Source organism: Equus przewalskii, chromosome X, assembly GCF_037783145.1.
Source record: "Equus przewalskii isolate Varuska chromosome X, EquPr2, whole genome shotgun sequence".
In the NCBI taxonomy this organism is placed as follows: domain Eukaryota; kingdom Metazoa; phylum Chordata; class Mammalia; order Perissodactyla; family Equidae; genus Equus; species Equus przewalskii.
In genome coordinates this window covers 119,507,326-119,629,221 of record NC_091863.1, presented here as the reverse complement: position 1 = coordinate 119,629,221, position 121,896 = coordinate 119,507,326, and the positions used below count along the sequence as shown (strand labels likewise).

At 48.0% G+C, this 121,896-nt stretch overlaps 4 protein-coding genes, 2 long non-coding RNA genes and 1 pseudogene across 40 annotated transcripts; 4 read left to right on the top strand and 3 right to left on the bottom strand.

The window, feature by feature from the left end:
* The first annotated feature begins 9,124 nt into the window (after positions 1-9,124).
* Positions 9,125-47,452, top strand: TMEM185A (transmembrane protein 185A). 3 transcript variants are annotated; one of them, XM_070604262.1, is made up of 7 exons: positions 9,125-9,590; positions 31,883-32,059; positions 34,187-34,394; positions 40,417-40,500; positions 43,673-43,849; positions 44,403-44,526; positions 45,755-47,452. In XM_070604262.1, exons 1-7 carry the CDS (start codon positions 9,553-9,555, stop codon positions 45,997-45,999), a joined length of 1,053 nt encoding a protein of 350 aa, XP_070460363.1. In that variant the 5' UTR covers positions 9,125-9,552; the 3' UTR covers positions 46,000-47,452. The 3 variants fall into 3 exon arrangements, with proteins under 3 accessions (XP_070460363.1, XP_070460364.1, XP_070460365.1); XM_070604263.1 differs by lacking the exon at positions 40,417-40,500 and having other exon boundaries at positions 9,294-9,590; XM_070604264.1 differs by lacking the exons at positions 43,673-43,849; positions 44,403-44,526; positions 45,755-47,452 and adding an exon at positions 41,646-42,748 and having other exon boundaries at positions 9,294-9,590.
* A 1,644-nt stretch (positions 47,453-49,096) lies between these two features.
* Positions 49,097-52,213, top strand: LOC103542814 (heat shock transcription factor, X-linked-like; annotated as a pseudogene).
* A 2,164-nt stretch (positions 52,214-54,377) lies between these two features.
* On the top strand, positions 54,378-56,482 carry LOC139080995 (uncharacterized). Its single transcript, XR_011535914.1, has 2 exons — positions 54,378-54,515; positions 55,689-56,482. It is a non-coding gene; the product is annotated as an uncharacterized lncRNA (long non-coding RNA).
* A 3,756-nt stretch (positions 56,483-60,238) lies between these two features.
* LOC103544406 (uncharacterized) lies at positions 60,239-75,803 on the bottom strand. Of its 5 annotated transcripts, XR_011535911.1 has the most exons (5): positions 75,290-75,381; positions 75,144-75,203; positions 73,319-73,403; positions 71,710-71,930; positions 60,239-64,272 (listed from the first exon to the last, which is right to left on the bottom strand). XR_011535911.1 is itself a non-coding variant. In XM_070604265.1 (4 exons), exons 1-4 carry the CDS (start codon positions 75,715-75,717, stop codon positions 63,733-63,735), a joined length of 921 nt encoding a protein of 306 aa, XP_070460366.1. In that variant the 5' UTR covers positions 75,718-75,803; the 3' UTR covers positions 60,239-63,732. The 5 variants fall into 5 exon arrangements, 1 of the variants encoding a protein (XP_070460366.1); XR_011535909.1 differs by lacking the exons at positions 75,144-75,203; positions 75,290-75,381 and adding an exon at positions 75,643-75,779 and having other exon boundaries at positions 60,239-64,761; XR_011535910.1 differs by lacking the exons at positions 75,144-75,203; positions 75,290-75,381 and adding an exon at positions 74,194-74,318 and having other exon boundaries at positions 60,239-64,761.
* Positions 75,804-75,899: 96 nt separating this feature from the next.
* LOC103545098 (melanoma-associated antigen 10-like) lies at positions 75,900-117,169 on the top strand. 29 transcript variants are annotated; one of them, XM_070604249.1, is made up of 10 exons: positions 76,104-76,234; positions 76,714-76,766; positions 96,925-97,074; positions 109,489-109,614; positions 111,397-113,680; positions 113,919-114,025; positions 114,584-114,664; positions 114,814-114,894; positions 115,054-115,122; positions 115,196-117,169. In XM_070604249.1, exon 10 carries the CDS (start codon positions 115,261-115,263, stop codon positions 116,371-116,373), a length of 1,113 nt encoding a protein of 370 aa, XP_070460350.1. In that variant the 5' UTR covers positions 76,104-76,234; positions 76,714-76,766; positions 96,925-97,074; positions 109,489-109,614; positions 111,397-113,680; positions 113,919-114,025; positions 114,584-114,664; positions 114,814-114,894; positions 115,054-115,122; positions 115,196-115,260; the 3' UTR covers positions 116,374-117,169. The 29 variants fall into 29 exon arrangements, with proteins under 29 accessions (XP_070460345.1, XP_070460341.1, XP_070460339.1 ...); XM_070604245.1 differs by lacking the exon at positions 114,584-114,664 and adding an exon at positions 100,340-100,697 and having other exon boundaries at positions 111,397-112,116; positions 113,916-114,025; positions 115,253-117,169; XM_070604240.1 differs by lacking the exons at positions 76,714-76,766; positions 114,584-114,664 and adding an exon at positions 100,340-100,697 and having other exon boundaries at positions 76,096-76,234; positions 111,397-112,116; positions 113,916-114,025.
* On the bottom strand, positions 82,176-83,434 carry LOC139080993 (heat shock transcription factor, X-linked member 3-like). Its single transcript, XM_070604267.1, is given in 2 exon segments — positions 82,176-82,420; positions 82,826-83,434. Coding segments are annotated over 2 exon segments (645 nt in total). The 5' UTR covers positions 83,318-83,434; the 3' UTR covers positions 82,176-82,267.
* LOC139080994 (uncharacterized) lies at positions 98,279-99,029 on the bottom strand. The gene is made up of 2 exons (XR_011535913.1): positions 98,847-99,029; positions 98,279-98,655 (listed from the first exon to the last, which is right to left on the bottom strand). It is a non-coding gene; the product is annotated as an uncharacterized lncRNA (long non-coding RNA).
* Positions 117,170-121,896: the final 4,727 nt, after the last annotated feature.

Here is a 121,896-nt window from a genome sequence, read left to right as displayed (position 1 = left end):
ACAGAGGATACGTGGGGCACTCCCCACCCGTAGAATGAGAGTCTGGGAGCCGCAGTCCTCTAGGAAGATGGTGAGGTGTCGGCTCCAGGACAAGTCAAAGTAGGTGGGTGGTGGTGCGGCCCCAGGGGAGCGCGCTCACGTGTAAACACCCGGAGCCGGGGCAGTGTGGGCTTTGGGAAACTGAGATTCCTTCTGTGGGAGTTGATTGTCATGAAGCTCGGTGGTGGTAATGGCCAGACTCACAGTGTGTCTTAGGGCTGAGGGGCAAGTCTGAAATGGAAAATTGCTCTGAAGAGTTTCTTTTGGATCATGGGTAAAGCAGAGAAATCTTCACTTGGGCAGGAAGGGAGGGTGTCCTGGGCACTTGTCATGTTGCAGATGAACAACAGTGTAGAACAAGGTGTTTAAAACCCACAGTCTGCAACGATTCCTGAGAAATAAGTTTCTTGCTCCTTGTAGTGATGCCCAGGAGTGGCTGAACAGGCGCTCTCCTCCATGGCCTGGGAAATCCAAACTAACTGCATTGAAATGACCTTTGATTTCTGCTACCTGAAGTTTATTTTGACCATCTGTAAGCAAGGGCTAGATTTTCCTGAGGTTAAATGAATGAACATACTTGGGTTGCATGGAAGAGGGGCGGCAACAGAGGAAAGGAGGCCGTCTTTGACGGGAATTCTGGGAGCTTTGAGTTAGGTGCCCCTGGCTGGGGAAGACCCCACACTGAAATGGAATAATACAGCCTCAGGGAGGGAACCATGCAGAGCAGCAATTGGGGCTGAGTTTCTAGTCAGTTTCCAATTGAGCTGCAAATTCTCTGAGATGTCATGGAAAGCAAAAATTTCCAGAGGAGAGAGTGGTAGGAGCCGGGGTCAAAATCATACTGGAAATGACTATTGACCAGTAAAGATCCAGTATGCACCCGTGTCCACGTGTTCAGGCCCGTTCAGCAATGTGGACGGTAGCAGAGACTCCCAGGCTAAGGCTGTGCTGTGGAGTGAAGAGGGCAGTCTCTCCCTGCTGAGACCTGGAGGATAACGTGAAAATTAGACGTGACCTTGGATTTGAAGCACCTGCCACATAGTAGGTGGGCACATGCAAAAAGTGGAGAATTTCGGGGCAAATTTGACTTTCTCAGAAACCCCTCCCAGAATTGACGCAGATTTTGTCATAATAAATTATAACAGCTGCTTTTTGTTGAGCATCTATTATGCAATGGTAGTAGACGTTGGAGAGATGTCAAGGGCTCCCCCACACCTCGTCTTCCTCTCCTCCCTGGACTAATGGGGACACTGCACTGCCAGTCCTCTTGTGCTCAGGAAGGGTCTTGTGAGGACCCTTTGCCAGCAATAGCAGCAGATGCCTTGTTTGTCACAGCTGTTTCTATAGAGGGCACCCTGGGGGCCATGGATTAATTATCAAGCTGTGACAACACAGGACACTGACCACGCTGTTTCCTCACACATGGACTTAAGCCATGCACATTGGACCCTTAGAGATGAGATGCCAGATTCTGTGCCTTTGAGGCCCTGGACCGGGGTGGAGGTGTTCAAAAGAGGAGCCACCCCACAGGAAGCTGGCTGCAGGAATTCCTCCATGCCACCTGCTCCCTTAGGCCCCTGTGCTACTCCCCTCAGTCCCGTCAGGACTGTGATGTGTCTCTATTAGGAGGCCGGCAGCTAGCTGCCTAATGGCCCTGTAGGGATTGGGGCTGCCCTCCTCCTGGAGGCCAGCCCGGAAGCCCCATCACCCCTGCTGTCCGCTCTGCCCACTCTCTCCCCAGCCTGCCCTCCTGGGTCTGCCCAGCGTGGGGCTTTGCCCTGCCTGTCTCCCCGCTGACAACTGCTCAGTCCCCAGTGCCGATGTTCTTGTCCATATATCTATATTTGGACGTCCCCAGATAAGAATCCTCTTTCAGCACAGCTGTAGTTCAGGGAGAGCTGGCAGGACGTGATGTAGCCTTTTGCTGAGTCTCCTAGTGGGTGTAAATAATAATCACTGCCATGTGAATGTTTGACAAATCACTATGCTTATGAGACATTTTCAAATAATTACCTATGTAATGCCAAAGATTTGATTAATCTGTTGGCCTGGTCAGCGTGACTATGAGGTTTTGCTTTCCGAGGCTGAGCCAGAGACGGGGGGAGCGGGGTCTTCTCAACCACCCACCGAGCCAGCCAGGACCCTGGTGTCCCCAAACAGACAAAAGGCTCTAGCAGATGGCAGGGGTGGTCATCAGGACGATCCTCCAGGCCCCACATACCCCTAGACTCAAAGGTGGATTTGAAAATGAGCCAGGCAGCAGAGGGCTTTGGGGTCCCAGGAGGCAGGTTGTGAAAAATGTCAGCTGTCCCAGAAGTCGGGGAAGGAGGAGGACCTGCCAGATCCCATTTGAACTCCCCCAGGGGAGGAATGTGGGAGCAGATGCAGCCGGAGGTGAGCTGTAACCGTGACCATATCATGAAATGGGCGCTCTTGGGACAAGTCCCAGGACCAGACCCCTGTGGGGCACTCCAGGGTGGAAGCAGGGACACACGTGCCCATTCTTGGAAGGAACTGACTGGTGTGGGACAGCGCTCGCCCAGGGCGGCTATGGACCACAGGGCTGCAGCAGCCTGGATGCCCCAAGCGCCTCACAGGGTGCATCAGGGAGGCATTTCCAGGGTGCAGCGTCCTCCGCAGCAGCCTCTGTGTGGGCGCATGACATCGGGGCCTCAGCAAGTCCTGAATAGGGCAGGGCAGAGCACACAGCACCTCCCCTGCCCATCAACAGGAAGTTTCTGACATCCTCTCTGATGCCCTGAGCCTACCCGCTGAGGGGCTTGTGTGAGGCGTCTCAGCCATGATCCTGCTTCTCTGAGAAGCCCCCATTCCCCAGCCATGGCTGAAGCCTGCTCAGAACTCCAGCCTCCTTGGCAAAGGGCTGACCTCCTCCCTGGCTCTCACCTGCCCTCCTCTGTGGCAAATACCACTGGCAGCTTCCCCAGGGCCCTTCGTGAGCAAGTACAGGGTCCCAGGTTTCTGCCTGTTTTCAGTCGCTGAGCTGGGGTTGGGCACAGGAATATGGCTGGGCTAGTGGCAGGATGCAGGGTGTGATGCCAAGGGGCACCCACAAGACAGCATTGGGAGGCAAAGCCAGGTTTGCCCAGCACCCAGAAGGAGGGCTTGTGCAAAGGGCTCCACAGATACTTACCCCCGTGTGCATGCATGAGAGTCTCTGGCCCTGTGGACTCTGTGCAATGGACTGCTGCCCTGCCATGTGTCTGATGTCTAGCCTGCCCACGGGAGTGAGCCTGCAGGAGAACGTCGGGCCCCAAGTCAGCTGGGAGAGAAGGGGAGCAGACTGGGCATGTGACTGGGAGAGCATGGCTCATGCCTGAAAATAGGAGCAGCCTTCAGAGGGCCACAATTCCAACACCCATGTCCCACTAGAACCTTCTCCATCGTCACACCCTCTGTCCTAGACCCTACCTTTCCTCCAAGGCCCCTGTCTCCATGTCAGGAGAGACAGTGCCCGATGGCACTAGGAGAGGCCATGTGGGCTGTGTGAGGCTCTCTGTTTCCTCATCTGTATAATGGGAAGAACAACAGTACAACTTCTGAGCCTTGAGATTGTTTTAGTTTCCTAGGGCTGCCGAACCAGGTACCACAAATTTGGTGGGGGGGAGGGGTGGAGGAAGTTTCTTCTCTCACATTTCTGGAGGGTCAAAGTCCAAAATCAAGGTGTTGGCAAGGCTAAGCTCCCTCTGAAGGCTCTGGGAGAGGATCCTTTCTTGCCTTTTCCAGCTTCCGGTGTCTTCATGTGTTCCTTGAGTGGCTGCATCATTCCAGTCTCTGCCTTTGTTTCCACATGGCTGTCTTCCCTCTGTATACGTCTATGGCCATTTTTCCCTTTTCCTATAAGGGCACCAATCATATTACATTAGGACCCACTCTAATGGCCTCATCTTAACTTGACTGCATCTAAAAAGAGCCTATTTCCAAATAAGTTCACCTTCCCAGTTACTGAGGATTAGGACTTCAGCTTATCTTTTGGGGGTGGGGGCATAATTATACCCCTAACAAAGATTATACAAGGTTTCCCTTGTATATAAAATGCCTCGCTCAAAGAAGGTAGTCAGTTAGAAGGAGCTATTATTACTGAGCATCCAAGATGTACCTTCTCACTCACATTTTAATATTTCTGAATCAGTATATATCTTATGATCCATACGTACATTGCTTGATGCAATTTTTCTTTTTCATTTGAAAATCTATTATCAAATGCGTGGCCCATCGCACATCTTAGAGCTGTGCAAACATGGTATAACTTGTTCTATAAGACACAAAAAGCCTCAGCTTGTCAATGACCTGGGAGAATCTGGTAGGAAAATGGGAGTTTGGCTGCCCACACATAATGCCTGCAGCTACTAGAAACTTAGGAAGAAAAATTCATTGTTCTGGCAGATGAAGGGTACCCAGTTTGAGGCATGGGAGAGGGAGAACTGCTTGTTTGAAGGGCCCTTGGCAAGGTCCGACTCCCATATTCATTTCATGAGCACTCCCTGAGCACTTACCATATACCGGGCTGCAGGGTTGCAGGGAGGTAGCAGGTAGCTCACGGGCCTCCTGAGCTGAGTCCTCAGGGCATAGAGGCCTAGGGGATCACCTGCTGGACCGCAAGTAGGCCAGGGCAGGGCAGAGCGTGCTTTCCATGGTACTGGAGAAAACAAACAATTTAGGAGGTCGCAGGATCCTAGGATAGACTGGACACTGTGACAAAGCAATCTACCTGTATTACAAATGTATGGAACAACCTCATTGAGCTGTTGCTTCACACTGCCTGGCTCTGTGTACTGTTTGCACACAGTCTGGTATGGTCTAGGTTGAGTCCTCTTCTGTTGCAGGGGTGAGTCCAGAGAAAACAGTTTTGCCATGAGCTCTCAGATCTAAGATTGGAGGACCTGCCTGAAAGGAGGGTGCTTCAGAAACTCTGCAGAGAATGAATGTAGATGACATTTTTCTCCAGAGAGGTCCACCTGCCTCCACTCCCTGACTTCTATGCCTTTGCAAGTGTTATTCCCTCTGCCTGAAATCCCCTTTCTTCTCTTCCTGGCCTGAAATCTTCCTTGTATCCTTTCAGATTTCACTCAGCGGTTCCCACATCCTGGAAACTTACCATGTACAACATTACGTTTTGATTATTCCTATTTGTGTGTTCCCAGTGCCTCCCACAGTGCTTGGCACAAAGCAGACACTTTGGAAAGCGTGTGTTTAATAAAGGTGATGGAAGGAGTGAAAGTTACAGGCTGCCCCAGTGCATTAGGAGAAGCTACGGGGAGGAATGGGGCATCTGATTAGTTAGGGTAGAGGGTCCCAGAGGAAAGTTATAGAGAGCAAATGTGGAAGCAGAAAGGACAAGAGGCAAGCAGCGAGTGAAGACTCAGGAATGACATCAGGATGGGCATGAGGAGAGAGGGGAATTGCATGGGCAGTTGGTTGGTGACCTCTGGCATGCACGTTCTTTCCTGTCTGCCCCATAGGCCTGGCCACATGCACTTCATCTGGGCTTTTCAGGCACATCTCACTGGAGGAGGGGGACCAGGAGCCTCTCGCTTCACCTGGGAAGCCTTCCTGGAGCGCCTGGCAGCAGGAGAGGCCCAGAGGGGAAGCACAAGGATACCCTAGTGGCACTGTAGGCCCAGAGACAGCCTCCCCATCCTGCTTACCAACAGGAAATAGCCCCTGCTCCCTTCAGCAGGAAGTTTGCTCCAGGGGGGATGCTGACTCGCTCACTTCCAGGGCCACCCTCAGTGACAAGTGGGCCAGTAGGGTCTTGGGACTGCTTTCCCTCCCTCTTGTCTCTCAACAGCTGCAGTTTAGGCCCCTGACGAGGGGTGGCTCTTTCTGGGCTCTGGAAGAATCTTGAGGACAGCTGCAAGTCCAAGAAGAACCATAGGTACCACCTCCTCGGTCCTTTCCATTGCCCCCCAGACTCCTCTCAAATTCCCCAGCCCCCAAATCCAGCCGTGCATTCTACCACACTCTTGTCCAGACTCCAACCACCTCCCAGTGAGATCTCAGGAACAGAAACCACACATTTACCAAAGTCAAGCTAAAGTCCCCAGAAACAGAGGGCCATCTCAGGAAGCGGGGGTGCATTTTACAAGTAGAGTCCCCAGGAGTCTTGGGGCCTCCAGTGATTCCCTAATTGGTGGCATTCAGGATGTGGACTTTCAGGAACTTAAGAGTGGAGATTTCGGGTCAAGAGGGGGTCAGCCTGCAGCCGGCATCTCACATTTCCCGGCTAAAGAAATTGTCAAGCTGATCCCCCAGGAACTCTGTAGTAGGCCCACCAGCCTTGCCCAGGATTGGATCCCAGCTGATCCTCCCTGCACTGGAGCAGTGCTGAAGCCAATCTGAGTCTTCTAATTCCATGCTCTCTCCACTCTGCTGCCATAGCCCAGGGGAGGAGTCCTGGTGGTGCGGAGAGGTGGGCCACAGCTACGTCCTTCCCTAACCCATGTCCTCTATGACCAAAGTATCTGAATGCACCAGGATTCTCTTCTTCAGGGCCCTGCTCTTCAGAAGCCTGCTCTCCACCCCATCACATTGGAGCCAATGTGAGTGTTGAATTGGACAAGCCACCAACTTATCAGAAGTGTGGCACAAATCCAAGGCAGTCTTTAAAACCATGGTCCAGATATGCACTGGTACTTCTGGAACACTGTAACATGTGTCCACTCCAACGTCACATGGATGTGCTTTCTGGCTTATTTGGGGGTCATGCTTTTTCAATTCAGAGCCATTCCATTTCTTTGTATGAAGAATGTTGGGAGCATCTAATAAGATGGCCCTGAAATTTGGTGGCAAGTCAAAGTTTTCTAGAGGAGATGATGAGGGTGTCATCCTGTGTGAGGCTCAGGGTCTTTCCTCAATGTCTGGGTCACTCATGGTTTTGTCCAAACAGGCCAGTGAAGCTTTGGGCCTCTGCCCAGTGTGGGACACTGAGCAAGGGGTCTGAGATGGGCAGCATATTGGCAGCAGGGTCTTTTGCACTTGCTGGAGAAAGGAAAAGAGGGACACCTGGATGTTCTGATTTTTATTTTCATGAGAGCACTAGCAGAGTACAGGGCTGGGCCTCCAGTGAAGTTGAGGCAGTCCAGGCACATCCACTTCTCAATGACTGGGGATGTGAGGGCTTGGAGTAGTCCAATTCTTCCCATATCTCCCCATGGGCAGGCCTATATGCTCCCCTTGGCATTTTGGCTTGTCAGAGCAAAAGAATACATTGACAATTGGTTTGTATATTAGTGTCTTGTTCCCCTGGCTAGGCAGCCCCAACAGTCTAGTTATCTGTGGGGAGACTAGGGGACTGCAGAGCAGTGGTTCAGCTCTGGGACTCCTTGGGACCTCACCAAAGTAGTGACTGCCCTCGAGGCTCTGGACTCTGAGCAGCTTGCCTGGTCTCTGTGAAGCTCTTGAAAGAGCAACAGTGTTTGTTATTCAAGTGTCTTAACTGACAAACAATCTCACTCTTAATGCCTGTTTGGGGTGAGCCCACCAGTAATTCAGATGGTGCTGGCCAATCTGGCCACTGGCAAGTAACTTTTTTTTTAAATATCTAGTTGTTTTGTTTTTTGTTTTTTGTTTTTGCAGGGAAAGATCCTCCCTGAGCTAACATCTGTCACTAATCTTCCTCTTTTTTTACTCCCCAAAGCCCCAGTACATGGTTGTCTATGCTAGTTGTAAATTGTTCTAGTTCTACGTGAGCTACCACCACAGCATGGCACCTGACAGATGTGTGGTGTGGTTCCGTGATCAGGAAACAAACCCAGGCCCCCCAAGCAGTGAGCACCAAACTTTAACCATCAGGGCTGGCTCACAAGTGCCTCTTTTTTACAGCATGGGCTGCAGGTTCGGCAGGACTCCAAGTTGCATCTTTGCTCCTACATCCTTACTAGCTGAGAGGCTCAGGGCACGTTATATAAGCTTCTCTGTGCCTCAGCTTTTTCTTCGGTATTTAAATGTTCATTGAGAACCTTCTCACGGGTAGACACTGGACTCCACCCGGAGGATAGGCAGGGGAGCTGGACCCAAGACTGAGACAGGGTTCTCTGGTGCTTCAGCAGCTGACAAACTTGATTCAAGTTACTCATCCTTAAAACCAACTCATATAATAATATCCATTCCCCAGCAGGTTTGGGAAGCCTAATTACCACTTGTGAAATGTTTTCAAGTTCTCAGAAGAAAGGTGATACATCATGGCAAAGTATGACTATCATAGTTGTGATCTTCTCAAGCTGACCCCAGGGGTAACCCTTATAAACCCGCACAAAACTGCCATTCATGAAACTCTGCTATTGTAACAAAGTACAACTATTATCCATAATGATACTAGACTAATGTCTAAGGTATTGCTGTGCTCATGCAAAACTCTTAGAACAGGCGGAAGTGAAGAAAAGAGACTAGGTCACCTGCTGTGAGCTTATCCTGTGTTCCAATTCTGAAAGTAAATAGACTCCTTGAGGAGTCAGGCACCTGAAAGAGCACCAGATCGCAACAACATTCTTTGAGCACCTAGTGTTCACCAGGTAGTGAGTTATGCATGTTATCTCATTGAATCTTCCCAAGTTTAGGAAGTAGGTTTTATCATCTCCATTTTGCAGAGGAGAAGAATTGAGGCTCAAAGATGTTGACTTGCCCAAGGAAGATGAACCTGGCAGTTATAAATAGAATGGCCTGGAGTGGAGGAGGAGGCCAGGTGTGAGGTGACCACAAAGTCTAGGCAGGAGCCAAGGAGTCTGTGAACTAGGTTAGCAAAGTGAGGATGACTCCCAGATTTCCAGTTGGGCATCCCCCTGTGAATAAGTCTACCTCCAATGGAGAGAGGCAACCCAGGAGGGCAAGGTGGTTGAGAGGAAACATGACTTTCGCGCAGGGTAAGCCTGCAGCATATCTTCATGTGCTGGCCTAAGCCTTGGGAGGGAAGTTGAAATGCAGACTTTGGAGTCACTGACAGCTTTTGACGGGTGAAGCCTGTGATGAGATCGCCAAATGCAACGTGTCACCCGTGGCCACTACCCGCCACAGCTCAGTTCTCGCTGGGGGAAATCTCCAGAAGGCAGTGCGGGCCAAGGAGACAGGTGTCTGCGAAGACCTCACTGCGGGATTCCTGGGCGGCGCGCTCCGTCCCCGCAGGCCTGCACCCAGCCAACAACGCCCCTCGGCTCTCCTGCGTCTCCCAGCCTTCACCCCTCGCGCCGTCTCCTCCGCCCCCCGCGCAGCGACGCAAGGTCAGGGCCTCCAGGCGCCGCGAACCAGGAGGGCGGCGGCGCGCACGACCGCGGCGCTTCCAGGGCCAGCCTGCGGGTCTCAGGCGCATGCGCGGCCGCCTTACGGAAGCCCGGAAGGCGGGGCGGGAGGCGGTGGCTCAGGTTTCTCGGGGCGGCGGCGGCGGCGACGGCGACGGCGACGACGCTGTTCGCGCTGGCACCATGAACCCGCTGTAACGCGCAGACAGCGCGGCGCGGGGGGAGGGGGGAGGAGGAGGACGCGGCCGCGAAGTTCTCCGCCATGAACCTGAGGGGCCTCTTCCAGGACTTCAACCCGAGGTGAGGGCCGTCGGCTCAGCTCCGGGGAGGCGCGGCTTGCGTGATGCTGCAGCGGGCGGCGGGGCAGCTGCGGCCCCGGGCGCCTGCCCGAGCCTCCCTATTGGAGCCGGCCATTCTCCGGGAACCCAGTCAACCTCGGCGCCGGCTCGCTACCTCCTCCTGCGCCGGGTGCCTTCAGGCACCACTCCTCCCCTCCCCCCGGTCCGCCGCCCCTCTAGAACCTCCCGGCCACGGCCCCAGCACCCCGCCCCCAGCCCCGAGCCCTGCCCCGCCCCGAGGGAATCCTCTGGCTCTCTGCTTGCCCTCCCTCGTTGCTGTCCCTACTTGCCCCTCTCCGTTCCCCCTTCTCGCACTCTGCTGCCTGCCCTCCGTTCCCCGCTCCAGTGCTTTTTCGCTTGACCCTCCCCTCCCACCCCAGCTGTTTCCTCCAGTTCTTCTCAGCCCCTGAGGTTTTCCTTGGATGTATGCCCATCCCTCGTTTGTTTGCTTCTTTGTTGAACTGGTACCTGTAACATCGAGTCCTTGGAGTAGGTGTCAGAGTATGCCACTACCTTACATAATGCCTTTGGGGGTGAACCTGACAATTTTCCATATGTGTTTTCTCATCAGACTTCACTGTAAATTTATTTACAGGAAGTAGATGTTGCTGTCCTGTTTCCCACATGGAGAATATCCAGTGGACAGTGTGGCGAGAACACTGGCTAGGGAATCAAGCGTCTGTTCTTGCACTTGCTCAAGTGTTGTGGAACTCTTTTCCCTCCCCCCAGGCTTTGAGCTCCCTGAAGTAGAGACCATCTCCTGTTCATCTCACTATCCCCCGCACCTCCCAACATCTGACACATAGTGGACACTTATAAAATGTTTCTGGAACTAAACTGAGCCAAAAGACCTGCGTTGGAGACCAGGCCATGTGTAACTGGGTGATTCTCTGCTCGTCTGAAAAATAAGGAGTTGGCCTAATCTCTTAAAGCCACTACTCTTCTTTGAAGGGAGTACCTATTTCCCTTATTTGCTGGTGGGACGCTATGCACTCAGTAAACTTTTTTGTGTGCTAGGTCCTATGCTAGGTGCTTCAGATGCTGGGAGGTCCCAGCTTGGGAGTGGAGAAAGGTATGTAAATAGATGATTTACAGCACTGTGCAGTACTGTACTCTGGGCACCCAGTGGAGACCACTCTCTGGGCTGCTTATGGGGGATGAAACGAAGTCTTGGGATAGTCTGTGTCTGTGTGTTTTGGGAGTGCAGTCTCCTTAGGGACAGTGACATTTTAAGGTATGAGCCATTGTGACTGCTTAGGTGTTCGTATTCCTCTTTGAGCACTACCCAGTTCATACTCTAGAGTGCCAATGTCCCAATCAGTGCAGTCACTATCATTGTTGGCCTTGCAGGCACTCTGCATAGAGGAGCTTGTTGAGAGCAGCTGACGGAGAACTCACTGCAGCGCCTTCCTCTGCTGCTCCTAGGGGTTAGGATTGGTCTGCAGAGTAGCAGGACTGGTGCTGGAGTTGGACAGGCCTTGTGTGTCTAAATTGTTTGGTGAGGGTGATAAGAAAGATAAGTAAAAGCTGAGTTGTTTTGTGTCCTTGGGCCACTCACTTATCTGTCTGTTTTATCTGAGGAATGAGTATAATCCCTCAGCAGGGTGGGGAGGCCAATTAATGATTGATTACAAAGTGCTTTACAACAGAAAGTTCCAGGACTGTTTTGCAAGGTGACAGATAATTCAGAAGTCACAACGAACTGCCTCAAGTAATATAACCAGCTTACAGAGTTGCCAAAGCAAAATGGTGCTGCACAGATGACATCCTTAACCATTTTCTCCTGTAGCTTTCCCCCCAAAAAAATTTGTATATGAAAATTACAATGAAATATTAGGTATCAAAACAGATTTATAGTAATCATTAACATATTTATCAACGTCTCCATTCTACCAGGATTGAAATGCATCTCTACCTGAAAAGTTTAAAGACCTTTTATAGGGTGCCATTTTCCTGATTCAATGTTGAGTCAGTAGGAGTGAGTAGTGTTACCTCACAGTGGTGGCCAGGTAGTACTGGCAAGGCTGATTTGTTAGCTGGTGGTGTGTCATGTCTTGTGGGCACACCTGGTTTTTGACATTGTTCTTGTTCCACGCTGAGGAGGGCTTTCCAGAGAGCTAGAGAGCAAACTGAGGGGAGTGAGGAAGGTACCTTGTGTCGGGGCCTCAAACCTGCCTTGCTCCCTGCCGCTAATTCAGAGACAGTTCAACATCTCCCTCCTACTCCAGGACCTTGGCACGTACTGTTTTCTTCGTCAGGAATGTTTCCCTCTCCTCTCCTTGCCTCCTGACCTAGTTAACTCCTAGTTATCCTTGAGATCTCAGCTCACTTGTTACTTGCTGAAGGAAGCTTTTCTGACTTCCCTGACCGGGTCCACTGATCCCTGTTTGTACAATATCTGGAGCATGCCGTACTCCTCCATCATAGCACTTATTTGTACCCTTATATTTGTCTGTGTGCTTATTTGATTAATGCCTGTCTCCCCTACTAAACAATAATCTCCGTGGGGCCAGAGCTATGACTCTGTTCATTACAATATTCTGCATATCTGTAATAGTAACTGGCTCAGTAAATATTTGTGGAATGAGTGAATAAATGAATGAATTACTCTCCAGAGCCTATAAGAGAAATCTAGAGCTGCTTCTTTCAATCACTGCTTTCCTTGTGGTCTATGGCCTGGTTCTCTTTCCTCTCATCCTATTCCTTCCTTCAGAAAGCAGCCATTTCATTGGAGAGACAAGAAAGACTGTGACCCCAAGGCAGAATGTGGCTGCCTTTACTTTTCAGATTATGTCTGTGTCACAGAAATAGTCACTATCATGGTTTGATGGGGCCCAAGGCATGGGTGGTGGCTCCAGATTTCCTTTCCAACCTTTTGATCTTGGTAAGTCTGAACCCACTGCTGTATTGCCAAGGTTCTGGAAAACTGTGGTGACAGAAAATGATTCACAAGTGTCAGCACTCAGTTGCACAGGGCTGCCAGCTGACCCTCTGCCTGCTTCCTGGAACAGAACTGGTTGATCATGAACTTCATTTTAGTTACACAGGTTAAGACTTGCTGAAACAGACATACTGGACCCACCAGGTCCTTCCCTGAATACTTGAAGCTTCCTAACAACTAGGCAGCCCTATTCATTGAATAGGCAAGCTATTAGAAGTATACAGACGTGGCAAACCTGATACCGAGGTATTTCTGGGAGATAGGGATTTGGGAGTTGGTTGCATTAAGCTGGCACCCTGCCCACACCATGGAACCTTGGGATTTTCTGCTACCTTTGTGGAGTGGCTGGCTCAGAGAAGGCCATTCAGCCCTGGTAACCAGGCAGTGCTGGAAGGCTGTGAGAATTCTACTAGGCCTTCTGAGTTGTCCCCAGTGAGCTCTGGCAGGTGTGCTAGACTGGGACAAAGGCTGAGGAATGCTGCTCGGGGGTTCTGCTATGTGGGTATGTAATGCTGGGGAGGTCAGTAGTATTTAGAAACTTCCATGTGCTGCAACTTCTAAAGACATTCTGGAGTCTGTGTAAGTTATCTTGTCTCTTGTTTGAAGTCAGAAAAAAATGAATGTGATTGTTAGTAGTTGTTAACAAAAGGCAGCTACCTGGCCTTCAGCAGTCATTTGTAATGCATTTATACTGAAAGTGTTCATTCGTCAAACATCTCCCGAGTTCCTACTGTGAGCCGAGAGATTGCTAGGTGCTCTAAGTGCGAAAATAAATGGGATATAGTCCCTCTCCATGCTCAAGCCCAGTGGAAGAAGCAGAAACAGATAGAGAAATTAAAATTCAACACAGGATAGGGCATTCCAGAGACAGGAACCAAATGCTGTATGAGCACAAGGGGCAGAGCCATTAATTCCATCTAGAGCAGGCAGGGAAGGTTCTACAGCTCAATCTTGAATGACATAATTGCAGGGCTTTGTCAAACCAGGGGGCAGGAAAGGCATCTTAGGAGGGACAAAGTATGCAAAGGCACTGGGGCATGGGAGGGCCTGGTATGTTCAGACTGTAGTGAAAGGTCAGTGTGGTAGGAGCAGTGCCAGCAACACGTGTCATGTGATTTTAAAATACTACACGTAGTGTTAGCAATTACTGCAAACATTATTTACGTATTACTGTTCTTTAAAAAATAGCATGCTCCAGATCCATCAGTAGTGAGTGTATGTTGGTATTGTTAATGAACTACTCACCACCCAAATGTCTGTTTATCTGTTGTTTTGTCATCTCAAACCACTTATAGTAAGAAAAGCCTCTTGGTTACACTGAGGTTAATATTAATAATAGCTGTGACTTATGGGGCACTTACCACGTGCCAGGCAGAATGTCGGTGCTTTGTATCCGTTATCATGAGTCTTTACAACAACTCTTCAAGTTGGATATCAGCCTTGTTTTGCAGTCCTAGAGAGCTCGTGACTTCCCTAAAGTTCCAGAGGGGACAAGGGGCCAAGTCAGGATTCTAATGCAAGTCAGTGTCCTCCTGAAGCCTGTACTCTTTCCTGCATGCCATGCTCCCTCTCTAATTTAGTGACAGTCACCCCATGACACAGTAGATCCGATATGCTAAGGAGCCTTCTGTGTATGGGTTGTAAGTGACTAAACAAAGCAGACCTTCACATCCAAGTGAGTATTATCCTTCAGAGAGGTTACTTAGGGAAAAGAGAGACATATATATCTGTCCCATTGCTTACACTCCTTGTCACTCATCGGGAATTTCCTTTGGAGTCAGATTACAAATCATATAAGGAAATCCATCTTATTGCTTTATAATCATATATCATTTTTGAACCAAAATAGTGCCACCTCGTTTGATCACACATCTTATTCACTAAACTTGGCTCTGACTGACTTTTGGCCATTTCCAAAAATCAAATTCACTCTTGGTGAGGATTTGGCACCACTGAAGGTATTTAAAAGAACAGACTGCAGGCTCTCAAGGCAATTCCAGGAGGAAAGCTCCAAAGATGGTTTGAGCAATGAAGTGGAATTTGTGCATTGCCTCCCAGGGGGACTGTTTAAAGGAGACAAGTCTCATTTGAATGCATAATTTCTGGTTTTAAAGATATCATTCTCATTACTTGATAATTACGCACATATTTTTCCTGGCTGTGAGTTCTTTGTGGGCCAAGATGTTGAGGTGTTCAATAAATGTGCTGAATGAGTGGATTTTGAGTACAAATAACATGTACATTGGAGACTTTCTGTTGTAGGGGAGAGACAGTGAGTTGGAGGAGTTTTAGATGGTGTCCTAGGACTCCAGAAGTTAAGCTTCCCATATTGAGCTTGGGGTTTCTAATTGCCTTGCCTGATCATAGATTGTACTGTAGAAAGTGACTAGAATTTAAGATGAAAGCCTTGAATTGAACTGTGTATATAGGCTCTTTATAACTGATGATTTGTACTTTGTCACTTGTGACCTAATATTGAGAAAAATGATTGCTAAATGAGACTGTTACAACTTTTCTCTTCTATAATGCTAGTAGCAGCTAAAATAGGTAAAATTGATCATTTACATAGGGCTTTCACATTCCCTTATCTTAATGAATCGATACATGAGCAACCTGATGAAGAGACAGGCTTAGGGAGACAGTGACCCATCCATGATTGCATAGCTGATAAATGGCCAGCTTCCTGCCTGCCTGGGCTCTTTCTAGTCTTCCTTAAGAGTGATATGTTTTTATTTGGCTTTTGTGCTTTCCTATATCTGCTGGTTAAATGCTCGTAAACATGTTTCATCTTGATAAAACCAGTTAAAATCGCCACTAAAAGACTTTAAATGTTGTCAGTAAGATTCTGCTCAGCATAAGAGGTACAGTCCCTTTAACAGTTTGGAAAAGTGTCACTTAGCAGTTTTTCAGTTGGAGCCATCTCTAAAGTTGTAGACAAAGAGGCGCTCACAGTCATGTGTCACCCAGAGCATGCGTGTGTGCACGTGTGCCTTCTCCAGTTAAGCCACCAGCTTTCACTGGAGAAAACCGATGGGTCTAAAAAGAGTCCAGTTGCATTCTTTTGATTTGCAGAAAACAGATACAAGAACTTACACACTCACAGAGTCATCCCTTTACTAGGTGCTTGAGCCTCAAGCAGAAACCTCCACATAAATTTCGGAGAGGACACTAGCTTTGTAGTTTGCCCCATGTGACACTACTTAGTAATCATGTACTAGCATTACAGATTCAGATGAGAGTGGAATAAATCCATTTTCAAGTTGTAATTGGAAAAGAGAAATTTAGGAAATAGTGGTTGATGCCAGAATATCCAGTGCAGCCTCCATGTGCTGGTTTGTGGAGAATTACGCAAAGTCTATTTTTATACTTGGACTCTGGTCTGAATGTTTCTTGAAAAGTAACTCAAAGGCTTTGACTGTAACTTTTCTAAAAATAAATTCTCTTATCACTGTGTTATTGCCCTGTCATATTCTCTTCTTGCCCGTCAGGTTTGGAATTGCCTATTTGATATGCAGTCTTCTTTTTTGCTTGTCTTTCAAATGTATTGGTATAGTTGAGATACTATTCTTTCTTCCCCCAATTAAAAATGTGAGTATAAATTACCTCTTTTAAAATTTCTGATTGTATTTGTTTTATTTGATCAACTTTGTATTTTGTTCATTTTTTCAAAGAACCAGCTATTGGTGTTACTTATCAATTCCGTTTTATTTATTTAGTTTTATTATTTCCATATTTTGGCTCCTTTGGTTGTTTTTTTTTTTTTTCTCCTAAATTTCTTAGATAGAAACTCAGTTCACTAGTTTTCCCTTTGCCTTTTTGTTCTTTTCTTTTTTGCTTTTATTTGCCTTTTTGGGGTGGATACATTTTCTCTGAGTCTTGCTTTGCCGGCAGCCCAGGTGTTTTGCTGTTGCAGTTGTGTTTTAGTAGTATTTTAAATATTCTGTAATAGCGTTCTGTTTCATCCTCAATTTAGTCATTACTTAAGGGAGGAAACTAACATTTACTGAGTATTACCTGCTTGGTGCCAAGCCCTGCAGTCAGTGCTTTCTGATGGGTTCTTTAATCCTTACCTCAGCATTGCCTGGTAGAGCTAGAAGTGTCTGCATTTTGCTCATGAGGAACCTGAAGCTCAAATAAAGTTCCATAAATAATCTCTTCAACTCCCCTACACTGCTCAACAAGTTAATTTTGAAAAAGATCCATATGGTTAGGCAATTTTCAGTCTATTTTTGCCGTTTTATTTTGAATTGTGTAGAATTTCTGCCTCCAGTCTCTGCCAGTTACAATCTACCTTAGACACTCTTCTATGCTTTTTGTCACTCTCGCTCAGAAAACCTTTAGAGGCTCCCTATTGCCTATTAATAAATTCCCAGGGCTTTACCTGATATTCAACGCCCCCTACCTTCTTACCCCAGCTTACCTTTCCCTTATTTCCTCCGGTGCCTTTTCTCCTGTCTCCTCAGCACCCAGCCCCCCAAGATTTGCAGAATGTACTCCACATGTTCCAGTCTCCTGGAATACAAAAAACTATCTCACACTTTTAAAAATCTTATCCCCTTTGTCTGGAATTCCCTATCCCCAGCCTACTGCCCAAATCCCACCTCCCCTCCCAGCGTTCCCTGGGAGATTCATCTGCCATGTCCCGCTTTACAGTGACATATATTTACTTGTTGAGGAATCCCCCTCTGCTTCTGTTAGTCTTTGAGCATCTTCAGGGCAGAGGCTTTTTCTTTCTCGTCTTTATATATGCCACACGTTGCCAGCACTCAATCAGTTTTTTAAAATTTTAAATTAGATTTGTGTTTGTTGTGTATCGGTGCCCCAAGGCCTTTTTCTCCCTCTAGAAAAATCTTTATGCATGTAAAGAACGCAGATTTTGTTGTCCTGCTACTTAATTCTCTCAGTAGAACCATGCTATTTTTATCTACTCTAGTGTTTATTTCCATAGTTTCCTTAGGAACTTTGTCTACTTTATCTGTCATGATTTAATAGACGCATGTAGAAGCCCACAATGAAAATATCTGTTTATTCTTAAAAGAAAAATTGTCAGATATTTCCATATTCTGTGGCCATGTTGTGAGGTTTTCATTATTTAGATTTTCCTTCTTAGTCGTTTTAGTATTTTAATACTTTTTGCTTTGACATCTAATTTATCAAATTACTGCTTCTCTTGCCCTTACCCAGGCACAATAAACCTTTGTTATCTCCTTCCTTGTGGTTGGTTTTTGACATTGGTTGCAAGTGTGACTCTTGAATGCAACAGATTTAGTTTTTAGTTTTTCATCCAGTAAGTGATCTTTCTTATTATAGGCCTTGTGGTAGGCAGAATAATAACCCTCCAAATATGCCCACATCCTAATCCTTGGAACCTGGGAATATGTTCTGTTACATGGCAAAGAGGAAATAAGGTAGCAGATGAAATTAAGGTTGCTAATCAACTGACCTAAAAATAGGGAGATTATTCTGGATTCTCTGGCTGGGCCCATGATCACAGGTCTTAAATGTAGAAGAAGGAGGCAGAAGAGGGGAGGGCAGAGTGAGTCGATGTGAGAAGGACTCGACTCTCCACTGCTGGCTTTGAAACTGGAGCAAGGGACCATGAGCCAAGGAGCTAGGAGGTGGCCTCTAGAAGCTGGAAAAACAGGGAAACATTCCCTCCTGGGGCCTCCAGGATCACAGCCCCGGTGACACCTTGATTTTAGTCCAGTGAGACCCGTTTCAGACTTTTGATGTCCAGAACTGTAAAGATAATAAGTTTGCGCATTTTAAGCCACTAGGTTGGTGGTAATTTTGTATATGGCAACAATAGAAAACTAACACAAGTATATTTCATCCAATTTATGTTTTTCCAACCCCAGTTTTTGATTTAGGAATTATATTTTTGTACTATTATTTGTCCTCTTGTAAGTTTATCTTGTTTCCTTTCTGTTTTTTTTATTTTTCATCTAACAGACCAGAGCTCTTAATTTCCTTTTAAATTATGTCAAAAATTATAAAATAATCACTTTTCCAACATTTTAAACATTTTGATTCTTCTATTTTCATTATTTCTACTACTCTTCTGTTAAATAAGAAAACTCTTTTAGGGAAGATAATGAATTTAGCTTACAGGGTTTACTGTCCCCCCACCTCATCTATTTTTTGTTTATAGTCTGAAACTCCTTTAGAAAAAATTTACCTCTACGTGTTATCTAATTTCCGTATGAATCCTATGTGTACCCTTGTCCTTGCATTTGTTAATGTTCTAATTCACTTATTTCTTTTAAATATTCTGTCTGTTTTCAAATCCATTGTTTCTGGTAATATTATCTGTAGCCGTGGGCTTTGGGTGACAAATTGGTTCTGATTTTCTAGATTTTGCAATATGCCCCTCTGCTTTCAGAGGGAAAAGGTTGTCTCAGCTGGTTACTTTTCTCTCTGTGGTGATTGATCCATTTCTCTTATCTTGTGAATCCCCCCTCAAGCCCTTTTCTCCTCCAGAGTCTAGGGATGAAGTCATTCTTATCTTGGCCTCTTTCCGTGATGGCTCTCTTTTTCTTTGTAAAAGCTTGTAAAAGCCTCCCCTTGTTTTTGAGTATTAGAAATCATAACTAACATGTATTTAGCTCAGCGATTATCACACTATTTTTCGCAGACCTTGGGGGGCCTTGAGAACCTTCCCAGGGGTCTTCGAGGTCAAATCTATTTTCATAATAATACTAAAACATTCTTTACCTATTTCTCTGGGTTGACATCTGCACTGATGGTGTGAAAGCAGTGGTGGGTAAACTGCTGGCACCTGAGCATGAATCAAGCTGGTGACATGAAATTATACTAGTGGTCATTTGATTCTTCACTACATTGTGCTTCAGTTAAAAAAAAAGCCAGCTTCACTTAAGAATGTCCTTGATAAAGCAGAAAAAATACCAGTCTCATTAAATCTTGACCCTTTAGTACACATTTTTTAATATTCCATGTGACAAAATAGGAAGAATGCATAAAGGCTGTCTGCTGTCTACTGAAGTACAGTGGTTGACTTGAGGAAAAACATTTGTGTGCCTGAGTTACAGGCTGCTTTTTTCATGGAACACCTTTTTTAGCTGAAAGGACAACTAATAGACAAGGCTATGGCTATTTGTATTAGGGTATTTGGCAGGCATTTTCTCAAAAATGCAGGTAAACCTCTCACTTCAAGGAAAACAACTTATGGTATTTTTTGCAAAGGGTAAAATTTGAGCTTTCAGGGGAAGATCAGAATTTTTGAGAAGTTGTATCTACCACCATGAGCTTGACAGACTCTTAATACTTAAAATGTTTCTGATGAAGTGGGTTGTGATAACTAGTGTGTTTTTTTTTGCTATTGTATAGTGAAATGTGTCAACAGTTTTTGAAAGATCTTCATTACTCAATGAACCAGTATTCTCCAATGCACCTTACATGGTGTTATGACCTTGCAGGGGTGAAAGATTCATTCAAAGGGCAAGAGAGACCAACAGATTTCAGTGTAGCAGACCAGAAAAAGTTCATTGATAGGGTTTCATATTCTGCGTCACAGTTAACCTTCAAGAAACTACCACTTGTTGAGTTTTAGTGTCCTGTCAAAGAACAATATCCACAGTTATCTGAAAGAGCTATTAAAACACTCACTTCTTTTCTAATTACATATCTCTGTGGGGACATATTTTCTTCATATGCTTTGAACCCAAACAGCGTATTCCAACAGAATGAATGCAGATGTCGACATTAGAATCTAGGTGTCTTCTATGAAGCCAAACATTTAAAAAATTTGCAAAACTCTAAAAACAATTTTGGAAAATAGTTTTTTTTATTAAAATTTTGTTACTTATGTTAATATATATAAGCTTATTATTTTAAATGAATTACTAAAAATATTTAAAATAGTTTTAAAAATCTGATGTAGTAAATACTAATAGGTATAACCCATGAAACAAAGCTCTTTGGGGTTCTCAGTAACTTTTAAGTGTTGTAAAGGAGTCCTGATACAAAGCATTTTGAGAACCACTAATTTAGTTCTGTACATAAAGTACTTTTCATATTTATTATTTTATATTCACAACTACCTTCTGAGGTACATATTACCCTGATTTTATAGACAAGACTACTGTGACACAAAAGTGCTATATAGATATTCTAGTTAGCAACTTCACATCTGATGGTCCTCCCACTGTAGTTTAAACTCCTGGAGGTTTGCTTCTGAGTTGAGTTTTGTAGGTCCCATCTCTTTACAACCTCCTCCTTTTTTTCCAATTGAAGTTTCTTGTGTTGTTTTTTACAATACAAAAGCGGTACATACACCTTATAGAAAAATCAGCAATCATAAGCAAAAGAGTGTAAAGGCTGCCCTTAAGCCTCCCCACTGTAGATGACTGTTAATCCTTAGTGCATATCTATCCAGATGCTTTTCCGAGAACGTTGAATTATCAGTATAAAGTCAGTATTGTGTGGTACTCAATTAAACGGAGTTTGGAGTCAAATAGATCTTAGTTTGAATCCCAGCTCTGTGAGCTGCTAGCTGCTTGGACAAGTTATTTAACATCTTTGGCTTCATTCCTCATCTGTAAAATGGGAATAGTGAAAATGCCTCCTTCATAGGATTGCTGTGAGGCTGAAGTGAAATAATGCATGAAAAGCAGCACAGTACCTGACGTTCCATAAATATCCAGTAAATAATTAGTTGTTGATGTTGTGAATGTATAGATAGATCAATAGATATGCCACGTTTATTGAAGTATAGTTTACTTGCAACAAAATTTACCATTTTTTAGTGCACAGTCCTGTGAGTTTTGATAAATCCATACACTTGTGTAACCACCACCCAAAGATGTACATAGAGAACAGTTCCATCACTGCCAGAAATTCCCTCATGTCCCTTTGTAGTCAGCCTTTCCCCCAGCACAGCCACTGGTAACCACACTCATCTGTTTTCTATATCTATACTTTTGCCTTTCCCAGAATGTCAAATAAATGGAGTCATCCAGTATGTTGTGTTTGCAGTCTGAGTTATTTTACTTAGCATAGTGCATTTCAGGTTCATCCATGTTGTTGCATGCATCCCTAGTTTCTTCCTTTTTGCTGCTGGTTAGTATTCCATTGAACAGATAACCACAATTGGTTTAACCATTCACCAGTTTATGGACATTGGGTTGTTTCCAGTGGCTATTAGACATAAAGCTACTTTGAACATTTGAATACAAGTCTTTGTGAGGGCATATGTTTTCCTTTTTCTTGAAGAAATACATTGGCATGGGATTGCTGGGCCATAGAGTAAGTATGTACTTAAACTTTGTAAGAAACTGCCAACGTGTTTTCTAAAGTGGCTGTGCTGTTTTGCATTCCCACCAGCAATATATGAGGGTTCTGGTTGTTCCACATCCTTAGCAACAGTTGTCAGAGTTAATCATTTTAATTTTAGTCAGTGTGGTGAGTGTGTAGTTTTATCTCATTTTTGTTTTGATTTGCATTTCCTGAATGTCTGAAAATTTAGAGAATTTTTTCATGTGCTTATTTGCCTTTTGTATAACTTCTTTGATGAAGTGTCTGTTCTTATTTTTTGCCGTTTTTAATTGGATTATTTTCTTGTTTTTTCATTGTAAAAGTCCTTTATCTATACTGAATACAGGTACCTTGTCAGATATATGTTTTCAGAATATATTCTCCCAGTCTGTGGCTTCGTTTTTCATTTTCTTAATTGAGTCTTCTGGAGAGTAAGAGTTTTTAATTTTGGAAAAGTCCAATTTTATATTCCGTCTAAGAAATCTTTGCCTAACCCTACGTGGCAATTATTTCCCCCCCTATGTTTTCTATACATTTTATAGTTTTGGCCATTATATTTAGGTCTGTGATCCATTTCACATAAATTTTTGTATATGCTGTGAGCTTAAGAGTCTTGATGCTTTTATCCCATCTTTCCAGTTGTTTCAGCACCATTTGTTGAAACAATCCTTTCTCCATTGAATTGCCTTGACACCTTTGTCAAAAATTAACTGACCATGTGTGTATGTGTCTGTTTTTGGACTCTCTTCTATTCTCTGTGTCTCTTCTGATGCTAATACCACATTGTCTTGATTATTTTAGCTTGATAATAAGCCTTGAAAGCTTGTAGTATGAGTTCTCCAACTTTGTTCTTTCTCGTAATGGTTTTGCCCATTCTAGGTTCTTTGCATTTTCATATAGCTTTTAGAATTAGTATATCAATTTCTACAGAAGAGGCTGCTGGAATTTTCATTAGGATTGCATTGAATCTTTAGAATAATTTGATGAGTGTGGCAGGCTAAATAATGGCCCTCAAAGATAGCCACTTCCTATTCCTTGGAACCTGTGAATATTACCTTCTATGGCAAAAAGGTGAATATTAGCTTATATGGCAAAAGATGTGATTAAGTTAAAGATCTTGAAATGGAGAGAGTATCCTGGATTATCCACGTGGGCCCTAAAAGCAGTCATGGCTTTCCATATAAGAGGGAGGCAGAAGGAGATACTGTTAAGAGGAGAAGGCAGTGTGATGAAAGGAGAGAAAGAGATTTGAAGATGCTGTGCTGCTGGTTTTGATAATGGAGGAAGGTGCCCAACAAATGCAAGGAATGCAGCTCTAGAAACTGGAAAACACAAGGAATAGATTCTCCCTTAGTCTCCAGAGGGAGCAGGGCCCTGCTGACACCTTAGTTTTGACCCAGTGAAACCCGTTTTGGACCTCTGGTCTCCAGAACTAAAAGAGAATAAATATGTGTTGTTTTAAGGTACCAAATTGTTGGCAATTTGTTATTGTAACCATAGGAAGCTAATACACAGAGGATGTAAATATTAACAATATTGAATTTTCTAATCTATAAACATGGTATATCTCTATATTTATTTAGAGCTTTAATTTTTCTTGGTAGTGTTTGATAGGTTTCAGTGTACAAGTCTTGCACATATTTCGTTACATTTAGATCTAAGTATTTCATATTTTGATGCTCTTGTAAATGGTAGTTTATTCATAAACTTTTAATTTTAGAATAGTTTTAGATTTATAGGAACGTTGCAGTAAATGATATATATATCTATTTTTTATTTTGGCCATAATAGCTTATAAAATGAAATTCAGTTGTACATTATTATTTGTTATTTTTATAATAAATATTATTATGTTTATTATTTGTTATTATTATTATTATTATACACCAGATAAGTGCATCCCTTCACCCCTTATGCCCACCCCCCTTCCCTCGGTAACCACTAATTTGTTCTCTGTCCATAAGTTTGTTTATATTCCACATATCGGTGAAATCATATGGTGTTTGTCTTTCTCTGTCTGGCTTATTTTGCTTAAAATAATGCCCTCAGTGTCCATCCATGTGGTTGCAATTGGGACAGTTACATCTTTTTTATGGCTGAGTTGTATTCCATTGCATATATATACCATATTTTCTTTATCCAGTCATCAATTGATGGGCACTTGGGTTGCTTCCAAGTCTTGGCTATTGTGAATAATGCTGCAGTGAACATAGGGGTGCATAATTTTCTTTGTATTGTAGATTTGAAGTTCTTTGGGTAAATAACCAGTAGTGGAATAGCTGGGTCATATGGTATTTCTATTGTTAATTTTTTGAGAAATCTCTATACTGTTTTCCACAGTGACTGCACCAGTTTGTACTCCCACCAGCAGTGGATGAGGGTTCCCTTTTTTCCACATCCTCTCCAACGTTTGTTGTTTTTTGTCTTGGTGATTATAGACATTCTAATGGGCATAGGATGATATCTAAGTGTAGTTCTGATTTGCATTTCCCTGATGATTAGTGATGTTAAGCATCTTTTCATGTGTTTATTGGCCACCTGTATATCTTCTTTGGAAAAATGTTCATATCTTCTGCCCACTTTTTGATTGGGTTGTTTATTTTTTGTAGTTCATTTGTCTGAGTTCTTTATATATTACGGAGATTAACCCCTTATTGGATATATGAGTTGAGAATATTTTCTCTGAGTAGGTGGTTGTTTTTTCATTTTCATCTTGGTTTCCTTTGCCTTCCAGAAGCTCTTTAGTCTGATGAAGTCCTACTTGTTTATTTTTTCTTGTTTCCCTTGTCTGAGTAGACATGGTACTCGAAAAGATCCTTTTAAATCTGATGTCAAAGAGTGTACTGCCTATGTTTGCTTCCATCAGTTTTATGGTGTCAAGTCTTACCTTCAAGCCTTTCATTCATTTTCAATCTATTTTTGTGTATGGTATAAGATAATGGTCCACTTTCATTCTTTTGCATGTGGCTGTCCAGTTTTCCCAGCACCATTTATTGAAGTCTTTCCTTTCTCCATTTTGTGTTCTTGGCACCTTTGTTGAAGATTAGCTGTCCATAGATGTGTGGTTTTATTTCTGGGCTTTCAATTCTGTTCCATTGATCTGTGTGCCTATTCTTGTACCAGTACCATGCTGTTTTGATTACTATAGCTTTGTACTATATTTTGAAGTCAGGGATTGCGATGCCACCAGCTTTGTTCTTGTTTCTCAGGATTGCTTTAGCTATTTGGGGTCTTTTGTTGCCCCATATGAATTTTAAGATTCTTTGTTCTATTTCAGTGAAGAATGTCATTGGGATTCTGATTGGGGTTGCATTGAATATGTAGATTGCTTTTGGTAGTATGAACATTTTAACTATATTTGTTCTTCCAATCCATGTGCATGGAATATCTTTCCATTTCTTTATGTCATTATCTATTTCTTTCAGTGATGTCTTATAGTTTTCTTTGTATAGGTCTTTCACCTCCTTGGTTAAATTTATTCCTAGATACTTTATTCTTTTTGTTGCGATTGTAAATGGGATTGTATTCTTGACTTCTTATTTTGTTAGTTCGTTATTAGAGTCTAGAAATGCAACTGATACTTGGAAGTTGATTTTGTGCCTTGTAACTTTGCTGTAGTTGTTGATTATTTCTAACAGTTTTCCAATGGATTCTTTAGGGTTTTCTATATATAAAATCTATTGTCTGCAACAGTGAGAGTTTCACTTCCTCCTTGGCAATTTGGATTCCTTTGTTTCTTTTTGTTGCCTAATTGCTCTGGCCAAAACCTCCAGTACTATGTTGAATGAGAGTAGTGAGAGTGGGCACCCTTGTCTTGTTCCTCTTCTCAGAGGGATGGCTTTCAGTTTTTCCCCATTGAATGTGATGATGGCTGTGGGTTTGTCATATGTGGCCTTTATCATGTTGAGGTGCTTTCCTTCTGTACTCTTTTTATTCGGTTATTATCATGAATGGATGGTGGATCTTGTCAAATGCTTTCTCTTCATCTATGGAGATTAAAATGATACATATTTTTAAAAATTTATGTCCAATTTCTCATTGCTAACATATAGAAAAGCAGTAATATTTTTTATACATTTACCTTGTATCTTGCAACTTTGCTAAATTCACTTATTAGATTTAGTATCTTTTTTGATAGATCACTTCGGATTTTCTACATAGTCATTTTGTCTGCAAATATCACATTTACTTCTTCCTTTCAAATCTTTATCCCTTTTATTTCTTTTCTTGTATTATCAATGTTGAATAGATGTATTGAAACAGGCAGACTTACCTTGTTTCCAGTCTTAGGGGAAAAGTATTTGGTCTTTCACCATGAAGCATATTTGTAACCGTAGGTTCTTCATAGACACACTTCTGTTCCAAATTTGTTTAGAGCTTCTATCTTAAATGGGCAGTGAATTATGTCGAATGCTTTTTTCTGGAACTATTCAGATAATCATATGGTTTTTCTTTTTTAGTCTATTAACAGTGATTTGCATTAATTGATTTCAAATGTTAAGCCAAGAGTGCAATTTTGGGTAAACCACACTGGTCATAATGTAGTATCCTTTTCATATATTGCTGGATTCAATTTGATAATTTTTTAGGGTTTTTACGTCTATGTTCATGAAGGATATTGGTTTCTAGTTTTCTTTCTTGGTCAGGTTTTGGTATCAGGGTAATGCTGGCCTCATAAAATAAATTGGGGCATGTTCCTCCATCATCTTTTTGTGCAAGAGTTTGTGAAAAATTGGTGCTATTTCTTCTTTGTTTGGTATATTTTCTCAGGGCGTCACATTTTCTTTGTGAGAATGATTTTAACTACAATTTGTTTCTTTACTAGATATAGGGATATGAAAGTATTTCTTTTTGTGTGAACTTCAATAACGTCTTTCTTTCAGAAATTTACGTGAATAAAGTTATTCATAATATCCTCTTCTAATCCCTGTCATATTTATAGGATTTGAAGTGATGTCCCTGCTTTCATTCCTGATATTGGTATTATGTGACTGGTTTTTTCCTGATCACTGTAGCTACTGGTTTACCAATTTTCATGATCTTTTCAAAGAACAAGCTTTTATTTTCATTGATTTTTCTCTAATGTCTTTCTACTATATTTCATTGATATCTGTGCTTATATTTATCATTTCCTTCCTTCTGTTTACTTTTTAAAAGTTTCCTTTTGTTTCTAGTTTAAGGTGAATCTTAGATTGTTGACGTGAGATCTTTTCTAATATAAGCATTTGATGCTATAAATTTCCCTTAAGTACTGCTTTAGCTGTATTTCACAAATTTTAGTACATTGCATTTTCACTTTCATTTACTCCAGAATTTTTCAAATTTTCCTTGTGTTTATTTCCTTTTATCAATAGATTATTTAGAAGAGTGTTATTTAATTTACAAGTATTTTGATAATTCTCCGGATATCTTTCTGTTATTCATTTTTAGTTTAATTTCATTGTGCTTAGAGATTTACTTTGTATGATTTCAAACCTTTTAAATTTGTTGAGGCTTGTTTTACGGCCCAGAATTGAGTCTGTCTTCGTGAATGTTCCATGTGTACTTGAAAGAAATTTGTATTCTGCTTTCGTTGGATGGAGTGCTTTATCAGTATCAATTAGGTCACATTGGTTGATAGTGTTATTACAATCTTGTATATCCTTAGTAATTTTCTATATCTTCTATCAGTTACCGAGAGGGAAGTGTTAGTTTCCAATAATAATTGTGGATTTTTCTATTTGCCCTTAATATGTTATTTCTCCCTCATATCTGAAGGATATTTTTGCTGGATACAGTATTCTTGGCTGAAGATTTTTGTATTTTGAAGATTTGAATGTGTTGTTCCATTCTCTTCTGGCTTGTAAGGTTTCTGCACAGAAATCTGCTGAAAGCCTGATAGGGGTTCCTTTTTAGGTTATTTTCTTCTGCCTTGCTGCCCTTAGTATTCTTTGTCATTCATTTTTGCCAGTTTTACTACTATATGCCTTGCAGTATGTCTTTTTACATTGACAAATCTGGGAGATCTGGAAGCTTCTTTCACACAGATTTCCCTCTCCTTCCCTAGATTTGGGGAGTTCTCTGCTATTATTTCTTTGAACATGCTTTCTGCTCGATTCTGCTTCTCTTCTCCTTCTTGAATACCTATCATTCTTGTTTTGCATTTCCTCATTGAGTCGGGTTTCTTGGAGAGTTTCTTCATTTCTTTTTAGGCTTAGTTCTCTCTCCTCCTCTGTTTGCAGCATTTCAACCTGTCTATCTTCGATTCTGCTGATACGCTCTTCTATGATGTCCACTCCAGTGTTCAGGGAATCTGTATTTTGTTTTATTTCTTCCACTGTCTTTCATCTCTAATACTTCTGATTGATTCTTCTTTGTAGTTTCAATCTCTTTTGTGAAGTAGCTCCTGAACTTGTTGAATTGTCTCTCTACATTCTCTTTTACCTCATTGAGTGTTTTGATGATAGCTATTTTGAATTCATTGTCGTTTAGATTACATATTTCTGTGTCCTCAGGACTGACTTCTGGGTACTTGTCGTTTTCTCTCTGGTCTGGAGATTTGATGTAGTGTCTGATATTGCTAGAGGTGGTCAAGTCTTACACATTCTGATATTATTTGGTTTCAGTTACCGCCTATTGCTACTCGGTGGGGGTCACAAGCAGCATATTCTGAGCCCTCTGCCTTCAGCCTAGATCCCATGCAGTGGAGCAGGTGCAGGGTGGGTAGTGGGAGGGGTGCTATTTCCTGCATGCTCTTGGGGTTTTCTTGTTCTGCTCTCACTATCTGGTCTCCTGAGGTGTTGGCTTGATGAGATCACCCCCTGTGAAAGCTTTCGCCCCATTAGAGGGCTTCCCTATAGGCTGCAAGGGCCCTAGGGAGTCCATGATGTTCCCGTGAACAAGCATCCCCTCACCTGCTCCTTCCCTCACGGAGCCTCCCGTGTTTGTTGAGTGCAGTCTTTAGGTGAGGGAGCAAAGTTCTGTCTTACCCTATTCCAGCTCCTCTGAGGCAGACTCCAGCCTCTCCACCCTCTGTTGTATGGCTGCATTTCTCTCTGACATTTTTGTGTTGTGTTAGGATGTCCTCTGTTGGATGTATGGATGACCCTTATTGTTGTATGTTGGAGGGGAGAGAGTCCTGGGAAAGTTCACTCCACCATGATGCTGACATCACCTGTCCTTAGTATTTTAAATATGAATATTTTCTACACAAATTTTGAAGCTTTGTTATTAGGTACTGTTCATAAATATTTATAGTTGTTACATCCTCTTTTACAAATTCACCTCTTTATCATTATGAACTGCCCTGATTTTTCCCTCATAATATTCCTTGGTGAAAAATATACCTTATCTTCTATTTTGGTAAGCAGAATGGCCCCTCAAAGATATTCAGACCCTAAGCCCTGGAACATGGGAATAAGTTATGTTACATGGCAAAGGGAACTTTGCAAATGTATTTAAGGTTATGTGTTAGTTTCTATTGCTTCCATGACAAATTACTACAGATTTAGTGTGTTAAAGCTACACGTAGTTATCTCACAGTTCTGTAGTTCAGAAGTACAGGTATAGCATGGCTCACTTGGATCTTCTGCTTAGAGTCTCACAAGGCTGAAATCAAAGTGGTGGCAGGGCTGTATTCCTTTCTGGAGGCTCTGGTATTAATCTGCTTCCAAACTCATTTCGGTTGTTGTCAGAATTTTGTTCCTTGTGGTTGTACAGCTGAAGACCCCATTTCCTTTTTGCCTGTCAGTCAGGAGTCATTCTCAACTTCTAGAGTCTGCCTGCATTCCTTGGCCCATGGCTTCCTTCCACCATCTTCAAGGCCCGCAAAGGCAGTTGAGTCATTCTCATGTTTGGAATCCCTGACTTCCCCTTCTGTCTCATCTCTCATCTTTTTAGACATCTCTCTGACTTACTCAGAGTGTAAGCCTTCCTCTTCTGCTTTTAAGGGCTCATATGATTACATTGGGCCGACCGGGGATAATCCATGATAATCTCCCTATTTAAATATTAGGTCAGATGATTAGCAACCTTAATTCGATCTGCCAATTCCTTTCATGGTCATACTTATATTAGTGTTTGATTGAATAACCAGACAATAGGAACATCTTTAGAATTCTGCCTACCACAGTTATGGTCTTTAAAATAGAAATAGTATCCTGAATTATCCAGGTGGACCCAATATAATCACATGAGCTCTTAAAATCAAAGAACTTTCTCTGGAAGCAGGGGCATTTTGGCAGAAGTAGTCAGAAGAATTCCAAGCGTGAGAAAGATTTGATATGCTGTTGCTGGCTTTGAGATGTAAAGGCCTATGTGAAGGGATCAGACAGAGACCTCTATGATTTAAGGGCAGCCACCAGTTGACAGCCAGAAAAGACACTGGGATCTCAGTCCTTAAATCACCTGAAACTAGATTGCCAGCAACTTGGATGCACTGGGAAGCAGATTCTTACCAGAGTCCCCTGATAAGAGCCCAGCCAACTGACATCTTGATTTCCACCTTATGAGACTCTGAACAGAGAAACGAACCAAGTTTGTCTGGACTTCTGACATGTACAACTGTGAGATGATAAATTTGTATTGTTTTAAGGAGCTAAGTTTGTGGTAATGTGTTACAGCACCAATAGAAGACTAAAACAGATATTAATATAATCACTCCAACATTCTTTTGGTTAGTGTTGGCTTGGTATAACTTTTTCTGTTTTTTTTGCTTTTATCTATCTGTGACTTTATAGATAGTTAAGTGTGATTCTTACAGTATATGGTTGTCTTGTTTTTTTAATCTCATCTGACAATCTTTGTCTTTTAATTGATATTTAGACCATTTACATTTAGTGTAGTTGTCAATAGGATTGGTGTTAACTACGTTCTTGCTGCTGCCTGGAAACTGCCTCCAGCCAGTAAGCTAGGACAATAATAGAGTTTACCTCCTTTCTTTTCTTTCTCTCTGCCATCATGGTCTTTCACTGCCTGTTGACCAGTGTCTGAAAACTGTTGTTTTGTATATTTTGTCCAGTTTCTCATTTAAGGTGGGAAGCAAAACCCTATTCTTCTTATTACATCAAAGCTAGAAGTAGAAGTCCTCAACAATGTAATTTCTGATTAATATTTTAAGGACATCCTCTTCAGGAAGTCCCTCTTATGTGAAATGCATGTGTATGCATAATTTATTCACTCAGGAAAAGTATAATACATGTACTGGGGCTGGCCCCATGGCCGAGTGGTTAAGTTCTCGCGTTCTGCTGCAGGCGGCCCAGTGTTTCGTCATTTCGAATCCTGGGCGCGGACATGGCACTGCTCATTAGACCACGCTGAGGCGGCATCCCACATGCCACAGCTAGAAGGACCCACAACGAAGAATATACAACTATGTACTGGGGGGCTTTGGGGAGAAAAAGGAAAAAAAATAAAATCTTTAAAAAATAAAAAAAAGAAGAAAGTGACTCCTTCACTGGCGTCTTTCTTAAAAAAAAAAAATACATGTACTGTAATTCACTGTATGTGAACATGACAGATGCCTGCCTTTTTAAAAGTAGAATCAAATAATTAGTCAGTGACAGAACTTGACCATATCCTGAACATGTCAACATTTTCCAGTCTCCATGCCTTAGTATAGCTAGCTTTTCCTGCCTGGAATGCTTCTTCATCTCACATCCTTTCCTGCCTGGCAGGTTTCCATGGGTCCTCTGGAACCAACTCCAGGGTCATCATCTCTCTGCTTCCCAGTGCCCCCAGAGAGAATCCGTATTTCTTCTTCTGGGCTGCCATCACACTCTGCTCATAGGACTGTGATGGCACACATCATGCTGTTATATGTTTCTGTGGTGTGGACTTCCTCCTACCAGGAAGCCCTGGAAAGCAGGGAACTTATTTTAGTCTTCTTTATGTTTCTCATATCCCCTAACACAGTATGTCTATTACACAGAACTTTTCAATAAATGAGTGTTGAATTAAGGGCTCTTTTCATGTGCTGAAAAGTGCTACTGTTGTTACTCCCCATTTCAGTATCACATATTTGTAAATGTGAATCCTTTTTAATCATTTTACTTTTTTCCTAGTAAATTCCTCATCTATGCCTGTCTGCTGCTGTTCTCTGTGCTGCTGGCCCTTCGTCTGGATGGCATCATTCAGTGGAGTTATTGGGCTGTCTTTGCTCCAATATGGCTCTGGAAGTTAATGGTCATTGTTGGAGCATCAGTTGGAACTGGAGTCTGGGCACGAAATCCCCAATATCGGTAATACTGCTTTGTAAAATCCATTGGTCTCTATCCTGAGGGAGCAATATCATGTTTTTCACTTTTGATAAAGTAAGGACTATTTTCATTTCTACCTATCTGGGGTTTTATAAGAACTATAATACAGGCAAACTGAGTTCTACTCTATGTTTAAAAAAAAACTGAGTTCTAGTCTAGTCTGATATGCATTTTCTTGCAAAAGCCATGTTATTTTGGGTGATTCCTTTTCTAGCTAGCCCACAAATGCCTGTGTAATCTAAAATACATCCAAAACATGGAAGCATTCTACAGTGCTGGACGAGGAGGTGAGAAACCCTCATGTTTGTAGGAGCACTTCTGCAAACCAGTGTTCCAGCTTTGGTCGTTGGGGATATATCCTTTTCCAGTTCCCTCCTGGACCTGGGGCTCCCCTTGTCCCGACCCTCTAGTGCTGGGTCTTTAGGACTGTGAGCAGGGGGCGGGGGGTCAAGCTTGGCCAGGAAAGTGAGTCCCCAAGACAGGGAAAGATGAGGCCCAAGTGCTGTGGAGGAGAGTAGAGCCTTTAGGGCCAGCAGAGGCAGGGCCTTTGCCTTCACCTCCTCTGTGCCCTTGTGCCTTCTTCTCAGATAACTCACTGCTCCTGGTTCCTGTGTGTGCAGCCTGGTGCTGCTGGGACCTCTGAGAGTCTCTCCTCTCTCCCTCCCAGAGAGTGGAACTGCAGGAGGGAGAAAGGGGGACTTGAGAGTGGGGGGCTATTCCAAATGTTCACCAGGAAGATGGGAAGTAAAGGACTGCCCACTGGGCAGATGGGGAGGACAGGCAGGGACACATACAGCTGCTTATGTGAGAAAAGTTGAGACCACCTCAACTTGTTGAATTCTTGGTTATTAACTTTAAAAACAGGATTTAGATCATGTAAAATACATTACCACATAGATATCTAAGAACTTTAAAATAGCCACACAAAGAACCTTAGCAAGTGAGGGATATTCATGTGTCATTGTTTTACTAGAGGTTTTTTTTTTTTTTAAGATTATCTGTGTGGCTGCAAATTTTTTTTATGAGCTATTTTCAGATATCTAATGTTTGCTACTCAAAGAATGAAAAGTTAACTAAACATTTTAGGTTCTACTAATTGATATTTAGAAGCTATTTGAACTTTTCTCTCTTGGTTTAATTTAAGATTTTTAGAGCAAGGAAAGGAATTGTATGTGTCTAGTTGAATGCACTGAATCTATAGACGTTGTCATTCTGGTGTCACCCATATCCAATGGAATGTTGTTGGGCCCTACAGAAACAACCACTGACCTCATTTTCTCTGTGTCCTAAACACAAGTGTATTTAACACTAACAAGATACATCATCAATGTTCATCTCTATTTTGGATGAAACACTGTAGGCCTTCCAAATGCATCATTAAGCATTTTCCTGATTGGTGGCCTTATTATTTTTCAATTGTTAATCTATTAAGTTCATGCATGATACTTAAACAGCTAATTCAACTGATTTTGTTTAAGAACAGTTTTAACTCTTTTGCCCTTCTGTCTTTCATCTGCAGGTGTTAATTCATCCTAAAGGAATAGAAAGGAAAATTAAAAGGCGTTCATACTTGTTATTTCCGTTTTAAAATAGCATCTAACAATGTTGTTGTATTTTCTTGAAATATAACCCACACTTGTTCATAAAGCTAGAGTTGTTTATATAGCATTGCATGAAATGTGATTTACGTGGTTTTAATTCACTGAGATGAGAATCATGAGATTTAAGGAATATTTATCAGTTTCTAGCAGTAGAAGCAATCAGCTTGAATAATCTTGGAAGTAGTTGAATTTAAAGTTATGTACAAGAGTGCTTACGTATGCCGTCAGGGGAATGATAATTGGCTATTACTTCTGAGAATATCCTTATACTGTTAAAACTTTGAGTCTGGTTTGGTTATAATGTTCATTTCTTGTCATGTAGTAGTTCTTTGATGTTTGAAAGATTGCTTATTAAAGATTAAGTTAGCTTCCTATCTGATTTTCCTTTGGTTTTTTGTCAAATTTATAATACAATTCATAGTATCCACATAAATTGGTATTTGCCCTGGACTGCTTGCTTGCTATGGATATTCTGAACTGAGGGTGCTTTTCTTCTGCCCCTTTTTAGAGCAGAAGGAGAAACATGTGTGGAGTTCAAAGCCATGTTAATTGCCGTGGGCATCCACTTGCTCCTGCTGATGTTTGAAGTTCTGGTCTGTGACAGGATTGAGAGAGGAAGCCATTTCTGGCTTCTGGTCTTCATGCCGCTGTTCTTCGTTTCCCCGGTGTCTGTTGCAGCTTGTGTTTGGGGCTTTCGACATGACAGGTCACTGGAGGTGAGATTTCATATATTTAAGAATGTTTTAAAAAGTAAAATCTTCTGGTCAGTTATTGTAATGTAGATTTCTCGCCCTTTGTTAGGAAGAGATTGATCTTTAACTCTAGATCATAGTATATAAGGAAACCAACGATGATGGAAATAATCATGTTTCTCTTTCTTGACTTAGAACACTAGTTTTTCACCAGGCCATCAGGCTTCTTCCAGCTTCATGTCTTTCCCTGTCCACCTGTCAGGCTTCTTCTGAGAAACAGAACCAATAGGGTAGATGTCGATGTAGATACGGATACAGATAGAGATACAGACACAGGTATACGTGTAGATATAGGTATGAGGAGATTTCTTTGCAGGAGCTGGCTCATGCCGTTGTGAGGGCTGGCAAGTCTGAAATCCATAGGGCACGCTGGCAGGCTGGAGACTTGGCAGGAGTTGATGCGGCATTCTGGAGGCGGAATCTCTTCCTTTCCAGGAGACCTTGGTTTTTGTTCTTAAGGCTTTTTAACTGATTGATGAGACCCACCGACATTATTGAGGGTAATCTCCTTTAAAGTAAGTACCTTCACAGCAATACCTAGATTAGTGTTTGATTAAATAAGTGGGTGCAATAGCCCAGCCAAGTTGACACATAAAACTAACCACCACCCCACCTCAGACTCTGGGATCTAGCACTTCATCAGCTCTCTGGTTAGCTTATCCTGATGTGCCCATATGTTTATTTATTCATTCAGTAAACATTTATCAAGTATTTACTATATGCCAAGCTCCTTTTGCCTAAACATGGGGGATATACAGATGAGTAAAAAAGCAGCACTAGTAATAATAATGCTAGTAATGAAAATAATTGCAGATACATTTATTGAGCAGTGCCTGTGTGCCAGGCATTGGACTGGGCGCTTCACATGCAGTAGTATCTTACTCAAGATTGACAACAACCCTGTGAAGTAGGTGCATTGGTATCCCTGTTTTCCAGAGAGGGTCAGTAATTTGTTCTGGCCGCTCATTCAGTGACAGGGCTGGGATTCCATTTCAGTCAGCGTGGCTCCAAAGCCCGTGCACCGAACTGCATGGAAGCTGAGGGCCCACAGCCCTGTACAGGTGGTTTGAGAAAAGAACTGGACGCTGTGGATGCTTTGTTTTGAACTGCGTGGATCAACAGTGGAGGAACGAGACAGCAGTTGGGTTGGAAGGGAGCATAGGAGCTGGAAAGTGGCTCACAGTATATGAACCTTGAGAGGAAGGTACCTATAGAGAGGGAGGGTGATAGAGCCTGGCCCTGTGGGAACCAGAGGGAACAGGACCCTGAGCACCAGGAAGGGCTTGACTTTGAACAGGTAGAGCATTTCCTGCACTCTGGTGAGACTCTGGTGCTGGTGGAGAGGGTGTGGGTGTGACTGGTGGTCGGGGTGGACTGTGGAGGGGGAGCACCTCTGAGGGCCTACTCTCACCCTCCCTGCACTTCCCCTCTTTCAATATTCCAGCCCCTTCTCTGCACCGCCCCCTCTGGCTGCTTGCCCGTGGTAGTGGTATTAAAATTTCACCAGGAAGTGCGATTAGGAAACAAATGTCTAAAAGACTCCTTGGGGGTCAGTCCTGAGAGCAAGGTTGAGAAGCACTGAGCTAGGCCCTTCTTGCCCCCACACAACCCCTTACCTGTTACCCGTGTGTCTCTGCACGGTGCCCTTCCTGCCCCCTGTTCCCCAGGAGTCATTGGAGACCTTTGCCTGTCCGTCCTGCCTGCTGGAGCAGGCCAGTCACCCTCCTGCTTCAGAACCTCTCCCCTTTTGTTTCCTCTAAGCATTAGCTCCTGAACTTATCCACACTCTCTGTAGCAACTTCAGTCTCTCATCTGAAAGAGAAAACAAAATCCCAGCAGCAAAACCCTCTCGGTCCTCTTTGGCTATTGTCCCTTATCCTTCCATTCACAGAAAGGATCCCTGAAACAGTGCTGCTCTGACCTCATGCTCCCTGCTCAGCCCCTGTGCTCCCTGGAAGCTGGCACTGAGTGCCCTAGGGCCAAATCGAGCTGGCCCTTTCCAGGCCTCAGCTTTTTTTTTTTTTAAAGATTGGCCCTGAGCTAACATCTGTTGCCAATCATTTTTTTTCTTCTTCTCCTCAAAGCCCCACCCCCCAGTGCATAGTTGTATATTCTAGTTGTAGGTCCTGCTGGTTGTGCTGTGTGGGATGCCAGCTCAGCATGGCTTGATGCGTAGTGCTAGGTCTGCGCACAGGATCTGAACCACTGAAACCCTGGGCCGCTGAAGCGGAGTGTGCGAACTTAACCATTCAGCCATGGGGCGAGCCCCTGAGTCCTCAGCTTTTCTGGCCACTGTGATGCTCCTGACACTCTTGTCCCCTCTGTTTTCGGCTTCTTCACTGAATTTGTCTTTCTCCATCTGCTCCTCATGAGTTCCTGTTTCTTAGGATCCTAGTCGTGGGCATTTTCTATCTTCCCTATGCATACTTCTTCTGAATGATCTTGTTCACACTTCCTGCCTCCACCTCCTCTTATGTGCTCTTGCCTTCTAAATTCACATCTCTAAACTCACATTTCTCCACTAGCGCCAGACTCCTGATGCACCTTCCCCTGAAGCTGTATTCCCTACATTGGTTACAGTCATCTTTACCTCTCTGCTTTATGCCTCTGTCACTTTGCTTGTTTTTTTTCTATTACCTGCACAAACTAAGTAAAACCAAGCTTTAAAAGTCATTCGCAGGGGCCTGCCCAGTGGCTTAGTGGTTATGTGCATGTGCTCCACTTCAGCAGCTTGGGGTTTGCAGGTTTGGATCCCGGGCACAGACCTAGCACCACTCGTCAAACCACGCTCTGGTGGCATCCCACATAAAATGGAGGAGGATTGGCACAGATGTTAGCTCAGTGACAGTCTTCCTCACGCAAAAAGAGGAAGATTGGCAACAGATGTTAGCTTAGGGCCAGTCTTCCTCACACACACACACACACACACACACACACACACACAATCATTTGTGAAAGCTCACAGTAAGCAAAATCACTGAGATCAAACATTCTAGATATTACCTCTTTGGTTCAGCATTTCCCAGTAGGGATGGGGTAGGCTGTGTGCTTTTGGCCTTTTGGATAAGAACTATTTTATTGGACAGGACTGTCCTATGCATTGCAGCACACTTATTCCTCACCTCTGCCCACTAAACACTAGTGGAGGCACTCGCCCCTGCCCCCAGTCTTTGTGATGTCCATTAGTACCCCTGCCTGGTTCCTAGCTCTTCCCAGGACAGCAGTGTTGCCCAGATTGAAAAGCACTGAGAGAGTTTTCTAAATATGCTTGGATACGAGGAGGTTTAAGAAAACTGAAAATTTGGAACTTTGTTTATTATAAAGTAAAAGCATACACGAAGGCTAGGAGTGCACTGAGTGTGAAGCCATATTCTCCTAATGCAGCGCTACAGAAAGTAAGTCGTTCGGATAGTCATGCTCCTGGCGTTCCTACCTACGAGGAGAAACACCGTGCTGGGAGTTGGGCTCCCTCTTGGCTCTCATGTCCCGAGAGGAGGAAGCACCTGTGTTTGCTAGGGTTTGGTTGGGGACAGGCTCACACAGAAACTGCAGGAGGAGTCAGGGTTTGCCAGGGTGCCCCATGCAGGAAGGGGAGCGGATGGTGTTTTCCAGGCAGAGGGAATAACTCATACAGAGACATAGAGGCAGGAGAAAATCTGTCGTGTTGAGTGCACTATGATGGCTCAGATAGGAGTGGAGCACAGTTTTGCTAGATGCAGAGTTCTGGAGATGAATGTTGGTGATGGTTGCACAGCAATATGAATGTACTTAATACCACCAAACTGTGCAGTTAAAGATCATTAAGATGGTAAGTTTTATGTTTTGTGTATTTTACCACAATAAAAAAGATACGCCTAGAGCATAAAGTGGAAAGGAGGGAACTGTGGGATTGGGGGAAAGGGAGGCTGTATAGAGGGATAGAGCTGAGGAGGGGGCCAGATCTTCAGTCCTCCGAGCATGTGCCAGGCTGCCCCAGGGCACTCTAGTGAACTCACAGGGGCACCATGGCACGTTGGACATTTTTGAGGGAAAAGCAGTGACACCTGACATCATATGGTGGGGACACCATATGAACTACTAGCTCCATGTAGTTTCATGGTTTTGTTAACTGGTCAAAGTACATTCCTTTCGATGATGTCATAGAAGAAGCTGGGTTGTCAGCAGTTGCTGTTATGAGAAGGTGGTACTGTGCAAAAGTCCGCCTGGAGAACAGGTAACGAGGGTGGAAGTGTCTTGAGAAATGGTGCAGTACCCAACAGGCACACACATCCCCTTCAGAATTAGTTGTGGTTATTTAAGAATGAAATAAAAATAATATTTTTCTTTCAATTTATGTGAGTTATTTTCTTTTTAGATGGCTACTCAGGACGTAAATACTAAGTTTAGATCTAATTACTTAAATCAGTGGAACAGTTAGATATTTCTTTTGCTCAGAGGCCTATGAAAGAACTGCTGAGTCACTAAATGCCCTGTGAACTGAGAGCTTTGGGAAGCTCTGGGCCAGATCAGATGGTTTCATGTGGTTTTCATTCTGTAGGTGGTGGCAAGCACTGTAGCCAGAAGGAAGACCGTCTGGAGGGCGTTTGGGAGCAGAGCGCCTTTAAGACTGGAGGCTGGGGGACTAGTCAGAGGGCTGTTGGAGTGCTTTGGGAGGATTGGTGATGAGGAAGGCCTGACTAGGCAATAGTAATGGGGATGGAGAGAAGGTAGGGGATTCAAGAGAAGTCTGGATGGTAGAGAAGACAGGACATGGTGACTGATTATGAGAGTGTGGGAAAAGGAAGATAGGGTGCTCTCTGGTGTCATGGCTTGGGTAATAGGCCACTTGAAATGGGAGGCTGTCGAAAGGGGTGAGACAGGGTAAAGGTGTGTATGTGGGGTAGTGAACTCAGTTTGGGACTGGCTTCATCTGAGGTGCCTCTTGGAGAGCTGGGTGTGGGCAAGCCAGCAGTGTGGATGACATTTCTTCTTCCCTAGTCCCAGGGTGGAGCGATTGAGTGAAAGCTTGTGTGTTTGTGTCCATGTCTCGCTAGTGGGAAGAGAAGCCTGAGTTTGAGGCTCTGGGGAGCATCACCATTTAAGGAGAAGAAAAGGAGACTGAAAAGAAACCATGAGAGCACCAGGAGGAGGGCAGGGCTGCATGCTGGGCTCCTAGCAGGAGGAAGGAGTGCTCAGTGCCATCAGATGCTGCAGAGATGCTCCAGGAGGATGTGAATTGAAATGGTGTGATGTTGCAGAGGTTATTGGCAACCTTGATGAAAGCAGTTTCTGACTGGTCATGGGCACGAAGGCCAGATCACAGTGTGTGGAGCTTTGAAGGGCAAGGGAGGCCATAGGGGCTTAAGTATCCATGATGTCTCACAAAGTTTGATGGTAACAGAAAGAGCTGGGGCTAGGAGGGGATACTGGGTCAAGGGAGGGGGCGTTCCTTTGGTCTTAGGGTTCCTTTGTGTTTAATGGGAATGAGTTGTACTTGTTTCTGTGCTTCTGGGAAGAATCAGTAGAAGAGGCAGGGTTAAAGATGCAGTAAAGAACCTATAATTGATGTCTTGATGTGACAGGGCCCTCAAGGAGCCAGAACGGAAGGGGTGGGATGCAGGGCCGAGTCCTGGGTACAAGAAGAAGGAAGTACAGCGATGGTTAGGAATAGAGATGTCTGTGGGTAGGGGCAGGAAGGAGGCTCGGGGAGTCTACTGCAAATTGCCTCTATACTTGGCGAGCCTGGAAACAAGGTTGTTGCTTGGGCCAGCATAAAGGGCAGGGAAGCCACTAAGCAGAGAGGACGAGACCAGAGGCCAGGGGCAGGTTTCTCCTTGGCACAGCACTGGTTCCCTCCTCCAGTGCTGAGAATCACGAGGTCCCAGTGTAACTTCATGAAACTTCTATGGCATTACAATTTGCAGTGCCTTTTAGTGTGTTAACCAAATAATTGCAGTATCGAAGACAACTTGTACTTTGTTTAACTGATTCTTCTCTTCATTTTTAGTTAGAAATCCTGTGTTCTGTCAACATTCTCCAGTTTATATTCATTGCCTTAAGACTGGACAAGATCATCCACTGGCCCTGGCTTGTATGTAACTTTTTAAATCCCTAAATAAACTTTTATTTTTTATTATAAAAGTAATTTGTGTTCATTGTAGAAAACTTCGAAAAGACAGACAAGCATAGGTAATAGAATAATAATCACGCATAATCCACTGGGACATAACAGGTTAGTGGTTTTTGCTTTTTTGTTTTGGGGTTTATTGTTTCATATAGTTGAGATCATACTACATATATAATTTTTTATCCTGCTTTTTTGTTCTAACATAAAGTTTAACTGATGCAAAATATTCTTCAAATGTGTTTACCAAACCATCCCCTTATTTCTGAATATTGAAGTTGTCACCAGTGTTTTGCAATTATAAATCATGCTGCAGCATATATTTTTGTGCATAAAAAAATCTTTGCCTGATTTTTTTTCATTGTTTTCTTAGGAAAGACTCCAGAAACAGTATTACTGGGCCAGGGGGTGGGGACTTTTTGAGATTTTGAAATACAAACTGCACTGCCAACTTGCTTTTCAAAAAAGTTGTGCCACTTGACACTCCTGCCAGGGGTGAGGTCTAAGTCATGCTTGTAACCTGTGGCTTCGGTTAGTGGGTGTTTGGTTAAAATTGACTGTGCATAGATAGATGGATGGATGGATAGATACATACATACATACATATATATGTATATATGGCGAGCTGCAAATTAAGAATACAGTATGGTTTCAACTATTAATGCGTAGAAAGAAGATGATAACAAAGGTGGAAGAGTTACAGTGCCTTTAGGGGGTGAGCTCTTGCTGGTAGTTTGTGTTCCCCCTGCCGTTGCTTGATGTGTACTTTTTCATACAAGACATTTTCTGTAATGAACATGGTTTACCTTTTAAAAAAACAAAATTAAAAAAGAAAGCATTTGGTGACAGGAATGAAAATAAGGGGACATGTGTCACCTCCATTATAAAGACAAGACTCATGAGGTCTGCCCAAAGTCTTTGATATAACATTCATAATAAAAAATATTTTTCAGGCACCCATTCTATGTCTTCAGGGTGCTGTATCTGGAGAATAGTAATTGGGTTCAAAACTTTCTGTTATGATTTGGAGGAGACAAATCTGGATAAGACCAAAATTTTAGTGTAAGGTACAATCAGAAAAAAAGATTGGGAATTTTGAATGTTTTCTGTAGGTGAACAGAGGGATTTTTCCAGCCCTAATCCTGTGCAAGTTGCAGCACATGAAGCAATCTGATTGCATGTTTCTCACAATGATCAAGAGAGACCAAGTGAAGCCGTTATGGTCACTAACATTCCACCCACGAGGGGCATGCCACTGTATGAGAGTCTGATTGCAGAAGTGTTTTAGGGACACATGGAAAAGGCTGTGCATAGACTTTACAGCAAAACCTATCATCAGGAGCTCCAACTACTCAGGAGGATTAAAAATCATATACCAACTCAAGTCATAGGTCTAAAAATAAAATGTAAAACAAAAGAACTTTTAGAAGAAAACAGGAGGAAATCTTTGGACCTGGGCTTATGTGAAGAGTTCCTGGAAATGATGCCAACAACATGGTACATAAAAGAAGCTCAAAATTGAAATGAAATTAATGAAAACACAGGCCACCGACAAGGAGAAAATATTTGCAAAGCATATATCTGGCCAAGGACTTGTATTCAAAACACGTAAAGAACTCTCAAAACTCAAAAGTGAAAACCAAACAAGCTAATTTAAAAATTGACAAAAGACTTGAACAGACAGTTCACAAAGAGGATATACATCTGGTGAATAAACACATGAAAAGGACATCACTACCCTTTAGGGAAAGACAAATAGAAACTAGAATGAGGTGCTGCAGTGTGCTGATCAGAATGGCGAAGATAAAAAGCACAATACCAAGTGCTGGGGAGGATGCAGAGGGACTGGGATACTCGCATGTCGCTGCTGGGAACGCCAAATTGTACAGGCTCTCTGGAATACGGTTTGACAACTTATAAAGTTAAACATGGAGTTACCATATGACATAGCAGTGCAAATTCTGGGCATTTCCCCTAGGGAAATGCGAATGTACAGCCACACAAAAACCCATGTGCAAGTGTGTATAGCTGCTTTGTTTGTGATAGCCAGAAGCAGGAAAGCACCCAGATCTCCTCCCCCAGGTGACTGGATGAACAGGCTGTGGTGCATCCATCCAGTGGAACACCACTCAGCAATAAAGAGAAACGACCTGTGATACACACAACCACCTAGATGAATCTGAGACATTCTGCTGATTTCGAGAAGTTTTAGAAGGTGACATGCCATATGATTCCATCTACATTACGTTTTTGAAAAGACAAAAATGTAGTGATAGAGAACAGATTAGTGGTTGCCAGGGGTTATGGGTAGGTTGAAGGTGTGACACAGTGAAAGGACAGCACGAGGGAGTCTTGTGGGGTGAAGGAGCTGTCTTGTGCCCTGCCTGGGGCTATGCAGATCTCCACATGCCTGCGTGAAAAGTCATAGAACTGTACACCAAAGGAAAACAGCCAATTTTACTGTTTGATAAGACAAAGGGCTAACAGACGTATTCAAGGGGGCAGTGCAGGAGGGAGAAAAGGTCTCACAGGGGAGCCTAGTGAGGCCCCCAAGTCTTATCCTGTGGGCTTGTGTGGGTGCAAAACAAGGTCTTTCTAGTATGACAGCAACAGACACAGAACCCGCCTGGGTGAGAAGGCAACGACCAGGTGGTGGAACCCTTCCAGCATCAGAGTGCAAGTTAGTGGAGAGCCTGTGTACCCTGGGCAGCCAGCTTCCAGGGGGCACACTCCCCAAAGTCTTTGGCCAAAGTTCCTCTGGCAAGATGTTGAAATGGCCTGTGAAGAGGGTATGTCAGGATGAGGTGGGGCAAGTGTGCCTGAGGTGGCAGCACTGCCCTGTTTCCCTCCAGGGCTGGTGATGTGATGCTGGCAGAGCCAGCGTGGGCTGAGTAAGATCATACCTGAGTGAAGAGCAGTTGCCAGGCTTGTCACCCCAAGAGTGACCCATGCCAGGGCACTTCCTGGCCTGGCAGCAGGTCCCCTGGTAAACGCACTGTGTACTCTTCCCCATGCTGCCCTCACAGCAGTCCTCATTTGTGCTGTCTTACTCACAGAGATCAGCAAGGGGTTGGCTATGCCTACCTCAGATGCTGGGGTGCAAACTAGAGAGACATTTCTTCTCTGCTCCTGCCCTCAGGTCGTGTGTGTCCCCCTGTGGATTCTCATGTCCTTTCTGTGCCTGGTGGTCCTCTATTACATTGTGTGGTCCGTCCTGTTCCTGCGCTCCATGGATGTGATTGCAGAACAGCGAAGGACACACATAACAATGGCACTGAGCTGGATGACCATTGTTGTGCCTCTCCTTACTTTTGAGGTAAGTTTTCGACAGCAGAACTCTTCAAACCCTGCTGCCCTGTGACAGCACCCTATACCGGCAGCCCACTCTCCCAGGAAGTCACTGTATGCCAGCTCTTGGAGAGTGTGCCGAGAGAGAATGAGAGGAAAATTAGAACATCCTTTCCTTTGGGGGGCTGGGGGCTGGCAGGGGGAAGTGCACCTTTCTAGCCATCTGTATGTATCAGGTTTTCTGCTTCTAGAAAGAGAAAGTTGGATGTTGTATTTTCATATTTTACTTCTGTGGAGAATTACAGAAGAGGCCCCATTGACCCCTCCAGGCGAACACCAGGAGGAGTTCCCCGTACAGTCCTGGCACTGAAAATTTCCAGGTGGACAGATTTTGTTTAGTCCTGAGGGAGGATGTCAAAGCTTGTCCCCTCCTTTCCCTAGAACAGAGGGTTTCTGTAGTGTCCTGTGGAGCTGACTTGCCCCCTTATGAGACCTGACGAGGGAGGGGTGGTCTGGCTTCAGACATTGTTTGTTTTCAGGTGCTGCATCAGCAGAACCTCTGACTGTTTCTTTTCCTTTAGATCCTGCTGGTTCACAAACTGGATGGCCACAATGCATTCTCTTGTATTCCAATATTTGTCCCTCTTTGGCTTTCTTTGATCACTCTGATGGCAACCACATTCGGACAGAAGGGAGGGAACCACTGTATGTACTCAGCATTTCAGAAGCCCTTGGTCTGTGTGTGTGTGTGTGTGTGTGTGTGTGTGTGTATTTGTGCTTGTCTGTGTGCGTGTGTGCATGTGGCCTCACTCTGTGAAAGGATGAGCCAGAGGGCCACAATTGAGGAGTTTGCATTGGAAAGCTAAAGCTGAGGAAGGTCTGGAATCTTCCAAAGGAAGGGCATGCTGTCAACCTTGCTTCCCCTGCCCTGTACCACAGCCTCCCTAGTGGTGCACTGTGTGATTTGAGGTGGGACTGACCATGGCAGGTAGCCTCTCTGAGCCCCATGGGGATCCACTTTCCTGAGAGCTCCTGAGGATTAGATGAAAATCCACATCACCTCCCAAACCCTGGCAGTCCTCCTAGGTTCTGTTTCCTCCTCTCTCTACCCAGTGTCATTCCTGATGTCACCAAGTGTTATCAGTGGCACCCTGCTTGCTCTCTCTTCCTCCCCACCTGCATGCTGTTATATACCCAGTTTTGAAGCGATCTTTGACAAGGGTCCCTTCCGCACTAGCCTATGAGCTCCTTTGCATATAGCCCCAGAGCATGCCCTTGGAACTCCATGGGATGGGGGGTCTGTGCCCCCAGAGAGCCAGCACTGAGCTGGCGGTCCCATGGTACACAGAGAGGAAGAGTCGGCCTTGGAGAAGTAGCTTTGAGGAGGCCCCAGAAACTCAGGCTGCCTCCTGGCCTGGACCAACATCTGTCTGCCATCCCCCTGGATTCCAGAGGATGACAGAAATCCTTTTCTTGGATGAGATTCTTTGTCGTACATGAGTTTATCCCAAGTGGGGAAGATTAGAGGATGTTGACATAGTGCAGACATTGCAGGTATTTGAGACTCACACAGCAATAGTTCTCAAACTGGAGCACCCATGAGAATCCCTGGGAGGGCCTGTGTGCAGGCGGACTGCCCACCCCACCCACAGTTGCTGATTCACGGAGGTCTGGGCCAGGGCCGAGATTGCATCCCCAACAAGGCCCCAGGGATACAAACTGGTCGCTGCCAGTCTGGGAACCCCACTTGGAGAACCACAGAGCCACAGGTCTTACTTCTTGCCCTTAGTGGGTATTTAGGCCTTGCTCAGTCTCCATTCCTGAGACATCAGGGTAAAGCATTACATTGTTCAAGTAAAACTTACTCAGGAAAGAAAAGTAACGTGAAATTCAGTGGAGGCTAGTGTTTAATAAGTACATTCTTCTTTTTCAGGGTGGTTTGGTATTCGCAAGGATTTCTGTCAGTTTCTGCTTGAAATATTCCCGTTTTTGAGAGAATACGGAAATATTTCCTATGACCTCCATCATGAAGATAATGAGGAAACCGAAGAAACTCCAGTTCCAGAACCTCCGAAAATCGCTCCTATGTTTCGAAAGAAGACCAGGGTAGTTATCACCCAGAGTCCTGGAAAGTATGTCCTCCCCCCTCCTAAATTAAATATTGAAATGCCGGATTAGATGCCATTTCCTGGGACAGAACGTAAGTGGACTGGGACACATGCTCTCTTCTACCTTCCTCTGCCTCTTTGTTCACCCCCCCCCCCCCGAACTGGAACTGGAGCTGGGTCTCCAGGAACTTCCATCTCATGCCTTGTTTGCACTCAATGCCTACCAGTGACTCACCACGACGGGACACACAGGTGGCAGGTGACTGGAACATGCGGTGTGGTATGGGGTGTCTGTCAGTGGATGTGGATGTGATGGAGGGAATGTGTGTGTGAGAGGGAGAAAACCATCTCCCTCTAGGAGGGTGGCTGAGGAGCGGGCTTGGATGCACAGAGGACGGCTGATTACGCCAGAGAAGGAACGTCTGCGTGGCTGGCTTTCACAGTGCTAAAATCCCATCAAAAGTGTTATTTGAAAATGTATTTTTAAACCAGGCCGGCCTCGCTGTGCACCTCAGATTCTCCTGTTGTGGCATAGTCAGTAGGAACTGTACATACACCTCTCTGGCACCACGTGTGTATCCACGCCGTCATTACTGTCTGTGTTCCTGCTGTGGAAGTAGTTTCTCCTTGGGCATGCTGACAGCAGGTTTTAATGGCCCCGTTGGTGAGCCCTTTCTAATGAAGTGACTCCGTGCCTGTATAGTATTTATATGAATATTTTAGCATTGTAATATACCGTGTTAAATCCTAGTTCTGTACAGTATATTCTGTTAAAGTATTTTTTTACAAGCTTGTACTAGAGACATACGTGTTCTGTTGCAGAAGTCGAAGCCGGTGGCACACCTGTCCTGCCCACTGGGGTGCCACCCATTAAGGGGACATCACCATTCCCCCTTGAATTTCTCCACATACATAGTAGCTGCTACTGCCAGAACAGCCACAATAAGCAAGAAATGGTTTGTGCTTTTGTAACATTCTGGGAATATTGACTTGCAAGAAATCTATAAAGCACGACTTGAAACTGGAACACTGGAGAAAGTTGCCAAGACTAGAAACAGCCAGCAGAATTGTATGTATGTTAAGGTCCGAGGCTTTCTTCCACCAACAAGAACGCATCCAGCTGGGCGCATGCCTTTATCTAGGAGTACAGTTGCTCCAAGAGCTGGTGGTACAGCCCTGAGGCAGAGCAGAAGAAAGCAGATCCTACAGGATAAGAGCCTTCTGCCTGGGAACAAGTAGCCCATTTTTTAACAGAGGATGAAAGGAACATTGACACTCCCACCCAGGAGAAGAGTGGAGGGTTTAAAGCAGGCAGCTGTTAACTTGTCTAAACCAAGCTCAGCTGACATCCACCCGTCCATGACACCACCCTGGCAGTGGCCCCCAGCAAGCCTGTTCTCTCTGGGGGAGAGGGGGGACATATGGAACGGTGTAGCCTTTCCTGCTTGGTGTGTAACAAATGTAGCTCAATCCACTATTTTTGCTCCCTTTACCTGTTCAATAAACCGGTTCCTCATTTTTCATGTGCACTGTGTGGCTCTTGCTTTAGATACAATCAGGACCCTGGAATTGTTCTCAACCAGCAAGAAAGGAAACCTCTAGCTGCCATGGGTGGCCGAGGCGAGCAAGGCTGGGGAAACATCTCTAATGAGTCTTCAGGTAGAGCTAGAACATACAGCAGAGAGAGGGAAAGGGGTGTCACGGAGAGTCTACGTTGGCTGGGGACGCTGTTTTGCACTTGTCACAGCTTAGGAGCCTTTCGAGAGTGTTCTCAGGTTCCAAGATGGTCTAAATCCCAAAGTGACCTTTTAGTGGTCCTGAGGCATTCCCCAGTCACATCAGTGGCTGCGTATTGCTTACATCTAAATAAAATACTCTGTGATTTCTGTGTAGCTTGCCCTAGCTGTTTCTACGTTTTCAAGGGCACTTAACTCAGGTGGCATTTCAGCCCATGGTTTGCAGCAATTGACAAGGAAGTCTGACACTTGCTGCTGATGGAATGATTTCCTGCAGGCAGTCAAAGGCCACAGATGGGTCGTTTCTTAAGCTCATTAGATTTCAGACTTGCCGTTAGACAAACACCCTTTTCAATAACCACAGTAGCTATGACTTAAGTGTCAGGTACCTTGCTACCTGCTGCATGTCCCATTGAAGGCTCAGGACCCTGTGAAGCAGGTGCTCTTACCCCCATGAGGAAACAGAGGCCCAGAGAGGTTGAGTAACGGGCCCAAAGTCACACAGCTGGGTAATGGCAGGACCGAAATGCCAATGTGGGCAGTCTGCACACAGAGCCTCTGCTCTCACCCACTGGGCCAGAGTGCCTGGGCCCTGGGCTGATAACGCCTCAAGTTTGGAGGCATTTCTGGTTCATGGAAACCTCTGGAAGATCATGGAGCTCCATGCCAAGGATAGAGTAGGGGATGTTGGTGGAGGTGGCCTTGCATGTGGGGAGAATGTGCTCGAGAGGCTGCTCTGCATGACCACCTCTTACTGATTGTCCCAGCACTACACCCCAAAGAAGGATTGCAGAGCTCAAACCCTGGGCACAAACCAGGATGGGTGTCCCTGTAGACGTTGGTCAAGGAAAGTAAGCCGTGGGTGAGGCCAGTGGCTAATACCCTGACACGGCATGCCCGGGAAGGCAGATGGTGTATAACGGGTCTGTCTGTGCGGTGAGGGGCATGGGTGCAGGCTGAGGAGAGGCAGGAAGAAGGCTGCCTTCTCCTCCGCATCAATCTGCCAGGTGGTGGTGGGTCACCTAGCTAACCCATTCACCCAAGCAGCAACCTGCCATGTGCCTTCTGGTGACCAACGGCATGGCCACGTTAGGGTCTCTGAGGAGGACCTGGCTGTGACAGCACGAAAAGGATGATGTGACGGTGCCCTTGACCATGGATGCCCGTCCTGGACTTTGCTGAGTGCTTAAAAGCACAAATCCGTCTTATTCAGAGCCCTCAAGGCCAATGGACTCCGAGAATGAGCTCTGACCTTCTCTAGTTGGTACGCGAGTGTAGGTCTGCAAACCCCAGGAGCCCGAGGACAAGAGAACTCATGGTTTGCACTGAATGTTTGGCTTGTTACTTTAAACCCATATACGAGTGTCCACTTTCGCAGTGAGATGACTGTGTGTGGACCAGAATGTTGGTGTGCTCACAGGTCATTGTGGGGCCTGGCTCTATATTAGGTCCCTTGCTGGTTATGTTGTGATGTCACCCCAAGAAGCATGAGCCCCTTTGTGATGTCCTGAGCTGCAATGTTATCAAGGGGCACTGCTGGCCACGCTGCCCTCTCATGTGCACATGACGGAAGGACATGCCGCCACTTAGTACAGCTAGAGAGGAGAAAAGTCATCCAACAGGCCAGGGGCCCGACATCGGGATGACGCCTTTTCCTCCAGAAACAAGGGCTCCCGCAATTGGCTCAGAGAGCTACGCTCCTCCAGTAGATGTCTCACTCACCCTGACCCAGCTGGTGTCAGCTGGGCACCCTGACTTCAGGCTGCTGCTTGAAGAAATTGCTTTCCAAGCTTTGCACGAAGAGCCTTGGTTCAAAAGGCCTTGCACGCCTGTGATGCCCTATCAGGGGAGAAGGCAGTCTCCTCTCTCTGCTCTTTCCTGAGAAGCTGGACAGTCGTCCACAGCAATCAGTTTGCATCAACTTGGTGGGCCGCTGGTGGGACGTGCATAGGTATCGATGAGAAACTGTTTCGAAAGGAGATTTTGGAGAGAGATGGCCCAAACAAAGTGTTTGAAACAGACCGTATGAAGAGTTTCATCTGTCAGATTAACCTCTAAGGACCCAGCAAAATGCATCAGGACATTCACACGTCCATCTGCTTTACCCATTTTTTCACCCAGGAGAGAACCGTCTACGTCCTGAGCCAGGCAACTGCCGACAAACCACCCAAGGGGCTGAGCCGCTGGGCTCTGGGATGGCGGGGTCGGGTCAGGTGGAAATCCCAGGACTGCCTCTTGGGAATTGGGTGCCCATTTCCCCTCCTGGTGGTGGTGATGTTGACTAAGAGGGCTCCAAATGGTGCCCAGTGTGTCGGGAGTGCTTTATTAAGAGACACACGACTTAATGGACAACATGATGACTACAGTTCACATTGCTGTAGGGCGTATGCGAAAGCTGGTAAGAGTAGATCCCAAGAGTTCTCCTCACAAGGAAAAAACTTTTCTTCTTCCTTTTTTTGTATCTGTATGAGATGATGGATGCTAACTAAACTTCCTGTGGTAATCATTTCACAATACATGTAAGTCAAGTCGTTATACTGTGCACCTGAAACTTAGACAGTGCTCTGTGTCAATTATAGCTCAATAAAACTGGAGAAAAAAGATGATACTGTTGAGACACTGTATCTTCCTGTCCTCCTGCTTGGAGACCAATGTCACTGGGGGGTTTGTGTGCACCCATGACTCCCATAGCTCGAACCTGTAACGTAGTGGGTGTCCAGGCCCCTTCCTGTGAAATAGCAGTGACCCCTGGCTTGTCCTGGGGAAGTGCTAGCCCCAAAGCACTTTTTAAAGACTGTTGAAGGTTGACTTGATGGGCGTACTTCCCGAGGTCAGCGGGCCACTGGCGGCCAAGGGCCAGTGGCTCCCAGCAAAGGGGTGATTCTGTTGCCAGCTGACACTTCTTTATAGAGCTGCCGAATCTTCTTCTCTCCCCATGTGCGAACTCCAGGTTGGCCCTGTGTAGTCATTTTCTGAGGGTGAAATGCCAGTCATAAGTTCGTGAATCTTGAGCATGTCAAAGCTAGTGCACGGCTTCCTGTCGGGATGGTGGCCTCCTGCAAAGAGGGCTCAGGACTGCTGGACTAGATCGCATAGGGGCCTGGATTGCCGTTGCTAGTTGCGATCAACTCCTTTGTGACTTGGAGTTTCTCTTTCTCTTTAAATGTTGAACCTCAGTTCCGGTTCGACTACAGTCCCTCGTTTAGGAGAGACTGCCCTCACCTTCTCGTGAGGGTGAAGAGGCGAGCAGGTATTAAACCTGCACCGAGGCTGATGGAGAGCAAGCCCAAAGCCCTGAGGATTCCTCAGCACCTACAGCCACTGAGCCACAAGACGACCTCCCAGACTCTAAGGAGCACAACCAGGAGACTCCGATCGACCGAGAACTTGACAACCCTACCTCTCAGGTCAGGAGTGACTCTGCCCTTCCAGCCACTCTTGGGACGGCAGCCAAGCCCACTGTGACAGATCCCAATGTTGCCATAGACCAGCCGGGCCGAGGCCAGCCTGAGGGCACCCAGGCTCCCGTCGTTCTCATGGCAGACATCGCCATGCCGGGTGAGTGCCCCTGGTCTGTTTCACCTTGCCTTCCATCTGGATGAATTTCTGTGGGCCTGTGGTGGCCTTGCAGCCATGCCTCCTGGGTTCCTCATTGTGCCAACCACGCAGCTCCCTGTGGCCGGATGGCTGCCTTTGTGCCACCCCTGGATGCCCGTCGTGGCTGCTGCACCTGCCACCCCCGTGATTGTGACTCCTCATCCCCCGAGTCTGTTCCACTGCTGTCCCGACTGCCATTGTTTCCCAGAATACCTGCCACCTGCTGACAGTCCCCCAGAGTACCCAGACCATGCAGACTACAACAGATAAAGGCAGTCATTTTGTCACAAATGTGCAGGTCAATAAAAAGTATGAGGGAATGAGCAACTTTCTGCTGAACAAAAGCGTTCGTCGCCTCTGTCATGTTTCTTTCTTGGCAGTTGAGGACTGCTCGGATATTCTCTGCTGGCATGGGAAAGAACTGAACGTCCCACCACTCCTGGCATAAGGCAGGCACCTAGGAGACACTCACGTGAGCCCCTCAGACACTTTTCATCCACTTTGAAGTGCTTGACAAGTACAAGAACCAAGCGTCGGTGGCCTAATGATCACAATGGCACTGCTTTCCTGGCCGTCCAGACACAACTTTCTGTCATGTCGGTGCCTTTGTCGAAGAGGATCTTCATCTCACAGAGGAGAAGAGATCCAGTCTCACCTTGTAAGAGGACTAACAAGTGCCCTCACTGTTCTGTGACAAGCAGACATGGAGCAGACAGTCACGGCCAGACTCCCACAGGTGTCACCTTAGAGGGGGCTCCTCAGCGTCTGCACCACAGGATCAACAATCGGCTTTTACTGCACGTACTGGATCTGGTGACTTCTCGGTTTTTCTTCCCTTTTGTTTGTTTTTTTTCCTTCTTTCTTTTTTGAGTTAAACATTTCAAGGGTGTCATGTTTCAATTTAGGGAGAAACCTCTGGTTGCTGGAGTGTGGGCTCATAATACATGCCCTTGTCGATGAGCCTCTTTAAAGAGTGTTTGTCTTCGGGAGCATAAGAAATACACTTCCATGTTCTTGCTGTAGAAATAATCGGGTGTAGACACCAGAAGAGCTCTGAAATCAGGTGGAGGGGAAAGTGCAAATGGCGATCCAGCAGGACCAAAAGACACCGCTCCCCCCTCCTTGTTTTGATCTGACAGCAGGTAGACAGTCCCGTGAGGAGGGGGAAGCCTGGTAAGAGAATGCACACGTGGCAGTGGAGCTCAGGAGCACTGGCATCCTGGGTCTAGCTCTGGTCTGTGGTGATTCTCCCTGCCCCACCCTGCTCACTGAGAAATCCACACTCACACATGGGTGCTCATCCCCTTTCCAACATTCGTTCGTTTGGGACTCCTTGGCTTTTAAGAAGTACCTTTTTCATCTTTACCTTGGACTTCCATGGGCCTCCTGATCTTCAATCACATGGAGATGCTGCTGTTTAAGGGCCACTTACCTATAAAGTTAGGCCCATGTGAGACTTGCTTACATGTAAGTCTACATAGAAAGGGGCAGATGTGCAGGATTGTACTGTTGAATTATCTGCCTTTCGAAAAGGGCATGGTTTTATTTACAAAATCTGGACGGCATGATGTCAGTAACAGACCAGTTCCGTACTTCATTCCTACGGCTTACTCATGTCTAGATTGTGAACCTCACATCTGTTAACTGTTAACTGAAACTGGCTGACCTTGAGGCCTTCTGGGCTAGGGCAGAGGCAGCATTCTAAGCTCAACCATGAGCCAAGGGACCCTTAAAGGCTCTCATGGGCTGGGCCATGACAGCCAAATAAAGTCTTGAAATCAACTCGTGCTAAGGGGACCAGAGGAAGGACCAGGCTGGTCCAGAGCCCTGGATTTTACTTTTGTTCCCAGGGCATCACAGGTGACAGTGTCTAGGAAAGTGAAAATGCAGTTCAACCAGAAAGGGTTGCCGAGAGTGGGCTGCATAGAATGTGCTCCAAAGTACATAAAATGTGACATCTGATGCGTAAAGTCGAAGAGCCAGGTGATTTTGGTGATGGCAGACTCACTTCCCACAAGGCATTGCCCAAGCCTCCTCTAGCTCAGGGGTCAGCTCTGTTCCCCAGTGCACCCCCACCATCTCCTCTAGGTTCCTTTTTTCTCAGTCCCTTCTTGGGTGAAGTTGTCTACGGCCAAACCATGACCGGAGGGAGGGTGGAAGTGTCAGAGGCTTTAACCCACTGAATGACCAACCCCAGGAAAAAGAAACACTGTCATTATCTGTCCTGTAGTGCATCTTCTGGAAATGTGCACACCTCCTTCTGCCTGTGTGCCCGTTAGGGATGGGGACAATTATGTCCACAGTCATTGTGATGGTCGTCATATGAAACAGGGGACACCCATGCCATAGGGACCACCCGGGTGCTCTGAGTCACTGCCCCAAAGATGGATATTGGTGGTCACGTGGTTATAGAGCAGTGGAGGGAGCAGCGATTTGTGAGAGAGCTTTCTTAGGAGAGCTGAAAACTGGTTCCCCAGTAAAGCCATAGAAATTCCCACATAAGTCCCCAAGGAGAGTGCTACTCACCTAGGGTGATCCCCCTCCTGGGGACATGTGTCAAGGTCTGGACATAGTTTTGGTTGTCCCGACTAGGGAGGTGGGGAGGGAATGCTACTGACATCTGGAGGGCAGAACCCAGGGATGCTGGTAAATGGGCTCCAGTGCCCAGGACAGCCCCCATGCAAAGCATGAGCCAGCCCCCGATGCCCACGGTGCCACTGTGCAGAGCCCCTGTCCTAGAACGCCACTCGCATGTCCTCATCTCTCAACCTAGCTCCTCATCCTTCCACCAGATCCAGGTCACGAGGCCTCAGTTTCCAGGCAGGATCAAGGGAAAAGCATTCATGCTCCCCTTCCATAGAAACACGAGTTGAAATGTCCGGGTAAACACGATGACAGTTCAGGCAAAAATGTGACAAGTTCAGGTGTCCGGGGTGGTAGAATCAATGGCACTAATAGGGACTTTATTTCAGGGAAGTATTGGGGCTCTTTAAGGCACAGGCTGACAGCACGTGAACATTTGAAAGACCCCTCAGCTCTTAGGAAACAGCTAAATGGCAGGTGGCAAGGAAACATTAGTTTCTTTGTTCTTAGCTAAATTTCCTAAATGCTTAGATTCTTCTCTTAAATTCTTCAACTCTTAAATTCTCAGTTCCTCAGCTAAATTTAAAAAACGAGTTGACAGTACAACAACGTCAAGCATTTGGAGCACACTGGGCCTAGCTTGTGGTGACTGACACTCGCCAGTGTTCGGGTGAGTGAGCTCTCTGTGGAGGACAACTGTTGTGGGGTTGGTGTGAACCTTTACAAGGGTCTCGTCCACGTCCACAACCAAGCAGAGTCTCTGGCCTGGAGACAAGGTGCAGAGACAGGCCCCAGTTTACCACCTTTAGACTGCAGGAGAACCTCAGCCATGGGCAGAGGAGGGGGCCCACATTGCCAGTGACAGATCTCCCAGATGGGGCCTTGGAGGTCTGGGCCAGTGTGCTCGCCCCTGGACCCCGTGCAAACCCCCCAGCGGGGGAGCCTCTTCCCACAGAGTGGTCCTGGCGAAGTCCGAGCTGCTCTTCGGGAGCACCCCAACTGCTCAAGCACCTCTAACATCCGTGCTGGTGCTGGGATCCTGCAAGGAGAGCTGGGGACCAGGCCATTGCAGGGACAGGAGTCACAGGGCTCAGCCGGGCCCCAGGTGAATCTCACTGCTAGCCTCCCAGGAGCCCCGGTGAAGGGGTGCAGCGCAGCCACGTGCCCACCTCCTAGGCCTCTCTCCTCCCGTCTGACAGGGGCGTTTAGAACCAGGCCACTCCCGTGTTCTTGCATCCCCCGAGAGCACCTCGTGCCATCATGTACAGACAGGGCCAGGGAAATAGTCTCGCCAGACTACTAGGGAGGAAAGGCCCCAGGGGATTTGTCCTCTCACCCTCCCAAGTGCAGCGGGAGACTCAAGGCTCGGCGTCGTGTGTTCTTGCTGACTGAGGCTTATGCAAGTTGAGACTGCCTACGTTCTCATCCTTCCTCCTGACCACCTGTTCACATATTAGTACCCTCCCTTCCTGCCTCAGTGAGTGTGAGGAGCACAAGTGAGGCAGAAGGCACCAGGGCGATACAAACGGGAAGAATTTTCCCCCACGACAGATGTGGGAGCCTGGGCTGAAGCCCTGCTGGGCCCTGGGCCAGAGCAAGAAGTTTGTTTTGGAATCTTTAAGTAGCACGTCTGTCGACAGCGGCCCCCTATTCCACCCTGAAGGGGAGGCTTCTGTCCAGCCAATTGAAGCTGGTATTGTCAGCCTCTCGGATCCTCAGTAGACAGGCAAATACCACGTCACCTCACTGGCCTTCCTGGGTAGGGCAGCAGTGAATACTCACTAGGATAGCTGACACTTAAGCCTGTGACAGCTGAAACTTGTCAGTTTTACCTTTTTCACAGGCACGCTTCTGAGACCTTGACACACCTCCTTGCTGTCAAAAAGAGGAGCATCTGTACACCACGTCCTCACTCCTTGATGACCTGGGACCTGCACAACAAATGCTCACTTTGCTGTGGGTGATGATGGTTCAGGGATCCCCTCAGCAGCCACTGAGACACATCAGCATGCTGCCCTGATCGTCAGCCCAGGGTGCTAGACCCTTCCATCAGCTGCTGCCACGCTTCCCTCAGTGGCTGGCTGTTCTCATACAGGATGCAGCGTGGCCTCTGAGCTCCCAGCACATCGTCTACACAGAATTGACTGACTAAGCTGTCACTGTTCGATGGGGACGTTCTGGAAATGCACTGGGTCCCAGCTAGGGGTGACACTCCTAAGCCTGTGCTGAAATTAATAAAAGGAACCTTAACTAAAGTGGAGTCAGGAACACCTGAATGGGGAGCTCTCACACCCTATCGTACATCCTCAATTACACCAAACAAGAAGAGATATCTGGCTTGCATCTCGGACAGGAAGTAAAGCTACTTTACTACTGAAGGAAGATTTCTCTCCCCACCCAGCAACAGCCCAGCCAATGAGAAATGCCGCAGCTCAGCCAATGAGAAGCCATTGCTGCCCTGAACTATTAAGTTCCCCCAGTTGACTTTCCTTTGCGAAACCCTCCCCTCCTTTCTCTCTATAAAAGCAGCTCCCCTCCTTGGTTTTCCCGACATGCCTATGGTTCCCCATGGCATGCCCTTCCTGAATTGCAATTCTTTTGGCTATTTCCGAATAAACTCTGTTTGAGATAAAATAACAGGTGAGTTTGCTTCTGAAGTCGACACCTGCCTGCTCCATGAGGACAGTGAGCAGCAGAATCGCTGCACAGAGGTTGAAAGGGCACTGAAGGAGAGGATGCACCAACAACTGACAACGCGCTGCCTCCCGAGTGCAGAGGGGGAGGGGGAGAACTGGCCAGGACTCCTTGGCCTTCACCGGGATACGGTGACAGTTGGGCCAGTCACAAACACTGCTACGGAGGGCATGGGAGGAGGCGGGAGAGTTGAGCTGAGGTGCAAGGATTGATACAACCACCTCCAGCCAGAGGAGCCCCACGTCTCCCCTGGTGAGGGCTCGTCACATCTGTACCCCTGTTGGTCAGAATCCAATAGCTGGTGGAGGTCAGGGGGATCTCTTGAGCACCTGAACAACAGAGCCCCAAAATGAATGATCCAAAACCAGACATAACTGGAGGAAGAAACCGACAGTTCTACAATAAAAGTTGGAGACTTCCAAATCCCATGTGATGGACTGAATTGGGTGTCCTCTTCCCAATTCACATGTTGCGGCCCTAACCCCTGATGTGACAGTATCTGGAGATAGGGCCCTTAGGGAGGTAGCAAAGGTTAAATGAGGTCATAAGGGTGGGACCCTGATCTGACATTACCGGTGTCCTTATAAGAAGAGGAAGAGACACCAGAGATCTCTCTCTCTCCACCCACGCTCAGAAAAGAGGCCATGTGAGAGACAGAACAAGAAGGTGGCCATCTGGAAGCCAGGAGGAGAGGCCTTCCCTCACCAGAAACCGAATTTTCTGACACGGTGATCTTGGACTTCCAGCCTCCAGAACTGTGAGACAATACATTTCTGTTGTGTGAGCCATGCAGTCTGCGGTATTTCATCACGGCAGCCCTAGCAGACTAACACGCCCTGCTTTAAACAATGGATAGAACAACTAGACGGAAGCGCAATAAGGGAATCGGAGACTTGAACACCAGTATACAACAATTAGATCTAATGACATCTATAGAGAACTCTCCCCAACAGCAGAACGAACATGCTTCTCAAGTGCACCTAGGATTTTCCCCAGGATAGTGCACATGCTAGACCACAAAACATCCCTCCATAAATTAAGAGGATTCGAAAGGAGTGAAATCATACAAAGCATGTTCTCTGGCCAAAATGGAATGAAATTAGACATCAATAATGGAAGGAAATGTGGGAAATCTGCAAATAGATGGAAACCGAGCAGTGCATCCCTAAAGAAGTGTATTAGCCTGCGAGGGCTGCCACAACAAAACACCACACACTGAGTGGCTTCAACAACAGACATTCATTCTCTCACACTTCTGGGGGCTGGGAGTCCGAGACCGAGGGCCCGGCAGGCTTGGGTTCTTCGTGGCTTCTCTCCTTGGTCTGCAGGTGGCTGTCCCCTCACTGTGTTCTCACATGGTCACCCCTCTGTGCATGCATGCCCTGCCCTAGCTGCCCCCTTTTATATGTCCCAATCTGCTCTCCTTATAAGGACATCAGTCATACTGGATTAGAGCTCATCCTAAGGGCTTCATTTTACCGTAATTACAACTTTAAAGGCCCGAACTCCAGCAACAGTCACCTTCTGCAGTACCGGGCTTAGGAATTCAGCACATGGATTTGGGGGGACACAGTTCATTCCATAAGAATAACCAGTGCATCACACAAGAAATCAAAGGGAAACTAGAAAATGCTATGGAATGAACAGAAACAAAAACACATACCGAACATGACAAACCTTATGGGATGCAGCAAAAGCAGCACTCAGAAATTTAGGGCTGTAAAGACCTACATTCAAAGAGAAGAAGGATCTCCAATCAATAACCTAACCTTCCACATTTGCAAACTAGCAAAAGAGCAAAGCAAACCCAAAGCAAGCACAAAGGAAAGGAAACAAGAGTTGGAGTGGAAATAAATGAAATAGAGAACAGAAAAACAACAGAGAAAAAGGATGCAACCAAGTTTCTTCTTTGCAAAGATCAAGAAAAGTGACAAACGTTTGGCTAGACTCGCCAAGAAAAAAGAGAGAAGACGAAACTTACTAAAAATCCTTCAGAAAGGCTACATAGTGCATGATTCCATTTATATGACATTCTGGAAAAGGCAAGATTACAGAAATAGTAAAAAAGATGAGTGATTGCCAGGGGGTTGGGGGAAGGGAAGAAGGACTGGACAGGTGGAGGCAGGGGATGTTTTAGGGCAGTGAAGCCACTCTGCATGTTACTGTAATTGTGGGTATTTTGTCAAACCCATTTTACTTTACAGCATAAGAGTGACCCTTCAAGTATGCAAATTTATCAAAGTCATGTAGGAGTTCAGTGGAATCCCAGGAAGGAATGCAGCCTGTCTGAGGAATCCGTCTGACAATGTAGGGAAGACCTCACTGGAGGGGTCGAGGGAGGTGCTGGCCTAAGTCACTTTGGAAGGGAGCGAGTCTGTAAGACTACAGGCATGGGGAACTACATAACCACTGGGTTCTAGCTCATGGAGCTGTTTCCCAAGAGGGCACACATTTACAATTCTGATACTGCTATACAGGTCCACCTAAATAGAACAAATATGTAAATGGATGGCGGAGAGTGGGAGCCCCGTTCCTCAGTGTTTAAAGGGGCATTTACTCCTAAATAAGGGCAGGAGGCTAGAATGACCCATGGCGTACTAGATTAGAGTTGGAGTCATCCACATGAACTCAGGTTTAGCTTCGTATAGACACAGATGCTTACACATAGAAACAGTTGTAAGTAACTGTATACAGGGGTGAGTACAACTGTACATGCTTCCTTGCTCTGTCAGCAGGGAGGGCCTATGACAACACCCAGGAGCAGTGAACACACCTAGCACCCAGCACTTGGATTCTCAAACCATTCATGAAGAAAAGGAACCAGGGCTCCTTAGATGTGCGGATGATTCTCCGGCTGGGGCAGGAAAGATGCAATATGAGTGAGTAAAAAACTCACTCTTCCTCCTGTGTGTTCCTCCTTTACTCTCACACTGCTACCACACTCACAACATTTCTGACACCAGATGTGTGGGCTTTTTCCCATCCCAGCAATTCTGTGACCCCAGCTGAGTGTCCAACAATTTAACTGCATCTGGACACTGTCGACCTGGACACAGCATCGGATCCCACAGGTTAAGGGCTCAGTCCCGCGAGACTGCCTCCCACTTCAGAGGCCAATCACAAGTAGGAGGTCTCCAGGTTACCCACAGCCTCTGTCCGAGTGGGCTACAAATTGGAGGTTCCCATGACGCTCCTGCCTTGGATTTGAGTATTTGCTAGGAAGGCTCACAGAACTCAGGGAAACACTTACTTACATTTACCACTTTATTAAAGGGCAGGATGATGGACACAGACGAACAGGCAGGTGAAGAGATACACAGGGCGAGGTTTTGGAGAATCCTGAGCACAGGAGATTCTGTCCCAGTGCCACTGGGGTATACCACCCTCCAGGTATGTGGATGTGCTCAACCTGGAAGCTCTCCAAACCCCCATACTACTGGAATTTTATGGAGGCTTCCACACGCTGGCATGATTGTTATTAACTCCACTTACAGCCCCTCTGCCCTCTCTGGAGAATGGGGGGTGGGGATGAAAATTCCAAGCTTCTAGTCCTGGCTTGGTCTTTCTGGTGACCAGCTGCCATCCAGGACCCCACCTGGACTTGCCTAAATGATATTAGGTCTATGGCTGTGAGAAGCCTTATGTTGCTTCTCCCTTCTACAAAAAAATGCAATCAGAAACTCCAGGAAAAACAAAGACTATAGAAGAAAGTCAAAGTTTAATAGAAAGCAAACTAGAACATGGTAACATTTGGGACAAAAAGTAAAGTGTATCAGAAAGGAGACTCCATTTGAACATTCTCATTTAAGCATCATGGGAGTCTTGGCGTGCAACTATAGAAATGGAAATGGTAGATAGATTGTACTGTAATGAATAATATGACCATAGTCATAACACTGCAAACTCAGTGGGTTGCCTTTCAACTTTGAGAACCAATCGGTAAGAAAGCCCAGGAGACTTAATTATGGTTAAAGAACAGTGGACAATGGGAAACTACAAATACGGCTATGATGGTGCTATGGCACGCTGTTCAGAACTCCCTTCAAGATGCAAATTCCTATTTCCCTAGCTGGCTTGAGTGCTGTCAGCTCTCCTCAGGAACTGCCTTGGATAAAGACAGTCAGCTTCACCAACGTCACACCAATACTCAGCAAGCCCACAGCCAATGATTCAACTTGGCGGTATAAAGGTCCAGCCTCTTGCCCCAACGTGGGACATCTCGGAAAGGCGATCCCAGCTTCAGTGCTCCCTGTGGGGTTGGCTGGAGCTTTTTGAGACTGCATCACAGCACACCTTCTCCATCTGCCCAACCCTGATTCCTTCCTGCCCCGCCCCTTCCTCAGGTGCTGGTCCTAAGAGCACTCCCTAAGAAACTCCCGCACATGGATCGCCATCCTAGAGCCTGCTTCCCCGGGAAACCGACCTGCAACAACCCTCAACAGACAGTCGGGAGGAGGAAGGGAAGAAGACAAGTGGAGGGAAATGCAGGTATATTAGTATCACCAGTACGAAGTAGAAAGTCAATACTTGTGTCCCTAGTTGATGGAAAGAGAAATAGAGGTATAGGGATATTATTTAAAGGCACGAAAGTGTGCCTTAATAGAAAACCTGAAAAATAGTGATCTATCTACCTATTAATAGGAGAGGGGAAAATGGTAGGGAGAGATGAAAGAAAATTGGTCATGAGTTGATAACTGATGAAATTTGGGCATGAGCATGTGAGGCTTATTATACAATTTTCTGTATTTTTGTATATGTTTGATCAATTACCATAATTAAAAGTTAAAAACATAGACATGAAAAGAGCAAAGGATCAGTGAAATCGAATCTCATCTATCATAGCAGGAAGTCAGCAGATAACGTCTACAGTTGGCAACGACACAAAAGAGTTGATGTAGATATCAGCATAATATTTACAAAGATAGAGGCAGACTACCAGAAGATGAAACTAGAAACATTTAAAATGAGAATGGGGTGCTGAGGGGTAAGGCAAAGGACTTTTGCTTTGTATTATATGCCTTTTGTGCTTTGCCTTCTGTTAGGGGTTGAACTGTGGCCCCTCTCAGAAAAAAAAAAAAAAAAAGATTTGTTGGAGACCTAACCTCCAATACCTAAGCATGTGAACTTATTTGGAAATAGGCTCTTTACAGAGGTAAGCAAGTTAAAATGAGGTCATCAAAGTGGGACCTAATGTAATAGGACTGATGTGCTTATAAAAAGGGAAAATTTGGATGCAGGCACAGGCACACACAGAAGGAAGATGTCCACGTGAAGCTGGAGATTGCAGGGCGGCATGCGCAAGCCAAGGTATGGCAAAAATTGCCAGTAAAACATCAGAAGCTGGAAGAGGCAAGGAAGGACCCTTCCCCTACCAGTTTCAGAGGGAGCACAGCTCTGCCAACACCTTGATTTCAGACTTCCAGCCTCCAGAAGTGTAAGACAATACGTTTTTGTTGCTCTGAGCCACCTAGTTGGTGGTACTTAGTCACAGTAGCTCTCGCAAACTAATACAACTTAAGAACATTTCAAAACGTCATGAGATTGCTGGGTTATGCAGAAGGTCAGCTGAGAGAGAAAATTATGCACCAGTTACCACAGTTCCGTTCCGTTTTGGGTTCGGTTTTTTCTGCTGGGCTGTAGCAGCAGTAGCAGCAGCAGGACAAGAGTGACAGCAAGTGGAGAGAGCCAGCGAGGAAGCAGGTTGGGTGAGAGTGGTGAAGAGTGAGGCTTTGAGAGAGCTCGTTAGTCAGAGAGTGGGACCCTGAGGTTTAAGACGTTTGAGGTGGAGCAGATCCTGATAATCAGAAGGGCTAGGATGCAGCCTTGAAGGTGGGGGGCTGAGGCTGAGAGAAAGAGAGATTGCTGGAGGTTAGGAAGAAGTCAAGGGGCTTGGAGTGGCATGGGCAGCCCAGGTAGAAATGAAATCACCCAGGATGATGGCAGGACTCAGGGAGCCAAGGAGGCCTGGGAGCCAGGTGCCTGAGTGATTGATGAATGAGGGAGAGGGAACAATAAGCGCAGTGGAACAAATTACCACAATCTTAGCAGCTTGTATACAACACCCACCTATTACCTCCTGGTTTCTCACCTGAGGCTCTGGGTTCTCTTCCAAGCTTATTCAGGCTGTTGGCAGAATTCAGTTCCTTGTGGGTGTGGGACTGAGGTCCCCATCTTCTAGATGGCCATCAGTCAAGGGCCGATCTAGCTCCCAGAGACTGCTCACAGTTCCTTGCCAGATGGCCTTCTCACAACATGGTAGTTTACTTCTTCAAGGCCAGCAGGGGAAGCTCTGTAACTTCAGGGAAGACCTGGCCCTCCTTTGAAAGGTTTGCCTGATTAGCTCAGACCCACCCAGGATCATCTCCCTTTTGATTAACTCAAAGTCAACTGATTAGGGGCCTTAATTACACCTGCAAAATCCCTTCACCTTTGCCATATCCTATTGTTTACAAGCAGGTAGTCCATTCTGCCCACTCAAGTCCAAGGGCGGAGAGGGGATTCTACAAGGACATGTACATTGGGGGGCGGGTAGGAAATGTGGAGGCTATATAGAATTCTACCTACCACAGATGCACCCTGTCTTGAGCCTCAATGCCACCGGATGACAGAAAAACTAATCTAGTCCATCCCACACTTTCCCAGTTACTTCAGGGCTTTCTTTCTAAGTACAAATGATCATTATCAAGCAATTCAAGATTTTCTCCTCCTTGGCCCCTGGCTACCACCTACATTCTGTGAGGCTTACTCAGTTCCATGGCATCTGGAGAGAGAGAGAAAGCACAAGCGAGCATCTGATCCTTGTCATTGGCAACTGTCCCTGCCAGCATCCACTGCAACGTACAATCCCATCTGGCCCTAAGAGACAGCACCCCTTCGTGCTGACTTCCAATGAGGTGTCTTCCTCCTCAGGACATCAGGTGTGTCCTGGTACACAGTCCAAGCCACTTTCCACTGTGACATCCTTTGGAGGGTAGCTCTCTCTCCCACGCCACTTTAGTGCCATTCAAACTCAGGGGGCTGCCCCAGACACTTCCGCAGCTGAGTCATGCTGATCTAGTGTGAGGGGAGTTCTAGGACGCTGAGAAGTTTTCAGGGTACAGTCCAGCAAGGGAGCACAAGTCCCCCTGCCCTTGGACTTCTATTGTACTCCCACGTTTGACCCTAACTCCAGGGGTGGGGCAGAACACATCCGTCTATTGGGAAATATTCTGCAATTCCCTGCCACAGCAAAAGGATGAGGATTCGAGGAAGAATTGAAGGCTTGTCTCCCATTCCAGATCTGGCATCCTCAGACGGGCACTCCTTGAGAGCAGGCTCTGCCCCTTCCGTTCACTGCTGTATCCCCAGGGGGGGCACCCTCTTCTGGGTTTTGCAAAATCACTGGGATGAGAAGCATGAGCAGAATTACCTGGATGAGAAGGCAGAGCGGTCCAGGTTGTACTCAGTCTGCTGCCAGTGAGGGCTCTCTTGCCCTGCATGGAGAAGCAGGCAGGGCCCTGGCCTCTGTGGGCATGTGAACTGGTTCTGAGAAGGAACCTGATGTGGGCTGTGACTGCCACCAAAAGTGCTGGGCACCGAGGGCCCTGTTCCCGGACGTGGCTGTCTGAAGATGTGCAAGGCAGGGCCGTGACACTGTTCTCCAACTGCCTGGGCAGGGCCAGATAGACAGCGCTGGATCCCGGCTGCCCGGAGGTTTGTGATGCAGCAGGAGCTGCCTCGTTCCTGGCTTGGGCCTGGAGGGGGAGTGAAAGGGAATTGGATCACAACCAGGATCTCATTCCACTGAAGTAGGAGTAAAGCCCCATGGAGCATGAGGGCACAGAGGAGGGGCTGGGCACCCCGGCAGCCTTGACATTTGCTGAGCTCCTTCTCTGGGTCACACACTGTGCCAAGGGCTTTACAAGCTGAGATGACTCATATGGAAGAGGTCAGTCGCAGTCCCCTTTGCCTCTGGACATCTTGCATCCATCATCCTGCAAGTGATCTTTGCCTTCCCTTCCCTTTCCTCCTCTCCCTCCTCCTCTTTTCTTTTCAAGCCCAGGCTTTTTCATCCTGCCATTCATTGCTTCAGCCAGCTCAGCTCCAGTGGTCCCAAAGGCAGGGCTTGGAGCAGGCCAGCTCAAGGCTCTCAGAGCCGGGAAGTCGGGAATTTCTAAAAGCCTCCACCAGGGGTCGCCTAGGCACCAGTGTTTGCCAGCACTGCTTCACAGGCGATTCATTTCCTTAAAAAAAATGTATTATTTTGTAAAGCATAAGCTTAAAACAAAACAAGCAAAACAGAAATGCCTCATTGGATCTCTGTAAGTACCGCTCTCTAGCTGAGTGAACGATGACGGCTCCCTTTTCCATTTGCGTGGCATCCATCTGAATGAGGACATTCCATTTGGGCCCCCCTTCCCTCCTGGTTTTCCCTGCTCCTCTTGCATTTATGAAGGAGTCCTGCTTATTCCCCCAGATCTGTCTTTACAAAGAGCCTCAGGGAAGGGAAACAATGACAGGTGTTTGGGAATAAAGGAGGACTCTCAAGGTTGAGGGCTTCCTGTGAAGGGAGAGGCTTCTGGTCCCTTGGGCCTGCAGTCACAGCCCCAGGGCCTGTCCCTGTCCCGAGGTCCCATAGGCCAGACCTCACCTGCCTGCACTCTCAGTCTCTAACAAGCAGGTGTTGCTTGCAAAGGGGAGCCCACAGCTGGATTGCCAGAGCAACGCCCATTGCCTCCTGCACTTCTGAAGGCAAAGCCAGAGGACAAGTCGGAAACCCTGGGAAACACTGCAGGGCTTTGTGACGTTCCTCTTGGGTCCCTCTGAAATGAGTGCTATGAAACACACCTCAGGCACTAATTGATGCACCCAGAGAAGGAAGGGCTAAAGACAGACAGCCTGAAACACGACAACTTCCAGGGAAACAACAGAAGGGTAGGAGGAATCTTCCCCGAATGACCACATGCCTCCTGCCTCATCAGAGAGAGGCCCTCATGAAGGGAGCAGTTTATGCCAAAAAAGGCAGCAACGAGAGCAACCTTGCCGGCTTGGTGAGGAAAATCAGCCCTCCGTTGCTATGACACAGGAAAGCAGTGGATGTCCCCCATTGCAGAATTGGTGTGATGTGATATTTCTATAACATCACTAAACAGTCTATCGATATGGGAAACTTCTCCAAGAGTCTCGAAGGAGCCAAGAAAAAGACTCCAGTGGAGCCTGGTGGCAGAGTGGTTCAGTTCGTGCACTCCACTTTGGTGACCCAGGGTTCGCAGGTTCAGATCCCGGGCGTGAACCTACACACAGCTCATCGAGCCATGCTGTGGCAGCATCCCACATACAAAATAAAGGAAGATTAGCACAGATGTTAGCTCAGGGACAATCTTCCACAAGAAAAAAAGAGGAGAATTGGCAACAGATGTTAGCTCAGGGGCAATCTTCCTTCCCAGAAAATAAATAAATAAATAAAACCCCACTGTGGTGGAAGGCTTACCAGTGGTGATTCTTGCTAAAGGGCATGTGTTGTTCACAGTGAAAGTGCAGTTTTCAAAAGCCATCGAAGTTGGGATTTCTCTCCATTGGCTCTTGGAGCCCAAGAGTTGCCTTTGAGTCCTGGGGAGGAGCAAAGCCTTGAGGCTCCCAGTCCTACCCTTGACCTTGTAATCCAGGCACAAACCATTAGCTGCCACACCTCACACCCCTGACTGCTTGCTTGCCCCCAGCTGGATGCCAGCCCCCATCTCTCTGAGTGATCCTGCACTGAGCAGTCACATGATGGGCCAAAGAGCACGGGCTGTGCAGTCAGACAGACCTGACTTCAATCCTAGCTCCAGTGTGGCCCTGGCCCACTGCAAAACTCTCCTGGGGCTCATATGGAAAGGTGAATCCCACAGAGACGGCCTAGGGGCCCATTCCTAGGCTCCAGCAGGCACTCGAGAAACGGGGGCTCTAGGTAGCAGGTTCCGCCTGCCTGGACCGACTCTAGCCCTTGGAGTTCCCGGTCCCAGCCTGCCCAGTCTGCCCCAGCTTCGGCCCCTCTGGGGCACGGCAGCAGCCATCTCCAGCTCTCCTGAGCCCCACGCCATGGCTTGTGAGCTTCAGAGATGCCAGCTGGGCCAGTGAAGTGTTCCCAGTTAGGAAGCTGCAGCCTGTGGCATGGGGGGACTACAACCTTCCCTCAGGTGATGCCCACCCAGCTCCCTGACAGGCTCCAGGCAGCACGTGGGGTACTTCCCTGGTGCCCCGTTCAAGGCGCTATGATCAGGGCAATTCTGGCTTTCCATTTCCAGGGTCACGTGGCTTCTACATCATCAACAAGCTGCTAAAGGAATCAGTTCCCAGAGGGATACGATGGCAGGCTGGAGGTGGGCTGGCACTACCACTTCTCATGCCATTCACAGTGAGACCCGGGTGGGGCCCAAAGTTAGACAAAAGGCCCCAACGCCACTTTCTTGCTTCTCTTCGCCATCTCACGTCTTTGTGCATCGAATTCATTCCAGCTTTTTCAGCTCACTGAATCCTCACTGCTGTCCTTATCTCCAGTGCACAGATGTGCAAAGGGAGGCTTGGAGGACGGTCATCACTGGCTCAAGATCTCACAGCCGGCACAGCTGGAACTTAAATGCTGGCCTCTTGGCCAGGATGCCACACTGCCACAGACAGACCCAGGCCAGGGCACTGGTCTGGGCTGCTCAGTACTGTGGTGTCACGGTGATCACCATATGTCTTCACAGGCCACCAGGACACGTGGAAGGACACGGGGGCACAGAAGCAGAGGTGGGCAGGTGAGAGAGATTCCAGATCCCGGGCTGGCTGAGAACACTGTTTTCCCAGGGAGAACGTGCACTTTGCAATTCAGGCTCCAGAGTAATCCCGAGGATAAAACTATTGGCTGCCAAGTATGGAGCCAGGGATACCTGTGTGCCACAGCCTGAAGGACAAGGCGTATGTCCCAGCACTGCTGGGTGTGGGGTCTACCACCCTCATTTTACAGGAGGAGAAAATGGAGGGGCGCTCAGGTCACACGACTTGTCAGTGACAAAGACTGACAAAGACTGGACTTCAGCCCAGCTCCCTCACTTACCCCTGCGCTCAGTACTGATGCAGTGAAGGACACGGGGCATGGACGTGTCAACATGACAAGCACAATGAAGCTTCCCTGTGGCCAGCACTTGCTATGTGCTAGGCCCTGTGCTGACTGCTTCAGCTTTGAGGCCAACGGGCCTCGTTAACCACCTTGCCTCCTTTGTGGTCACTTAAGACGTTTGCTAGAAAAGGTGAGGTGTCCACTCAGACTCCTCCAGGTGAGGGGAAAGAAACCCTTCGAGGAAAAAAGTGGGGACAATGAATGAAAACAAGATGGTGAAGGCCCTTCCTTGGAAAGCTGCTTTCAGGCACCTTACCATGCTGTCCACAGTGAACCGACAGGCTTCTCGGGGACAGAGTGGGCCGCACAGCAGAGTTCCTCACATAGGCTGCAGCACGACACCCCTTCAGCTCACCTGCTGCAGCTGCGTTTTCCACTCAGGGATTGTGAAGAGCCTGCTAGGAAAGCAGCAACTGGGCTGGCCTGACGATGCCAAGCTCCCTGTGTTGTTGCCTACATCTCAAAATCAGACTCCTCAATCATGCAAGCCCCCAGAATTGTGTGCGAGGGCCCAGGCGTTCTGTGACTGCCCTGGGAAACTGCACAGGCCTCGGGATTTCCTGAAACAAGACTGTGGGCAGATCTGCAGGGGTATGAACGATTGACGTACACACACGCTTGCCAAGGGCCTTCCTAATTTTAGCTCCACATTCACCCCATTTCCACCACGGAAAACTGGGGTTGGTAGCAAGTGAGATTTCACACCCTGGGGCAGTTGGTCCCGTAGAGCTGGGGCACCCAGCCATCCGGGTTGACCTGGGGTAGGGCCTCAGTCCTGCCTATCCCAGGAAGGGCATGCCTGCTGGCTGACGGCTGGAGGAGGGGCACACCTCCAGCAACTCTGGCCCTCCGTTAGTCCTCAACGAATGCTAGCTCTTGCTGGTGATAGCATCACATGTGCACAAGGCCGCCTCGGGGCCACGTGAGTTTCAGAATTCAGAAAGCTGACAGAGGGCACAGACTGCATAGCACAAACACCCTTGCAGGCTCCAGTGAACGCGTTGATAGCTCTGCTGTGACACATGACTACGAACGCCAAGGGGGACAAAGACAACTCAGGATTCTACAAAGAGCTTCTTGTCATCCACTTTTGGTTTTGCCACCAACAGACTTTAGGCGAAGCTGATGAAAACACTTTTGGTTGCCAAAGCTCTGTGGATGAGGGAACTGATGACAGCAGATCACGGACCTGTATCCCCAGACGCAGCTGACTGACATGGACGTCCACACACATCAGGGAAGAGGCTCCCAGCTTTACAGATCCCTGGGGGCACTGATACAGGCCCCACTTCTCAAACCCTGTCAGTCTGAGTGGGTCCACATTGCCTCCCCACTGGCCCCATGGGCCACTATACTGTACATTTTTGGTCAAAATCCATGCACGGCACCTGAGGCCCCAATCCACAAACCTGGGGCCACATCCAGTAGGACCTTTGGGACTGGGGGCCAACAGTGTCACTGCTCTTCCTCTTCCTTGCCAAGCTGGAGGCTTTTCCCTGTCTGTGCATCTCCCATCTGCAGTCTTCGAGGCACAGGCCAGCACCCCCACGCTCTCTCTTACCTATCAAAGCCTAATCAGCAAAACAGAGATGCCTCTCCGGCCACCACTAGCAGTAGAGTGCTTCATGGTTTACGGGCCACTCTCACAGAACCATCCTGTGTCATCCACGACCCCAGGAGATAGGCGGAAAAACAGCATGACTCCTCAGGGGGAGATTTTCATATTGTGCCCATCTTTCAGATGAGGAAATTGAGGCTCGGGGAGGTACAGTCATTCGCTTAGACTCACACTCCAGCAGTGGTGGCACCAGGGATCAATCCCAGATCTGTAAACATAGAACAAAGCTTGCTTTTTCTGCCATGCTCCCCCTGTGGAGGACAGGAGCCTGAAGGGGGCAGGTTGGGGGCGCTCCCCAAACAAATCTGCCTCAGCCAGGAATCTTCTCCCAGCTCCCTGAATGTATCTGGCCCTTTCAGGGGGCCCTTCCCCCATTTCCAAACCAAGGAGACCCTTTTCACCCTCAAGACCTAGCTCACAGGGCCCTTTTCTCTGAAGCCTTCCTCGGCCCCTTGCCCCGAGTCATTGGTTACTTCCCCTTCAAGTTTTCCTGACCCCATAGGGCCTCGATTCAGATCAGGTGGTTTACAGGACTGCCTGGAAGATGCCCCCACCAGCCCTGAGTGACGCAGCGCTGAGTGCGCCTGTGGACCTGCACCGTCAAGGAGCCTCTTACAGGACGGGTGTCTGCTGACAACTCTGCTTTGCCCTGTGCTGTTCCCTACCCAGGTCTGCCCTCTCCCATCAGCCTGGGCTTACAGTGATGCTAACAGACACTCAGCTGGCAAACGCCCTGGAAGCACACCCCCTTCCAAACCCAGCAGTCTCCTGACGCACAAGAGGCCGAAGCACCTCCCACCAGGCCGGCCGCAGTGTGGAGCGCGGTTTTGCCCGAGGAAAGGCACCTGGTGCCCTATGTGTGCTACTTGGTATGCACCCATTCCTGGGGCACCAATTCTGGGTGTTGATTGACCCGTTCGGTCCACCTGGATTGCAAGGCCTCAGGCACAGTGAGGGCCTAACTACCCCGCCGAGTGCAGGTCCTTGAGGGCCGATCCCTGCTCTGCAGCTCCCCGATGCGCTGGGAGAGACTGTCAGCTCGGTGTCACAGGCTGAAGGGACACCCTGTCCAGCCCTGCTTCGCCCTGCTCCCTTCGTGGGTGTTAGTCCCCAGTCAGCCTTTGGCACACCTCACTCCCTCTCAGGGGAAGCTTCCTGAAGTACTCCACCTGAGACGGTTGCTTCTGGAGTGGTCCAAAAAGCAGGTGCTAAGACAGGGTCTTGGTGTGGGATTGTTCATCACCCGCCCCACTGGTAATGAGGACCCCATCCTGGGGGTTGGTGGTGTGCAGACAGCCCAGCAGCTAGAATGTTCCTGTCAGAACTTTTCGCTGGGCCAGCAGATGGAGAGGAATTTCCCGGCAGACGAGGGGACCCAGGCGTGTGGCACGTACAGGAAGGACAATTCGAAGGACAAGGGGAAGGACAAGGGTGACCCTCTTGCTTTGATGACCTGCAGGGCAATGAGAAGCCTGGGGTGATTAACCGAGTGAAAACTAAGGGGGAGCCCCAGAGTCTCCTCAGTAGCTTGCAAAGTCGCCCCATCTCAGGCAGCGGATGAAGGGCAAACCCAGGATTTGATAGGAGTGGCTGAACTTCAAAGACAGCTGAACGTTCACCAAGGCAGGTCCGTCAGGCCAACATCAGAAGTCCCGTCGGGAAAACCCGCACCCCTGACACAAGGGACAGGCACATGCAGGCGAGGGCCCTGGAAGAGCTAGACTCCCCAGACGCCTCTGAAACTTCTGAGCCTGTGGCAGCGGCCCACCCCATCCCTAAGGGAGCAAAAACTGCACGTTTTTCCTCGCGGGTGCCTTCCGTCCCAGGACGTAGGGTGACCAGCTGTCCCATTTTGCTGCGGGACTTGCAATGCTAAAACCAGGAGAGTCCCAGGAAAACCAGGAAGAGGTGGTTGGCTTCCTGCCAGGCCCCCAACCAGAGTGAAGTCACCACACAACACAGGCAGAATGTGCCAGGCCTGCTAAGGGAGGAAAGGAACTGCACAACCGCCTGACCCACGAACGGCAGTAGAGGTCCTGGGGTGGCACTGAACCGCCAGCATGCGGGGGCTGACACTGATGGACGCCACTGGCAAGGAGGCCTGACCCTTCAAGCGGCGGAGGGGGTCAATACAACACGGCCTCCCTGGGGGCACAATGGATGGGCAACCCACCAAGGTGCAGCCTAAAATGGACCCTCGAAAGAGCAAGAACACACGGCAGGTGGCTGAGGGCAGCCACCCCAACAAAGTCATGATCCCTTGCCCAGGTTCTGCCCCTGAGCCAGTTTTCTGACCTGGAACCGTGGACTAGGGAGGTGGGAAGGACACTGCAGTGCCATGGAAAGTAGGCACGGGAATGACCCCCCAACCCCTCCCAAAGGGACCTCTGGCTATGCACTGGGGGACTGAACGCTGGGAAATGGGATTACCAGACCGTGGGAGGCTGTTGGGGACAGCGTCCAACCCGACATTGACAGTGGAGTCTCAATAAACTCGGTCTCCGCGTCCACTTCAGGAGGACCTCCGTGCTGGAGTTTCTGACCAGAGGACGTCACTGGGTCCAAGGTGTGCTGGGCCATTCTCGAGCATTTGTCAGTAGCACTTGAGCGGAGAGAGCCCAGAATCCAATACACTCCACAGCAAGGTAACACTTAATGTTAAACAAAAAGACATAAGACAGAATGGTCACACAGCAGGAACTCAACTGAGTAAAGAGGAACCACACAGAAAAAGAACGGGGGGAGGGTCAGCCCCATGGCATAGTGCTTAAGTTCAGCACCCTATGCTTTGGCAGCCTGGCTTCACAGGTTTGGATTCTGGGGCACTCATCAGCCATGCTATGGCAGCCACCCACATATAAAGTGGAGGAAGACTGGCACAGATGTTAGCTCAGGGCTAATCTTCCTCAAGCAAAGAGGAAGACCAGCATAGATGTTAGGTCAGGGCTAGCCTGCCTCAGCAAAAAACAAGAAGTGGGGGAATAGGCCCAAATTGTGAGCATTCACACCTCCGAGTAGTTGTCTCCTGAGTGCCCTCTGTCTTGATTCTTCATATACTTTCTGTACTTTCCAAAGTCGCCACAGCGAGCATGCACATACTCAGGAGTTAGCCGAATGGGTCTTCTGCAACAGAGTGCATTAGTCCACCCATTCAAGGCCCCATCACCATAGTTATGGGATGGCAACACCTGCTCCAGGTCTCCCACACCTGAATCTCATAAACAAATAAGCTGGACCACACAGTGTCACTCAGCCACAGTGTGACGTTTGGATGCCGTCCCTCAAGCTGTGGAGGGCCTGGCGCGGGGGTCATTGCTTGTTTGCTCAGAGACTGAGGACAGGAAAGAAGATGTTACTGAGACTCAGGAGATGGAAACATGGAAATGAGCACTGATCCGCCCCCAATTGACGGTGCTATTCTGGCTTGTGATATGAATGCAAGTGAGGAGGTTGTCAGAAGTTTACGGAAACTCCCAAAGTACCAACTCAACCAGGCCACCCTATGTGTGCAGGCACCACACCTAAGCAGTGGTGGCAAAGTAGCTCGTGGGTGACTGCAGGTGCCTTGTGATGCAGCTTCATCTTGTGGACTTGGAGCATCACTACACAAAGGCAGAAATAAGTACAGTTCTCAGGTTGGACCACGTGATCCGGGCCATACTGAGAGGGACCCACCCAACTGGAGCTACCTGGGGGACAGGGAGCAAGGAGGGCAGTGGAGTCTGCCTGTTGGAATCAGGCCACATGAGGATTGGGAGGAAAAGGGAGACTGGGGCCAAAGAAACAAGGCTCGCTGTCCTCTTGCTACTGCACGGCTGCCGGGCCTCCTCTTCAGCAAGGTCAGGACACGGAACTACAGCCAAGCGGTGACAGAGGGAATCACAGGGATGAGAAGGAGCCCATTCTCAGGGGCAGAGTGCTGGACGCAAGGGCACCTCCTCCTCGGGGACCACTCCTCCCAGGTGGTGGGGCCTGCGGGTGGAGGGCAGCCTCCAGCTGGAGGGGCAGTGGACATTCCCTGACCTTTGGGATCACTTACACTTCCAGAGTCTAGGTGAACGCTGAGTGCAGAGCAGGCCTGCAAAGGGAGGAGGAGAGCAGCCCCCGAGGGCCAGAGGAGGAATCTGAAACACAAACAATGAAGGGGAGATGAGCACCCAGGCTTCAGAACCAGCTCCCACAACTCTGCACCAAAGAGACCAGCAGCTCAACAGAAAGCCGGGCAAAAGACGTTTCAGAGAGGAGGAAACCGGACCTGCCGAGAAGTGTATGGGGGAAACCGGGAGTTTGGGTCAAGCCGGTCCCAGATCTGTGGTGCCGCAAAACACGTGGCAGGAGCCAAGTGGAACCTTCCCTGTACCTCAGAGTCAAAGAAGCACGTGGGGTGAACTCTGCACTTCTCGGCAAGTGAGGAGATGGGTGACAGGCTCAGCGGAGGAGAGGGGATGTGGAGAAATCACACGGAGCAGAGAGCATGGGCTGGGCAGGAGAACATCTAGGCCAGAGAGGGGGCCGGGAGAGCCAGAGTGTTGAGCACCGAGAGGCCTGGTGGTGGAAAGTTCCCAGCGGACAGCTGGGGGGAGGTGGGGCTGGATGGACACAGGTCACTGGAGGGGTGAAGGATAAGAAACTGCAAAAGCAAGGGCTCAGACAGGCCATCGGGGACAGAGAGTTCTGCAGGGTGCTGCCCGGAGGGAAGAGGAAGCGAGCCTGACTGAGGAGGTGCTGTGAGCTCTAAAGAGGAGGCCAAGTCCTGGGGGCATTCGCCACAAAGAGCAGTGGTGGACATGCTAAAAGCACTTCCTAAAAGGAAGATGGGCTGCATTATGGGGATGGAACCACGGTCTGGGGAAGAAAGCAGGCCCCTTGCAGCCCTGAGGCCTGAATCCCATGAAGGTGCCCTCTGCTCCTCACCTCACCTCAGGGCCAGCATTCATGCTTCCTGGAGCTTCGGCAAGGAGCAAGCAGCTGCAGCTCACTGGAAGGTAAGGCAGTGCTCTGTTGATCTACACTGACTGAGCAACTCCTGTGCACTGGGGCCGCAGCTTGCAGAAACGAGTCAAGAGCCAGTCCTGGCATTTAAGGACCTCAGCGCTCCTGAGGGGGCCCTGGACTCTTGGAGAGCAGGTACAACCCTGGGAGACAGGAGCCCAGGGAAGGGAGGGAGGAAGGGAGGGCCAGAGTGCCGCCAGAACCCAGGGACAGGAGTGCCTGCCACCAGGCGTGGGGCAGAGAAAGGCTAGGACTCTCTTGTCTTGGCAGGCATTAGAGCCCACGGGTACCACGTACCAAAGCGGGGAGTCCTGACAGACTGCGTGCACTCAGGGGTCAGGGGCTCCCCAGCACAATGACCCACATGTTGGGCCACAACGGGGGAGAGAGCTGGCCCCCCCCTGGAAGGCCCTCCCAGGGCCCCGAGGTTTTTGGGCTTCAACAGGAGAGGGCCCAGCAGGGTTTTCAGGAGGGCATTGATGAGGTCAGATGTGCTGCTGAGAAACGGGACTGGTGGCCTGTGCAGCTCCCACTGGACTAGAAAGAGCCGGCGCCCAGGCCGATGGGGAGGCTCAGGGAACAACCAGCACGGGCCCCAGACTATGGGGCCGGAACTCAGGAAGTGGCCATGGGGCAGGAAGAGGGGCCTTCATTCTGATCGGGCCTTTGAGAGGCAAAGCCCCAGGACTGGGTCATCCAGGCAAAGCCCAGGAAGGGCGCAGGGATGTCGAGGAGCACAGCGCATGGCAGTGAGTGCCTTGAGCTACTAACTGAGAGTCAAGACAGGATGCAGCTTTGACAGAGAAGCGGGCTTTTGGGAGACATGTCAGGTGTGAGGGGTAGCAGAAAAGAGGGGGGACTTTCCTTCTCACCTGCAAACAAAGCCCATATCACGACTGCCCCTCAGGACGCCCAGGCACGCCCGCGGTGGCCTGGAAGAAGGAGACCCTGACTCTCCGGGCACAGGACTCAGCCTAGAGGTGCCGCCCTCTCCCGGCCTCCGCGTCCCCCAGGGTACCTTCGGAGGGTCAGTTAGGTCGCCAAGGACGCTGCGACTGCACCTTGACTTCTGCCTCTGAGGTCACCGCGCATCAGGCGCCTAGCCCCTCCTCCTCCTCCCTCCCTTTCTCCCAGCTCCTCCCCCACCTTTCTCCCAGCTCCGCCTCGTCTCCTGAAGCCCCGCCCTCAGCCCCGCCTTCTCTTTCAATAGCGGCTCCTCCCCCGGCTCTTTCCCTCAGGTCTGGCTTCCATAAGGCTCCCCCGGCCCCGCCCAGCCCCGGTCCTGCCCCTCAGCCTCCCCGCAGCCCCGCCCCCTGGCTCACGTTGTCCCCCGCCTCACTCTCCCCCTAGCCCCTCTTGCCCGTTCCTGACCTGCTCCCAGCCGCTGGTCTCCAGGCCCCGACTGGGCCTGCTGAGGCCTGGTCCCTTGGGGCCTGGGGAGTCCATCGACGTCTCCTAGAGGCGGGGGACCGCGTGCACTCGTGCTCGTGACGTCAGCATGTGTCTTCGTAATGAGCTGGCTGCGTGCCTGCGTGCCTTCGTACAGGCGTGCTGAGTTCCGGCGTGCTGCGTGCTTACGTACGTGATCCGTGCCCCCGTATTCCCGCAAGAAAGGGGCGTCGGCGCCTAGGCGAGCCCGGCCTGCGTACAGAGAGCCGGCGCCTGTCGCCTGTCGGTCGCCCTAGTCTCCGTTTCCCCGGGCGGTGGCGGCGGCGCAGCCAGGACTTGGGCAGGCGCTTTGTCTTTGCTCCGCCACCCGCGTCGTCTCCTCTCCTGGGTGTGGGAGGCGGCCCCGACGGGACACGGGGAGGCCGAGGACCATGCCGCCCGATGGTCGGAGCCGGGTCGGCGCAGCGCGCCCGCCACTCGCTCGGCCAGTGGATCCGGGAGACCCGCGCCGCCGGAAAGGCTCCAGGACTCAGCCCTCCGCGGGATGGTACCACTACCCTAGGAGCGCATGAAGGTAGCCAACACCGCACTTTCCTGTCCTTTCCCCACCACCGTCGCACACCCGCCCTCCTCCTAAGTGTGTGGACCAGCGAAGTGCGTCTGTGCCTAGAAAGGCGAGTGTGCCGGTCCCCAGGCACCGGTAGGTCCGCCCTCGTACCTGCCGTCCTGCCTCCCGTGACCCTTCAGCTGTGCCCCCACCCAGGCCACGGGCTCCGCTGTGCCCTCAGAACACGGTCCGCTTCCGTGACGTGATGTGCTGTGCTGCTGGCTGCTGGGGCGTTATGTGGTCCCACAGCCCGCCGGGGCCAGAGAGACCCACTGCCGTGATGAGCAGAGCCAAAGCGTGCGTGAGGGGTTTCCCTCCAGTTGGACCCTCCCGGGTCCTGCTGGCCTCCAGTCCCTGCTGAGTTGAAGACCGTTCTGGTACTTTAGCCCACATTGCTGTCTCGTACCTGATGACCTTGTCTCGTTATCCCTCTTGTCCTTGTGCAGGCAAAGGAGCCGAGACCAGAGGAACAGGCTTTCCTCTTCAGGCCACCAAGCAGGTACTCTCCGCATCAGGAGGCAGGAGGGCACTCGGCCCCCTTCGTACCTTTACGGTTACCTCAGTTCTCTCTAGGGATCCCAGCCACACAGTTCAGGTCTCCTGGTTGTGATTTTGTGCTTCTGATGAGAAAAGGACCAAGACAGCGAGTGGCAGAAACTAGGCAAACCTGCAGTCCAGTCGTCTACCCCAGGAGAACAGAAGTGACCAGGCCCCAGGGGGACATCCAGCCTCCTTCGTAAATAATCCAAAGCCAGTGAACAGGGCGACCCTTGGTCACCCATCAGGTTGGCAAAGGTTAAGTGAAAGGAGATGCTCAGGGCCGACGAGTGTGTGAGGAGATGGCCCTTGCCTGTGGTTGGTGGAGTGTACGGAAGTGAGCCCCTGTGGAAAGCCTTCTGCTGGTGCAGATCAGCATCTCAGATGTGCATGCTGTGTGACCCAGGCCTTCTCCTAACTATATCTTCAGTCAACACCTGTTTGTGGGGACGTCCTTTATGGTGACAGAAAGTGCAGAGCAGTCTGTGACTCACCATCAGGAAGATAGTCAGTGAATTGTGGGAGAGCCAACTATGGGATAGCATACAGGCGGTGACGAATAGGACAGAAGAAGATGTGCAGACGTGAAAGAACGTGCTTGATGTGCTGTTAATGGAGAAATCAGCCTCCACCCTTGGAGACGTCCAGGCAGGAGCACACAGCTCTGTTAGTTTGCCAGGGCGGTCATGTCAGAGTACCGCAGACTGAGTGGCTTCAACAGCAGAAAGTTGTCGTCTCACACTTCTGGAGGCCGGAAGTCCAAGATCAAGGTGTCGGCCGACTTTGCCTCTGCTGAGGACTGTGAGACAGAATCTGCTGTTCCGTCCTTGTCCCCGACTTCTGGTGGTTTGCTGGCAATCTTTGGCATCCCTAGGCTCGTAACTTTCTGCCTTCCTCTTCAAATGGTGTTCTTCTGTGTGCGTCTCTCTAAATTTCCCCTTTTTACGAGGACACCAGTCGGATTGGATGAGGGTGCACCATAAGGAGCTCATTTTACCTTGATTACCTCTGTAAAGACCTTTTCTGTGTACATAAGGTCAGGTTCTGAGGAACTGGGGACTGAGACTTCAAGACGTGAAACTGGAGGGACCACAATGCAACCAGTAACAACCTAGAAAGTCCCTGCGGTAGGAGGAAAGCCTTCGTGGCTGCAGGGTGGTGAATAAAGTGGGGAGGAGAGTGGAAAGCTGGAGGGGGGCGCAGATCACGTGGGGCCTTGCAGGCCATGGTAAGAAGTGTGGGTCTGTTCTGCTTTGGGAAAGAAGCCTCTGGAAGGCACTGGGCTGGGTGCCCTCAGTGCCTCGGTCCCCGTTCTCACAGTCTTGTGGAGGCTGAGGTTCCCCGAGGTGCCAGGACCCAGCTGAGGTTTGGGCCTGGGGCCCTGCTCCTGCCAGTACACAGCTCTGTACCCTAGCAACAAGGAGGGATCCCCTCCAGGGACAGGGTAAGGAGGCAAGGACAGGGAGTGCATGCAGTTAGGTCCCCTGTAATGGTGAGCTCTCTCTTCATCCCTCAGTGCCTCCGTCTCAGCTGTAGAGTGGGGTGACAGTAGCACTGCCCCTACCTGGTTATTTGAAGGTTGAATTCTATGATCCGTGGATCGTGCCCATCCCAGGGCCTGGCATGGAGATGGTGCGTGCTCGTCGCTGCTAATCGTTCTTGTGCCCATGATTCGTTTCTCTCAGCTTGGGACTCCTGCTGACAGCGGAGAGCAGTGGTGCAAGAAGGGGTTGGAGGAGGATAGCAGCCAGGGGGGTCAGTCGGGAGGAGACACCCAACGGGGCCATCTGAGATCGACGTCATCCCCTGGGCCCAGCTGAGGTTGGATAGCAAGGATTTCTGGTAGCAGCCCTGTGGTAGGGGCCGGGAGGTCCGGGACCCATGGTGCCTTGGCAGTGGCAGTGCCAGGAAGCAGAGAGGGTTGGGGTGGGTGGGGGTGGCAGGAGAAGAAGCATAGCCCAGGACTGTCCCTGTCTGTGCTGGGAGAGGGCTAGAGCCAGCCCACTGTGCTGTGAAGCCAAGGGGCCCTCCCTCCCTCCCTCCTCTGTGCTGCCCTGGGGCTCAGTGATGTCTGTTGTACAACTGACCACGTGCTGTCCTGGCTGTGCCTTTCTCTAGCTGTCCCCACCCTCCTCCAAGAGCTCCCCAAACACACCATCTGACAGGCTAGTCATCCCAATCACCAGTCCCTTCCGTCAGGCCTGTCAACTGACTGCCTGGTGATTGAAAGGAGGAGCCAGCATTCTCCGCTCCCCCGCTGTCCAGGTCAGTGGGTTTCAGGGCACCCGGGGGACTCTGGGGAGAGGTCAGGCCCACGGGCCATGAGCTTGGAGTGCCGGTGCGTGAGGTTTATTGACATTGCGGTTCTGCGTTTCCACAGGCCACGTGAGGCCCAAGGAGCTCTGGGGAGATGAAGTTCAGCTGCCTCTCCTTCCGGCAGCCCTGTGCAGGTTTTGTCTTAAATGGGGTCAAGACCATGGAGATACGTTGGCATCCCCTGCTGAACAGCCACCAGGGCTGAACCATCGCCGTCCAGATTGCTCACAGGGTCTGGGAAGACGCGGCCTGGAGGGAGCTGCTGGTGGAGAGGCTGGGGAAGACCCCCGCTCAGATTCGGCCTTGCTCTGGCAAGGGGAAAAGTGTGGCTGTGGAGTGATAGTTGGCAAGTGCTGCTGTGCCGAGCACCTCTCAGACACCTCCCAGGGCTGCCCCAAGGACCTTGCTCAGTAGTTTGGTGGCTTGTTTTCTCTTGAACTGCTGCATGTGTGCACTGTGTGGTTTGTTTCAGTAACACACCTTCAGAGTGGCAGCAAGGGGCACTGGGCTGAGGGTTGGCAGGCCAAGGTTCCACAACCCAGGGTGAACCGTTTCTTCATCCTGGGCCTCAGTTCCCATTTGTGATCCAAGAAGCAGGATGAGGTCTGAGTCTGCATATGGGGTTTGCCTCTGTGTGTATGTGCTTGTGTGTGCATGCATGTGGCAGGGACCCTGAGAGGTAGCACAGCACACACAGCGGGTTGGGCTGGCCTCTAGACTCGGGCTACCCGCCTGGCTTCACGTGCCTGTCCCACCCCTAGTGCCTGCTGCATACTGGGCAAGTCCCCTAACACCTCAATGGTTGAGGTTCCACATCAGCTCTTGTCCCCTGGCGAAGTGCTTGGGGACCTGATGGCCTGTAAGTTCCTTGCTGTGGCCAGGGCCCTTTTGATCTGTACCTGCTGCCCTCAGCAGTGTGACAGGGATCTGCCCGTTATTTTGGTGGGGCTGTTGAGGACAAGCCCCTCTCCTCATTGTCTCTCCCTCGGCCTCTCCCAGAATCCTGTGAACAGAGTTTGGCACATGTGAAGTGCTCACTCAGAGTGACCCACTTCACTCCGTGTCCATTGGGCGATATCATCTTGGTCTCTGGTGGTTGTAACTTTGAATACCCACGTGCTCTGACAGGCAGGCCTTGGTTTGTGGAAGGAAAAACGTCTCTGGGCTCCACCCTTTGTGCACAGGGCTCGTTGACATTGGGGAAACTTTGCAGTGTCCAGAAAACTTAGCTCCCGATGAGGTGGTGGAACTGGAAAATCAAGCCGTGCTGACCAGCCTGAAGCAGAAGTTCCTGACGGTGCTTCCAAACCCCAGGTGGCTGCTGGAGCCCATCTCCAGGAAAGGCGGAAAGGATGTCTTCCAGGTAGACATCGCAGACGACCTGATCCCCTTGGGGGAGGAGGCCTGACGAGCGTGGGCTCCTCAGAGGAAGGTCACCGAGAGACCAGCTAAATCGTGACCCAGCAGCTCATCGTCACAGGGTGGACGTGGAAATCGGGTTCGGTGTGGATTGGCACCGCAGTGGAGCGTTCCCCACTATGTGCTGTTCACGTAAACAGATTCTCCACTCACTTAGATGCAGGGACGGGGAGCGGGACTTTCCTTGCAAGATGCCTCTCTGGGCTCAGTGACAGTCTCAAGGACTTTGACTTTCAGGAAAAAGGGAAAGGTGCCAGGGAATTCTTTGCGCTGCCACTCATTTTGGTCCAGCTAATTTCTGGATTGACCAAAGAAATACATTTTAAGAGGACTCGTTATTGTTCTCCCCCCTCTTTGTTCTAGTCAAACTCATAGAGTGTTTGCACAGCATCCAGGGGACCTTGTGCAGAGGCTGGGAGCGGGCGCTGAGTGATTGCTGGAGAGTGACCAGCCCTGGATGGCCTCATTCCTGATGAAGAGGACATCAGAGTTGGAAACAGAGCACTTGTCTGTCCTTGCAAAAGAATCTTCCTGTGTTATAAAAGTGTCCCTTGGCTCATGGAGCATGTGTGTTAGGTGTGTCTCACAGCTACTTCATGTGTGAAAAAAGGAGCCTAAATACAGCTCTTTCGGAAAAGTGATAAGTAGCGTTGTTTATTTTGTGGAAAAAATTTTTTATTTCCTTCTTTTTTTTTTTTTGGTCATTTATTAGGAAAGTTTCTAATGGTTGTTACCTATGAGCATGATGGGCTTTCCCCTAGGCAGTGACTGGAATGACCTGTCTCTTCTGAGCCAGACTGCAGTGGTCGGACATCCCTGGGCAAATGGGCTGGCCCTACTTTGGAAGGCCCCTGCCTCTTAGGCCAGGGACATTGAGCTGCTGATAAGAAACTCCCTGGCATCTTAGGGGGACCCATGAGGAAAGACCCTCCTGTTTCAAGATACATGAATAGTGTAAGGCGATAGCCCCAAGGTCACGAGTCAGGCTGTTCTGTGTCCTGACTACCAGGCCAGGCTCAGGGAACAAGATCTTCCTGGGCTTGCCTCGATACTCCCTAGCCAAGTCCTTGGCTGAATGTGTGAAAATGCTGCTTCTTCAAATCAAAGAGGACACCGGGGACCAAAGCCTGTTTGGGGCCCAGATTCCCAGCCTCCTCAGGCTTATCTGATGAGCTGTGTGTAGTATCGCAAGTTAGAAAGAACACCGAGTCACAATTCTCATTAGGTTGTTTATTTACTCCCTCAGAGTTTCGCATCATGGTTATAAATGGTGGTTTTATCTGTCACTGGTGATCTGTGAGTTTAGGGACCTGGATTGTCCTTGCAGTGCTGACAAACTACACATTTGTAAACTGAGGAGCCCTTGTGCTCCTCGTCCTCGTCAGGGGCCTCATTTGAGGACATCACTGAAAGGGCAGCCAGCAGGATGGAATAACAGGTGTTGTATAAGGACATCACCGAATCATGATCTGGGTAATGTGGGGGGCTGGTGGGTGGTTCCCCTGCGCCCTCCCTTCCAGCAGTAGCCAGGGGCACAAACATACTATTCCTGGACGTGCCCTCCCCACTTGGGCTGCCTGGCTCACTTCGGCGACCATTTTCCAGGGCACATCTCACAGAACAGATATCAGAACACAAGAACCACCAGGTGTCACTGGGTCCCTGAGCTTTTGGCACTTCCTTTTGGGCCTTTCTGTCAGCTGCTTTGGTGGGTTCATTGCGATGGATTCATGGGGAGCGCCTCGTAGCTGCTACCTGCTTCTTTCTCTTTGGAGTTGTTGTGCTGGTCCCAGGCTGAGCAATAATTCTCAGGTCGCCTCTTTTCTGAATGTTCTCAATGAGCAGAGGCTTGTCTCTCTGAAAGTTGGAGTTACGGTACATCTGAAATGAAATCAATCCTGTTAGTCATCCTGGGAGTAAATATTTCCCCCCCCCACAATCAGAATGGTCTTGTTTTCCTGGGGAGAAAAGATCTTTTTAACTTGCTGGCAAGTTTCATTTTGCCCTGGAGCCTGAGCTCACTCAACATACATAATGCCTAGGTTAAGGTGCACCTGCTTGACATTAACTGACCTCTCAGTCTTTCATCACACCTGCAGATTACCTCTGAGGGGGTTGTCATTTCATAGGAGCAACTATACCTTCTCATCTTTCCATAAATAAAGTCTCACGTGAAAAAAGTTATCCTCATAAATTAAACCCTTTCAGTGCATCATTCATCTTGGTCTACTAGGAAGATGTTCGAGGGATGGAGAACATGGGAAACAGAAGGACGTTCTACTTTACCATCATTCTCTTGTTCCCTGGAGAGTGAAGCGAAGGGTCGTTTGGACGTATTTTGCTGAAGCCGTAGAGGTTCAGTTGGCGGATAAAACTCTTCAAGCTGTCTGTTTCAAAAATTCTCCTTGGGCCTCTCTGGTGAAGAATCTCCCTTTGGAAAAGATCCTCTTCAATGATCACGATGTCTCCCTCGTCATTCCAGCGTGCAGACGTGAAAGCGTCGTCCTCAGCTACCATCCAAAGCTTTCTTGGGAAGGAGAGCCTGAGAAGATTGTTTTCTTCCATGTGGATGGCGGCTTGGTTTGGGTCCTGTGGTCGCTGGTTGTCTCAGGGGCCTGGATCTTGGCTCATGGCTTGGTCACTGTGGGTCTCCAAAATCTCCCTTGAATCCAAATTTGGATCCAGGGATGAATTAGATGGGACCCCTGTTGCTAGCTCTCGGTCACCTGATGGGGCCTGCTTGACTTGATATATCTGGTTGGTACTCTGACTAGTCATGGAGCTAGTCTAGGTCAAGAACATTTTCTATCTGAGATCGTATCCCTGAACTCTCAGGTCAGAAATGCCTTTGGTCAGGGTGGGGATGCCCGGTAAATACTGTCCACAAAATTCTGGAGTCTCGGTAGTGGGGCAACCAGCTGCTTACGTCATTGTTCTCTTAAGTTGTCACATGATGTCACAAGGGTGGCTCACAGCTGGTCTGAAGAGGGAGCCCTGGCCAAGTGTGGAGGAGGGGAGGGGTGCAGGGTCCCAGCTTCTCTCTTTTCTAAAAGGAGATAAACGTGTGATTCATGTTCTCAGAAAAGGCTCCCATCAGTCGCCAGGCACATTGTTTCATGAGTCCAGGCCCTGGATGGGTTGAGAAAGCATGATCCTATCTCCAATCCCACCCCTAAAGACGGGGAGGGGGCCTGTTGCTGACCCCTCTGATGTGCTCAAGGGCCAGGCTCTGGTTAGTCCTAGCTTGGTTCCCACCAAGACTAGGCGGGTCTGATGGGCCCCTGGGGTACCGTGCCTCCCAGCAGACAGTGGTCCCTAACAGGCAGATTTCCCTAGTCTAGGTTGATAGCCCCCTCCTTCCTCCCACCCCCACTTCCTGCTTTGGTCTTTTCCAGCTGCTCCTGCCAGTTGGTTGGTCCTGCACCGATGGGCCCAAACAAGCATTCCTGTTTTCTTGCTCGTGGCTCAAGTTGTCCCCAGAGTAGTGCTGTGATGGGGCACAGTGGGAGTGCTTCTGATGTTCCTCAACCTCAGTGTCACCCAAAGCATATCAGATAGTGTTACCCACAGCACCGGTGTGGCAGTGGATGGCCGTATTTTCCACTGTGCTTGGAAAGGAGTCTCCTCTTGAGCTCTGCTTGCCCCCAAATCTCATCCCTCTCCAGATAACAGTGCGATTGTCTTTAGTTTCCATTTCTTCCCCATAGAAACTTCTGGTTGCCCTGGACGGGCTCTCTTTGGGAACATCTGCATCTGCCCTTTTCAAATCACCTTCCCCAGCTGCTTGGATACAGCCTCCCTGAAGGCTGCCTCTGAAGCCCTGTTTCCTTTCTTCCCTAGAGTGGTTTGGCCTCTGCTCTCCCAGATTTCTGGCCTCCCACTTCCAAATTGGATCTCCTCTGGTACTTCCCCTTTTAATTCCTTAATTTGGGGAGTTCAGCACCTATTCTGTTCTGTTGAGACAAAGCATTTCACTCACCTACGCCCCTGAGCCAGCCCTGCTCTCCTTGCTCCAAGCCCACCCCCACCCCCCACCAATGTGTCCCTCCCCTGCCATTACCTGGATGGTAGGTCCATTGAATATTTTGTCTGCTCTGGGGTTAGATACTTTTCAAAGGGCCTCCTTTACACAGACTCACTCCCAAGGAAAATTCCTACTCGTTTAGCTGGACGTGAGTAAAGGATGCCAACCGAAGATACCCATCATTGTGTATGTAAAAATAGATGAGAGTCTGGATGTGGAATGGGATAAAACCCAAGTGAAAGTCATCCTCACCACAGAGGAGAGGATACGACAGTGAATTTGGTGATATGTGTTCTCTAGCTGTTGCGGACAACTTCATTCTTAATATTCACTCTGCATCTGGAGATAGAGTGGTACCATGGGAAGGCCCCGCCTTCAAGGATCCTAGGTCCTTGTTCTGGCTGCCACTGAGTAGGGTCATTTGCCCTCTCTGAGGGTCAATTCTTTGTTTGTAAATGGGGAGTGCAAAGAGTGTTTGAAAGAGAATCTCCCATGTTACCTTTCAGTCTGGGGACTGCAATCCTTAATGGAGCCCCCAGGTCTACATTTGGGCTTGGTCTGTGGTCTTTGTGCTTCTAAACAGGTTTCCATAGTGTTCATTGAAGAAGTCAGTTTATCCTGTAGGGACATGCCCTCAGAGGCTAAGAATTTAAATGGCGGCCATTGGTGGCTTCTCAGAAGGGGGCTCCTAGAGCCTTTGGATGAACAGCCAGCTTCCTTCAGTTGTACACCAGAGTATTTTGCCTCAGTGAGTTCTGTAAAGACTGAGAATGAAATTTCCTTGTGGCCTGTGCTAGCTCATGAACTCGGCTGATGACTTACACAAAGGGATTGGGCTGTTTGGTGGGAGAGGAGAAAATGTCTTAGAAAACCACAGTCTGGCATCCTGCAGAGAACCAGTATTTACTTGATGTGATCTAGGCACTCTTACATCCTAAGTCTTATGTAGGCCCGTTAGCTCATGTTCCTTGTTTTAGGAGTCACCGAATTTCCGCTAGGGTTGAGATTCTAGGACATGAGGCTCATCTTGTCCTCTGAAGATGGAATACTCACAATGCTGACTTCAGTGTAGTTGATGAAAGGCGTTGTGGAAACGGCTTCTGTCGACTAAGCCTTCTCATTCCCAGATTTTCAACCCTGGGCCCTGTGGCCACCATTTTGACAATCTTTATTAGATACCTGCTGTGCTCACGACCCTTTGAGAGAAATGATTGGTTGGCTCTTCAGTGCTCCAGAGGCCCTAGAGATGACCCACAGGTGTCGCTGCCTTATGGACCAAAGCCCCACAGTCAGGTGACTCTAGCAGAGCACAGCTGATTGGCCTCTGAGGACAGCCACCCCAAAGGGAAAGTGATTTCAGTCTGGACTTGCTGTGGGTTCTGCGTAGCCTGCAGCCATGGAGAAAGTGCCTAGTTTTGGCCTGTGAGGCCTAAGGCCTGGGGCCGCCAAGGGGCAAGCCTGGCTGTGTGACCTTTTGTGCCTCCCCCTCCTTCTGGCCCCCCTCACCAACTGGATCCTGGTGGGAGCCTCCTTACTGCCCTCCCTCCCTCGGGCACCAGCCATGACCTTGCAGTTGGTTTGCCTCGCACCCAAGGGGTCTTTTCTCAGCCATGGCTCAGACACAGGCCCTGGTGACATCAAGGCCTGCCCTTTCCAGCCTCTTGGCCACTGCACTCCTCTTACCCACTCAGGTGTCCACCAGCCCAGAGGCCCTGCAGCCGCTTTTGCTCACCATCTCCTGGGCTCCAGCCACGGGCTGGCTCCACTGGGCCCCTGGGGCTATTGTCTGACACGCGGGGAGCTCCTGTTAGGAAGTGTCCTCCTGCTACCCCCTCTATGGCAATGCTCTTTGTCCAGATGCCACTCAGCTTGTCATGGTCCCTCTCCAAGGCCTCCTCAGTAAGGCCTTCCTCCTATACCAGGTCCCCCTCACAGCTCCTTACTTGGGGTTCCCATAGCCTAGCTGCCATGTCCAGTCCCAGTCGGAGTGCCCCTGCCCCACTGTGATGTTGGGTGTGTCTGTCTCCCCCTCCAGACTAGGAAGGAGGACCCTGAGCATGGCAGAGACCATGATGTGAACCCGGTCCCAAGTATACATGTTGGAATGAAGGAAGTTCTGTGTCACCAGGAGGTGCATGGGGTTTAGCGTCCTTGAACACAGCTGTGCATTGTAGCAGCAATGATAAGAGCAGTCATGGAGGGCTCCTGCGTTATAGTGGCTGTGCGAATGCTCTGAGAGTCTGTGCCATTTGCTCTTCAGCACAGTCCCTGGGCAGGTACCTGGAAAGGCCCAGCCTTGGTCATGGCAGGTGGAGTCACGGGCCCAGCTTTCACCCTGAGGAAGAAGTAGAGCCGCAATGGGGCCCAGAGCCTCACCCCGGAGGGAGGCCTTCTGTCTGCCATGAAGCCACCGGCACACTGCAGGACAAGCAGCAAAGGAGAGTCTTTGTTGTCTGGTGACATCTCATTCTGTAGTGCTCCAAGGCTAAGGGCACGCCAGGGAACGTGTCCTTAGAGGCTAAAAATGGCACGGGGACCATTGGATGAAATGTGCCTTTTTAAACGAGCCACATGCAAGCCTTGTTAGCAGTCTGCCTCCCCTCCTTGCCTTAGACAGGGAGGCCTGGATTCTAGGGGCTTCCACGAGCCTTACTCTCCTTTAGGGACGTTACCCCGGTAGGAATTGTGGCGTTAAAGTCAGTCTCAACCAGTCTCTCTCTCGTGTAAACTCTCTGAGGATTGGAAACAGAACAAGTCTTCTGATGATTCTTGCTTATTGGAGCCCCTGGAAAAAGGAAGACAACATGGGAAAGAGAGGCAGTCTCCACATAGAGACAGACTTGTAGAGCTTTAAAAAGCAGCGTTCAGGTCGTGTTATACAAGCGAGCCAAAGATGGATGACCTGTGTGTATGGGACCCTAGGTTGTATATTTCTTGACAGCAGTCTGAGTCCTTTTGGCTTAAAAACCTGCCAAGCCCCAACCCAAATTTTCACATATGTCCGATTGTTTCACACAGTGCTCGTACTAGTGGACTTTTGGCCTTTTACAACCTGCCAAAAGTCAACCCACATCTGCTAAGAATAGATAAGATACAGCCTTGTGGTCCTAAGACCCCAGGCCACTCCCCGAGCTGCTGAACGACATTGCTTTGACATGTGGGCTGCCTCTCCGATGCCTCTCTCCCAACAGCTCCCTTGCCTTCCCCCCTTAGCTCAATCTGGCAGCTGTAACAAAATACCACAGACTGGGTGGCTTATAAACAACAGAAATTTATTTCTCTCCATTCTGGAGGCTGGAACTCCAAGATGAAAACACCAGCATGCTGGGGTGAGGGCCCTCCTCCTTGTCCCTAGCCGTCACCTTCTCACTGTGTCCTCACAGGGTGGAAGGGGCTGGGGATTCTCTCTGGGGCCTCTTATACAGGATGACTCCCATCCATGGGGGCTCTACCTTCATGACTTAAGCACCTCCCAAAGGCCCCACCTCATAATGCCATCAGCTTTGGGGGTTAGGGTTTCAACATATGCATTTGACGGGACAGAAACATTCAGACCATAGCACTCCCCTTCTGATTGTGCCCTCCTGACCCTTAAACCCCAGGATGATTTCATGCTGTGAGGGACTCCCCTCTAATACAACCCTTTTGAGGCACCACCCAGTAAAGCTTGTGTTGTGTTGCTGCCTCTCCTGGTCATCTCTTCTTCCTGGGTCAGCCTCCAATCCCTCGAACCCCCTACAGTTGGCTAATGAGCTCTTGTGAAATCATGTGTCTGACCCTTAGAGGCTGATGATTATCCGACCTGAGGTGTGTTTTTCAGGCGTCAAGTGGGAGGGACTCTAAGGCTGACAAGGAAGAATGGGATTAGGAAAGCATTGCTTGTCACTTGGACTTGGACCCCCCGCTGTCTGGCCTTGTAGCGCCATGCCTTTCCTGCTGCCGCAAAAAAGCCACTGACTTTTTTTTGGACCCCAAACCCACAAATCCTAATTGATCAGTTTTAACTCTAAGCTGAAACCTGAAACTGTCCATGATGGGCTGTTTCGTCCCCAGCACGAGCTGTGTTGAACGGAAAGTGGGCCAAACTCAATGAACAGGTCTTGGGCTCTGGGACTGTTGCCGATTTGGGACACCCCTCTGTGGGGTCTGAATCTATCAAAGTATCTTGAGTGCTGTCCTGCACAGTCTAGGTCTTTTTTTTTTTATTATTAAGGTTATGAAAGTTAACATCCTTGTGAAATTACAGTTGTACATCATTATTAGTCATGTTGTAGGTACACCACTTCACCCCTAGTGCTCTCCCCCAACCCCCCTTTCCCCTGGCAACCACCGATCAGTTCTCTTTGTCCATATGTTAACTACCACCTATGAGTGGAGTCGTACAGAGTTCGTCTTTCTCTGTCTGACTTATTTCACTCAACATAATACTCTCAAGGTCTATCCATGTTGTTGTGAATGGGACGACTTTGTCCTTTTTTATGGTTGAGTAGTACTCCATTGTATATATATACCACATCTTCTTTATCCAATCATCAGTTGCTGGGCACTTAGGTTGGTTCCATGACTTGGCTATTGTGAGTAATGCTGCGATGAACATAGGGGTGCATGGAAGTTTTGGAATTGCTGATTTCAGATGCTTAGGATAGATACCCAGTAGTGGGATGGCTGGATCATAAGGTATTTCTATTCTTAACTTTTTGAGGAATCTCCATACTGTTTTCCATAGTGGCTGCACCAAGTTTGCATTCCCACCAACAGTGTATGAGGGTTCCCTTTTCTCCACAGCCTCTCCAACGTTTGTCACTCTTGGTTTTGGATATTTTTGCCATTCTAACAGGTGTAAGGTGATATCTTAGTGTAGTTTTGATTTGCATTTCCCTGATGATTAGTGATGATGAGCATCTTTTCATGTGTCTATTGGCCATCCATATATCTTCTTTGGAGAAATGTCTGTTCATATCCCTTGCCCATTTTGTAATTGGGTTGTTTGATTTTTTATTGTTGAGTTGTGTGAGTTCTTTGTATATTATAGAGATTAACCCTTTGTTGGATAAATAACTTGTGAATATTTTTTCCCAATTAGTGGGCTGTTTTTTTGTTTCAATCCTGTTTTCCCTTGCCTTGAAGAAGCTCTTTAGTCTGATGAAGTCCCATTTGTTTATTCTTTCTATTGTTTCTCTCATGTGAGGGGTTATGGTGTCCAAAAAGATTCTTTTGAAGCTGATGTCAAAGAGTGTACTGCCGATATTCTCTTCTAGAAGACTTATTGTTTCAGGCCTAATCTTTAGGTCTTTGATCCATTTTGAGTTTATTTTAGTAAATGGTGAAAAATAATGGTTGATTTTCATTCTTTTACATGTGGCTGTCCAGTTTTCCCAGCCCCATTTGTTGAGGAGACTTTCTTTCCTCCATTGTAGGCCCTCAGCTCCTTTGTCAAAGATTAGCTGTCCATAGATGTGTGGTTTTATTTCTGGGCTTTCAATTCTGATTGATCTGTGCATCTGTTTTTGTACCAGTACCATGCTGTTTTGATTACTGTAGCTTTGTAGTATGTTTTGAAGTCAGGGATTGTGATGCCTCCAGCTTTGCTCTTCTTTCTCAGGATTGCTTTAGCAATTCGGGGTCTTTTGTTGCCCCATATGAATTTTAGGATTCTTTGTTCAATTTCTGTAAAGAATGACATTGGAATTCTGATTGGGATAGCGTTGAATCTGTAGATTGCTTTAGGTAGTATGGACATTTTAACTACGTTTTTTCTTCCAATCCATGTGCATGGAATGTCTTTCCAACTCTTTATGTCATCGTCGATTTCTTTCCAGAAGGTCTTGTAGTTTTCGTTGTATAGATATTTCACTTCCTTGGTTAAATTTATCCCAAGGTATTTTATTCTTTTTGTTGCAATCGTGAATAGGATTGAGTTCTTGAGATCTTTTTCTGTTAGTTCATTGTTAGCATATAGAAATGCTACTGATTTATGTATGTTGATTTTAAATCCTGCAACTTTGCTGTAGTTGTTGATTGTTTCTAATAGTTTTTCTATGGATTCTTTGGGGGTTTCTATATATAAGATCATGTCGTCTGCAAACAGCGAGAGTTTTACTTCTTCATTGCCTATTTGGATTCCTTTTATTTCTTTTTCCTGCCAAATTGCTCTGGCCAAAACCTCCAGTACTATGTTGAATAAGAGTGGTGAAAGTGGGCACCCTTGTCTTGTTCCTGTTATGAGAGGGATGGCTTTTAGTTTTTGTCCATTGAGTATGATGTTGGCTGTGGGTTTGTCATATATGGCCTTTATTATGTTGAGGTACTTTCCTTCTATACCTATTTTATTGAGGGTTTTTATCATAAATGGATGTTGGACCTTGTCGAATGCTTTCTCTGCATCTATTGAGATGATCATGTGGTTTTTGTTTCTCATTTTGTTAATGTAGTGAATCACGTTGATTGACCTGAGGATGTTGAACCATCCCTGTGTCCCTGGTGTAAATCCCACTTGATCATGGTGTATAATCTTTTTGATATATTGCTGTATTCGGTTTGCCAAAATTTTGTTGAAGATTTTTGCCTCTATGTTCATCAGTGATATTGGCCTGTAGTTTTCCTTCTTTGTGTTGTCCTTGTCAGGTTTGGGGATCAGGGTGATGTTGGCTTCATAGAATGTATTAGGGAGTGCTCCATCTTCCACTATTTTCTGGAATAGTTTGAGAAGGATAGGTATTAAATCTTCTTTGAATGTTTGGTGGAATTCTCCAGAGAAGCCATCTGGTCCTGGAATCTTATTTTTGGGGAGGTTTTTGATTACTGTTTCTATTTCTTTACTTGTGATTGGTCTATTCAGATTCTCTATTTCTTCCTGATTCAGTTTGGGTAGGTTGTATGAGTCTAGGAATTTATCCATTTCTTCTAGGTTGTTCAATTTGTTGGCATATAGTTTTTCATAGTATTCTCTTATGATCCTTTGTATTTCTTCGGTATCTGTTGTGATTTCTCCTCTCTTGTTTCTAATTTTATTTATTTGAGACTTCTCTCTTTTTTTTTTACTGAGTCTGGCTAAGGGTTTGTCAATTTTGTTAATTTTTTCGAAGAACCAACTCTTTGTTTCATTGATCCCTTCTACTGTCTTTTTTGTTTCAATATCATTTATTTCTGCTCTAATTTTTATTATTTCCCTCCTTCTACTGACTTTGGGCTTTGTTTGTTCTTCTTTTTCTAATTCCGTTAGGTGTCATTTGAGGTTGTTTATGTAAGATTTTTTTGCTTATTGAGGTGAGCCTGTATTGCAATGAATTTCCCTCTTAGGACTGCCTTTGCTGCGTCCCAAATCATTTGGTATGGTGTGTTTTCATTTTCACTTCTCTCCAGATAATATTTGTTTTCTTCTTTAATTTCTTCAATAATCCATTGTTTGTTCAGTAGCATGTCGTTTAGTCTCCACATTTTTGGCCCTTTCCCAGCTTTATTCTAGTTTCATAGCATTATGATCAGAAAAGATGCTTGATATTATTTCAACCCTCTTGAACTTATTGATGCTTGCTTTGTTTCCCAAGATATGGTCTATCCTTGAGTATGTTCCATGCGCACTTGAGAAGAATTTGTAACCTGCTGTTTTTGGATAAGTGTCCTATATGTATCTATTAGGTCCATCTGATCTAATTTTTCATTTAATTCTATAATTTCCTTGTTGATTTTCTGTCTGGATGATCTGTCCATTGGTGTTAATGGGGTTTTCAGGTCCCCTACTATTATTGTATTGCTGTTGATGTCTCCTTTTAGTTTTGTTAATAGTTTCTTTACAAATTTTGGTGCTCCTGTGTTAGGTGCATATATATTTATAAGTGTTATGTCATCTTGGGGGAGTGTCCCTTTTGTCATTATATACTGCCCCTCTTTGTCTTTCTTTATCTGTTTTGCTTTGAAGTCTACTTTGTCTGATATAAGTATGGCAACACCTGCTTTCTTTTGTTCATTATTAGCTTGGAGTATTGTCTTCCATCCCTTCACTTTGAGTCTGTGTTTGTCTTTGGGGCTGAGGTGTGTTTCCTGGAGGCAGCATATTGTTGGATCTTGTTCTTTGATCCATCCTGCCACTCTGTGCCTTTTGATTGGAGAGTTCAAACCATTCATGTTTAGAGTGATTATTGAAACATGGGGGCCTACTGTTGCCATTTTATCACTTGTTTTCCAGTTCTTTTGCATTTTGTCCTGATGGAGAGCTGTTACTTTGTGTTATTGTCCTTCTGCTTATCTCCTTTGTTCTGGATTTTGTAACCCCTTTCCTTTTTTTGATTTTTCAGGCATGAGGTTCTTCCTGAGCATTTCTGGAAGAGGAGGTTTTGTGGCGATGAACTCCCTTAACTTTTGTTTATCTGGGAATGTTTTTATTTCTCCATCATATTTGAAGGATATTTTCACTGGGTAGAGTATTGTTGGCTGCAGGTTTTTGTCCTTCTGAGTTTCGAATATTTCATTCCAATCTCTTCTAGCCTGTAAGGTCTCCCCTGAGAAATCTGCTGATAACCTTATGGGGTTTCCTTTGTAGGTTATTTTTTTTTGCCTGACTGCCCTTTGTATTTTCTCTTTGTCATTGACTTTTGCTAGTTTCACTACTATATGCCTTGGGGTTGGTCTTCTTGTGTTAATAAAGTTTGGAGATCTATTGGCTTCTGTCACCTGAAGTTCCATCTCTCTTCCCAAGTTTGGAAAGTTCTCAGCTATTATTTCTTTGAACAGGCCTTCTGCCCCCTTCTCCTTCTCTTCTCCCTCTGGTATACCTATAATCCTTATGTTGCATCTCCTAATTGAGTCGGATAGTTCTCGGAGAGTTTCTTCATTTCTTTTTAGTCTTAGTTCTCTCTCCTCCTCTGTCTGCAGCATTTCTATATTCCTATCCTCCAAATTGCTAATTCTGTCCTCCATATTATCGACCCTACTGTTCAGAGAGTCCAGATTTTTCTTAATCTCCTCCATTGTGTTCTTCATCTCCAGTATTTCTTAGCTCTTCTTTATAGTGTCAAGCTCTTTTGTGACATAGCTCTTGAACCCATTGAGTTGTCTATCTGAATTCTCTTTTAACTTGTTGAGTTTTTTAATAATGGCAGTTTCGAAATCATCGTCATTTAGGTTATAGATTTCATTGTCTTTGGGATTGTTTTCTGTGTGCCTATCATTTTCCTTCTGTTCTGGAGATTTAATATATTTTTTCATACTGCTAGATGGCGTGGATTTGTGCCTCCGCATAGAGATAGAGTTTAGTTGCTGCTTCCACTTGTTGCGACTGGTGTGTGTGTGTGGGGGCAGCTGTTTAGACTGCACCAACCAGGAACCCTGTCAGCTGTTACTGACTGGACCTGGACCCCTCCTCATAGTCACAGTGGTCCTGTGGGGGTCCCTCGTCGGTTGTGGGGGCAATTGCAAGGGGGCCTCAGGCTGCTGGTGCCTACTGTTGCAGCCCACTTAGACGCAATCCCTCCTTGTGGTCTGCAGCAGTGTTGTGGGCTTCCCCAGCAGCCAGGAGCAGGATCACCTATAATTGCCGCTTTGTCCCTAATACAGCTCACAAGATCACACTTGTCCACTCTAGGTCCCGCCAGAGGTATGGGTATCTTCTGCAGTCTGTGTTTAGCTCACCTAGCTGTGCTACTTTTGCCCCAGGGCCTTCCCGCCTTGCAATTGCCAGTCGGGACCTCTCCACTAGTGCTGTGCAGAGGCTTTCGCTGAGGCTGCTGTAGGAACCTGGCGTTCCCCCTGGGCTACATAGCCGTTTCACCGGAGTGCCACTCTGCCCCCCTCCACTCTCACAGGATCTCTGGGAGCCCCTTGCCTCATCTGGGACATGGCCAGAGTCTGTGGGCCTGGTGGTGGCTTGTAAGCTGCTGCCTTGTGGGGAATTCTGCTCTAGGGAGCTTCCTGGTGTTCCAAATGCTGGGCAGGGCCTCCCTGCTAATGGCGAGCAGAGGCCCTCCCTGCTGGGAGGGGGGGGTGCTGGACGCTGGAGCGTCCCGTGGGGCCGCAGAGCCGGGTGTTGGAGCTCCACCAAGTCCCCAAGCATGTCCACGGGAAGTCCGGGCACCCTCTGCATGCACCAGAGTCCATGGGCCCCAGCAGCAGCTGGCAGTCTGGTGCAGTGCCAGGGAATCAACCCACTGGGAGCTTCCCTTTGTTCTGGATTCTGGGAGGGGCCTCCCAGCTAATGGCAAGCAGAGGCTTTCCCTGATGGGGGGGTGTGGGACCCTGGAGCCTCCCCCAGAGCTGCAGAGCCTGGCGCTGGAGCTCCAACCCTGTCCCCAAGCACGTCCATGGTAAGTCCGGGCGCCCCCTGCAACAACCTGTGCGCTGGAGACTGTGGGCCCAGCAGCAGCTTGCAGTCTGGTGCCATGCCGGGGAATCTGCCCACCGGGAGCTTCCCGTTGTCCTGGATTCTGGGCGTGGTCTCCCTGCCAATGGTGAGCAGAGGCTTTCCCTGCCAGGGAGGTGCTGGACCCCGGAGCCTCCCCCGGCCACAGAGCTGGGCGCTCGACCTCCAACCATGTCCCCAAGCACATCCACAGGAAGTCCGGGCGCCCCCTGCAACAACCTGTGTGCCGGAGACTGTGGGCCCAGCAGCAGCTTGTGGTCTGGTGCCGTGCTGGGGAATCTGCCCACAAGGAGCTTTCCTTTGTTCTGGATTCTGGGCAGGGCCTCCCTGCTAATGGCGAATGGAGGCCTTCCCTGGCAGTGGGTGCGGGACCCTGGGGATTCCCCCTGGGCTTAGGTGTAATCGTGGGGGGCTTGAGTAGGGCTGTTGTCACCTGTTTCCACGGTCACTCCACTGGTGAGTGCACACTCCTGCCCTTGGTGTGTGGCGATGCTATGGGGGAGTCCGCTGGAAGAGAGCCTCCTGCAGGAACTAGGCTGTCAAGGGGTCGGGGGTCGGGGGTCGGAGAGTTATCACCTATTTCCACCTCCTCCCGGGGGGAAGTCTGTCCGCCTTCCAATGTATAGTAGCACAAGACTCTTAGGCATCTTGAGATGCTATCTGGATATCCTTTGTTAATCGGTGAATGTCCAATTAGTTGTAGATTCGACGGGGGAGAGACAAAGAAGACCACTAACTCTGCCATCTTGGTCCCGCCTATTAGCACACTCTTATTGCAATTGTCTTCTTAATTGGGTTGGTACCCAGTGTAGCTGGTTGCTAGGCTCAGGGGCGTACAGTTGTGATAGGCCTGAGGCCAACAAGGCTGATGTCAGTTCTCTTAGGAGTGCAGCTGAGTAGGGCTAGCCCTTGGCATGGAGGCACTCAGTTGTTTCCCAGCTTTTCTCTTTTTGTGAGGACAGGGGTGATGACTTCCAAGCTCTTTACATGCCAGAGCAGAAACCAGAAGCCTCCAATGAAGGTTTTTTGACTTTGAAAGGTGATGTCAAGGCACCTTGTATACGAGCAAGCATGATCCAGTAGAGAGCAGAGATTAGATGATGCAGGAGAAAGGGGAGAATTTCAAGAGAAAACTTCTTGAGAAAGACTGAGCTTTAGTGTCTGAAATAGGACCCTTGCAGGAAGCTTGTTCCCCTGCAAGAGGATTAGGGACAGAGAATGTAGATATCTTGGTGGGATCATTGGTGGGAGGAAGAGAGAAGTGCCATCGATAGCTTCCCTTTCCCTTATGAAATATGTGGCAAAGTCATCAGGCAGAGGTGGAGGGCAATGTGCACTGGAGACTCAAGGAGAGAGAAAGGTTTGAAATAGCTCCCTCTCACCATGAGGAAGTGAATTCACTAGAGCAGTGAGTAGGTCTTCTGGGGTTGCTGGGCTTTGTGTTCACATATTTGAAGCAGTCCTAAACTTGTCAGAGGTGTATTTTTTCCTTGAAATGGGGACTTTCATCTGCTCAGGTGCCATCGTGGAGAAAGTTGCTAATTAGGTTTACCAGTGTTGGGGGTGTTTGCAGAGGTGGATCACCTTGGCTAAGGTGTTTTTACAGCTGGATCGCCTCTACAGCTGTTGCAGTTGCCCAGAAGAAAGGCAGCAGTTGTAGTGGTGAAGAAGACAATGACCCAGATATTCTACACAGTGCTGAAGATGGGTGGTGGTGATAGGAGGGTAGCAGGGAGTATATTCTGATAACTGTGTCCTTTTAAGGAACCAGGGGCCTGTAGAAAGAAGGAGGAGGAACAGTGTGGAAGAGGCAATGAGAAGCAGGGGGCACACCCACCCCTACTCCAGGCCCTAGTGTGTGAGAGGGTGAGGTGGTGGGAGACAAAACAGCTGGCCCTTGAGAGGGCTTTGGGCTGTCTTGGTTGAGGGTAGGCCAAGCCAAGGCAACAAAGGCACCACGGCATGTGAAATGGTGTAACCACAATAGAAGTTCATTTTTCATTCCAGGAACAGTCAAAATTGGGTGTTCCTACGCAGGAGCCGTGCTCCATTTAGTGATCTGTCCCAGGGTCTGTCTGTCTTGAGGCTCTGCCAGGAAGCCCTGGTGACTCATCATCTGCATCCAGGTGACAGAAGAGGAAAGCAAGAGTGAAGGAGGTATGGAAACTTCTTAACCCTTGGCCAGGACATGGCACACTTAACTTCCACTCAGTCTGATTGGCTGGGACTCAGCCACATGGCCACACTCGACTGCAAGGCAAGATGGGAAATGGAGTCTACCTTCGTGCTCAGGGAGAAAAGGAGCCTTCACGTTTCAGGGAAGAGCTGGCAGTCTCTGCCAACAGGTGGAGCATGTACCCCAGGAAGCTGCCAGGTTCAGTAAAAGAGGAAACCTTGAGGGAAGAAGTGGAGGTTGGGAGGGTTTTCTCGCCACTGAATCGTGGTGTTTCCCTAATGGGGATTCTCTATTTCCCTCATTCCTTCTAGACTTCTACACGTATTAATGAAGAACAGGTTGGTGGTTGCCAGGGGTACAGAGGAGGAGGTGGCTGTGGGAAGGAAGTGGATGTGTCTATAAGAGGGCAACATGTGGGATCCTTGCGGTGATGGAAATGTGCTGTATCTTGACCGAATTGCAGTCAGCATCTCCATCATGATACTGTACTATGGTTTTGCAAGATGTTATCATTAGGGGAAGCTGGCTAAAGGGTACACGGGATGTATTGCATTATTTCTTACACCTGCGTGTGACTCTATGGTTAAGTCAAAAGTACAAGTTGGATTAGACAATTCTCTGCAAATGATGCCCCTCTTTATTGCCTGCACCAGAGGTGAACCACTCCCACAGTGCCACCCTTGGTAGCCAACTACTCCATTCCAAGTTTTCTTAGCAAGAAAGTGGCCAAATCAGTGTTGGATTGGTGGTGTCCAAAGACTGTCGTTTTAGTGCTTCAGATTGCTCTCGGTGACTTTTAGTACAGCAAGGATTTTGGTCCTTATGAGCGCCTTACATCTTAGGACTGGATTCAACAAACACTACTATGAGGTAGGTGGCCTGCAGGCAATTACTTTGTGTGCCTTTTTGGAGACTGGCACTGCCACCCCACAGAGGACACCTCTCCCCAACTAGGTCCACACCCCTGCACACACACAGAGAAACACCAAGTCCTTTTCCTCTTCTCCCATGGGAAATTTGTGTTCAGTGCTGAGTCCTGACCCAGTCCTTATCCCCACTGTCAGGCTAACTGGACCTTCTGGTCTGACCCCCGACCCTGCAGGACTCACCTCCCTCCCCCTCACACACCTGCCTCTTCCCTTCCTTCCCGCTCCCCCCATGAGAGAACTTGCAGAGACACACACATTTTCACAACAGGTCCGTTTTATTGAAATCACCATCAGGGCACCCTGCTGCTGTCAAATGACGTCGGCACCACTGGCCATTTCTCAGGGGTCAGACGTTAGAGACTTCTCAGATGATTCCTCTCTGAGGTCTGTGGCCTCGCTCTGAAGTTGCCGGTGGTGCAGGTAGGCACGTGAAGTGCTGGGCTTCTCCATGCTCTCTCCGTCCGCCTCTGGCTCATCTTGATTCAGCTTTTCATTCAGCCTGTGATAGTGACCGAATAGGGTTGTTCCTCTCGCTTCCTTAGATTTGACTGAAGAGGTGGGACGTTTTGAAGAGGCTTTTTCAGTGGATCTCCTTCGAAGGGGTCTTTTGGCCCCCGTGGTTTTCTTGGCCGCCTGGAAAGACAATAGGGTGAGCCCAGAAGGGCACTGGTTTGAGGGAAGAGGGTGGGGGATGGGTGGGAAGAGGGGCTTCCTGAGAAGGGACATGGGCTGAGGAGGGGCTGTGCGCCAGGCATGGACAGGGGAGGAGTCTTGGTGGGGGGAGTCAAAGGGGAAGAGGAGGAGCTTGGGCGGGGTCATCTCACCTTGACACTCCCTCTGGACCTGGGTTGACTTGAGGACTTCCTCATCTTCCTCTCTTTGGTGTTTGGCGAGGGTTGTTCCGTGACTGTGCTAGAAGCCTGGGATTTCCTGGTCGCCTTCGCCATGTCAGCGCCTCCCAGTGGTCTACCCCAGGCCTCCTGACCTGCCTATATACACCCCTCTATAGGACAGAGTGGGGCCACACCCTTCAGCTTTGTTTGGTCAGCAAGGCTCTCCTCCAGCCAATGGCAGCCGTGGGTTGGGCTTAGACATCACAAAGCTCCACCTTGACACCTCTAGGGGAGGATGGGAAGCAGCCAAGATGTTCTGGTTGGGGAAAGGGGGCACCGCTAAACAGCCTTCCAAACTGACCTGCCCCCCTCCTCATCTCCCCAGTCAATGCTGGTGGCTCACAAGGCAGGGAGAGGGTGTTTCCTCCAAACCTTTCCCCACAGCCACCCTATTCAGTGCTTCATTCTCTTCTTTCCCTCCCTTCACCGCTACCTAGTTTCTGTATGTCATGCCTACAATCCACCCATGGTGCTGTGGCTGTGTTTAAGTCTCTGTGGAGATGTGAATCATCCCGCTTCCTGATTACAAATTACTCTAATGCAGCTTGAAGACGACTCGCTTCTGCCAGGGTCCTTTTCCGTCCCACCTCCTTTTCTCAGGGTCCACATTGCTCTGCTCAGTTTTCTGTTTTCCAGTCTGCCTTCATCCTGTCACACTTCCATGAACAGACTTGCTCTACTCAGAATCAAGTCCTGTTTCAAATCTGGGACCCATGCCCACCTCAGTAGGTGGCCTACCCAGGCTTGGGTTTTCATAGGGTCAGGGGGACGAGGCAGACACATGCTACAAGTTGTGCTGGATGTTTGTATGCAGGAAACTACAACCTAAGGCTGGTGAGTTCACGAGGGGGAGGGAGGCGTTCAACATTGTGCTTGGTGTCCAGTGCAACAAGGAAGAAAACGACATCCAGGCTGGAAAGGGAGAGGTAGCACTGTCTTTATTCACAGACCACAAGATAGTCTACACAGAAAATTCTATCAATCTAAAAAACAAAAAATGCTTCCAGAAGGAATAATTGAGTTTAGCAAGATCTCAGGATATAAGATCAACATATAAAAATAAAGTGTATATTTATATACTAGCAATGAATAATGGAAAATTGAAATTAAAAACAGTGTGTTTTAAAACAGGATGAGAAAGCCTACAAATCTGACAAAATATGTAGAAGCTCTGTACATCAAAAACTACAAAACATTGCAGAGAGAGATTAATGAATACCTAAACATATGTAGGTATACGCCTTGTTTGTGGTTTGAAGGACTGGATATTGTTAAGACACCAATTCTTCCCCAGCTCATTGATAGAGTCAACACAGTCCCAATCAAAACCCCAGAAGACCTTTTTAAAAACATAGAAATTGACAGGCTGGTGTTCTGTAGAGTAAGCCCTGAGGTGTATTTTTTTTTTCTTTTTTGTTATGCAGGTGCCTGACTTAAGCTTTGGTTGCCAAGGCGTCCACTTCAAAGAGAGATCCACTTCAAGAGGGCTATCTGGAAAAAACACATTGCCAGCGACAGGACTAGATAAAGAGCCAGGCCCCCTGCCCCCACGGAGGCTCCTTTGATTTAGAGAGCTCAGTTGATTTCAAGAACTGATCATTGGAGCCACTTGCTTTTCTCCTCTTCCTGTGCTTTAAATTCTGCTCTTATGTTTTAAATTCACCAATAAAGATTGAGCCCCTGAAACCCTAGGCCCCCAGCCTCAGCCCCAGAGAAAGCAGAACCCCAGCCCCCCGCCCCGTGTCCTCTCTTTCTCCAGGCGACCTCGCTGTGTGGCCCCAGGTATGCTGTGTAATTTCCAGGTCCTATGAGTAATAAACCTCTATTCTTTCAAAGTTTCCTGATGGTTATTGGAGAAGGGCATCTTGCAATCCTAATAAGAGCCACAAGGGCTGGTCCAGCCACAACATTCTTAAGTGACAGGCTGAGACCGGCACAAAACAAGTTCCCATTCATATGGAAATGCAAAGGACCTAGAATAGCCAAAATAACTTCTAAAAAGAGGGCAGAGTTGGAGGGTTTATTCTACTTGACTGCAAGGCTTATTATAAAGTGACAGTAACCAAGACAGTGAGGAATCGGCATAACATAACAACAGAAATATATTCATGGAACAGAGGAGTCTAGAAATAGACCCACACATACATGCATACACAGGCAACTGATTATCGAGAAAGATGCAAAAGATGAGAGGTGAAAGGACAGTCTTTTCAACAATTAGATCTGGAACAACTGGATAGCCACATGCGAAAAGCACTGTTTAATCCAAACCTTGCTCCATATAAAAAACAACACAAAATGGATCACAGACCCACATGTCAAAACCAAAATTATGAAGCTTCTTGGAGAATGCATAGGAGAAAGTCTTTGTTACTCTGAGCTAGTGTGGTAAGTTTGATGATTTCGAGGTTGACCAAGGAAGAGACAGGACCACGAGAGGCAGGAACACAAAAGCTTTATTGAGCAGCACTTGGACAGGGCTGCATGAGAGGAGAAGTCCCTCCCAGGAAGAGACCTTCCAGAGACATGGGCACAAGGCCACCACCCAGAAAGGGACTAAAGTAAGGGCCCTCCCAGGAGAGAAGGGGAAATGGGAGAGGGGGCTTCATGTATCTGGGAGATGGTGCTCAGCAGTGTAGAGGAGGAAGCCAATTCCTCTACCCTCTAGGTCCTTCTGGCTGGTCTAAGAAATAAATTGACATGAGACAGAATAACAGGAGAAAATCAAAGTTTAATAACACAGATATGTGGGAGAAACCCAGGAAAACTGAGCAAGTCTCTAGAATGGCCAAAACCACCACCTTAAATACCATCTTCAGCTAAAGACAAAGGAGGATTTCGGGGGTAGTGTTTGGGTCTTCAAAGGAGAGGAAAGCAATTTACATGGAGATGGAAATGCAAATGTTTGTTAAACAAGTGTTTGCTATGACCCGAGAGACGCATTTTGGGGTAGCCAATTCTGATCCTCCACAGCAGCAAGGCAGGAGTCTCTGGGTCAGTGAACTCCAGAGGGCAGTAGCAGTCAGGGATATTTTATCGCTACAGGCTTTGTCCTATCTACGGTTAGCAGGTGTTGGGTGCATCTTTGTGGGACACGCAAAGTAGGCAGCCTCTAAATGGCTACACATACGTTTGTTTGAAGTATATTTAAAGCAATTGGATCCATAATAATTTGAATTTGGCACCAGTGGACTTTGGGCTAAAGATCCTAGCCTGCTGTGAAGAAGTAAACAAAATGGAGGCCAGTTTAGGCCAATACATAGGGACCATCATTGGCCCATTTACATAACTTCTTAGATACAAGGAAAAATCCATTAATGAAAACAATTGATAAACTGGGACTTCATCAAAACTCAAAACTCCTTTTTCTTTAAAGATACTGTTAAGAGAGTAAAACGACAAGCCACACACTGGGAAAATATATTTGCAAATCACATATCTGATAAAAATCTTGTGTCCAATACATATAGAACTCCCAAACTTCAATAAGAAAGAATCAAACGACTCAGTAAAAAATGGGCAAAGATTTGTACACTTTCCCAAATAGACATACAGATGGCAAAGAGTCATACCACTAGAAGCTCAGCATCATTAGTCATTATGGAAATGCCATTAAAAACCACAATGAAGAAAAAAGCAGGGAGCAAAATGGCGGGGTGAGCTGACCTGGGATTCTCTCCCCTCCAAAATACAACAAAAGATTGGAAGAACTGAATTTCAGAGAATAAACATAATGCCAGCTCGTTAGAGACCTACAATACCAAGAAGGAGGAGATCATAAACCTAGCTTTACACCTTTGGAGGCACTGGAACGGTAGGAGGGAACATCGCTCCCTCCCCTAGAGTCTGTGATTGCTGCAGCGCGGGTCGGGAAGGAGCGGAGGAGGGGCCGCGCGACCAGGGATCATCCAGGACTCCTGCTGCTGGTTCAGTGGAGACCCGCTGACGGGGGGGAAAGCTTCCGTCCGTGGGGACCCTATAAATCAAGGGCCTTGGGAGACCAGAGAACAGAACTGATCTGAACCCAGACCGGGGCGTGTGAGTAACAGCCCCTCCCCCCTAACAAAGCCAGTGGGCGCAGCCATCTTGCCCCGAAGGCGGAGAGCTAACACGCCGCTCTCGACCCCCATCTAGTGGCGACAGACTGTAACTGCAACTGAATTCTACCACCATGAGAAAAACCTCTCCTCTACCATCCAGCAATTTATAAAAGCCCCAGACCAGAAGGAAAACAATAAAAACACAGAATTAAGTCCTGAGGACTTGGAATTAGGTAAACTAAGTGATAATGAATTCAGAGCAGCTATAATCAAAAAACTCAATGAGGTAGAGAGAAAGAGAAACAAGCCGAGTTCTGGAGTTACTTCACAAAAGAGATTGAAATCATAAAGAAGAATCAAACAGAATTACTTGAGATGAAAAACACAATGGACCAGATAAAACAGAATACGGGTTCCCTGAATGCCCGTGTAGACAACCTAGAGGAGCAAATCAGCATAATCAAGGACAGACAGGCTGAATGGCGCCAGACAGAGGAAGAAAGAGAACTAAGAATTAAAAAAAATGAGGAAAATCTCCGAGAGATAATGGATTCAATGAGGAGTAAGAACATAAGGATCATAGGAATTCCCGAGAATATAGAAAAGGAAAATGGAGCAGAAAGTGTGCTTAACGAAATTATTGAAGAGAACTTCCCAAATCTAGGGATCAACGGAGAAATGTGTGTAGAGGAGGGTTTTAGATCTCCTAGATTTGTCAATGTAAAAAGACCCACCGCAAGGCACATAATAGTAAAGTTGGCAAATAGGAATGATAAGGAAAGAATACTCAGGGAAGTAAGAAAAAAAAAGAGAATAACCTATAAAGGAGCCCCTATCAGACTGTCAGCGCATTTCTCTACAGAAACCCTACAAGCTAGGAGAGAATGGAGTGTTATATTCAAAGCTTTAAAGGATAAAAACCTTCAGCCAAGAATACTCTATCCAGCAAGAATTTCCTTCAGATATGAGGGAGAAATTAAATCTTTTCCAGACAAACAAAAGTTAAGGGAATTTGTAACTAAAAGCCCTCCATTACAAGAAATCCTCAAGAAGGCTCTCATACTTGAAAAAAGAAAAAAGGGAGAAAGGGGACACAAGCCACAGACTAGGGAGGCCAATGGATAGAACCAGAAAAGGATAGCAAATATTCAACTATAGCATTAGGGTAAAAATAAGGAAACTACCAAAACAAGGACGATCTTAGCACTCTAACTACAAATTAATAAGAGGAGTTGGAATAAAAAACGAAAATAATTATTTAGGAGGGGAAGAGCAAAGGGTCTAAATCAGTATTGGTCGAGTAAGTAAGAGACCACCAGAGAATAGACTATATTATACACGAGATTCTAAATACAAACTTCAAGGTAGACACTAAAATAAAGTACAGAACAGAGTCACAAATCATAGATAAGGAAAAATCTAAGAAACCCAGCATAAGAAATTGCAGTATTAAATGGGTAGTCTAAAGCACACAGGAAAAGAAACACAGGAAAGCAAGATAATGAGCGACAGATTGACAGCATTAAGTCCACATGCATCAACAATCACTCTCAATGTGAACGGATTGAACTCTCCAATAAAAAGACACAGAGTGGCAAAATGGATTAAAGAACAAGATCCAACAATTTGTTGCCTCCAGGAAACACACCTCAGCCCCAAGGACAAACACAGACTCAGGGTGAAGGGGTGGAGGACAATACTTCAAGCAAATAGCAAGGAAAAAAAGGCAGGTGTTGCAATTCTCATATCAGACCAAGTGGATTTCAAAATAAGACAGGTAAAGAGAGACACAGAGGGACAATATATAATGATCAAAGGGACACTTCATCAAGAAGAAATAACGCTTATAAATATCTATGCACCCAACACAGGAGCACCAAGATTCATAAAGCAACTATTAACAGACCTAAAGGAAGATGTTAAAAACAACACAATAATAGTAGGGGATCTCAACACCCCACTCACATCAATGGACAGATCATCCAGACAGAAAATCAACAAGGAAATAGTGGAGCTGAATGAAAAACTAAAACAATTGGACTTAATAGACATATATAGATCACTCCCCCCTGAAGGAGCTGAATACACATTCTTCTCAAGTGCACATGGAACATTCTCTAGGATAGACCATATGTTGGGAAACAAGGCAAGCCTCTACAAATTTAAAAAAATTGAAATAATAACAAGCATCTTCTCAGATCATAGTGCTATAAGGCTAGAAATTAATTACAAGAAAAAAGCTGAGAAAGGCACAAAGATGTGGAGACTAAACAACACACTACTGAACAAGCAATGGATCATTGAAGAAATCAAAGAAGAAATCAAAAAATACCTGGAAACAAATGAAAATGATAGCATGCCATACCAACTCATATGGGATACAGCAAAAGCTGTATTAAGAGGAAAATTCATCGCAATACAGGCACATCTTAACAAACAAGAAAAATCCCAAATAAGCAACCTTAAAGCACACCTAACTGAACTAGAGAAAAAAGAACAAATGAAGCCCAAAGTCAGCAGAAGGAGAGAAATAATAAAAATCAGAGCAGAAATAAATACTATTGAAACGAAAAAGGCAGTAGAAAGGATCAATGAGACAAAGAGCTGGTTTTTTGAGAAGATAAATAAAATTGACAAACCACTAGCCAGACTTACAAAGAAAAAAAGGGAGAAAGCTCAAATAAACAAAATCAGAAATGAACGAGGAGAAATAACAACAGACTCTGCAGAAATACAACAGATTATAAGAGAATACTACAAAAAACTATATGCCAACAGAATGGATAACCTAGAGGAAATGGATAAATTCCTGGACTCCTACAATCTCCCAAAGCTCACTCAAGAAGAGGCAGACAATTTGAACAGACCAATCACAAGGAAAGAGATTGAAACAGCAATCAAAAACATCCCAAAGAATAAAACCCCAGGACCAGATGGCTTTCCTGGGGAATTCTACCAAACTTTCAGAGAGGATTTAATACCTATCCTTTTCAAGCTATTCCAAAAAATTAGGGAAGATGGAACACTTTCTAACACATTCTATGAGGCCAACATCACGCTGATACCAAAACCTGACAAGGACACCACGAAAAAAGAGAACTACAGGCCAATATCACTGATGAACATAGATGCAAAAATTCTAAACAAAATTTTGGCAACCAGAATTCAGCAATTCATCAAAAGAATCATACATCAGGATCAGGTGGGATTCATACCAGGGACACAGGGATGGTTCAACATCCGCAAATCAATCAATGTGATACACCACATCAACAAACTGAGGAATGAAAACCACATGATCATCTCAATAGATGCAGAGAAGGCATTTGACAAGATCCAACAGCCATTTATGATAAAAACTCTGAACAAAATGGGCGTAGAAGGAAACTACCTCAACATAATAAAGGCCATATAGGACAAACCCATAGCCAACATCATACTCAATGGGCAAAAACTGAACCCCATCCCCCTGAAAACAGGAACGAGACAAGGATGCCCTCTGTCACCACTCTTATTTAACATAGTACTGGAGGTCCTGGCCAGAGCAATCAGGCAAGAAAAAGGAATAAAAGGAATCCAAATAGGGAGGGAAGAAGTGAAACTCTCGCTGTTTGCAGATGACATGATCTTATATATAGAACACCCCAAAGAATCCATTGGAAAACTGTTAGAAGTAATCAACAACTACAGCAAAGTTGCAGGGTATAAAATCAATTTGCATAAATCAGTAGCATTTCTATACTCCAGTAATGAACCAACAGAAAAAGAACTCAAGAATACAATACCATTCACAATCGCAACAAAAAGAATAAAATACCTTGGGGTAAATTTAACTAAGGAAGTGAAGGACCTATATAATGAAAATTACAAGGCCTTTCTGAGAGAATTGGATGACGACATAAGGAGATGGAAAGACATTCCATGTACATGGATTGGAAGAATAAACATAGTTAATATGTCCATTCTACCTAAAGCAATCTACAGATTCAACGCCATCCCAATCAGAATCCCAATGACATTCTTTACAGAATTAGAACAAAGAATCCTAAAATTCATATGGGGCAACAAAAGACCCCGAATTGCTAAAGCAATCCTGAGAAAAAAGAACAAAACGGGAGGCATCACAATCCCTGACTTCAAAACATACTACAAAGCTACAGTAATCAAAACAGCATGGTACTGGTACAAAAACAGGTGCACAGATCAATGGAACAAAATTGAAAGCCCAGAAATAAAACCACACATCTATGGACAGCTTATCTTCGACAAAGGAGCTGAGGGCATGCAATGGAGAAAAGAAAGTCTTTTCAACAAATGGTGCTGGGAAAACTGGAAAGCCATACGTAAAAGAATGAAAATTGACCATTCTTTTTCACCATTCACCAAAATAAACTCAAAATGGATTAAAGACCTAAAGGTGAGACCTGAAACCATAAGGCTTCTGGAAGAAAACGTAGGCAGTACACTCTTTGACATCAGTATTAAAAGGATCTTTTCGGACACCATGCCTTCTCAGAGAAGGGAAACAATAGAAAGAATAAACAAATGGGACCTCATCAGATTAAAGAGCTTCTTCAAGGCAAATGAAAACAGGATTGAAACAAAAACACAACCCACTAACTGGGAAAAAATATTTGCAAGTCATATATCTGACAAAGGCTTAATATCCTTAATATATAAAGAACTCTCGCAACTCAACCACAAAACATCAAACAACCCAATCAAAAAATGGGCTGGAGACATGAACAGACATTTCTCCAAAGAAGATATACTGATGGCCAATAGGCACATGAAAAGATGCTCATCATCGCTGATCATCAGGGAAATGCAAATCAAAACTATGCTAAGATATCACCTTACACCCGTTAGAATGACAAAAATATCTAAAACTAATAGCAACAAATGTTGGAGTGGTTGCAGAGAAAAAGGAACCCTCATACACTGCTGGTGGGAATGCAAACTGGTGCAGCCACTATGGAAAACAGTATGGAGATTCCTCAAAAAACTAAAAATAGAACTACCATACGATCCAGCCATCCCACTACTGGGTATTTATCCAAAGAGCCTGAAGTCAGCAATCCCAAAAGTCCTGTGCACCCCAATGTCTATTGCAGCACTGTTTACAATAGCCAAGACGTGGAAGCAACCTAAGTGCCCATCAACAGACGAATGGATAAAGAAGATGTGGTACATATATACAATGGAATACTACTCAGCTGCAAAACAGAACAAAATCATTCCATTTGCAATAACATGGATGGACCTTGAGAGAATTATGTTAAGTGAAATAAGCCAGCGAGAGAAAGATAATCTGTGTATGACTCCACTCATATGAGGAATTTAAAACTATGGACCAAGAACAGTTTAGTGGATACCAGGGGAAAGGTGGGGTGGGGGGTGGGCACAAAGGGTGAAGTGGTGCACCTACAACATGACTGACAAACATTAATGTACAATTGAAATTTCACAAGATTGTAACCTATCAATAACTCAATGATAATAATAAAAAAAAACCACAATGAAGTACCACTACACACCTATTAGAATGCCTAAACTGAAAGACTGACCATACCAGATGCTGGCCAGGATGTGTAGAACACTGGAATTCTCACACCCTGATGGTGAAAGCTGACAAGAGATTTTCACATATTGAGGTATATGGGGTAACTATTCAGAAAGTAGAGTAGTGTTTCCGTGGGGCGGACGGTGAGAACAGGGTTTAACGACAAGCGGCACGAGCTATCTCATGCAGGTGAAGGGTATTTTCTAACACTTGCTGCTGATGGTGTAACTCAGTAAATTTAATAAAAACACTTAACTGAACATTTTAAATGGGTACATTTTAAGGTAGACACCCCCAATCCCTACAGGGCCATTCGGCAGCTGGCTGCCGGCCTCCTAAGAGAGAGGCGTCACAGTCCTGAGGGGACTGAAGTGTGTAGCACAGGGGCCTAAAGGTGCAGGTGGCAGGGGGGAATTCCTGCAGCCAGCTTCCCGTGGGGAGGCTTCTCTTCTGAACACCTCCATTCCTGCCCAGGGTCTCAAAGACACAGAAGCTGGCATCTCACCTCTAAGGGTCCAAGGTGCATGGCTTAAGTCCCTGGGTGAGGAAACAGAGTGGTCATGTGTTGTCATGGCTTGAGAATTAATCCATGGCCTCTGCAGTGTCTTCTATAGAAAAGGCTGTGACAACTAATGCACCTGCTGCTATCAGCGGCAAAGCCTTCTCACAGGACCCTTCCTAAGTACAAGAGGACTGGCAGTGCAGTGTCCCCATTAGTCCAGGGAGGAGAGGAAGACAAGGTGTGGAGGAGCCCTTGATGTCTCTCCAACGTCTACTACCGTTGTGTAATAGATGCTCAACAAAAAGCAGCTGTTCTGATTTATTACAACAAAATCCCCTTCATTTCTGTGAGGGGTGTCTGAGAAAGTCAAGTTTGCCCTGAAATTCTCCACCTTTTGCAGGTGCAGACGTACCATGTGACAGGTGCTTCAAATCCAAGATCACGTCTAATTTTCACATTATTCTCCAGGTCTCAGCAGGGAGAGATTGCCCTCTTCACTCCACAGCACAGTCTTAACCTGTGAGTTTCTGCTACCGTCCACATTGCTGTACGGGCCTGAACAGTTGGACACAGGTGCACACTAGATCTTTACTGGTCAGTAGTCATTTCTAGTATGATTTTGACCCCAGCCCTCCCCTATGCCCCCCTCACGCGCTGCTCCTTTTGTTACTGAAAATTCAGTTTCTGAACCCGGTGCATAGCTTAAGTCCCTAGGTGAGGTAACAGAGTGGTCTATGTCCTGTGTTGTCAAGTCTTGAGAATTAATCCACAGCCCCTGTGGTGACCTGGCTTCCACTCCCAAAATCAGCCCTGGGAAGCCCTAGAATGGAGAATGAAAGTAAATACACACATGCACATAATAACCATTCCCTTATTAGAATGGCCAGAATCTGGTACACTGACAGCACCAAATGCTGGATGTGGAGGAGCTGGAGCAGCAGGAACTCTCACTCATTGCTGATGGGAGTGCAAAGTGGTACAGCCACTTTGGAAGACGGTGTGGCAGTTTCTTATGAAACCAAACATACATGTTCTTACTACATGATCCAGCAATTGTATGGGTATTTACCCAAAAGAGGTGAAAATGTATGTCCACACAAAAACATACACACGGATGCTTAGGGCAGCTTTGCTAATAATTGCTAAAACTTGGAAGCAACCAAATGCCCTTCAGTAGGTGAGTGGGTAAATAATCTGTGGTACATTCAGAGAATGGAATATGAATCAGTGCAAAAAAGAAATGAGCTATCAAGGCATGAAAAGACATAGAAAAACCTTAAGGATGTAGTACCAATGAAGAAAGCCAATCTGAAAAGGCTGCCTACTGTACGAGTTCAACTATACGAACATTCTGGAAAAGGCAAACGATGGAGCCAATCTAAAGAGCAGTGGTTGCCAGGGGTTGTGAGGGGAGGGCGCAACAGGCAGAACACAGGGGATTTTTAGGGCAGTGAAACGCCTCTGGATGACACTCTAACGATGGACACATGTCATTATACATTTGTCCAAACCCATAGAATGTAGAACACCAAGTGAGAACCGTAATGTACATGATGGGCATTGGGCATAGAATGTGGCAATGTAGGTTCATGATTACAAGAAATGTCCCAGTCTGGTGGGGGATGTTGATAATGAGGGAGGTGATGCAAGCGTGGGGGCAGGGGCTAAGTGGGAAATCTCTGTACCTTCATTTTCATTTTTCTGGGCACCTAAGAGGCTCTAAATAAACTCTTCAAAAACAATACACAATATGAAAAAGAATATCTAAACAACCAAACAGGAGAAAGCCCTGGGGGAGACTGCAGACTGCAGTGAGCTGGTACTTGTGTTTGGGTGGGGTCGCGGGCAGCGGGAGCCAAGTTGGGAGGGGCTGTAGGCTGCATAGATGCAGATAACGGGATGGGGAGGAGGAAAGGCTTCAAACTTCTGTTCCTGCTTCACTGCACACATCTGAAGCAGCCCCTCAGGCCACACAGGCCAGTGGCCCTGGGCCAAAACCAGGACAGCGGGAAAGATGGGTCCATTAAGGCATTTGAGTCCAGAGTCTGTGCTAACAACCACCTGAAACCATCTCAGCGCGTGAGGATGGTTCTTTCAAAAGATTCTCATTTTAATAGAATATAAGAATAGACAAGAAACAGAATAGCGAATATCAGACCTAATTCTTTCATCAAATAAGTATATACATATATATATAGTCTATATATATCTATAAATACATAATAGGAACATACGTGCATATACATGTGCATAGCTGCATACTCCTGTGATATGTACAAACAGGTGTCTAGAAGCACATATAAGTTACAAATGTGTTCTAGATGTAGATACAGGGCTGCCGCAGCGGGCAGAGATGTACAATGTATTTCTTACTAGGAAGGAGGATAAATGAGTGAAAATCCCTGCACTGAGCACGCAATAGGAGGTCACCATAAACCCGGAGGAGCATCTCGAAGCCACCGCCGCTGCTCAACCTGGACAGGACAAACGCAATCCGGAAAAGAAATGGCTCGCTGAGTCCGGCTCGCTGGTGCCGAGACCCCACGGGAAGGGGGCTTCTCCCGTGAACCCCTCGGCCCTGGGCGCGGCAGCCCCCATCCAGCCCTTCCCCAGGATGGCAGCCCTTCTCAGCCAGGGTGGACGAGGACCCTCCCGAGGGAGGCCGGTGGGCTGCCCCCGCCCCAAAGCACAGGCCCACAGAAGCCCCGTGCCCCTCCTGTGCGCTCTGGGGGACCCAGGGCAGGACTGTCAGCCGAGGGCTACCCGCCCCCTCCGCAGCCAACCGGGGGTCAGAGCCTGGGGGTGAGGGGTGCAGACACATAGGGCAGGCGCAGGGCTGAGGCCAGGCCAGAGTCAAGGGGAGGAGCAGAGCACGGTCGAGGAAGCCGAGGATCCTCTGCCCCTGCCATCAGCCCCGGGAGACCCCTGGCCACGGTGGCCGGATGTGACGTCCCCTGGCTTCCGCCTCGGAGGTCTGGGAGCACCGAGGGCCTCGCTGATGCAGGCCGGATTCGGGGCGGCAGAGGGAAGGAGCCCAGGCCAGGCCAGGTGCCCAGGGAGCCCCGGGAGGAAGGACTCCGGGCCCACGGCGTCCAGGTCTGCCCCTGCCATCAGCCCTGAGGGACCATGGGGGAAGTGGGATGGACAGGCTGAGCCCCCGTCCCCCTCCTCAGAGGAGCCTGCTGGGGAGGGCCCGGGGGAGGGAGCGGACTCAGGGACAGAGGCGGGGCCAGGCCCTGCTGGGGGTCAGGGAAGGAGCAGAGGGTGGCCAAGGACCCCAGGGACTCCCTCCCATCCCCTGCCCTCAGCCCTAGGCGTCCCTGGGCTTAGTGGCCTGAGGTGACCCTCACAGCCTTCCCTAGGGGTCTCAGGGGAGTCAGGGCCTCAGCTCCACAGAGGGAGGGTCCCAGGACCTGCCAGGGCTCAAGCTGAGGACCCCGAGGGAGGAGAAGAGGACCCCGCAGAAACACGCCCTTGCCGTCAGGGCCGCGAGTCCCTGCGGCGCTATTACCAGAGGCGGCCTTTCCCGCCTTCCGCATCCGGGTCTCAGAGAGACTGGGGACTGGGTCAGAGAGCAGCGCCTGAGGGGCCAGAGGGGGGCGCCCAGGGCCTGCTGGAGTCCCGGGGAGACGCCGAGGGAGGGCTGAGGACCCTGGACCCCAGGACAGAGAGGGAGCCTGTGGCCCTGCGCTCGGGCTTGGGAGGCCCCAGACAGGGCCACCTGAGGAGGCGTTTCCAGCCTTCTGCCTCCGGAGTCTTCAGGGGGTGAGGACTGTGACTTCAGGTCAGCCGAGGGTGGGGTCCCCGGACCCCGAGGGAGGACTGAGCAGACCCCCCGCCCAGACATAGGCGACCCCAGCAGAAATCTGCCCCTGTGGTCAGTCCTGCGAGGCCAGGCAGGATGTCAGGAGGGGTGGCCCGTCCACTTCCTGCTCGGGGCCTCAGTGGCATCGTGGCCTTGGCCTGCAGGATGCTGCCTCAGGTTAGCAGAAGGGAAGGGTCCAGGCCTGGCCAGGAGTAACTAGGAATACCTTGAGGACTCTGAGGGGACTCCCACCCCAGGCAGAGGGGGGCCCACTGAAATCGGCCCTGCCCCTGTCACCCTGAAGACCCCAGGCAGGGGTGGCGGCAGGTGGTGCAGCCCACTCACCTCTGCCTCGGGCTCTGCCAGGTGAGGCCTTGTTCTGTGGGGCGACGGCGGGTCAGCAGAGGGAGTCACATCTGGTCAGCAGAGGAAGGGGTCCCGGATCTGCCCGGACTCCAGACAAGGAGCCTTTGGGAGGAACGGAGGGCATGGAGGTTCCCCCCACCCCAGAAGAGAAGGGACCTCACAGAGGCCAGCTTCCCCTGTTCTCGGCCCAGGGAGGCCCCGGGGCAGGGAGGGCTGGAAGTGGCCTGCTCCGACTTCCGTCATATGGTTGGGGATGGGGGATCTCAGGGAGGTGAGGCCTTGGTCTGAGGGGAGATGGCAGGTTGGCCAAGGGTGGAGTCCCAGGACCTGTTTGGTGTCAAGGTGAGGACCCTTCCTGAGGACTGAAGGTACCCCCACCTCAGCAAAGAACGGACGGCACAGAGTCCGGCTGTCCCCTGTTCTCAGCCCTGGAAGCAACAGTCAGCGGTGGTCCCACATGGCACGCTCACTTCTAGCCTGGGCAGGAAGGTGGGGGTCCTCAGGAGGAGAGGGCCTGGTCTAAGCGGGAGATGTCAGCTGTCCCAGGCGGTGGGCTGGGAGGAAGGGCAGGCCCCAGCAGGAGGAAAGATGAATGACCTACAGGAGGTCTGGGGGAGCCCCCATCCCAGGACATCGGGGCTGGTCCCTGCTGCCACCTTTTGTGATGGCAGCAGGGGTGCGGGTGGGTGGGCGTGCATGTGCAACCTCCTCTGGTTTCTCTCAGAAGCTCAGGGAGGTGAGGACCTTCGTCTGTGAGGACAACGTCAGGTCATCTGAGGAAGCACATCTGGTCAGCTGACACAGACTCCAGGAGTCAAGGACCCCGAGGGAGGAGTGAGTGTACCCCCATGGCCAGGACAAAGAGGGGGCCCACGGAAATCTGGCCTGGCCCTATTGTCAGCCCTCGCACCCCTGGCAGGGCCTGTCTGGCTGAGCCCCTCCTCATTTCCAGGTCGGTGGTCTGGGGAAGGGGGCAAGGGCCCTGGTCTGAGGGTCTGGACTCAGGTCAGGGGAGGCAGGATCCCAGGCCCTGGCCGGGGTCACGGTGAGGACTGAGGGGACCCCCACACCCCAGGACGCATGCAGCCCAGGACAGTCCTACCCTGCTGTCTGCCATGGGGACACCCGGGATCGGTGGGTGGATTCAGTCCCCCTCACTTCCCCTTCCAGTGTCTTCGGGAAACCAGGCCTTGGCCGAAGGAGGGTGGCCTCAGGTCAACAGAGGGAGTTGACCCAGGCCCTGCAGGGTGTCAGGGTGATGACAGCGGACCACCCATCCCAGGACAAATGGAACCCACAGAGTTTGGTCTCCCTTCTTGTCCCTTGCTGTCTCCTGTTAGCCCCTGGGCAGGTGTGGCCAGATGTGGGGTCCCCTCACTTCCTTCTGCTCAGTCTCAGGGGTCTGTGGTCTTGTTCTGAGAAGTTTGCCTCAGGCCAGCAGAGGGGTGGGGCCCAGGCCCAGCCAGGGGAAAGGTGAGGGCCCTGAGTGAGCTTGGAGGGGACTGCCCACCCCAGCACAGTGGGGACCTCACAGAGTCTGGCCCACCACTCCTGTCGGCCCTCGGATCCCAGGGCTCTGCTTGCCGTCTGCACCCTGAGGTGCCCCGTGTTTCCTCGTCCAGGAACCTGGAGGTGAAGGCCTTGTTAGGCTCGTGTGCTCAGGTCACAGACCAGAGGAGCCCCAGGCAGTGCCAGGAGTCAAGGCAAGGGACACACCCCAAATGTGCATCCAGGGGTGCCCCCACACCAGAACCGAGGAGACCCTGCAAACCCCGAGACCACCCACCCCAGCCCACCAGCAGCCCCAGAACCTCGGGCTGTGCTTGATCCTCCCTGAGGAGCCTTCTCACTTCCTCCTTCAGGTTCGTGGGGACAGGCTGCACTGGAGGACAGAGCCCTGTGAAGCCGAGAGCACCCCTAAAAGGAGGCCCGTAAGTCACCTCTGTCAGAGCCACCAAGGGTGCATTTCTCACCTAAGGCTGCTCACACTCCCTCTCCCCCCAGGCCCGTGGGTCCCCATTGGTTGCCTCCTGCCCACGCTCCTGTCAGCTGCCCTGACAGGAGTCGTCATGCCTCGTGCTCCAAAGCGATGGTGCTACATGCTTGAGGAAGGCCTTCAGTCCCAAAGCGAGACGCAGGGCCCAGTGGGTGCACTGCTTCCTGTGGCTGTGGAAGAGGATACTTCTTCGTCCTCCACCTGCTCCTCCTCTTTCCCCTCCCCTTTCCCCTCCCCCTCCTCCTCCTCTTCCTCTTGCTATCCTCTCTTGTCGAGCACACCAGAGGAGGTTGATGATGTCGCTGGGGCCCCGAGTCCTCCCCAGAGCCCTCAGAGTGCCCACCCCTCCCCCACTGCCATGGCCTCCCCTCCACTGAGCCAGTCTGAAGACGACAGCTCCAGCAGCCGAGGAGAGGAGGGTCCGAGCACCTCGCAGGCCCTGCCAGACACTGCGTCCTTTCCCAGAAATGTGATTGATGGCAAGGTGGCTGAGCTGGTGGAGTTCCTGCTTGTCAAGTATCGCACAAAGGAGCCGACCACAAAGGCGGAGATGCTGAATACGGTCCTCAGAGATTACCAGGACCACTTCCCTGTGATCTTCAGTGAAGCCTCTGAGTGCATGCAGCTCGTCTTTGGCGTTGACGTGAAGGAAGTGGACCCCAGCGACCACGCCTATGTCCTGGTCACCACCCTGGGCCTCACCTACGATGGGATGCTGAGCGATGAGCAGAGCATGCCCAAGACCGGCCTCCTGGTGATGCTCCTGGGCGTCATCCTCCTGCAGGGCGACCGTGCCCCCGAGGAGGACGTCTGGGAAGCACTGAGTGTCATGGGGGTGCGTGCCGGGAGGGAGCACTTCATCTATGGGGAGCCCAGGGAGCTTATCACTAAAGTTTGGGTGCAGGAGCAGTACGTGGAGTACCGGCAGGTACCCAACAGCGATCGTGCTCGCTACGAGTTCCTGTGGGGTCCCAGGGCCCACGCTGAAACCAGCAAGATGAGTGTCCTGGAGTTTTTTGCCAGTGCCATTGGGAGTGACCTCAGGTCCTTCCCAGTGTCGTATGAGGAAGCTTTGAGAGATCAGGAAGAGAGAGTTCAGGCCAGAATTGCCAGCACGGATAATGCTACTGACACGGCCAGTGCAAGTTGTAGTACTGTGCCCGGTAGCTCCTCCTGCCCTGAGTGAAGTCTAAAGCAGATTCTTCACTCTGTGTTTTAGGAAGGCAGTCAATGATCTAAGCAGTGGAGGGCCAGGCTGGGGCTGAGAGTATTATAGGGCATAACAGCTTTGTGTTCCTGTTCCATAGGGGTGACTTTGAAATGTATCATCATCTTTTTCTTTCTGCTTTTCTTCTTATTTGTGGTGAGGAAGATTGGCCCTGAACTAACATCAGTTGGCAATCTTCCTCTTTTTGCTTGAGGAAGATTGTCCCTTAGCTAAGATCTATGCCAGTCTTCCTCTATTTTTTGTACGTGGGACGCCACCACAGCATGGCTTGATTAGCAGCACATAGGTCTGTGCCAGGGATCCAAACCCACGAAAACTGGGCCACCAAAGTGGAGAGCACTAACTGAACCGCTACACCACCTGGCGGGCCCCTCTTCTTTTATTTTTTGCATTTTAAAATGTTGTTACTTTTAATTGAACATGTGTTAGCTTCCAAATCTAAGTTTATGAATGACATTGGTCACACATTTATTGCTATTTATCCAGTTTAAAAGAAAGTTTTGCTATTTTGTGAAAAAATAAAAGAGGAATACCTTCTGTTTTATTTCTTCTGTAACAAGATAACTTGACATTGGAATAGGAATTTCACTGGAAATGTGAAAGAACTTAGGAGTAAAATAGAGAAAAAATTTAAATGGTTCATTTTTGAATTATCATTTTTAGACTATCATTGTGTAAAATGAAGAGATATATACCAAGATTTTCTTAACTTATCCAAGAATGTAGAAGAAATTAAATAGTAGCAAATCAACTCTCTGCTCACTGGCTCATTTCTTCCCCAGACATTCACTGAGCCTCTGCTCTCTGGTGGCGCTGTGTCAGCTGTGGGGACACGAGGGTAAGCAGGGCCCCCTCACAACCATAGAATGAGAGTCTAGGAGCCGCAGTCCTAGAAGGAAGATGGTGAGATCTCCCCTCCAGGACAAGTCAAAGAAGGTGGGAGGTGGTGCGGCCCCAGGGGAGCGCGCTCACGTGTAAACGCCCCGAGTCAGGGCAGTGTGGGGCTTTGGGAAACTGTGATTCCTTCTGTGGGAGTTGGTTGTCATGAAGCTCGGTGGTGGCAATGGCCAGACTCACAGTGTGTCTTAGGGCTGAGGGGCAAGTCTGAAATGGAAAATTTCTCTGAAGAGTTTCTTAGGGATCACAGGTAACCAGAGAGAAATCTCCACCTGGGCAGGAGGGGAAGGTGTCCTGGGCTCTTGTCGTGTTGCAGTTGAACGCAGTGAAGAACGGCGAGTTTGACATCCATCATCTGTAAGGATTTCACAAGAAATACGGTGACATTCCTTTGAAGTGATGCCCAGAAGTCAGTGGCCTGGCACTCCTCTCCCAGGCCTGGGAGAACCAGAGCCCACAGCATAAATTAGGTGTTAATCTTAATTGAGTTTAATTGGCCAATTGTAATCAAGGGCTAGATTTTGGTGGGATGAAATGAATGGAAGTAGTGGTCTGGATGAAGAGCAGCTTGGAGGGAGGCAAGGAGTCGGTCCTTGACTCTGTTTCTAGGAGCTCTGTGTTCCATCCAGCTGGGAAGACTCCCCCACCCCCGAATTTTCACATATATCCTCTAGCTGGGAAGATCTACTGAGTTTCATTTGTGAAACATCCTTTTTGGCTCATTAGTTATTTCGTGTCCTGTTGAGCTGCATGTTCTCTAATACGACCTGGACGACAAACAAACAAAATCCCAGAGGAGAGAGTGGAAGGTCTGGAATCAAAATAATCCAAGAAATAACTGCCAGTCCTCAAAGTTCCCATGTATATCAGGCACTGTGCCAGGTGTTTGCCACACATCCCATCCGTTCCCGCAGTCCTACAAGACAGGGCTCACCAACCCACTGCCTTCGCAGAGGAAGAGCCCGAGGGTCATAGCGCTTGGGTCATAGCGCTTGGTAACTTTCCCAGGATCACATGGCTAGTAAGTGACAGACAGACTAGACAACGGTCTGGATTCATCTAGAGCCCACGCTGTTGCCACCCATCCCAGCCTGCAGCCCACCTTCTGACTCCTCATTCATTTCTCTTCTCAGTTCTCCATGATGTCTCTAAGGTGACAAAATTAGGACCCTGAGGCCCAGGTAGTGAAAGCAGGCCTAAAGAAGGAAGGCAACAATGAGATTCAAATACAATTTGGGGATGCTCTGAGGCTTGTTGAGAGCTGACTCCTCTGGGTGTCGCCATTTCTGTCCAGTCCCAGCACTTTTCCGCATGACAGCACCCTTCCCCTGGTCTTCCCCCGTGCGCCCTCCTGTCCAACTCTGGAACCTGGCTGGCTGACAGGGTTTTTGCTGCCGTCCTCTCTGAAGGCTGCACAGAACCTCCTGCCCTCCCCCTGACACAGAGCATTCCTACTCCCTGCAGGGGTACCCGGGCCCCCCCATAGCTCTCCCTCGATCCCGGAGAGCCACAGCCCCTTTCATGGAAAAGGTTGCTCCGGACTGTGACATTTAGACACCTGGTCATTACTCCCTGGGAGACTTCGACACACTCGCTGTTTCCAAATGGGCTGTGAGTAGAGTGTGATGGCGCCTGTAATCTACTGGGACCTGGGATACAACCCTGAAGTTACATAGAGGGTTTGTGAAGCCATCCGGGTGCTTGCAGTAGGACTTTCACAGGCTACTTATTTGATGCTGGGAACTGAACACATACACAGATGAAAGAGCCGGTTTAGGTGGTCAGAAGTTAAAGCCTCATCACAAGCGGTAGATGAGGAGGAATCATCCACTGAAGCCGAATTCCTACGAACCCTGGAATCCTCCTAGGAGGTGAGAAATGCTTCCCTGGTGGACATGTTAGGTCAAATTTACAAAGAAAAAAGAAGTGTTCTCCCACTGTCTCTTGTCTGGTACCTGCCGCGCAGGAAAGTCCTGGCTTTCAGTGAGCATGAGGGCACCTGTGCAGGTGTTGAGGGAAGTTCAGTCATGTGGAGGGTAGCAGAGACTCCCAGGTTAAGATTTCACCCCTGCATCAGAAGGAAGCCTACTGAGATTATAGACGGTATCGCAAAGGCAAACCCTCCCTGCTGAGATTGACAGGATCCTCTTAAAATGAGATGTGGTTCTGTATTTGAGAGCATCTGTTGCATAGTAGGCACTTAACACTTCAGAGAATTTCAAGGCAAATGTGACCTCAGAAACTCCTCCACACAATGAACACGGTTGTCGTCATGACAAGTTATAATGGTTGCTTTGTGTTGAACATCTACTATGTAACATGACGTCCTGTTCAGTGCTCATCCATATCTTGTCTAGCTGTCTTTCCTGGACACAGGAGAAACTACATTGCCAGGCCACTTGTAGTTATGGAGGGTCATGTGACGACCCTTTGCCAGGGAGACCTGAGCAGAAACATTGTTTGTCACATCCAGGCATTTGAGAGCCGGTATGCCAGTTCCATGCTCTCTCTCTCTCAATTCACCAGTAAACATGGTGACCCCGTGTTGGGATGGTGGAACCACAAGATGGAAGCAGCCTGGATCCCTGGGTCACCTAGAGCGGAAGGCCCCTGGCAAACCACATCAGAATTTATGTGCACAACAAATACGCTTTTCTTGTGTTAGCCTTTCAAATGTCAGGGTTGGCCTGTTGTATCAACTAGCAGTGGCTTTGACACAGCTACTTTTCTATTGTGAGGTTTATATAAGTCTTTTAATTGCAAAGGTAGCAGTGAATGTGTTCCTATTGCTAAAAATTCTAAAAATACAGATAAATCACAGCATTCCCTTTTCAAAGTTTCTCCACAATCCAGCCTCCTGCTCAGAGGTCACCACAGTTAAAAGTCTACTGTGGGTTATTTTGAAGCCATCCATGGTCTTTTCCATAGATAGATAGATATGCTATGAAAACATATTGTTTTATTCCACGTCCATAGGGTCTGATGTACATATTGATCTGCCTCTCGCCTCTGTCACTTGATAAAAAGGATGGAGGGTCTTCCCCTGGCAGCACATGCAGATCGACTTCACTTTTGAAACTGCTCCCTGGAAGCTAAAGTATGTATGTACCAGAACCAATTACATAATTTCTTCCTGCTGAATGGCTGTTTTCCCTTTGTTGTATGATTAATGAAATGAAATCAACAACTTTGAATAGGAATTCTTGGGTAGACATGAATGTTTGCTAAGAAGATAAGCATACTAACATAGACATTGCGTTAGAGTGGAAAGGGAGTGACTAGTTTAACATTTTACCAAAACTTCTCACATTTTACTCCCAAAATGCTATACCGATTTGTATTCTCATAAAAATCACAAATGATTTAACATTCTGAAATGTCAATAAGCCATTTTCCCTTTACTTTGAGAAGGAAGGATTTGGTCAGAATGACCAGGAGCCAGGGAGGGGGACCAGACAGGACACCCTCAGCTAGTGAGGGGCATTGAGAGCATGCCGTGGAGAGCGAGTGCCAGCATCCAGGAGAGAGACCAAGCGCAAAACCAAGTCCAGGGAGCCCCGGGCAGGCTGGCAGTCAGGGCCCTGTGTCCAGAGTTCAGTGTAGGGGGAAAGGGACCTGAAGGAGAGAAGGTGGGGAGAGGGAGGGGTTCAGGACAAGGAACACGAGTAGGCGGGGGAAGTCTCTGAATCATCCTCACCAGCTGGAGGTTACAGAGTGGTCTGAGTGGGCAGGTCTACTGGATGAATGGGCCAGCGGCACCCAGACCCCCCAATAACTTAGAGTCCCCCTACCTCTCTCAGGAAGAGTACCCCTGGCTCCCTGCATCATTCGGGTGAGCTTCATCTCTTGACTACTCGAGTGGTCCAGAGCACTCTTGCCAGGGTCCCAGGGCAGGGAGCTGTCATGAAGCCTGCTGGGGGCTGGGGACTTTCCCCGTGGGTGCAGTGCAGCCATACATAGAGGTTGGGGCTTTGTGAGTGAGTGGGGTTGGTGACTGAGGACCGAAAGCTGAGAGAGGCCAGGAATAACCATGAGCAGTGGAAGGGAGGGTGCAGCTGCAAGGAGGGTGAAATTGGGAAGGGCAAGCGGGGGACTCATCACCTCAGACTCTGCAGATGAAGGGCTGGGTGTGGACAGGCTTTAAAAAACTGTCCAGATGGTGCCCCTGGCTCAGACTGCCTCCCAGGGTAGGTGTCCTGTGGCTATGACGGCTGCCCTACATTGCCGCCAGATACTGTCTGTGATAGAGGATTGGCCCAATGTGCAGACATTTGCAGGGTGGATGGAAAACCCGTGGAGGTGGCACCCTTCCTCGTTAAACTGATGGGGATGTGTGTGGGCCAACGCAGGAAGCGCTGTGGACCATCCTGTTGAGAGCATCCCCACCTCTAAGATGGTGTTTGGGCCTGGGGAGGACACGTCCATAAGGACACTCCCAGTAAGCGTTTCCCGTGGGAATTCTGAAGTTACATGAGCAGTTGCGCACTTTGTACTTGTTCCATGGAGGCAGGAGGCTCAGGCAGGGAGCAGGCCGCACGTTGTAAATCAGCAAATGGGACCCTCCAGTAATTATTCCTCTGATTG

Excerpts from the sequence above, each read along its gene's own strand:
- LOC103544406 (XM_070604265.1), bottom strand. The coding sequence starts at position 75,717 with ATGGACTCCCCAGGCCCCAAGGGACCAGGCCTCAGCAGGCCCAGTCGG. Across the intron at positions 71,931-73,318 it reads TTCACCTAGACTCTGGAAGT|TGTTACCTTGCTGTGGAGTG; the intron begins GTAAGTGATCCC and ends TTTAACATTAAG. Across the intron at positions 64,273-71,709 it reads CAACAGCCTCCCACGGTCTG|GCCCAAGCCAGGAACGAGGC; the intron begins GTAATCCCATTT and ends CTCCCCCTCCAG.
- LOC103545098 (XM_070604244.1), top strand. The coding sequence starts at position 115,261 with ATGCCTCGTGCTCCAAAGCGATGGTGCTACATGCTTGAGGAAGGCCTT.
- TMEM185A (XM_070604262.1), top strand. The coding sequence starts at position 9,553 with ATGAACCTGAGGGGCCTCTTCCAGGACTTCAACCCGAG. Across the intron at positions 34,395-40,416 it reads GACATGACAGGTCACTGGAG|TTAGAAATCCTGTGTTCTGT; the intron begins GTGAGATTTCAT and ends CTTCATTTTTAG. Across the intron at positions 43,850-44,402 it reads TGCCTCTCCTTACTTTTGAG|ATCCTGCTGGTTCACAAACT; the intron begins GTAAGTTTTCGA and ends CTTTTCCTTTAG.